Below are 110,769 nucleotides of genomic sequence, written 5' to 3'. Positions count from 1 at the left end.
GGTTTTATTTCGATTGCATTGAGATTGTATTGAGCTTGTATTGAGATTGTATTGCGATTGTATTGAGATTGTATTAAGATTGTATTGAGATTGTATTGCAATTGTATTGCGATTGCATTGAGATTGTATTGAGATTGTATTGAGATTGTATTGAGATTGTATTGAGATTGTATTGAGATTGTATTGAGGTTTTATTTCGATTGCATTGAGATTGTATTGAGCTTGTATTGAGCTTGTATTGCGATTGTATTAAGATTGTATTGAGATTGTATTGAGATTGTATTGAGATTGTATTGCGATTGTATTGAGATTGTATTGAGATTGTATTGAGATTGTATTGAGATTGTATTGAGATTGTATTGAGGTTTTATTGCGATTGCATTGAGATTGTATTGAGCTTGTATTGAGCTTGTATTGAGATTGTATTAGGATTGTATTGGAATCGTATTGCGATTGTTTCTGAAATGCTAACAAGCTTTCATGCCCGTTTGCTTGGTGACACAAAAAGTATAACGCCATTGTTATTGGTAAAATTCGTTATTTTATTCAAAAACTCTGGGAGGAGAAATAAGCCCTGGGAAACTCAGTTTAACCGATAGAATTCATGCCCGTCTTTTATGTATAAGTGAACAACTCACTACAAAGGCATTTTATCCAAGGACTGCATCCAACGTGCGACAATGCTATTGGCTAATAATACCTAACACTTGTGAGTTATTATGCATAAGAGCTATGCTGTTTTTATTACAGACTTTTAAAGGAAGCTTTTTTGCGCTTTAGCAGAAAATGCAGTCAAATGGAGACAACCCTTGACGTTCAAATATTATATACAAGGATTTAAGATTAGTTTCATTCGTAAGAAAGGCGGCAAATATTATATTCTGCAAACGATTCTACTACGAAAACCAAATAGGATATGTTTTTAAGTGTAAGGTCAACGCTTTTTTTCTGATTCTGATTAACAAGAAAAAGGCGGTTTTTCCAAAAACATGAAGCAACACAGCGACAAAATAATCATGTTATGTTGTATTTCCTCTAGCAGTTTTTAACAATTAGGTAGCTGGCTAACGACGAATACATTCCAAGTAAAATCGCTTCTACAACTCGTCACCTGACAAGTACGAGTATAAATTATGAAAGGCAATAGCAGATTTAAAGATTTTGAAGTGCAACATTATGTTTCGTAATAAAAATTATCAAGAGAGAGGACTGCTTGGTACTCAAATGTTGTCACGTTGTTGAAAAAGGAAATTTGATATGCAAGTACCTAAATTTACTAAACATGCCCAACCACCAGGAAGGTTTTAAATGGTCAAATTGTGTTACACTTTTTTTAAAGACAATGTCATCAGATTTTGATTAGGGCTCAAGAATAAACAAATAACAATTTAAGTACTACAAGTTTTCAAATATTGAAATATACACCTTAAAGCTGCCATAACATTGAAACCCAAAGATAAGACAGAGATGAGACAATAGCCAGATGGGGCTATTTACGTCTCATGGCGTGAAAATGTGTGATTGGGTGTAAAAAGTGTTTGTGAAAGTTGCAAATTGAAAGGAAACAGTAGGAATTATTTGCATCGGCATTATTCAGTGTTAAAATAACCAAAATTGTCGTCGTTGTAATTAAGAAAAGAAAATATAGGTTTTCACATTTCACGTCTGACGATAAAGGGCGTAGTTGGCCACCAGTTGATGGCGTAATTTATTTATTTTTATTGCACCCCGCCGAAGGGGCGCACATTTAGTGGACAGCGGGTATATAGTGTTTGTGTTGTGTATGGCAGAATTTTTTTCCACTCTCTACTTCGCGGGGGACTTTTGCTCGATCTTCCACCCAGGCTCTGATATAACACAACCTATGTGTTTGGTACGACCAAGACAAAAAAAACACTCATTGAGTAAGACATTTTTTGTCGCAGTGTCCTTGTTGTGTCTAAAGATTTAAATGCGATAAAAAATGTTAATCGAGATTCTTTTGTTATGCTAATATCGAGCTTTGTAATATGAAGCTACGTTTGCCTCGTTTAATGTGCGTAAATGTCGGTGCAGCCCATGTAAATATATCTTCAAGAATAGATTTGCTTTTGTCTGAACCATGTTAAGTAAGTAGAAGGATTACTTGTGTCTTATATGAAATTAAACTTAGGAGGGTTCCAGGCGTTAATCTAAAGGCCGCAATTTATAAATGCATCGAATTTTATAACTGGGAAGTTTTCTTGTGCCGGTATGTCAATACTTGCCCTTTTGTGAAGAAGGATGTTCCATGCTATGGTTGTTATTTGTTGTTAAAGTACATTATGATGTCAATTAACTCTAAAGATTTGACTGCGATAAAAGGGTCAATTAAGAACAGAACATTTCGTGTATTTACGTCCATGACTAACACTGCTTACATTTTGTTGGTCTTGCCTTCCTGATCTGGCTTGTTGTAGTAATTTTACTGATGTAGCTAGGGAGCTAAATACTATTTTTAAATTCTTTTAAAATTGCTTTTACTAGCTAGCTATATATCAAGCTAGCCAGCTAGTTAGCTACAAATAATAGTGCTTTAATTACCATTAAAAATCCTTTGTCCTGCTTTGCATAATTTTATGAACAAGGGTGCTGATAAGCCGCATACGCCGTAAAAAGTTAGGGCGAGTTCGGGGTTTTGAAAAAATTCAATTATTGTCTGGAAAAAACTCGTACAACCACAAAGATGCCTGAAAAAAGCGCCTTCTTCCAACAGTTGTCCGCATTGTCTGTTACAAGGAATAAGGGTAAGGTAAAAGTGTGTGCAGTTTCAGAGGACAACCGTTAATTTAATTTATAAAACTGACAAACTCACCCTGTTATATACGGGCGTTTGCAGCTTATCGGCACCCTCTTTTATCATGAGGGGCTGGATACCCGACTCCTGTTCTTTTGAGAAAAATGTTGCTACAATAACTTCCAAAGGAACCTTTGTGAGGCTGAAAGTTGTTGAAGCCTGACAAAACTTTATTGTTGCTTGCACTGAACAGTCAAGGTGAACTTGTAATTAGCCAATAACATGATAGTTAGCCGTTGCAGCATAACAATACGCTACAAACAGCATAATTGTCGTTACAGGCTTCTTTGTGTTCTTCACTTTTCCATGTTTTTACTTGTAATCAGAATAGTGTATTGTTAAATAATATGGCATACTGCTACAATAAAATTATTATCTTCTTGGCACAAACGTTTCTTGTTCCGATTTTTAATTTTAATTGAAGCACAACTTTGATGGCTATGGGGAGATTGATGACGAAGAAATGTGTGGTAATTTAAGCCCCCAAAATTTCTATCGTATAATTAGCTGTATGAGCGGCTCATTATACTGTACTATATATAATTATTCTGAATCGGCTAACCATTTTGTTAGAGACTAATTATCAGTTCTCCTTAATTGTCTAATAGCCAGATATTGTGTAGCAAAAAATTACCCTAGTTTTCTTAAAAAAGTTCTTGAACTAACCTAAAGTATCACAAAATAAGACTTGATTTTTAAAGATCTCACGAAAAGGACCATCGATTTATCAATTTTTTTGTTTCAACTTGCAAATTCTCAAAATCAAAAAAGCATAATAAACGATCAAATTTGTTCAATTTAATTAATCGATTTCGACAAAATAAATCCTGTATTGCCAAAGGTTTGAAAATCATGTATCGCCAACTTAATAGGTTACTTGTTTAACAATGATGTCAAAGCCAGCTTGATTAAATTTATATACATACATTTATATATATAATATACTTGTGCATCACATGGCATTGATTTGTATCTTTTTAATAAATTCTCTCTCTTTAAATCAAAGAGTGAGACGATAAATACACAACCAATTCAGTTCGTTATAAAATTGTATTCTTGTTTCTTATTTTTAAATGTACTTTCTTTTTCAGATCAACTGTTATCAAACCATGCACGATCAGCATTTTCGAAAAATTTTCAACAAGAGAGTAAATTTTAAAGGATTTTATTGGTAAACTATTGAGTAATAATTCATTAAAATTAAACTTGTTCAGAAGTTATTATATTCGAATGTCAAGTTTATACATAACAATATCTTGTATCCTAGAATTTCAAGAATTTTTCTGATCAGTTATAAAAATATCCAGTTAAAGTTTTTAGAATATATACTATATATATGTAAAAAAATTATTTCTTAGTTTTTATTTATTACGTTTTATTTTAGGTTAGTGACAATAATAATTGAGAATTAGAATACTTATGATTTGTTTACTTCATTCTTCTCCGTTTTCAAAGTCTATACTTCAAATTTCAGAATCTTCCAGGCTAATGACAGAAATCTTTAAGCCGCAGGGCTTCTTATTTATAATTTTCCCCCCGGGCAATAGGCTTATCCACAAGTCTCTATTCGATTCCGTTCTGCATTTCTGTTATCATAACCGTTATCACGCAGTTACATGAAACATCCGCCATTTTCCATTTTAAATTTCGATCCCGTTCTAAATTCGTATTTTTTAAATCGTTGTTAGCAATTCGGGGCGCATTAGTGGTAACTATAGCTAGTTTTCTTGAATTATTACAAGTTTAAAGTGAATTTGTAAAGCAATTAGAAGTTGCAGACGAAAACCCCTGGGGTATGGCATTTTTCCTCCTGCTCCTTTTTCCAACACCACCACCCATTCCCCCAGCCTTAATAGGGTTAGTTAAATTAGTAAGGGATGAATTCTTTTTACACTGTTTTTAAACCGACGAAATCAGTTTAGCGGTGTTATAAGCCAATCAGGTTTTTCTAAAATCAAAACAAACACTTTTTTTAGAAATAAAAATGCAAGGGAAACTTTTTATTAAAGTCATCGTTACACTCGTCCACTGATGGCAAGCTTGTCTTATTTGCCGTCTTCATTGACTTATGAAGAAGATTAATTTTTGAAAAAGCATTTACTTTTCACATTTGGATTGTTTCGTAAAGCCTCACTTGGGAGATATTTTCTTACCAATCCAAAACTCTATACCTGCGGCAAAACATCAAGCATAGGCTTCAATAAAGCACCAAAGCCATAGAAACGTTAATGGTCGAAACTTAATGTTTCCTTTTAGGCTCACTTTATTTTTTTCCGGCAGTGCAATATTCCAGGCTGAATTTTTTGACATTTTTCAGCGGGCATAGACAATATTGATTTGTTTATAACGTGTATTAAAGACATTGTCAGGAATCTGGTGTACCGAGAGAGTAATATCTTCTCTGTGATGGATAGCATATAAAAAACCTTTACCGCTCGTAAATCTTTAAGCAGTTATTATCATTAAGGGGGATTTTCACGAAGCGATTTGAACGGCGAATTCGACGGCGAATTGTATCTGAACATGCGCAGTTTTGTTTATTGTGATTTTGCATCGAACTATTCGTTTCGCTGGAAAGTAGAAACAGTTCCTACTTTTTCGCGGCTAAAGGTTTCGCTGCTAGTTTTTGACCAATCAGAACGCGGTTAACTAATGTAAACAATGACTTTGGCGCCTAATTTATTTTGTCGTGAAAATTAAAAAGCGAATTCGCCATCGAATTCGCCGTTCAATTCGCTTCGTGAAAATCCCCCTTTATTTATCACGAAAGAAACTTATACAACAACAAATGCACAAATTAATTATTAAATGTTGTTCAGAAATAATTAAAAAATCTTTTTGTGTTTGGCGGCCGTCAGAAATGTTGTTCGGAGTTTTTGCATTCGCGAACTGATAACAATTACAATTAAACTCGTTATCACATCAAAAAAAATTACACAACGCTGAACAGAATCCAATTTTTTGTTAGCTTTCTGAATAGTTTTTTAAAAACCGTTTTTAGAAAGCAAAATGACATTTTTAACAACGATAATAATTATTGTGTTAATTATTTTGTTCATATTTGTTTTGCCCATTCAAGTTGTCCTGGTTTACTTAATCAAAAGAAGAGAAAAATTACGTGGTTCGCGTTACTACATTATTTCACATGTAGCAATGGCAAATATAGTGACTAGCATCTCCATTGCAGGTATTTTTACTCAATATGATGGCAATTCCCACGGAAATCATGGAGTTGAAGTGTTTCGACTGCTTCAAACTATAGGTAATACTATTTCGCTATTGGCAACGCTGTTGTTATCGATTGATCGCTACATCGCTGTTACGCGTTGTTTGAACTGTTCAACTGTCTTATTGCAGCGCCAATTGAAATACCTTTCTTATGTTTTATGGATTATAACAGTGATCATATTAAGCATGTTTTATCTTGAGAAGACTTCATATTCTTTTGGTATGAAATATCGAAAAGGAAAACTTGCTCTCGATATTATTTTACGATTCGTCGTGGCTCTTTGTTCAACTTTTATTTGCAGAGCAACAATTGCCAGAAGAGAAAAGCAGCTATCAGATATATCGTCGGGAAAACTTTTATTCAGTGATCCTTTACTTGACATAAAATCTCTAAAGGAAGTAAAGAAGTCAATACACGATACGATAAAACTCAGTTACTGGATTGTGTCATTTCAGATTCTGATAAAACTCTTTGAAGTGTTAGCGTACTTTTTCGATCCGTTGTTTTCGTATTTAACGCCCTTTTCAATATTCATTTACGCATGCGCGAATCCAGTTGTGATGGGTTGGACACAAGAAGAACTTCGCAGTGAAATTCAGGTGTTGCTAAAGAGCGATAAGAGCCAGAAAAGAAACTCGTTTAAGGGCTCAAAGTCGGCTAACCCTATTTTATCTCTAAATTGTGAACCTAAAAACGAGATTACCTGTGGAGAACCAGTTAACATGTAACCTTTCTTTTCAAACAATACATAGTAATCGTACCTACGAATCATGTATAGTATGATCTGTGAATGAAATGAAGTTGCATCAATTGTTTACTCAAGAAATATTGTAGTGATAGGTATTTAATGCAGACGCTGCGACACAGTTTTTGAACTGGGGGAATTAAATCATGGTCTAATTTAGTCATTTTCTCACGCATTTGCTAGAAAATAACCCTTCCCTTCCCCAGCCCCGGGTGTCGTAGGGCCTGTATCGTCAAAATATACATGTTGAAATGTAGGCTGTGAAATGTTTTTAGCGAATTTGCAATTAATCTTCTGCAACAGTAGTCAAGGAGTCAGAGGGAGTCAACCATGCATATCAAAGGGAAAAACTTATGTGACCATATTAGGGAATGTCTGAAATTTCAAAAATTGATGTTTGCCTTAAAATATTGTTGTAATGTGCATTTTAAAGACTAGATATTTTACAGACCAGGATTTTCTGCTCTGTGTTTGCTGAAGCCAAATCAGCCGTAAATTCGGTAGTTTGGTACAATTCCTTGAGAAGAACTTCAAAAGCTCAGAAAATACAACACTACTCAGAGGGACTTCATGTGCAGGTGGTGGCCATGAAAAATATAAACTCTCGCAGTGTAATACTTTTTCCTAACTTCCATTGCTGCGTTACGTACTTTCTCATCATACGTTGTAAAAGTGTTTCTCCTTCGTAGGTGGTAAATCGCTGTATAATATCTCTGTAATTCCATTCTGTTTCTGGAAAAATTCAATTTCTTCTTGAAATCTATTAATTAACTATGCTATTATGGACTAATTTTCTACTCCCCTAACTGGAGTGTTCTTATTTAATTGTGTGGTCTTGTATAAAATACTTAGCTTAGTTATTTCAATGACAAGACCTTTGTTTATCACAGAATCCTGAAAATAGGAAACAGTGTCTTCGAAGCATTCTTTCTTTATGATATCTTCGATCTTGTTTGTTTGAAGTGCACATGTTTTGTTTCAAAGTTAAATTTCTGTAACAACTTCCACAGTATTAGAATTCTTTTGAAATTACTTGCATTGGTTGAAAATGTAGAAGTTGAATCTCTATGTTTTATTGATTAATATCTGATTTATTGAGTAAAGATATACAAAAATGTTTCATTCTCAGCATTTTTTCAACAAAATACACGCCAGACAAAACCTAAGATTAAGTATTTCTTTTAGAGCCTGGTTGAACTTAATGTTTAAAAATAGTGTTTTCAGCAATTTCAACCCAATCTTTGATATTTTGTCTGTAAAATGCGCACAATTCCTATTTTCTTGATACTTCCAACTATTCAGCATAATCTGTTAGAGAATGGGAACTATCACAAACACATTGTAATTTTTACCAAACACATTTTTTATAAGATTTCAAGATTTTTTATAGTGAATAAAAGAATAAATATACTGGTGCCAAGTTAGCCTAGATTTCGATGGAAGCTAACGAATGACCAGCTTATTTGGCATAAGCCAGTACAGAGCTGAAAATTCTTGTGTATAAAATTTACGGTTCCATAAAGAATTCAGGATGGACTTTTTTCTTATAAACAGCAACCCATTATTTTTGGTAAAAATTTATTCCGGTTTGCTCTACAAGTTGTAGGAGAATATTTTTCGCAAAGAATGTTAAAGAGGACATAATTGTGTGAGCGTTTTAGATAACGAATGCTCAAACCGTTAAGAAGTTTGTGTTGCGATAGCCTAGTTAACTAAATTCTTCGAGGGTATGAAATTCAGTTTGTCTTAAAACAAAGTCAAACCCACCTCATAAGAAATCCCGAATTACAATCGACAAATCAACACAGAGTCAGCGTGGTCACGTCTTACCCTCTTGAATAATTCAAGAATTATATTTGTTTGTTTGAGTGATGTCATTCGCGCTCAAAATAAAGGTTTGCCTGATATTGACCAAATATGCAAAGAACAATAGAATTAACCAGTCAGTCCGCGTAATTTTTCCCCCTAAACTATTCCGAAAACCTGTTGGCAGAAAAGATTATGCTGAGTTGCCTAGTGTTACGCAAAAAAAAAATTATTATGCCATTATCTCATAATGTGCTGATTCTGAAGAAAGTATCAATTTTTACTAAAAAGTCATTACACACTATAATACTTATATGCTGATGTGTTGGTCAATATTAAAATGTCTTTTAATTTACAATGGTTTTGACCGTCACCAAATTGAGAGCGCATTAAATGAGTCAGATTATCTAAAAGCATAAATTGTAAGTACTTGCGGTACCATTTTGTGTGACAGACATATGCTGGTAATATAATATTGCTAGTCTTTAACCCTTGGAAAAAATCAACAGCGTCGCCCGTCTTTTATATTTCGCATTTCGTGTTTCCGTTACAGGACGAGTCTTTCGCGGACAGACAGACAGACAACGAATATTATTAAAGAAACTAGTCGTCAGCCCGTGGAAAAATCCACGGGGTCGCCCGTCATTTAAATTAACCTGTTGCAACAAAGTGGACAAAAATATACCGCATTTGGTATTGGTGCGCATTTTAAAAATTTCGTGTTTCCGTTACGGGACGCGGATTTTGCGGACACACAGACAAAATACGGCTATTATTACAGAGATTTGCATATTTATAATATTTTACTAAGTAAAATTTACATTATAATGAACTATTTTGTCGTCCCTTTTACCGCCAATTCTCAAGCTACCGACTGATTGTATATTTGTTCTAGTTATGGGTTGTTTATAAAGGTTCAATTTACAAAAGATATCTTTCAGTTTCACGCTTCTTAAAACCTTTTGGGAGTTCTGTCATTTAACAATAATATTAAAAAATTTATTTATTGGATTTATTTACGCAGAATAACCTCTTTAGTTCCAATAAACTCAGCAAGTACCAAACCAGGCAACCACCTAAAATAGTAAACCTATTCCCGTGCTTTTATCTCCGGCAAGAAGGTTCGAACCAAGACCTTCCGTCATGGAAGCAAACGTTCTACCACAAGGGTACCAGTCAGTCATTAAATACTTTTTTTTATAAGTAGTCGAAACCTTAAATATGTTTAAGCGATTTACAAGACCCTAAAATGTTTTAAATTTGTCCTACATTTTTGACTAAGAAAACCTTTACTTTTTACCTCGCCTTTTATGGTTTTACTTTTGAAATTGAAGGGACTGTAACAAACGGTGTGATAATTCCATACCAAGATAGATATATAGTTGTCTGGTAAACAAACCTAATCACGCGAGTTCCGTGAAGGCTTTTTAATTTCGTTCTTGTTCTTAGGCGGCTAGGAATCAAAAAATTGTTTTAAACAGGCCAGAAGCGGCGAAAATTTGCGAAGTAAAGTTACTACATTTTATTCAATTTGTACACTGAAAATTAAAGTGTACTCTTAGCTTAACTGAATTATTCCGAAAAAATTTATCCTAAATTTGCTTTTGTTACGTTGCTAGCCAAAACAAAAGTTTCAAACTTAGCTAGCCTTTCAACTTAACTAGCCTAATTTGTGTCATATGATGATTTGTGTGAGAGAATATTGCTGTCGCTGTTTGAATGGAATACGCTACAGAAAACTTATATAATATTTTTTATGGTGATATGTTTCTTGACTATTTCTACTATTACACGAGATAATTGTAAAGCAAATTTACAAAATACAGGAAATATAATCGCATGGCTTGTTGGCAAAATACAACCTTTTTTGATGTCTGGTATCGAATATCAAAAATTACACTGGGAAGGATATTGAGCAAAATATCTTTGCCATTGTGCATTTTTTCAAACAAGCTAGCGTTTTCAACAGAGCATCGACGCACAGCAAAGTAAAAAGGACGGAAGTGAACGATAAAGAGTAGAAAAGAGACACGTTCTGTCAAAATGTTTAAAAAATGTGGGTTTTGAGCTTTGGTTACATTCAAAATCGTGATCAGCATCCTTGAAAGGATTAAAATACATCAAGATACGTTTGTCCTGAGATTTGGGGGTACGAACCTAAACTAACTAACCTAAACGCTTGCGTCCCTTAACCCACAGCATGAAGGTACAGACGTAACTTGATATTACCTTATTCGTACTAATTCTCGCACGTATTTAAAAAAAATCCATTTGAGTATTAATTTTCGCGCAAGTTCAAAATATTTTCCTGGAAATTCGCTTTCTGTTTTCAACTTTGAGAAACGCATAATTATGTAAACAACTATTTCATCACTCCATCTCCATCCCCATCTTTTTCTTTTTCCTTTCCCTTTGCCATCACTAGATTTTGGTATTGGTGTTGATTGCGACTTTGCTTCAGCTAGCTCGCCGTTGGCGTGTGATCCTCATTATTTTCATTCGGCAAAGTTTCCTCCACTTCATTTTCCTACGTGCTGTTATTAATCGGTCCACTCTTTAATTTTTTAACATCCCGTTGTACATCATTTTTCTATAAAAAAAATTGAATAATTGGCAAAGTAAACAGACAACATCATTTTAGCATACAGCAGGCATAACATTAAATGTCGTGCAGTTTTAAAACACTTTCTCGTATAACAACATAAGAACCATAATTAATGGTCAAATAAAATAAAGAAAGGTTCAGTAGTATAAAAATAACAGAAATAATCCGTCACATGGTGTTCAACATAATTTGTTATTTTGATCTTTAACCTTTTTTGATCCGTTATTTTGGGCGTATTGACCCGTGACCATCACAATAAGGAAAAATATATTCCATTGTTTTTTTTAATTTAGCCTCCCGTTTGGCTAATGTGTAAAAATACTGATTTTAATTATAGATACTTGAATGTAAACAAAACTGGTATTTTTAACAGATCATTTCCTATAAAGGCGGTGATTCACGATCCAATTAATCGAATTCGATTTATCGAAATTATATTGAACATTATTAAAAACTGGATATATTATTGATAATTTCCTTTCGATAAAATGTCTTTAGAGAGCGAAGACAGAGTTGAACTCGCTGCAGTTACAGTTATTATTACAACAACTAAAATTTTGAGACGTTAAAAGTGTGTTATTTGTTACTTCTCCGTTTTATCCTTATTTATTTTATTTTTTTTTTATTTTATTAACTGTCTTTCAGGCACTTCCATATTTTACAATGGCTATTCGTCCTATTAAAATAATAATAATATTTAAATAAAGAAATAAGTTATTCTATAAAAAAAAAAGACACTGTAAAACTGTAGACAAGATTAGCAGAATTAAAGTGGCGAAGGATTGAAAGACATCGATATAATAGATTCTGACGGAGAATTAAGACCAGAACATATGAAAATGAAAATTATACACCAAAATATATAATAAAAAAAATATACATATATTAAATATATTTATTAATCGACGGGCTTAAGAAATAAAAACAATCGAGCAAATGAACAAAATTGAGACTAAGTAGAGCAGAAGGAATAAATCAAAGCATAAAGTATTGCTCATGGATTGGTCTCAATCGGTCAGTAGATGTTAAGTTAGTTATCCTTTTTTGACGACATAATGTTTTTAAAGTTCCTCTACTAATGTTTATTTTTTTTAACTCACATTTTTTAACGCACATTTGATGTACAGATTTTAAGCATTTTGATTGGCTAAAAACCTTTCGATTAATCGAAATAGTTGAAACCAGTCCGACTTTTTAAAAATCGAATTCGACAAGTCTGAGCATGCCGAAATCATACGATTTTCAAATAATACACGATCCAATTAATCGAATTAGAATAATTGAATCGTGTATCACCGCCTTAACAGAGTTGAACCGATGCCAGAGTTTTTCAAACTCCGGAAATATTTAGACAGTTTTGTTGCGCCTGAAAAAATACCCATGGATCACGCATCACATTTGTAAACAAACTCTCTATCAATGTACTTTTTATTATCCGGGCAATCATCTGTTCTGTATCACTTACTGGACAGTTGGTCTGTTGTTGTGGTTAATTTCTAAGACTTTCTTATTGCGAATAAACATTACACTTGAACATATATTCTACAACTATTATCAAGAACTGTTGTGCAAAATTTCTTTTACAGATTTTTTGAGTAATGTAATCAGAGACCATGCGTGGGATGAAATTTGTTGGGAGGAACTCTTGCTGATTAAATAAAGGCTGCTGAGATCATAATGAAGAAGAACTAATATAATATCTTGCGGGGAGCTGGGTTCGATCCGCGGTCCTTAGAACTGGATGCCACAAACGAATCCACTACACTACATACGGCAATATGCTAATGATTATTTAGTTAATTTGTTGCTGACTTCAGCATGCCTCATTATTTGATATTTAGGCACCAGACGGGACCAGACGTCAATTATTTCGAAATTCTGATATTGTAAAAAGTGCGACCAGCACATTCTTAACGCTGGTTCACATACCTAAACAAGTTTCATTTATCAAATTGGCGAGTTGATGGTTTTTGCCAATTGCGAAAATGCCCAAAAATCTGCCGTTATGCAAGACATTTTCGTCACCAATTATAACTAATGTTAATTATCTAGCAGCGTGTTGTTCATGTTGTACAGCTTTTAACTCACGCGATATCACTGTTAAGAATAGCTGATTTTCACACCAGCAAGTCTGTACATGAAACAGAACGGACGTACAAAAAAAAAAAAAATTCTGTATCAAACAATCGCTTCTAAAAAAACCGTGATGCTGCATCCGCTTAGGGTTGGGAAAAACATCAAATATTTGTTTTTATTTGATAAGTATTTGATAATGATTTTGGATCTTTTTACTATTCATTCGCTCTGAACATTCGCATAATTTATTTTGTGACCCCAACGCATTTTGTATGCTTACCTATATAAAGCCCGTGGAAAAATCCACTGAGGCAGTATAAAAATGAAAAAAGAAGCCTTCTTGAATTTTGATAAGACAGTGACCCATAAAAATAAATTAAAATCTTGTTTTCACGTTGCTTCTATTGTGTAGAGCTTAAACTGCTGATCAAGAAAATGTATATGGTCGTGTGCTTTTGATGAACAGTTAATGAGATATAAGGCTTTAAAAATTTTGCTGACGTCAGCAATAGCCCGTCAAAACCCCCCAAAAATTTGTATACCTTTTGCCTGTATCGTATAGATCTTAAAACGCTGATCAAGAAATTTTATAAGATCATGCAATTTTGACAAACGGTTGCAGAGATATTAGGGTTTGAAGGTTTTTTGATAGTTATTTGTCCTAAAATTTTAAGTGCACTGTAAGGGCTTCATTAATTTTAATTGGGATATCGACAATAAAGTAGTGATATTGACGTAGTGCCGCAACGTCAGAAAATTTAACATTTGAGACTTAAGTTTTCCGTGGGTGTGAAAACTTTGCTGCCGTCAGCGAAGACCCGCAAATTCACAAAAAACAAATATTTTAGAAATTTGTAAACTTGTTGCCTTTATCGTATAGATGTTAAAACGCTGATTAAGAAAATGTAATTAATTAATTTAATATAGGATATTGGTGTAAAAGTAGTGTTTTTGACGTCGCGCCGTACCGTCATAAAATTTAGCGTTTCGGACATACTTCTTTTCGGCGACTTCAAAGAACATTTCGACGACTTTAAAAGAAAATGAACACATCCACTTTGACCGTCACTTACACTTCGTATTATTATGTAAGAGGATGTAGCTACCAAAAAAATTAAAAGGTATATGATACCTAAACAAGTTTCACTTATCAAATTGCCGAGTTGATGGTTTGTGGAAGTCCCTTTTTTGTGTAAGTCTTAAAGACCATTAATATGAGGCCAAAAGGGGATTCAAACAAGTTTGAGTAAATTTTGTTAACATTGCGTTTTGTAGGGCTGTTTATATATGTGAGTTTTGTTCATTTTGAGAGAAGTTAAAATCACTTTAGTCAAATTGACCATACTGAAATTTTAAACCAAAATGATACTTCTATGTAAACACTTCACCTCAGAATAAAGTGCGGTTTTCGAACAGTGCGCATGCCTAAAATTGAGAGACACAAAATATTTGTAGGAGTAGGATTGGAACGCCTAAATATTAGAACATTCAAGTGCTAATTATATTCATTAATATAATATACATATTACTTGGTTCAGTGAAGTACTCGGTTAATTAAACTTGTTGAGAAGTTATTATTTTCGAATTACCAATTTTAAATAACAGGATTTATATCATGAAATTTCCAGAATTTGCACAATCAATAGATATCAAGTTGAAAGATGCTACTTTTTAAAATACTATCTATATGTCGAATCTTTAATTTTGATTTTTTATTTAGTGGTATTGTATGTAGCTAATTTAAAAAAGATAACTTTGATTTACAGGTTAGCTACGAAAATAAAATAAAATTTGAATTTTGAAATTCCAGGATATTCAATAATTTTTAAACACTGGGCTGCTAACGGCGAAAATCTCCAAGCAGGGCTTTTTGTTTCCGTTTCGGGACCGAGGAGAACAATTCGTAATCGTTTACTTTTGATTTTTTGATATCTTCAATGGTAAAAGCATTCATGACATAATATTGCTTTGTTTCCTTCTCTAAAAGATATAGTTTAAAACTACTTAAATCATTAAAAACAAAAGTCGTAATAATCTTTTCTAATTAGTGTATATAAGTTGACATAATAGTCATTAAACACGAAAGACATATGAGATGGAACACAAAAAAAGGAAATATTAATGACCACTTACACTCCATCGAAGACCTTAAATGCATTAGGTTTTTCAAAACAGGAAGTTTCTGTTTAGACCATATATTTTAAATTTTTGATCATTTATTTTAAAGCGTTTAATTTTTCCCTGTTTTTATATACACTGCATCATAGGGTAACATTAGCACATTTCTAAAGAGCGCTAAAAGAGGGCCAGACCTGATATAGTTTTCTGGTTAAGCGTCCGGACAATTGCTGGAAGACTTTGTAAGAAGGCGCTAAGTATTTATTGAAGATGAAATATATTCACAGGAATTCTGCAGCTGAGAAAATTTCAGATATCCAGCTGCTTTCATGTTTTAGTAAGATTGAACGAACACATTTAATTTGACACAACAATTCGAGTTATCTTTTTTATTTTCTACAATAAATTTATATAACTTTTAAACTTAACGGTAATTTCCTTCTGTAACTCATCCTTTAGGCGCAATGTGTTTGCTGTTCGCCTTTTCATGGTTGAAATTGACGCACTTAACTTTATCATCAACGGAGGAGTGCAGTCTCGTTAACGACGTTATAAATGCATGTTGATTTCTTATTAGTGGAGCGATGTAACGTTAACATGTTTCAAAAAAAATTGTTGCTTTGTTATTAAACTTTTCTTAGTGAAGCAAATTTAAACAAACTATCAGTTGGATATAATGTTTAAGATTTTATATTGCTTGCGGCATTGGGTGCATTTAATTAGATAGTTCCTTTTCAATGTCACTACCAAGAATGCGAAGATTATGGTTGATAGAAGTCTAAGAAGTTCCAATAATATCTAATACATGATAATTCTAACTAAATGCAAGGGTAAAACCAAAACAGCACTTTAAATCAACGCTGTTTTTTTAGCTAATCGAAGCATTAGTATTAATTTCACTATGGCGTATTAACAAATGTGAATATTTATAGGATATGTTACAAGTTGATGACTAAAATCTTTCGTTTAGAAAGTTTGAGCTCAAAGAGAGGTACCGCAAGTTTTTTTGGTCACTTTAAGCTTTTCTTCTATTTATGGTAAACAGTTTCATAAAAACTCACGTAAATTAAAAGTTTTGAACATCTTTAGAACAGGCCAAACCTTAACCATGTCAGTAATATTCCCTATTTCATTCTTTTACTTTATTTCATACCCGCCCCCTTGGTTGTACTATCCCTTTTTTGATAAAGACAGTTTAAACAAAATATATTTTCTGTTGCCGGTGTGTAAAACAAAACAGCGCACTGTAAGGCAGCTGTAGTGCAATGCGGGGACAGCTATGTTTTATACGCTTTTTTATGAGAAAAAATACTTTTTGTTTTAATATGAATATTCTGGGCAATATTTTAGGCAAAAATCATCCTGATATATTCTTAGCACAGTTTTTATATTACAAGATCTGAGAATGGAAGAATGCAGAAGAATGCAAGAATGCAGCCCAAGGTGCTGTTGTTTTGCAGAAAAAGTACTTCAAGTGAAACCTGAAAAAATACATTTTACATCAATGATAGGATACAAGTTTATATGAGCTGACAACGAATAAGAAGCCAAACTTTCATAATAGGATTCAAGAGAAACTTTAAGATGATCATATTCTCAGTATATGGTTATTGGTTCAAACCCGACCGAGTCATACCAGAGACTATAAAAGTGTGAATCCACCCTTTCTGCTTAGGATTGATATCTTAGGTGGTTGCCTAGTTAAGCGATTGTTGTGCTTGCACGCCTTCCATAGCTCAAATGAGAGCTTTAAATGCATTAACTTTAAATGCAAACTTTAGGAGTTGCAATTTCGGGCTAGACTTTTACCCTACGACTGCAATTGCTAACAATATTTATTTAAATTTTTATTGCTAAAAAATAACAATCGCTTTTGTTACTGACAACATTTTAATAACTGTGGTAATAATAACACGTCCCCAAATAAAACATTGAACGATCGCATTACACATTGTCGCAGCTTTTTGCCATGAATTCCAATTACATCCATAATTGGATCCACTTTTCTCAACAAAATTTAATTTAGCTAAGAAACTCATGAGGAAACCAAGAAAAATTAACGCGAGTTTTTTTGCTAGGCTCCTAATAAAAATACGTGTATTTTTACCTTTTAAGACTTTAAATTTGCGTCATACAAAGAAAAAGAACGAAAAAATTAATTATTTATTGTGAATCAGTTTATTTCATCATATGTATTTTCATTACCAAGCAGTAAAAGTTTCATTTTCATTTAAAAGAGAGACGGCTTTTTAAAGAGTTATTATTTGTTTTTGTTTTTACTCTTTCCTTCAGTTCTTTCTTTTGTTTACTTGAACGTTTATAAAAAATTATTATAAGCGAATTTGAGTTGGCACAGTAAACCGATTTTCATGTCGAAGCTAAAATTTAGGTTAACATGTCAAAAATATAAAAAATAAAAATAAATTAAAAAGAATTAAATTAAATTAGAATAAATTAAAATAAAAAGTTATAAAGCTAAAAGTTCACAAGTAAAGTTATAAATATTATTGGTCATTTTCCCACCATACCTGCAAATACTAGGCGGGATGTGATGCTGGTAGATTCCAGCCCTGCACCACACTGTTAAATGTTTTCCTAAGAATCTAAATTTTTTGATGCAAGAATGTTTTATTGAGCTAGCAGAAAGATCTCCAAAAGTTATATATTTTTAACACTTTTGTCTCTTTAAACCTCCTTGGTCTGAGCTAGCAAGCTTTTTAAAATATGTAAGTTTATTTTTAATAATCGTGGCAAAAAAATGTTGCACCTGTATAAACAAGATAAATATTTCTAAGGCGTTTTAAAAAATGCTTAGTGATCAGAATTATTTGTATTTCTGATGCTTTAAAGCGATAAAGCAGAAAAAAAATTATTTAAAAAAATATTTTCCAAAAACAGATTTTTTCATACCCTCTAACGGTTATTTCACGAAGACACTTGGAAGATTGGCATAACACCAATGGCTTTTTTGATTACCATCTGATGAAGGTATTATTTCCAATCTCTTTTCCATCAGTTAATTTGTATTATTTTTATTTATATCAATGCTTTAATAATTTCTTTCGATATAGTTTTCTCTTTGTTAGTATTGTTGGAAATTTGTTTTTACTTCTTGATTTTGATTTTATGTGCATCAGATGAAAATGGAATTAAACAAATTATAGATTTTAAACATAATTACATGAGATTAATAATTTTTTTTATTTAAAAAAGACAGAATGAGTACTGGATAAAATTTTGCGGATTTTGGCCATTTCCGAGAAAATATGGCTCCGCGAACTTCCAAAAACAGCAAGGGATAAGCAAAGAATGTCTAATTTTGATAAATTAATTTTCTTTTCTTTTTTGTGTGGCTTATAATTTTACCACAAAAGTCTGTGTAGTAATTAAACGCCAAGTTTCTCTCGTCTGACGTTTCTTGATAACAAAAGTGAAAATGAAAGTTGAGATAAACTCGAACAAACAAAAAATCGATATTCGCTGATTACAGAAATAATAAAGGACTGTCTGTTTTATTGTTTCTTCTTCAGAGTGTCTATAGTACGCCGTAGACGTAAAATATATACTTTATTTCATACATGATCAAAAATAAGCAAGAGTTTAAGGTATTCTTTTACTCACAATAACGAATAAGTGAATGTATGAGGAAGTGTTGGAAATGGTCAGAGCTTGTTATTGTTACAGTTGTTAGCCAAGACAATGTTGAGTTGATTTTTTACATGCAAGGGAGTAGGACTTAGAAGAATGCAAGGGAAGCTCAATACTGGCTGTTGTTGAAGGCTAAGTATAATCAGAGGCGTAAGCACAGGTTTCAGGAGCGAGATTGAAAATATATATTTTTTATTTTATTTTATTGACTGAAACCTGCTCCCCATTTTAGAACTACAATATGATTGCTTGAAAAAAGACAAAAATATAATAGTTTAAGACAACCCCTTTGACTTTTATAGTATTTTTTTTTTCGTTATGAAGTAGTTTTGAAGTTCTGATGTCGTTGTAACTAAGTAGTAAAGCTTTAGGGAAGATCAGATATTCAATGACGGAAATTGATAAGGGTCAGTACTGTGTCCATTCTTTTCTGATAGCTACTTTCCCAAATTTTTAGGGATAAAAAAGTATTAAGTCATCTCTTTGAGGTGTAATTTTTAGTATGTAACATATCGGTAAAAGATATCTGTAAAACTAAACTAGAATTTTGCCAACTTTTCAGACAACTTTTTTGGCCGATTTTCTCTGTTCTGAGTTTTTTTTGCCACTGGGTTGCTTTCGGCTAACAGTATGAGAAGAACGTAAAATGAAAAAAAAAAACATCTTAATTGTTAAATGTTTTTAGATGCTTTTGAAGTTCACTGTTAATTTCAAATCGTTTTAATAGTTTCCATGTCTAGATTTTTTTAACTACTTCTAAGCTTTTACTATACCAGCATAAAAACACATGTATTAAAATCCTGGCATAGTGACCACATCTTTTGCAAATCTCATTGGCAACCGTCCATGGTTACAAGACTGTCGACACACAAAAGTGGAGGGACCATATTTTAGTGACAAGGTTCTGTTATCGTTTCGTGTGACACACCAGTATTAATTTTTTTAAATTTATCTTCTAGGTAGCCAAAAAAATGAAGCTCTTTCTATTTTTTGAAATGGTATTTATACAGTTACAGCAACAATAAGAAATGTGTTTCTTCATTGACAATATTGATAAGAAAATTGATGGCAATGTTGATAATACATCAAGTAATATGTACTAACTATTAAAGTGGGGAAACCATTGTCCGTTGGTCCCACCCCGCGCCCTTCATCCCAGTGCCGACAGCGCTGGGATGTGTCATTATTCGTCACATTTTTAAATTCTTTTAAATTAACTAAAACGTGTTCAGCTTACAGTTTTACTTTCCTTTCCTGCCAGTTTTAACTTTCAGTAACATTGAACAAATGACGTCACTATTTGCTAATCATTTAATAATGTCACAATAAAAAATATTGCTTTATTTTTCTTGCAAACCAACACTCTACTTTTCTTGTGCAAACATTGTAACAAAATTTCTTGTTTAAGTTGAAAACATTTATTACAGGATGTTGAAAGGGAGAAATTATTTTTCAATATGTCTTCATAAGTCGATAAATTTACAAGTATGTTTTATGCAAGAAATATGCAGTTAGATATTTCTGTTGGTATGGTCTTTCTTTTATCGCATGATTCTTGCACACTTGCTTGTATGGTGCCGGCGCGAAGAAAGTTTTTTCGCAGGACTTTTAACAAAATAAGATGAATACGCTGAAGTTTCTGTGTTGCACAGACTCAACTGTTCTTACTTGACGCGAGTTGACTTTCTACTTTAGAAACCAAAAGCATGTTTTTATTTGCTCGGCTAGCCTGTTGGCCAATCCGTTTTAATCACGTTTTTTGTTGTATTATACTTCCATGACTTTCAGAACAAAGAAAGTCTCAGTAACTATAGGTACTTGGGTTTATAACCTTGCTGTGTACATCAAGCTGACTGTTTCTTACATGCTTTGTTTATGAACTTTTTTTTTCTGTTATAATATTTTAATCTTGAATGTGTATATTCGTATTTATGACTTAACTTGCTTATAAACCGATTTTCAATGTGACTAGATAGCTAGACTCTTTTGCACCCTTCTAGCTGTCTTGTTAGGATGAAATCAAAGGTTAAATAGGCGTGAAGGATTGATAATATTATTCTACATGGATTTATAAGAAACATTGTGTTTTATTTTCTGAGAATTTTCTTTCTCTCCCCCTGGCTATTCACTAAGGCTAAGCAAGTTCTAAAGATGTTCTCAACTCCTAAGGTACTCTGCACATCATTTTTCTTGCAAACTCTTCTAGAAAAAATCACACGAGAATAGCCTAGGTGAAAATTTTATACATTTGTTAAACTTAGATTTGGTAAACGTTATACAGCCATTTATTTCTAAATTTCTTTCCGTGTGAAACCTTGTAGTGAACCCTGTACTTTATGATTCAGATTAGCTATAAAACTGGCCACAAACGAAATTATTAACATGCGAAAATAATTATGACGTCATCTTTAATTGCATAATTTAATGTCATTTTCAAATAGTTGTCATTTTTGCTCGATAAGCATGTAAACATATGCCATAATTAGGTTTCTGTTTTCAGTAAGTCTGTACACTGGGAAAAATTACCTCACCACTTAAAAAATAACATTTCAGAAGTTTATAATAAGAATCAATCGATAATTTGAACCAATAAGAAAGCATGGAGATGCAAGACGCGTTGGCACAGAAAATCGAAGAGTTATTCCACATGTGCGATGCTGGAAACAAAGGCTACGTCACTCGAGATGATTTATATCGTTTGAAAGATGAGCTTGGTTTGAACGATAGCGAAGTCGAGCACGCGTTTGATCAATTAGATACAGATAAGGATAATTTCTTAACACTGGAAGAATTTATGACGGGCTTTGGTTTATTCCTTGGTATAGAAAAACCTCAACAGAATCCTGAGAATTCCAGTGAGATGAAGCCTGACTTTGCCTTTCAAGTTTTTAATTTGATCGATAAGGAAGATAAAGGCCATATTACTAAGGACGATTTGATAGAAGCTGCTGGTACGTTAGAGATTGACGTCTCGCAGATTGACTATATTTACAGAAGACTTCGAGGAACCTCCTCCATTATTCATTATGAAGATTTTGTTAATAACATTGGTTATATTGTTGCTCTGTCTGAACCATTACAACAAGTCAAAGAGCTGGAAGATGAAAGGAATAAAGTTTTGGATGAACGAGGCATAATAGGACGGTAAGGTTATATTTGAACTATAATTTTGTGTTCAATTTTTTCAAGTAACTTGTCTTACATCAAATTATTTTTGTGTAAATTTTTGTTCTAAGTTATCACGTGTATACCACCACGACGTTTTACCTTAATTTTTTGCAAAGTACTGTTGCTCGGATACTAAGCAGTCTCTGTTGCAACCTCGTTCCCAACACCTTTAATTCGTTAATTGATTGTTGTTAATTTCGTGAAGCTAGTTAAGAAAATTTTTTTAATTTTTATTTAAGCAACGAGACTGGTAAAAAAAAGAACAACATAACATAAACGGAATGCTGAAATGTTACTGAGTTTTTCCTGATTAAAGAAACATATGGAAAATATATTTTAACTGTTTATAAAGCTTATACAACAGGGACTTATTTCAATTCATAAAATCAGTAGATATAGCCTTAAAGCTGGCTTTTTTGTCTTAGAAAAAACATAATATTAAATAAATAAGAATAATTAATATGAATTTCCCTTTTTATATCCTTCTGTTTGAATAAGCGCCCTCTTTATGTTGACTGTTTAAAATAACCGCTCTATTTATCAAAACTTAGGAGAAAGGATTTGAGAACATGCTTTTCGGAAAAAGATTCTTACTTTGCCACATGGAATGCGTATGTCCTGAGATTTAAAAAAAAATTTAATATAAGGTTCTTAATCTAAGCTAATAATGTGCAGTATCTGCGCGTGCGCACTAGAATTTTTATCTTGTCGCAGCCCGTTTAATTTGGCAAGTTTGAAAGTTCAGACGAGTCATCAAACGTTTGCAGCATACGAACCACTCTCAGGAGCTCCTCCATTTTAATAATATAAAATAAATATTTTGGTTCTGTGTTCAGTCTCGTTGGGTTCGAATGAACTATATTCTTATATACCTTAAGGGAGTTAAGGAAATAATTTCGTCAATTTCGCAGAAATTAATCAGTTAGTCAGTCAGTGGAAAGCTATCTTTTTTACCAAAATTCGCAAAATTGAATTCTCGCACAATATTAGGACTTGGCGACTTCTTTTAAAATATTGAAGGATATTTTAATTCTTAATTCTGTAGCGGACATTTTTTATATAGATATAAAAAAAATTATACTCATTATTCTCATTGTTCTAAAGTTCCTTCTTTTACTACTAATATCGATTTTACTCTCCTTGCCTCTGATTCGTTGACTTATTTTTATTAAAACCGACATATATTAATATTCTTTCTTGTTTTTGGCACATATATATTTACTTACAATTATAATTGTAAATCGGCATAACATAAAAGAAAGATTTATGAAAATCATAACAAAGGATGCAAACATTACAAAAATTGAACAGTGCCTCACTGGGTTTCGCTCCGCGATTCCAACAAATACGCAACATAAGATAACAATATGCAAATAATCGTCAAAGTAATTGTCTAAATGATTTTCTAAATTGTCCACCAACGATCTCTCTGTTCATATCGAAGAATTCTTATGTCGCTTAAAATCACGGTAAATTTATTGTTGCTTCTGATAAGTTTCAAAAAGTATCATTAAGTCAAGCAGGTATGGTTCTCTTATTTGAAAGTTTTTTGTGGAAACGTTTTAACACTTGACAATTCTTCCAGATATATATAGTAAATATATAGTAAAAGACGCTTCCTCATTCACTGTGAAATCTCTGTTTGTTTGTTTCCTTTACGTAGCTAACGGATTCTTAGCAAGAAGTAAATGAGGATAGTATTCGAGATTTTGATCGGCAGAGCTCTTGCTTTATTTGCACAAAATTGTTCTTGGAGTCCTTACCTAAAACTGTTTTCTAGTTTGATCGAAATTTAAGAGATTCTTCTCGATTAAATGGTAGTTTCAAACAGTTTTGGTCTTCCTTAGTGGCTCCTGCAAACAATTGACACATGTATAAAACTGCAAAGTAGTACGGCTGACTTTATAACACAGAAAGTCTACATTGTAATCGTCAGTCATATGTAGTTAAACAATCCACAAATGCAAAACAAAAAAAAATCTTAGCTTTGCGCATCTATGTATATGAAAATCTCGATCCAACATATTTATGCCATTTCATATTTCGGCGACCAAAACGATCAATTTCGCTTCTTTCATTACGCCAATTATTTTATGAAGAGTGTGAGTTACAATTTCGTGCCCAGGACTTCTTATTTTTTGTATTGCTTTGGGTGAATCTAAGAAGCCTTTGGAAGAAGGCTAAGTGCATTTATTATGGAAGGGCGTTATTTTGAAACTGGCCGGTTAGGCTTTTGACAATGCACGATTTATCTGAACCCAAATGCTTCCGACCCCATGTACTCTTGCGCCCTGCTTTGTTCTACACTTTAGTGTATCTATTTTTTTTGTTTGTTTTTAAGATAAACAAAGAAGCTGTGATTACTTGTTTCGTTAAACAAACACTCTCTAACCACGCACCAACATGAACTATTTATTTGCCATTCCCATCTGTTTACGAATTAATTCTTATCTTTAACACTAAGATTAATTCTTTTATAACTGAAGTACGTAATTTTGCGTAATGTTTTATTCGTGTGATTTTTGGATGATAAGGAAGTCGTATCCAATTTATTTTGTGACGAAAGTTTTCCATCTTACAATAGCTTAAGCTGTAAAAGACACAGCTTGGTGCTCTGTCTGCTTAACAGTGATGTATAGAGTTTTGATGTAAGTTTTTAACAACAACACTCCTTGGTTTATAGCTATTGTGGGTTGAGTTCTTTTAATTATTTATATTAAAGGTTTAAAGGATCGTATATTAATGTGAAACAGAAAATAGATTTTATATCGATTAAATGAATACTATATAGTTGAAGTGGAAAGTTTAGATTTTTTTAAAAGGTCGAACAAAAATTTCTTGAAACGTCTGGAATTTGGTAAGCTTGTGTGTTTAAATGTCGACAGAGATTTTTCTTGAAGAGATTTTATCTATTCCATAGAACTATGGTGAACTTGGATATATATTTATTTTTTCGTGAAATGCAATTTTTGACTTGTTTCTTGCGTTATAAAAAATTAATTTTTATATATTAAAGGAAGCAATATAAACAAATTATTTCTACATCTGTTTCAGGCAAATTACTTAAATATTTCCAAATTCCAGATTGGTTTTTTTATACCAATTGAAAAAAGTTGAATGAATCTCCAAGGGCAGTTTAATAATTGCTTTGTTTAATTAATTCTATAATCGATTTTTATTTGTTCAAAATTATTTAAATGTTTTCTGATTTCTCAGTGATTGCCATCTTATAATTTTTAAAAGAATATTGCATACAACTTTATCAGAAGAGGATTGCATAGCAACATATGTTTTTGAACTGATTGAAGTCTGGAAAAGTTGATGTAGCCTCGTTTAAATGATTTTTAATGGAGACTTATGGGGAAAAATTATTCGATCACATGTTGGTCAGAATGCTTTTTCTCATAATTTGTTCTGTTTTTTATTATATATAGCATATTCTTTTGTATCATTTATTAGTCTCGGTAATGGATTCTTATTTGTAATTTTTTGGTAGCTTCCTGAACATAACTATACCCTGTTGGTTTTAAATTGTATGTTTTTTACATGTATTTTTTATAGGTTAAAAAATGTATAATCTCTGTTTACGATCTTATCTCTTACTGTATTAAACACTTTTTTCCGTACGGTTCAAAACTGATACAAATATATACATAGACATATCAATGATTTTTTTATTTTTTTAAAAAGTTTAATAATGTATATATATAAATCAGAATTAATATTTTATCCAATTGATTTTTCTTCAATATGTAGCGGAATAAAAATAGTATATTTATATATATATATATATACCGAGATTTTTTTTCTTATTAGAGCATTCAAAATGGACATCTCTGGATACGATGACGACGAGGTCGAGAAACTTCTACATGAACAGGCTACCAGACTATTCAAACTATGCGACTGCGGCAATAAGAACTATATCACAAGAGAAGACCTCCTGACGTTATCAAACGAATTAGAATTACACGAAGACTTAATAAACGAAGCATACGATCGTTTGGACATTAATAACAATGGGTTTTTAACACTGCGAGAATTTGTTACTGGATTTGGGCTTTTTCTTGGACTAGAACGTGAAGAACGTATTGATTCAACAATCTTAGATGAAGAATATGTTAATGCACGAAATTTGTTTGACTTGTGTGACACTGATAAGAAAGAATATGTAACAAAACTTGACTTGAGTCGGTTAAATGACAAATTAGGCTTGACAAGTCAACAAATAGAGAATATATTTACGAATTTAGATAAAGATGGAAATGGATTTATAACATTTGATGAATTTTTACAAGGTTTCAGCAGTTCTGTGATAAACAGTAATACAATTTTCCATCAAGACTCCGGTATAAGTAATAACGATGATGAGGAGGAGGAGGAGGACAATGGATTCGATGAGAAATACTTTATTGATAGTCATTCAAAATCGAGCAAAAATATTTTAGAAAAGTCAGAAAGTGTGTCCAGTAACAGGTCCGAACGTATGTTTGTCACGCGACAGATGAGTATACGGTATGAGTCTGGAGTTAATGGTATTGATGATATGTTGGACAAAGTTGAAGATGAAATCAGAGGGTAAGTTAATTTAGCAAAATTTATGTGTGTATTGGTGATATGTTGGATAAAGTTGAAGATGAAATCAGAGGGTAAGTTAGTTTAGCGAAATTGATGTGTGTTTTTGCGATGTTTGAGACAATTGAGAAAAATAGAAAATGAAAGCAGAAAAAAGAGCTGACTCGTGACAATAAAAATTCTGATGAAGCTTATTGGTCCAATTGTGTCAGTTTCCAGTGATGAAATTTTTTGGCCGTGACAAAAATTAGGACCAACAGAATATTAAGGCCGACAAAAATATGAACCATTTTTAAAATGCTAAAGGTTAACAATTCATATCGTTGACATCCGTCCCTAAGTCAATAAATTTTGAATGAGGGACGAGAATTAAACTCTGCGTATAAAAAGTGCAAGCAAAAACATTGTACAGTTTCAACTGACAAGCTATTTTCCTTCGTGACGTTTGGAAACCTCCTACAGTTAGCGCCCTTAACTTGAACACTGGATAACTCGATAACTGGTTTTTATTCTAACATGGATCAATTTCACTACTCGAGCAGAAAGCGATATAAGAAGCAAGGCCTGTGCGTCTGATGAAGCCCTTGTTTCTTAGGTCATCCCTTTACCCACACAACATCCTTTCCCTACATACGATACTTCGAATCCTCCACTGGAGAGTAGGGACACCCAATCAAAAATATTTTCTTGGGTCCCTTAAACTTTCGATAATACTTTCTCATAAAAAACGCCGGTTAACTCGAACTGCGGATAACTCGTACATTCATTAACATGGCTCATTTTTGCTCCCCCTGATTTCTTCGGATAACTCGAATATTTTACTCGAGAAAAGGAAATCAAAGACTAAACAAATCTCAGTTTTTAATTTTTTTTTTTTTTTTTAGTTTTTCATTTAACTCCCAATGTAATATACGTTGACAATGTTGTCTGTCTAAGAAAATTCAATTTACAAGTGACTTGCATGCCTTTTAATCGCCAAAATCGCACCTTTTCCCAGTAAATGTTGCCCCAACCTGCAAAATTCGCTTTAATTCGAACTATAATCTCATTTTCGATTAAACTCAACTTAACGGGGGTTTCGTTCAATTCGAACATTTGTTAAGTCGAACTATTTTTATCGGTACTTCAGAGGTTCGAGTTACCAGGAGTTAACTTTATTAGATTTAAGCGATATGTGATGGTTACGGTTATTCTGGTGCTTTATTTTTTCTTTGACGTACAACTAAGGTTTGCAGAAGATTAAAAATGTGTGAATATGATTTATTGGTCATTTCAGTTTAAAAGGCTGTTTCAATTAAATAAGACCTAATTATAAAATAAGACCTAAATTTTTGTCAGTACACTATTTATAAATCGTTTCTAGAGCTATTCCAAAAGACCAACTGCAAGAATTGTGGGATTCAGTGTCGAGTACTGGTGATCATACGACAACAAAAATTTTTGAAGACTTTGTTAAAAAAGTTTACAATGAAATAAAGACTGCAAGACAGGAAGCCAAACATCTGGAGAATGTACTTGAGAGGTATTTTAAATAAAGTAGTATGACTTTAACTGACTGAAGCAATTAAAGATAAATTTTCGCTATTTCTCTGATACACAAAAATTGACAGAACATAGAGAGAAGTCGTAATAATACGAAAGCACTTCTTTTTTCCCTCAATTTTGTAATGTTACTTTAATGTACAAGATGAAAAGTGAAAACCAATTTTGGCTGTGATTATCAAATAAATAATAAAAATCAACCAAAATTTAAGATAAGAATTTGAATGATAGTTAAAGGTAAATTTCCTGATATGATATGGATTGCTGCAAGTGATGTAAAAACTTTCAAATCAGACAGCTTTAAAGTTTACCAGAGAGAAGTAGTAACCTTTCCCTGGCAATAGACTTTAAAAGAAAAAGTATGGCTGTAATGTTAGCGTGTTGCGTTAATCCAAGGAGGTTTATTAAATGAGCTGTCCGGTTGAAATGAAACAGTGCCCAGATTGTAGCGTTAATTCTTTAATTTATAATTTTTCCATTTAAAACTTATTGCAACTAAAATTAGTAAAAACTCAAAGAATTACAGTTAATTTCTTCCTTTACCCTTCAGCAGTCCCGACCCATGCAAATATGAATAATTTATATTTCAGTAAGACCATCACTCACAATGCAGAAATTAAACAGATTTGTGAGGATATGGAAGCACAAATGATGAACGAAAAAGCGAAGCAAAAGGAAATGGTAAGACTTCTGTGCTCTATCTTATCCAATTAGTATAACCGATATCCTTTTTCTAAAAAAATGAAGTTAAAGGTTAAACACTTTTAAAAGCTTTACCAATTTATTAATTTACATTTTGATTATGTTCTTATGAACTTTACGTTATGATAATTTAGGAATCTCAAAAAGAAATTTATCTGCGGGAAGATTTACGACAAGAGTTGCAGGAAAAAGAAAAACATTTAGAAAAATTTATGCAAAGACAGAGCGCGGTATGTATAATGTGACAGAATGTTGTCAAGCTCAAAGAAAGTCACTTCGTCCTTCTGTGTGCTTATATACATGTTACCTGCATGTGTTTGCATGAAGATACTTTCTGCAGTATGTCATTTTCAGTTTTCTTTTTTTTTAGCTTGAGTCACGCCTAAAAGAAGTTGTCGAAGAGGAACAGAGATTAAAAGCTCAAAATTCAAATCTTTTGAAGGTAGTGATCACATAGTGTAAATAGGGCTTTGCTAAACCCTGAGGCTCTTACGGGTATTGCAAATGCATTTCTATGTAATAAAAATCGCTTTAGTTTGTATTAAAGAACACCATGGGACCTGATATAACATTTTTAAACATTATTTTAGGAAAATGTACTGTTAGAGGACAAGTTAAACAGCTCTATGTCGAATTTAGAATATCTAAAATCCAATTTACATCATCTAGAAGAACAAACGAAACAAGAGAAGAAAGAAACACTGAAGTAAGATACATACAAATGTCAAAAGTGCTGATTAGTTGTTTTCAGCTATCTGTTTTGCATTAAAAAACAACTTTGATATATCAAGGCACTCAAAGTGTATATTGTTTTCCTCTTTTCTATCATCTCCTATCATTGTCTCGAAAGATCACAAAAGTTAAATCAAGTCTTTTCCGTTAGAAATCTCAGTATCATCAATTTTTCCCCTTGGTCCTAACTGTAGTTGATTGGAAAGAAGTTCAAGCTTAACAGCAGAAGTTTATTTATAAAAGGAAACATAAGCAAGGACGATCTAACCAGGAGAACAAGATACTTCACAACTACAGTGTTGCATCTGCAAATGTAATTTTACCTTAGTTCAAAAAATATTATTGACTTTTTACACTTTCTAGAGCTGCGTTTCAAGCTACTCAAGGTATTCAATATGAACATGAGAATTTGATAAAACAACTTGACATGCTGAGGTAAGCTTAAACAATCATCTTTACTTTTGACGTAGTATATATTAGAAATCGAAATTATGATTATATGTTGTGATTATTCCTTATTCGTATAATTTGACCGCGGAGGAGATTTTCCGAAGTTGGCGACTTTGATCTGAAATTGTCAAATGTTAGATTAAAGTCGCTAAACTCACGCCAAATGTTATTGACATAGTCAAATAAAATTCACGCTAAAGTTTGTACCAATTAGGTAATATTGATTACGCATATTTAGATCGGTGAACCAAAAGTTGCGAGATGACAGAGATACTATAGAAGCTTCATTAAAATCTGTATGTAGTTTTAAATTCTATGTACCCATTTTGACAGTATGTGATAGCTATCTACCCAGTTTTGTTTAAGCTTAACAGGTTTATTTAAAGTCCTTTTAATAACAACAAAAGAGATACGTTTAAATTATTCAAACATTTAGACCATAATGTTCTAACCAGACAGCCCAGCAGAATGTATATATACTAAAATCCTTATTTCCTTTTAGAAAGTTGTTCGTCTACCGAGCTTAAAAGATGAAATGGTAAGCAAAAAGGAGATTATCACCCCTGGCTTTTCTACAAATACACAAATTAATTTGGGCTTTCTGTTAAAATTAGTGTGTTATACAGACCTATGCGTATACTAATTTAAAAATTGACAAATTTTTTTTCAGGTTAAAGAAAAACAGAAGTTATCTCGAACAGGATCCAATTTAGATCACTATTTTCCACTGAGGTATGCGTTTCATGTTTATAACCTGTATCTCTATAAAAGCTTCCTTTTTCTGCTCTGTGAAGCTTTAGTTTTCTCTGGAATGCAATTTTGCGAAATGCGCAAGAAGTCGTTGTTAAAGTTTCTAAATTTGCGAATTTTCTCTTCTCTCCAACTTTTTAATACGCAAGTTTTAGGAAATTCGAAATTGGCGACAACTTCAGACGTTAAAATAAGCTTGCTCATTCTACATATTGTATTTTTGTTTTTTTAAGGTGGCACACTAAAATATTTTTCTTTTTTATTTAGGACATCAACTTCTACACCAACCCATAGTCCGTTAAAAAAACAAGGATCCATCTTATCCAATTACTTTGCACCAATGTAAGCTTTCACTTTCACATGCTGAGATAGTGTAGTGGTAGCGCATTCGACTTGTAATCATAAGGTTCAGTTTCGAGTCCTCACTCCGGCGCTTTTTAAATGTAGTATTGTCAGCCCATTTGGTGCCATCTATTGACAGTGTTAAAATTGGACAAAGCCTGTCTCAGAGAACCCCCAATTAAACTATGAAGCATCCAGAAATTTTTTGTTAGTATTTTGTATGTGTTCGTAACTCTTGCTTTCTTCTCAATCGTAGCGGTGATCATGTGCACTCGCCTATACAAGATATGGACTCGCCCAACTTCAACGCACATAGAGAGGGAACTCTGAATGCGATTGGAGAAAATGAAGGTTAGAGCCGTTTTATCTTACATATGCTCGGCGGAATACACATCAGGAGCATAGCAATCCTCTTTCTGTATTAATGTTAGACCTAGTTAAAGCAGACAGAACTTACTCTGTGTGTTAAATAAAGGCGTTATTCAGCTTAAAATGAGAATACGCAGCAGGAGCATATTCAAAAAAATGGCGTCATTTTTTTTTGGTATTTTTCCAAATGAACGCCCTATTAATTTGTTCTAACAACCTTCTACAGCACTTTATTGTTTCTATTTCCCAACATTCATTCGGTATATCTACAAAATTTAGAAGACGTACAATCACACGACCAGGAATATTTTAATCGGACATCAACGAACTACGAGAGTAAGTTTGTTTGTATCAGTTGGAAGTCTTTTGGTACAGATGTGTCGGGTATTGTTATATTCCTTCTTTGTCTTGTATTGCCTTTTAGCTGAAGATATTGAAGTATTTGAGCAAGCTTCTCCTTCCAAAATCCTAGGTGAGTTACCTTTTGCCTTAATTTTTGACTATTTTTATATATATAGTTGTTTTACATTGGTTTCATTAAAAAAATAGATTTCTTGTTTATTCTTTGCGAATTTTCTTTACATAGAAACCACGACGAACTCTGCACACACGACTATCGCTACTGATCGATCGGAGTTGTTGACATCTGAAGTATCTGACGTCTTGACTCCGTCGTCGCCAAGGCGACCACCGATTGGCATGAACAGGGAAGATTCCATCGCGGTAAGTGAAAATAATTCTTGGAGTAGATATTGTTATTCAAACAAAAAGGGAAGTGGAGAATAAAGTGAACAATAAGAAGTTAAAATGAAAATATAAAGTACATTGACGAGAATCGGAGGAATGGAGGCAGGGTAAGGTAAGGAACAAAGGAAAAATGTGAACACAAACCAGTCGCATCAAATTATTCTAAATATAAAAGACTGACTTGTTGATTTTTTTCAACTTTGCTTTTTGAAATTCGTTAAATCCACAAAAAGTTGTAACCAAAAAAAATCTTTTACAACACTACAGTGTTAGTAAAAACGAATTTTTTCTAAAATATACCCAAAAACAGTAAATCAGTAAATCAATTTATTGGGTCAAAGGCTTATTTTCCAGGAAAAATTTTTACCATTACTATGTTCGTTTCTTAGTCTTCAGCACCCTCGTTAGACCTTCTGAATGATACTCCAAGTCGTGTTTATAAGATCGTATTTGTCGGCGACAGTGGAGTCGGCAAGAGCAGTTTCATCCATCGGTTTTGTTTCGATGACTTCAGAATCAATTTTACCGCCACTATAGGCGTCGACTTTCAAGTGAAGACTATCAAACTAAATCGACAGGTTGTCGCTCTTCAATTGTGGGATACTGCGGGACAAGAAAGGTTTGTTTGTTTGTTTGTTTGTTTGTTGGGTTTTTAATTTCTTGGTTTCTTAATTTGTTGATTGTTTGTTCGTTTTTCTTGTCTGTTATTTAAGTTAAACGAATTAGCCCCCTGTTTAACCCAAATTAAAACTGAGAGGAAAATCCTGCTTAAACATTTCTGGTTCCGTAAAATCTCGTTCGTTTAAAATTTGTGTGTTGCACGCTTAAATGTTACAAGATTGGGAAATCTAAACCTGGCTTTTATCTTTTTTCTTGTTAGGTTTCGTAGTATCACGAAGCAATACTTCCGACGGGCTGACGGCGTCGTTGTGATGTTCGATCTTTCGTCGTGGTCATCTTACACGAACGTAAAAGGATGGATGTTAAATATCGAGGTTAGTTCTGAGTCAGTTAAAATCGATTTATTTTCAAAACATAGTTTTAGCTTCAAATCGAAGTATCCGATGTATACGTTTGATTTTGATACCTTTGAATGACTTCTGGAAATTCATGTGACGAAATAATTGAACGGAATATAACTATCTCTGTCAGTTCTTTTTCTTGAAACAATTAAAATGGCTAGAGTATATACACAAAAATCCATGCAATTTAAAAAACCTGAACACATATTTTTATTGTAGGAAGGAGCTGAACCTGATTGCGTTGTCATGCTGTTGGGCAATAAAAAGGATTTAGTAGAGAAGGATGAAAGTCTTCGAAAAGTAAAATCTAACACAGCAGAAAAATTAGCTGCGGTATGTACATTTATGTTACGTCAACAAACAAAGGATACCACATGTTTCTGCACAAGAAACTAGTTTATAACCAATTTGGTATTAAACCAATTAAAATTTGAGAAACATTGAAAACCAGAAAGATATTCTGCAGATAAAAGACTTTTCGTAGATATTGGTTAAGTGGTAACACCGGACCGTCCCAGGGATTTTTAGGTTTTTGAACAGAACGAACCCAGACAAGGTGTTTAGGCTAAAAAGTTTAAACTGATTTAACACGATTGTGATTCGCACAATAATTTGACGCAAACACCCCACTTTTTATTTAAAAAACTTTTGGAATGAAATTTACGACAGGGGATAAAAACTTTTCAACAAAGAATCTTTGCCAGATGCCTTATATAAAAAGTCGTGTAAATTTGCATGACGTTTTAATGAAAATGCTGCCTATTTTAGTCCTGCAGCCTGCCATTTTTATTGAGAAAAAAATCAGATCAGGTTAAGCAAGTCAAATTGTTTACATCAATAACTTTGCTATTCTTTCTCACGGAGGTTGTTACGTCATTTAAAATACTCTCTTCTTTTTATAGGATTATAATGCTTCGTACGCAGAAGTCAGCGCCTGTTCTGGAGTCGGTGTGCTGGAAGCGATGCAAAAAATGGCTAAGTAAGTCAAATAACTTAATGTTGATTTCAAAGTTCTTCGACCAACATCTATCAGAAATAATTATCAGGTCAAGCTTACTCCAATAAGAAACGTACCGCCAGCCTTCGTGGTTGTATTTGAGGTCTTATAACTCATAGGTGTGTTTTTTCTTTCCAGGAAAATGGAACAAAGTGAAGATACCCTGTTGAAACACAGTGTGCTCAATTTGAATTTTGATAGAGAAGAAAAGAAAAAGAAAAAGTGCTGTTAATAATATTTATTTTAATTATTTAACTCTCTTATTTTTTCCATAATCTTTGCTTTATGCCCTTGACAATTTTTAGAGAATTTTACTAAATTTTTAACATGGTATTGCTTTTTTCGTCTTTCCTTTGCATTTTCAATAAATATGACAGAACCTTTCAATATTATTGCGAGGCCAAAGACAGTCGAAACTGATTTTCAACAAGTTCTTACACTAGATGTAATATGGTAATATACCGTCACGAATTCTCGTGATTAAAATTTCATTTAAGATTTAAGATTGTGGGCGAGATGATGAAATAAGGATTTTGAATGAGTTCTACTACTTTTAGTAGTGTATTTTCGAATCTTCGTGACGAAAAACCACTTTTTTTTTTGCACCTCGATCAAAGACAATTTTCTCCTGATACTTGTTGTAGCAGAGCTTGTGTTAGTTTTTATAATATGGCAAAGCGTTGCATTTTAAAGGGTTTCAAAATAGTTTCACGGTTTTATGGTCGCGATGTATTCTTTTAATAGAGTGTAAATATTGTAATTTTGATAAGGGTTTCAAAAACATACCGTGTAAATTTAGGGTGGAATTTTTTGTAAATAATATGCAATGTACAACATCAGTTTATCAATTCTATTTATTCCATTCTCACATGATTAATGAGCTCTTGCAAGTATATACTTGTGTCAGTTTAAAATTCTCTAGTATAAAAGACAACCATAGCAGTGAGCTACGTCAGAGACCCAACCACTGGCTTGCAATGCCGTAACCACAATTGTGATATATGGTGCCTATATAGAAAAATTACTTATATGAATTTCGCTGCGCCACTATAGCGGAAAAAGCCCTTCCAGATGTTGACGATCTCATGGTTCAATTTTAAAAATCACGATGTTTCGATATTTTTGTAATTTAGAAAAGCTACATTGTTTATATTTACATTACACGACTACAATAATATAAAAAAAGGTGCTGGCACTTTTTAGAAAATTTACATCGCATTTGGACTTTACATGCTTCTACCCCCTAAAAACATTCAGTGATTTCCATAATAATAATCTATGGAAAGGATCCAAATATTCTTAAACGTATTTCTCTCTTTATTAGTTCTCTTTCTTTTATTTAGTAGAAAAATGATTGCCAAATTTCTAAGCGACCGAGTAAGATAGTTAGACTTAAGTAAACGAAGTCCACTTATATTAGCTAAACAGAAGTATCTGACATTTATCTAGTCTTTGACTTTCTTTTCTCAAGCAAAAAGTTCGAGTTATCCAAAGAAATTAGAAAAATGGGTGAGTTAAGTTACCGTGTTCTTTTTGTTGGAAATGTATTCGAACTAACTACACGTATATGTTATAAACCTGCCATTGTAATCATCACTAAGCCTTAAATACACTTGCAAATTCTGAAGATAGTTCTAAGTTTACATGTACAACTTCTTCCTTCTTCACACATTGTTACACTGGAAAGTCCGTTTAATAGTGTCGTATGTGTATGACACGAATGCTACCCGATGTTTTTCGATGTCTCGATTCTCGATAACATCATCATTCAGTGACGTTATTTTCTAAGTTCGTCTCAGCCTTTTTAGGAAAGTTATTTCTGATTTATCTTTAATCCCGTAACTAAACAAGAAAAATAAAAGGTTATTTCACTTAGATGCACATGCTATTGTGAAGCTACGGACACACTACGACATTTTTATATTAAATAATGTCAATTGTTAATTTAGTTAAAAAATGTTTCCACTGCAGTAGCCAACATGAACAAGAATTCAATGCATTTGATTATTTTTTTGTTACTGAAGCTCTCAAAACTTTTACACAAATGGCACAAGGAAAATTTTTTCCATGGCTAGTAAGAATTCTGTCTTTTCAGGTGGTTGCCAATTTTTTTCGTAAAACATCGCGAATGTATATAATATCGCAGGTAGCAGTTTAGGTGGTGTTCACATAACAATAACCTTTAAGCAGTTATTATATGTCTGAAGTCTCAGCTAATGAGCCTTTATCAGTTTACGAAGAAAACCCGAAATGAAACTTGGGCAGAGTAATCTGATCAACATATGCAGTTAACCTACGGCCCGTGTAAACTAGGTTGCAAACTGTCGGCCGTCGTAAAAATGTTATTTTACTTGACTACCGACGAAGTAAAACTCTCACTTGCCTAAATTAAAGAAAATGCAAAGTAATAAGGGGCACTGTCGTACTTTCTAATCCCGAAATAAATTGCAGCCTTAATTATTTGTCAATCCTAATGGTCGTCACCTAGTCGATAGTACCAAATAAAAAACGAGGCTGATGTATTAAAATTACCAATAAGGGGAAAAGTAAAAGCATTACTCTATTCTTCAGATTTCTTATTCATAGATCTCCCAATTTATCAATAGAACTAGGAGCTATGTTGTTCATAAATTAGATGAAATACCCAGTGCACACAAGCAAATGGGGACAAAACAGCAAATGAACTCAGTTTGAACTGTGACACATTAATATACACAAGAAAGTTCGGGTGTGTTTAAGGTTATAACACCTCGGCTCAGTTTAATATATAAAACAGTTAATATAGTATTAAATAGTAAATATAATGAAACTCCAGTATTACGTAAGAAAGCAAAGCGCCGGCATTAAATGTTGAATGACGAACAAAATGTAGAGAGAATCTAATAAGGTCTCCTCGACCATAATATTCACAAGTTTTATATGATTGATGTTAATATTCTAATTTAACCGCTTGCACTCTCATTTTCGATAGGATTAAGAAGTTAACATTAGGTTCATGTTGGATATTATTCATTAAGATAAAAATATGTTTAACTTTTATTTGCTGCTTCTTCTTGTAGAAAGGCTGCATAAGCCAAAACTCTTGCCTCATGGAAACTCTATTCACGCAAAGAACTTTTTTAGGCTCTACAAAATCTAATAAAAAACGTTAACTTTTTAAAATTCCCCATAACAAAAATAGTATAGTTATTTAGATCCAGCTAGTCATATATTAAGTGTATATATTTAAGAGTGGATTCTTGTTGCTACACTGCTTTAAAAAGTATCATAGACTAGTTACTAGTTAGTAAATGTGCAAGACTGCTCTTAAAACTTAAAAAAATATTTTATCGCGAGGTTTTGGCTTGGTTTGAAAGCAACTGTTAACTCTGGCATACAAATACAACCGAAAAGACTTAAATATTTTTTATAACATACATCAGCATATTTATGAACAAGGAAAGTAAGGTTAACCAGTGATAAGAGTTCAAACATTTACAAATGACATACTCTTTTAAACTCTTTCTATCATCAGAAAGTTTCTCATTGTTGTGCACTAACCAGTATGTCTTCCAAAAGTGCTGCCTAAAATGAAAAAAAAGTGCTGCCTTAAATGTAAAAAATGATTTGATTGGTACTCTCCAGTGCTTATTCCGAATGCAGGGAAGAAATCGTTCTCTAAACCCAGTAAATACACTGTATATACAAAATAAATTTTTGAAAACAGGCTAAGTACGCTTGTCAACATTTTTCCGTTTGAAATTATGTTTATGATATCCCTTTTATTTTCAAACTTTATTAGTCTGCTCGTCGAACCTGGAGGCGAGCGAAACATGTTTGGTACTATTGGAACCGCTATTTATCACAGACTTCCCGTGCAAGAAAACATGTTCTGATGTAATAAATTTTATGGTTTCTAAAAAACTTATTCGAAAGCAGTTGCTTTTAAGATCTGTGAGACAAACTAGAAAAGAAGAATTGGCTCAGAAACTAATAAATGGTGGGTTTAGGGCGTTAGCTGCTGGTCCGAAGATTTGTGGAAAAAAACTTTCAGGCCTTTACAAGGTCACTGGTGTCTTGTCTGGACTCCTACTGGGCTACCAGCTCTACTATTTTTCATTATTTTAGGCTACTTCGCATGCGCCAACTCATTTCTGCGCCGTTTCTGTTCCGGGATAAGCTATTACATGACAAAGTTGGTTTAAGCAAGCTGGCCTGTGTTGAGAATGCCCAGCTGGCTAGACATGCAAGCAAACCTGTTTTCAACCCGTCTCATATAATCGATACTTTCTTGTAGAACAGAAATCAGCAGGTTTTTCTTTTAATTATTCATCATATATAATTATATACAGATCTATAATTTGGTACCCCCTTAGTTTTTAATGAGAAGAGTCAGAAAATGAAGTCAAAATTAGTATAAAATAAACAGATCTTTAGTTACTGTCAGTTTAACACAAAAGTTAGGAAAATCAGCCACGTTTTTCTAGCCTATCCTTTGACCACATATACCTGGAAAAGCGTAAATCATACAAACTTGAAAATCTTTCCTGATAATCTTTACGTTAGTGTGTTGCATAGCAAAAAAATGACGAAATTGTTTTAGTATAGTAAGAAAAAATAATTCTAGTTACGAGTGGTAATATGATTTACACAATGTAGATATTTGAAAAAAAAATGATATAAAATTAGAATGTTGTATAGCACTCTTTTTCAACAAACATATCATTCAGTTACGTGTCAATATCATGTACTTCAAATTTGCAATGGTTTAGAATAGCATGTTTCTTTTGGAAGATGCTAGTTGAAAGCTTTTTGCATTCACAAACTTAATTTCAGAGTTGTATCAGTCGTGGCAAGTAATATAATGTTTCATTGCCATAAAATTTATTCGAGTTTTTCACAAACAGTTTTTGTAAAGAGATTAAAACCGTTTTATTGGAGAATCTTTCTCATTTGAAAAAGAACTTATACATTGGCGAACTGGTATCAATGACAGAGCAGGGACTGTGTGTTTACATCACAGAGAAGTTTATTTGAAATGATTTTCTGCTAAAAAGAATAGTTGTTGCAATCCTGCAAAGCAACATGCTAATGATAAAATAAAAAGAAAAGTAATGTTTGTAGTTAGTTTTTATAAAAGTACTATTTCAAAATATAAAATAAAAGTCAGTTAATAAAAAAATAATTCAAATTAGGTTGCTTATAAGAGGTTTTACTCGATGAAGCAAAATTACTGCAGAAGAATGGCATCCATGCAATACCAGTTTTTAAACTTTGCCCAGCATGCAGAATTCTTGTTGTGAAAAAGACAAGAGAAGTTGTGGTGAGGAGACTGTGCTGTCACAGGATGAACAAACTGAAGAACAGGTTGACAGGTTACACAAATTGAATCATCTTACTTGTCAGAAAAACCAACGAGATTGTTAAATTCCACTTTGACAGAGATTGATGTATCACCTGTGAAAAACCCCCGTTGTCATGCTTTTTCTTACCATAAGGAAAAAGGTCAAACAGGTAAGAAATTGTTTCGAAGAAAAACACGCTAACATAAAAACTAGAATTGCTAAAACGAGTTTGTGAAAATAAACTGGACAGTGAGGATGAACCATTAATCACTGCAACTACCCAACAAAAAGCAGATGATTTGACATGGTGTACAAGGTGATCCACCAGACCAATAATTTTATGAATTTACTTTTTCCATTAGAGGTTAAAAAGATACATTACTTTTCAGATGGTTGTACAAGACAATACAAAAATTGCAAAAAACATACTGTATCAAATGTTGCATTAGCAAAGCTTGTATCTATCACATGACCCAATCTTAACTACCTTAGTTATGGTCAAATTTTGGCAGGAGGAGGTTCAAGGCATCACAACTATTTTTATTCAAACTCAGTCAATTCAACAGCAACGGGAACATGTAAAGCATCGTTACTAACATACAAAAACAACTCCAGGAACAAGAACCTTTCACTACCAGCTACCAAATCGGTGCAGAGTGTCTAGTGATCCTGAATTTGCATTGATTTTTGTGTCGTAAAGTAAAAGAACCAGTTCATATTAGGAGTTATATTGTATGCAAGTATATCGATGTTAGAACATGCATTGCAAATGTTCAAGATGTTGGGGAAAATCAGACGACAGTGAAATTTTTTCACCCTAAGTTCCCTTCACCTACATACTTTTGGCCACAATGTGATGATAAATGTGTTGTACCTATTGATACACCTGACATAACAGGAAGTTCTGGAAGGCTATATCTAATTACAGACACAAAAATCTGAAACGTTTTGACATTTCTATTTTTAGCTGTTGATATGTAATAAAAACAGGTTCCCTTACCCCTTCTCTCTTACTTTGACTTTAGAGTAACTCCAGTACTTTAAAACAGAGAATGGTACTTTCAGACGAAAAAAATCAATTATTTAGTAAAGAAACATTGAAATTCCTTGTGCCCACTCCCTAGGTGAATATTTCACAAAGCAGGAATAATGCATTTTTTTATTTTTTTTTCTATACAACACACTAAACATATAAGATTATCTGGAGAGAATTTTAAGTTTGTATGATTTACGCTTTGCCAGATATCTGCGGTCAAAGGATTTTCCTAACTTTTGTGTTTTAATTATTAACAAAAACTAAAGATCTGTTCATTCTACACTAATTTCGACTTCATTTTCTGATTCCTCACCTTAAAAACCATGGGAGTACCAAATTTTAGAACCATAGCACTTTTCAATGAGTAAGGACCCTATTTTCCACTTCGCAGTTGCTTAAAGAATTTCATTTTACATTTTAATAGTTATTAATTTGATTTCTTTTGAAGGCAGAAATTAAGTCCCGCAAAATTTATATATTGACCATACCAACTCAGACAAGTTAATCCATTTTCTTCTTGAATTTTTCGACCAAGAGTTCGTTGAATGTTTAGTCGTAACTCAGCAACTGTGGTTTTCTGCTTGACTATGATAGCTAAAAAGAGGACGGTAAAAAATCAAATAAAACAGCATTAAAGTGCGCGAAGTGAAATGTTTCGATCAGTACTTTAAAAACAAAAAACTTTACCAGACAAAAAATTGTCTTTAAAATAAAATTTACATCGTAACAGTCACAGTCCCATAAACTCCGATCGCCACATGAAATGTGGAAATTAAGTTGACATGTGGTGACATTTATTAACATTTTCTTTGTTTCAAAAAAAACCCAAATTTGATGTCAAAGATCCTTGAAAAAAGGATGTGGTATATTAATTTAAAGCAGAAATTAAGGAACATACAAAAGGAAATAAATTTGTTCCGCCTGTTGTCTCCGATTTTCAAAGAGTTTTTTATCGACTTTGACCCGACCAGTTATTATATTTGTTGTTATTATTCAGGTACGCTTGTAAATTACAACTTCACAATAACTGACATTATACAATATGAATACAGTTTGCTTCGGCTGAAGTGAATCTGAATGCCAAAAGGTTTGTGTGAGGTTTTGTTGGATTTTATCTCTGAAAAAGCAATAGTGAATCCAACGTACTGGTATCATTGATTTTAAAATCACACCGGTATCATTGATTTTAAAATCACACCGGTATCATTGATTTTAAAATTACACCGGTATTATTGATTTTAAAATCACACCGGTATCATTGATTTTAAAATTGATTTTAAAATCACACCAGTATCATTGATTTTAAAATCACATCGGTATCACTGATTTTAAAATCACACCGGTATCATGTATTTCAAAATCACACCACTATCATTGATTTTAAAATCACACCGGTATCATTGATTTTAAAATCACATCGGTATCATTGATTTTAAAATCACACCGGTATCATTGAGTTTAAAATTGATTTTAAAATCACACCGGTATCATTGATTTTAAAATCACACTGGTATCATTTATTTCAAAATCACACCGGTATCATTGATTTTAAAATCACACTGGTATCATTGATTTTAAAATCACACTGGTAACATTGATTTTAAAATCACACCAGGTATCATTGATTTTAAAATCACACCGGAATCATTTATTTTAAAATCACACAGTTATCATTGTTTTTTAAAATCTTTTTAAAAGCTTTTCCAGGAATAAAGAAAGCGTGTTAACATAAAAAGTGGAAGAAGAGATGGCTATGAGGCTAAACAAGCAACAAATGCAGTTTAAAATTTAGGTTACAAAAAATGAAATATACGAATGAAAAAATTATTTTAGTCCCGTTAAAGTGATTAAAAAAACTTCCTTAAACCTCGCACAAAAAATGTCTAATTTTTTTTTTCAGAAATCATTCAACAAAGAAAAGGATTCATCTGCAAAGCCAACAAGAAATGAACCAAATAAGATGGCATTGTGTCAGGGTGACCACTAACAAAATGAGAACAAAAGTAAGGAAGAGACAAATTGACATTTTTTAAGGATATTTTGCTGCGAACGAGAATAAAAAAATAAGGATAATTAAAGGAGAAAACCAATTTTAGTTTTCTATCTTTAATGTCACATACTATGTTCTATGATAAGAAAATTATATATATTATACAAATTATACATAAAATTATGCCCTGAAAGATAGAAAGTATAGGATTTTAGGTAAGTGGTGATGAACAATCCATGAATACATTTCCAAGGAGAAATTAAGGAGAAAAAATTTCAATTTTTTAAGTATATTTAAGTACTTTTAAGGAGATTTTATTTCTCTAAGGTTATTTATGGAATTTAAGGAGGAGTGGTCACCCTGTAGTATTGTTTTCATGAACTTTGTTTTTCATTTTTTTATTTATTTAACAATGTTTATACAGTTTCAGAAATATTTACAATTAATGGAAAAAACCTGTTATCAATATGCGTCCTGTAGTAATTAAAATTTATGTATTTGTAAAAAATATTAAAAAATTATCAAGGATAAAAACGAAAGGAAGAAAAATCACAAAATCATAAAAAACGGAGAAAAATAAGTAAATATACAAATAAAAGGGAAAAAAAATATTGAAGTTTTAATTATTATTCCAGAAGTTTATCTTATTTATTTTTAAACTTTGTGATTTTATATTAGTTTTTCTTAACTGTTAGCTATTTTAACCGTTTTATACATGATATCCCCAGCGCCGATTGGCTAAAAAACCTTAACTATGGGCAGTATAACTTTTAACCTCATAGCAACCATGATGGTAGCTATAAATGTAAACAAAAAAAAAAAATTGCCTGAGTATCGTTAAAACATAGCTAGCTGCATACTTACAGACATAAAAATTAAGTTGTATTAAATCTGAAATTTTGAATCACTTTGCCAGTAAAACAGCTACATCAACTCTTCTTAACAACGACATCCATCCAATTCATGTTTCTCAATTAAGTGGTTACAAAAACATCCAAAGTTTAAAATCATACCAAACGCCTTCCAGTAAAAAGCGAGAACACGTCAGACCTAATCGGTTCGAACAACCGTGGTAAAAAACGTACTTTTTAAATTATTAAAAAAGGCTACATCCATTCCATCATCAAAAATTGTTGATAATTATAAATCCATAGATATTACCCTTGGCGTATTGAGCTTGCAAGCTTGGTCAATACTTTTAACCCTGGGTAATACTTCTTGGTATAGATAGACAAAACAGTTTTACTGCATTATGATTGTGAATTAAGATGTCAGAATATCACAGGGTGCAATTGCAAAAACCTATAGATTTTAGGCTGGTTCAAACCGTTTAAACATTTCATCAAACCTCGTCATTTTCTGATGTTCGATGGAATGTTTGATCGGTTGTTTGATATATGTTTCATATGTTCCAACATATACGATTTTCATAAAAATGGGAAAATTTGATGGTTGATCGAGTTTTTCAAACACTTCGACTTTCGAATGTTTTTTTTTCTTTTTTTGAACGTCAAACGTTCGAACTGTTAATTCGTTGATACTTTCATTGAGAGTGAGTGATAAGTGATTTAGAAGAGTGGTTAGCAATATTTTATACTGTATAGTGTAAAAGAGATTCTTCCAGTGAGAATGAGGAACAACAAGCAGTTGTAGCTTTTAAGATACACCAGCAGAAAAAAGAGAAAGAGGTAAAAAGAAATGAAAAAGCCGACTGCTGACAAGAAAAAAGGTAGAAAAGAAAAGAAAACCATCAAAGGTACTCAAGCAGAAGCCGATGAAAGGAGCGACAAAGAAGATGAGCACAAAGAAAAAAGGACAAAAAACATAAGGAAAAGAAGACAAAACTGCTAAAGACTGGAGTGAAGAAGATGTATCTAACCTAATAGATATGCTAGGGGAGAACCTGTGTCTTTAGGACCATTCCAAACGAAATGTGAAGTAAATCGTCTATTCAACCATAGCAATTTATATACCATTGCTTCAATAAAATCATTAACAGTTTGAGGACCCAACTTCGACAGGAGCGTTTAAAGAAATTGAAGACAAAAGGTGGACAAGCAATGGACAAGTTGTATATGTATCTAATTGGATGCATTATGAAGGATTGTAGTTTTTGCTCCCAATTATTGGGGCGTCAAAAAGCCGGGACACGTTAAAACAGGTGTATCAATCCCTAAAAAGAAAAGTATTGCAAAAAAAAATTTATTTATTGATTGATTTAATTATCTACCTTACGGGAATTAATTTTCCAGGAACTATTCCGATGCTTTTTTAACTAACTAATAATAATAATATATACTAATAACTAATATAATATATATTTGTGATACTCCAAAGGAGATCCTCTCCTTATACAGAAATACAGAGAGTAAAGATACTGCTAAAGTGTTGATATATATGCGATGAGTGATGATATGGTTGCACTTTTTCAATGTTATGGAAAGTAATACTTTCATATTTTTTTATAATAACAAAGAACCGCGGGGAATATCAATTTTATTTACGCCGCGCAAGATCAAGAAGTGGTTTCTTCTAGATGGATTATGAATTTCAGTTAGTTGGTGGGTCAAAATTTTATACCAAACAGCATTTAGAAATTCCTATGTTGGACCAAATTTGTTTTTCATTCACTGATAGGAATTCATCAACTCGTATAGGAGATAGTCGACTGGATAAGGTTGAAGAATTAATTAAGACATGATTTGGATGAGTACCATTGTAAATGCTATCAAAAAAGTTCTCAATGAGAATAAATCATCTTGACGAAAATCAAAAGACCAATCTACTGCAGGTAAATACAAGATTATTTGTTTTATATGTATCCTTTGCTGTTCAGGCTAATTAAAGGGGGGAGAGCAAGCATTGTGGTTTTCAATTCCCTGACTATGCTGCATTTCTATTTCTTTCAGCAATCCAACTTATTAGAAAAAAAATCATACAAAGAAGGCGTCAAGTGGAGGTGGCAAACAAAAACTAACGAAATGCAATACTAAAGCATCAACATTAAAACAACATAGCAAAACAGACATGGATGTTCAATTCTTTCACTTTCCACCTATGGAAGTGATAACAAAAGAATTCCAATACCACCTGGTACAAAAATCTGACAAAGCATATGCAAAAACAGTGACGATGTAGAAAGAGAAGAAGATTTTGAACACAATGTTTCTTTTGTATAATAACTAATGTAACCAACCTTTACCATAAGCACAAATTTTCCAGTTAGTGGACCTGAGAATTGACCTTAAAAAGCACCATTATGGAAAGAAAATATGCTTGGAGATATGTTAATATGGATGTTTGCAAAAAAAAGTGTGAGCAACTCTTTACAATCACAGGAAGTACTTAGTTGCAAAGAGCTCTATCTGAATTTAACAAATTCCAGTTAAAAAATATTGTTCAATCCCTTTGAAAAGATTAAAATCACTTAGTAAAAGTCTTAAATAATCTTGGAAAATATGTTTTAACTTATTAAAATGTTTAAACAATGAAAATGTTTATTTTGATTATTCAGTGTTTTAGTTATTGACAAACAATACATTCTAGCATTTCAGTTCAGCCACTCAGTACACAATTTTTGTCTGAAAAAACGAAAAACAACAACACTTAATGTGCAGGTTTGCAAGCGAACTAATATGCACCAGTGACCTCAAAACTACTGTTATCAGAGAATTTTTTGCAAGAGAAACTTTCGCAATTTATTATTTTTAAGTTTTCATATCGCTTGCAGAGAAAAAGGTTTATACGTTTAAAAAAAGGTCCTATTCTGTCAGTGAACCTCTATCTAATCACACACATGGGTTTACAGGTAAGCTAATACCGTGCCAGTGACCCTCACTCTAATCCCACACTCATGGGTTTACAGTTAAGCTAATACCGTGCCAGTGACCCTCACTCTAATCATGGACACACATGGGTTTACAGGCAAATTAATACCGTGCCAGTGACCCTCACTCTAATCACACACATGGGTTTACAGGTAACCTAATACCGTGCCAGTGACCCTCACTCTATTTACACACACATGGGTTTACAGGTAACCTAATACCATGCCAGTGACCCTCACTCTAATCACAAACAAATTGGGTTTACAGGTAAGCTAATACCGTGCCAGTGACCCTCACTCTAATCATGGACACACATGGGTTTACAGGCAAATTAATACCGTGCCAGTGACCCTCACTCTAATCACACACATGGGTTTACAGGTACCCTAATACCGTGCCAGTGACCCTCACTCTAATCACACGCACATGGGTTTACAGGTAACCTATTACCGTGCCAGTGACCCTTACTCAAATTGCACACGCATGGGTTTACAGGAGCAACAGTGTGTCTGACTATAAAAAATAGGTCAACAGCTCAGCAAAATAATTTTTCCTGTATATAGAGTGACTGAAAATTTCATCATCAACGCCATGTTTACATTTGCGAACTGTTAAGCATGATTTAAGTTTCTTGTACGTGACTGACAAAAAAAGTAAATGTAATTACAAAAGTGAAAAAATAGTAGTATTAAGCAGTGTTGTGTATAAGGCAAAAGAAAAGCCTATATCCTGATATGAATTGATAGTTGCAACTTCGAACTATAACACAGTAAGAAAGATACCAGTTACCAGTGTTCGAATCTAAAGTTGCAGAAAAAGAGAGGTAGCTTTTATTCATGTGTAATGCATTTTTACGTTAGTTTCAGTTTTTTTTAGAGCTACTAAAAATATATTCATTCATATTTGCCACAGTTAATTTATTATTTTCACATTGTCAAGAATTTCGGGATAACCCAGTAGTTGGAGGATGTTTAATTGAATTTTTAATGAGATAGGACGCAGATCTGTATTATGTGTCATTTAGAATAACAAAACAAAACATGAAACCAGTAAATAGTTCGATAGCGTTGCAAAAAAAAAAACATAAAAAAACATAAGACGTGAAGGCACTTCTTGAAGTAAGAAGTGTTATGAAATAAAGATACCTACTGGTGTCTATAAAGAAGCTGATTTCATGTTAAGAGTTGTAAAATGATAACAAACATGCTCTGATCTCTCTCTCTCTCTTTACCCTCAAAAAAATTATGTTACAAAGTGCAACAGATAGAAATATCAACTCAACAAAACAATTGAGAACCTCAGGAAGTATATTTACATGTGATAATAAAGTAATCCACTTTAATTTCTCACAAATTAATAAGAAAAAGTGTATCTACTTCCACATACCAACTTATGCTTCCATTAACATATAACAGACATCAAAGATGTATTTTTGTGATGTAATTGAAATGTTCTATTCAGTACTGGTACAGGATGTTATTTTACATTCAACTTGATTCAGCTTCTGCTTGGCAGGCATGTCGTTTTGAAATATGTTATAGGATCCAACATCATCACATGAGGAGATTTCAAGTGGATCCACATTACGTTAACACATATAAAGCTTTAATAATATTCAATAGATCAGTTTTTTAGTCAACAAACAAAGAGTCAGTCATACAGTTGCATAACATAATAAAGGAATTCCAATTTAGAAATCTTCCATCTTGGTGTGAAAAAATACTTCAAACAAACATTGACTCCACCGAACTAGATGACATGATTTCTACTTATGCCAAAGGCAGGCGAGAGCTGCAAGAAAACCTTCAAAACAATTAAGAAGTCCTGGTTGTAAAGTAAAAGTGAATTTTTACTTATTTTCACAAGATTGCATCTTAATCTTTTAAAGCATGATTTAGCTGATTGGTTTGATATATTCCACAGTCTTGTCAGTTCAATTTTAACATCATGGATCAACAGCAGTCCTTACACAAATTATTTATATTCATGACCAAGGAACAATTTCAATACAAGGTAAATGTCTGTGTTGCTTCAAATTCAAGTGATGTGTTTATATCAAAACCTTATGGTGGGTCCATACCTGTAAATATATCTATATATGAAGGGTACACAAAAAAATAACCAGCAGGAGTGGAAAAATGCATTGGGTGATAGATGGTGTTTATGAGAATGTAAATAAGACGTTTGCACAGCAAGGTCACTGTTTTCATCTACCTAACACTTTTGCTAAACAAAAGGACAACTTTTAAAATATTAACTCACAGCAACAACCTTTACGATGCTTTAAGTATTTGGAGTCACAAAGATTTCATAAACATTCATCGCAGAATATCTTACTCGGATGATCTTTTTAAAGCAGTGAAACAAATGGAATTATGTTACAGTAGGAATAGAAATGCTAATTTAAACTTTACATTTTTATATCCATTGAACTGGTCGATAAGGTAGATTGAAATTGGAACTGGTTGTGAATGATTTAGCCGTATAATCATATAGATATTGAAAACGACCTTTTTGGAATACAGTGGAGCACCCATGGAAAATGTGATTGGTTTAAAGATCTGAATAAGTATTTATTGCAATCTGCTGACTAGATTTTATTGTTCTTTTAGGATTTAGTTGTACACACACAATATTGGGGGGAAATCTTTGAAACTTAATTTTCATCTGGAAGGTCACAAATAACTTTTTACTTTAAACTTTAAACATTATTTAACATTAGATTTTTATGACTACGTGTTAATGGATTCTTTTTGAAATTGTTATTTTATGAAGTATTTTTTATTTTAAACTGTTAACGACTGTGTAAACACTTAATTGTCATCCAAATTTTTTTTTTCATGCAAATTTTTATTCCCTGACATAAACAACCCTCAAGAAATTGGTTTTTCGATTCATATTGAGTCCAAAAAAATCCCACTTTTGGAGGCAGGCTGACCTACTTATTCCAGGACTATGGAAACGGACGCAAACCAAATATATTTCCTGGAACTGAGAAGTCTTTTTCAGGTCAAAACAAAAACGACATCACAAAAAATTTAAGGTATACAGTTGAATGGAGAGATAAGAGTGAGTTTGAGACGCTTACAATTGAATTGGTTGCAACAAGTGCTTATCATGGTTCCATGGCGTTTGTGTGAAAGCCATAAAGGCGAAATTTTAGTTATGTTTATTTTACCAAAAAAAATGCAGACTCACGCATTAGTATAGCTAAGTATCCGTCGAGGAGGACACTGTTTTAGGCGAGAGAAAGGTAAATATTAAGCCACTAGTTCACATCCACCATTGGATTACCAAAAATCCGTACAACTCAAGACCTCTTTAAAAAGGTATTTATAAAGATGTTGCCTTGTGAAAAAAAAGGTAAATATTAAGCCACTAGTTCACGTTCACGTTAGCGCTACTTTTTCTCATATATTTTATTTTGTATGCTGTCCTGGTTTGTTAAAGAGAGCAACATTTTACCTCCTCTTAATCAGGAAACCCTACTGGATGACCCCCTCTCCTTTGCACTTTTCCTCTTTACTTATAAACTCTACACTTTTTCATATATTGTCTACATTTAAATCTGCAAACAAATGTGTTATGAGAGACAAGTGGAAGGCATTAATATCTTGCAGCCCTAGGGAACGGAATAAGTTATGGACTGTTGGAGCATAGCAGAGAGTCTGTTCAGTACATTTCGTCGATAGTGAACTAGCTTCAGAAAATCCTGTTCCTTTTCTTCACTGAGTTATCCTTCATCGGGCAAAAAAATGAATTGGCTATCCCTAATAGTAGGCACCAGTTAAAATATGTGACTGTAAGAAAAACTGAAAAGCAACAAAGCTCTACTATAAAGCATCCAAGATAAAAGAAGGTGTTTTTACAAAATTTGATCATTATCTTTAAGTGCCATGAATGCTTTCACTTCGCCTACCTATCTCAATTCAACTTCATCATTAGCAGATATTAATTCTGGAGAGGAATTACACGAGGCAGAAGCAATCAACCTGCAGGAAGTATCTGGGAGAATTTCATTGCTTGAGAGTTAAGTTAGGCATTTGAATATTATCAATAAATGGCCTTCGAAAAGAATTAAAAAGACAAATATTGTTATCAAGGCATTGACCAATTACCAAAAATTATGTAAATGCAAAAAGCCAGTTTATCGACAGTTGTTAAAAAAAGACGGTCGTTGGGCTTTTTATAACGACATTGAATCATTTTAAAAAATCAAGAAACTTCAGTCTAATTTCACTGTATAATCATCGAAGATGGAGAGGATTAAAAAGAAGTACAAGTAACACAACACAAAATTTGAAAAAAGAGTCAAAATTGTTTTGTATAAAAAGAAAATTATGCAGTATATAGATGAATTTTGACTGATCCTAATGAAACTAAGCTTAGGACTCGTTATTAAAGATTCAGCTGACAGATTTGAAATGTCAGTGAGTTCGGTTCTATTGTTTTAACATGGATTAAGGCATCTTCAGCTGTTCTCTCCTCACTTATTTTTGTTGCCAACACAGGAAAGCATTGCCAATACAAGACCACATGATTTCAATGTATACCAGATTTATACAGACTCCAAAAAAACCCAGAGCTGCAAAAGCAGACTTGGAATGATTTCAAACATCAAAATACTTTTCCAGCTAACTGAAGAATGTAAAGGTCGTTTCATAATTGTTTTAGGCATTAAAGTGACAACAAAAATTGCACATAGATGCTGTGCCGTAGGAATATGCAAAAGATGCTAAGCTTTGAATGCCTGTTTCACTTGTGTGAATGTCAACATAAAAGTGTGTGCCAGTAGAAAATTATACAGCACAGCTAAAATTATCATTATTGAAGTCCCTAAATGCCTTTCACTTTACTCTATAGGAAAAAAAGTGTTTTTTCTTTTTTTTTTTTTAACAGAATATATCGAAAAGTGTAGATGTTGTGTTGGATTGCTAAAATGAGCTCTGTGAAGCATCCAGGTATGAGAAAAGTTCAAAAATAATTGAAAATGCGTTGTCAGAGGAAACATTGCAAGCTGCTTTGCATAAGCTGCAGTTAGTCCCTAACGTGTCTGTCAGGACAGTAGCTAAAAAATATAAATTAGGCGAATGTACCCTGCACTTTCGCTTGAACAAGTTTAAAAAAAAGGGAGAGGAGTTGGCGAACTCGGAACGAAAGTGCACTTTTGATGTAGAGACGAAAGAAAACCTCGCTAAATGCATCAGAGTGTTATGTAACAATGGATTCAGTCAGTCGTTTTGGGAAATAGAAGTGAGTGTTGGTTATTCGGTTTGCTAACATTATATAGTCTAATTAAGTCAAAAACACAGTTATCCCAATTATTGCCTGACATAGAGTTTGGTCGAACAATTTGCCAAACGAATTTCTATTGATACGCAGTTGGATGGGAAACCTGGCCAAAATTGGCTAAGAAATTTGTTAAAACGCAATCATTTAACATTATGAAATGCTTAGATGATTTGTACGTCCTGAGTCCGAAACACATCGGACCTCTTATAGTGTGTAACATTTATGATGTGCTTGAAAGGGTAATAGCGACGAAATAATGTTTAAACACTTTTGCAGAGTAGTAACAGATCGGTCACTTTTGCTTCTCTTTGACGGCCATTTGTCGCATGTGTCTGCCAGCCTTATCTTAAAAGCCATGGAGGAAGATGTGACAATCATGAAATTTCCACCGCATGTGACAGATCTTCTACAACCGTTAGATGTAACATGTTTTGGTCCCCTGAAGAGAGAATGGGAACGTGTCTTAAATGAATGGTGTGTTTCTTATAGTGGTAAGCGTCCTCTTCGAAAAGCTGACTTTGTGGAGAAACTTGGACAGTGTTGACAAACCGCACTTACTGAAGATAACATAAAAGCAGGATTTTGATGAACAGGTATAAATAATATATATTTATTTTATGAAAACGTCATTAAGTGAAACTACTTCTCCTCTTGTGAAATGTGGAAAAGTACATTCAATTTGTTTTTAATCTAGGTATATTTCTGATCGACAGAACGAAGTACCCGGAGAAAAGATTTGACCCATGGTTACTTAAAAGATATAGAAGATGGTGCGAAATGGGAAAAGCAGAGGACGTTATGGAAGAACTTGCTCGTGCTCCAAATAAGCCAAAAAAATAAAAGAGCAAACAAATGTAAATACCGTGATAACGCCAACGCAATCATTCAACATCACACAAGCGCCATTTCTTGCTAATGCTTCTTCAGCATCCTTTACTGACGCTCCTTCAGCATCCATTAATGACGCTCCTTCAACTGCAAGCACCAATCAATCGACGCCAATACTTCCTGCATTTGATAATCACTGTTGCGAAGTATCAAAGTTAATTGGACCTAAGCCTTTGCCCTACCCTGGAAAGGTTTGGGTGCCCAAATGGGTACTGGATGATCCTCCGTCAACAATTGAAGAAAAGCTGATATCTTCAACTAAGGGTCCAGTTGAGAAGACACAGCCAGTTCTCCGAAAAGTTGATTGGAAAACAAAAGTGATGTCCACCAATGATAACTTGCGAAAGTTGGTGGGATAAAGATAAAGGATAAAGAGGATAGTGACATAGAATCTGTAACAGATGAGGAGATAGTTGAGGACGAGGAGGAAGATACAGATAAGGAAGAAGATTATGCTGACAAGGAAGAAAACGAAGCAAGACTTGTTAAATTACGGAAGTGGTTATCACCACCAACTCAGGAGGAAGAGATTGTTGGGAAATGGTTTGCTCTCATCTTTTAACCCGAGTCAGCAAATGTAAAGAAAAGAACGCCAGCCGCTTCTCTTTACATTGGAAAAGCCACCACTCGATTCCTTTTAGATGCAGATGGTCCAGCATGTGGTATTGAATTTGACTGTCTGAAGCCACATGTTGGGAGCGGTACAATATTAGAGTCGTATACAGGAACCATGCAGGACATTTCACTTTTTGAGGTCCACAATGTAATAGCTGGTCCTTTGGAGGTGTATCCAGAGCGAGGTTATCCAAACGTCGAAATGTTTTTTAATAGAGTGAAAAATATAGACAGAAAACAATTGATTATGATCGAGGTGTAATATGCGTGTCCAAGTTAAAACACTATCTCCCCTTCAAATGACTGCATTTTTAACTTCTTTATTTCCCAAAACTGAGATTTTTATTATCATAACTGTTTATTTTTTTACCCATAACAAGAAAAAAACAATTTCAAACACAAAACAAGTGATTTAATCAAGAAGAACTAGAATATCGACCGTGTGTAGTTTTCAATTGGAAGCGCGTATTTGTTTAATTATTTGACCAGTTAAATATCCGCTCAACCGGAATAAAGTATGCATGTAAATTTTTTTAACGACAACCGGCATATTTTCTAATGGCGAGGGAAGTTGAAAGATACGCAATGTTTTTCTCCACTTAAAGGAGTAATACAAGACGGAGGCAAATTCTAATAACTGGAATCTTAAAGTAACTAAACTGCTTGCGTTTCAAAATATTATTTATTTTTGGTTAGGGATTTTAAACACGTTTATGCTTTAAATTTCCGTAAATGCGTATTTATTACCAGACTTGACTATATATACTGGAAGGTTTCTAAGAACCTGTTGAAAATGCCTAAAACGTTATGTGTGTGTGTTCACTGCGGTTCAAATGACCCTGACCTTCAATCCATGAAGTCGTTGTTGAGAAGGCACAAAACAGTTTACCTGTCAGCGAAACTTGCCAAGACGAAGGCAAAACTGCGGTATGTGGCAAATCTAAAATGTCTTATATTTAAATTTTCTTATTGAAAAGTGTAGGTGTTATTAGCGTGTATGATTTAATGAAAATTTAATGTTCTTATTGATTTCCTTCCAGGTATGTGGTGCCCAAAAGCCAATGTTCCAGGTAGCTGTTGACCCTAAGCAAACGGTTTAGAAAGAACTTTCATCAAAAGAAAACTAACAATCCAAGAAGATACATCAGCAAAACGACATCATCTGTTATAGAAATCAGAGATGACGACTCCAGTTATCATCATCATCATCATCATTCTCGGCTTAACGTCCGTTTTCCATGGTAGCATAGGTTGGACGGGGTATATTAATGACCCTCTTCCAATCTGATCTAGACGGTGTTAGATGTAAACTTAACTTCCTCTGTATCAAGGCTGTCTTTATAACCTCCTGCCAAGTCTTTCTCGGTCTGCCTCTGGGCTTTGCCCCAGGAACTATTAAGTCTCTACACTTTCTTACCCAATTATCCTCCTCCATTCTTTTCAAGTGCCCCAGCCAGTTCAATCTTCTTATCTGGACAACATCTTTAATTCTACGGAGCCTGCTTCTTAGCTCATCTGAACTCTTTCTGTCTCTCAGACTGGCGTTACACATCCACCTAACCATTCTCATATCATTCCTTTTTAAACGGTCAAGATCTTCCTGCTTCACTACCTTAATTAAATTAATTTTTGCGAATGCAAATAATGTGAATTTCAACATTGAGTATTCCATGACGAATGAAGTTGTGGATTGTAGTAATAATACTACTAATAATAAAGCAACAGTCCTCCCAAACCACGTCAGGACATTGGAAAAAAGCTACACGTTTTGAGGGATGGTTTAATAAACCGTCATTGGAGACAAAGTCGCCTGGTGCTAACGCAAACAAAGTAAAACCTAGCGACGATGTTTGTGTCATTTGTAATGATGAAGATCCTCCTAGCAGAAGCAAGTTAGTGAGTTGGATCGACTGTGACATATGTCATTGCTGGTCGCATCTTGTTTGTGCGAAAAAATGAATTGGAATAATGTAAGGCGAGAAAGTTGGCTTTGTGACGATCAAAAATCATTTGTTATTGAACTGTTGTATTTAACTGTTAAAACGTATATAACGGCGTAATATAGCATTCGTCTCATCGCGTATTTATTCTCCCTCTCAAATAGTTGGGTTGAAATACAAACAAATACATACAAACGCCCGTATATATACTTTTCGAATTAAATTGGCCGTTGTCGTCCGAAAGCGCCCGTGCTTTCCTGAACTCTCGCCCAGGACATTCCTGAAATGCAATTCATTGTAACATACCATGTGGAAGATAGTTGGAAGAAGGTGCTTGAAGATAGGGAGTTAATAAAGTTTATATATAAGTTATTTATCAAGTAAATCATAATATAAACTATCAAAAACAGTTCTTTTAAGAACTTCACTACCTATGTGGTAAGTTTATTTTAATTTTTATAGTTTTTTTGAATCATTAGTGCCTGTTTTTCTTTCTTTTTTGGACATTGTTCGGGTCTCTGCACGGTTTCTCGGGCAAATACTTGATTTTTTTTATAAAACGCCGAACTCGCCCGAAAACGTCTGCACTTTTTACGGCGTATGCGGCACCCTCGTCACTCTATATCAGTCAGGGATAACCGCAAATTAGGCTATGATCAGCCCTCGAAATAGCGGTCGGACATCGGACATTGTCCGACCCAGACGCAAATATGTCCGACGAAAATCAGTTCTGGCCTGTCATTTTGTCCGGCACGTTTCTCTAGCTACATCTCCCCTATTATAACTGCAAAAAATAAAAATTGAAACATGCAAAAATAACGAGATAATTTAAATATAATCTGTCTCTTTTAATCAATCTTCGTTCCGCTTCACTTTCGTTTTGTTTTCATCTGCCATGTGCCATCATGGAAGTTTCTTAATCATGATCACACACACCACAAATAATAAATGTGGTTAGGCGCCGTTAAAAAACAAAGTAAGGCTGCGCATTTGGATAAGCCAATTAAATCGCAAAAAATGCCGTCGCTAAAGAATACTCTAAAACATATAAACAAAATAGTTTTTAAGTTTGTATTTTTATAATTATTTGTAAAGTCATCACAAGCAAATAGGAAAAAATATGCTTCGTTTTCAAATTAAAAAAAAAATGTTTTAAGTTTATCCACGTGGCTTAAATTTTTAACAAAATTTATACAAAACAAAATATTATACCGCACGTGGGTTTCGTTTTTAAAATTGTTTGAATAGAAATAGCACTTGCAGCATTAAGAAAAAATCAATTAAATGGGACCTGCTATGGTTTCGAATTGTTTTGTCAAACGAAGAAAAAAATTTTCCTTTACCTGCAACACTCCATCGTCTTAAAAAATTATTTAATTCATTTTAATATAAAACATCTCTGAGTGAGATCATTCGAACTGGTAAAAGAACGCCGGTTGCTTGCGCTTTTATAAGAAATGAAAAAGTGTTTATTTCACATTTATCGCATGTAAGTTAGTTGCTCCTTCAAGTATGAGTGAAATTAATGATTTGCCTTGTTGTTTTTGCGAAAGAAGCACGAAGTATCGGTGTATATCGTGTCAAAAAACATCTTGTAACATATGTTCTACCGGTGTTAACAGTACAGTCAATAGGTACAGCGAAGAGGAAAAACGTGTTGGTAGATGTCCTGATTGTTCTGTTGTTATTAATAAGCAGCCGAAGAAAATCCAAAGAAGCATATTTTCAGCCTTTGGAAAAAACCCACCAACATTAGCGAAGCAATCAGCAACGAATATAGTAATTCTTCACTCTGTTATATTTAGTACTTTAATTTTCACAATATCTTTTGTGTCTCTTTAATTTTTCTTAATTGTTTATTTTGCAGACTACACCGCAGACCAAAGGCAAAACAAATCCGAAACAACACAAGCAAACAACATCAACAAGAACCGTAACACCTGCTACTGTTGAGAAGTGGAAAGCTGAGCTGGCACAACACAGCGTTGCTGAACGGCTGCTTTATGATATAAAAGATGGCAAGGTTAAGAACATGCGCTGTAAATTTTGTACGACTATCAGTCCCGGATCAAAACATTGCCAAAGTACAGCAACATCTTCGTTGTTGGCACCCAAAACAGAAAAGGCTTTTTCAAAATATAAAAAGAAAAGAACACAAAATTATCTACAATTTAACGTCTGTTCCGCCTGTAAGTGCAATTTTGCAGACTTGCTTCATCCGTGCTCCGTCGGCGTTCACCTCCGCATTAGTTAAGAACCGCATGGCTGGATTTCTTGTGTAAGACCTGGTTACCAACGACGAAGGGGCCAGGCAATAGAGATTCATGTCTACGTAGTTCTTTTAACTAAGTCAGGAGTTGGTGAATTAGCTAGGATGGTCAGGTTGGCTATGAATAGGCTTGCTCGTGGATTAAAAGGACTAGAACTCAGGCACTAATCTAGAGCAAAAGAGCGTCCGGTATTCGGACGCTGCCCTATAGAGAAAAAAAATCAGAAATTTTATTTTTCTTTGAAAACCTCAAAAACGAGGTCTGGCCAGGGGTGGGGCGATACAGAAGCAATAAATCCCAAGATTCAGTGCCCTTTTTCTGATATAAAGTGCCCTTTTTTCACTCACGGTGCCCTAAAGGAAAATATACCACAGCGTCAACAATCTTCACGTAACATATACTTATCTTCGCGAAGAAACTCGTGTGCGCTGCCATGTTTACATTTCGTGTTGTTTCCGTAGGTCATTCACACTAAATATACTTCCACGCTATCTAAAATTGTTTGTTTTATTTTGGTTTTATTACCAACACATGTGCACAACACATATTTTCGATTTTTTAAACAAAAACACGAATTGAACACCATGTGTTTCGAATTCTTTTCAATTGTTTTGAAACAATGAAATAATAATTTATTAATGTCTTATTATGTTACGTAATTACATAATCGACTTAAAGAAGATTTCCAGATTATTTATCCAAAGAAGTTGAATTTCGTGAAGTTCACAGTTCGGGTTCAAAATGCCAACGAAAAAAAGATTAGAAAAGAAAAAAAACATAGAGAAGTTAAAGGCTGCTAAAGGCTCAAAAACTATTGCGCAATGTTTTAGCTATAAACAAGATGAAGCTTCTAATTCACAATCGTCAAGTCTTGTCGAGAATAGGTATCTGTTTGTTTTTCTTGATTTTTACAAATCGTATAATCTAGCGCTCATTATGTTTTCTTTTCATTTCTCTCAGTGAATTGATCACGGAGGACTCTTCCGATGAAGAAGTATTAGAAAAAACATGTAGCGAGGAGGACAGTGTTACGGATAAATCAGACGAAGATGAAGATGAAGTTTTAAACGACCCTGTTCCTGCTCCAACTGAAAACGAACAACGGCCTCACATAGATCACCGTCTTTACGATCAAAGTAAATACGAAAACATATATCCTTGGCTTTACTACAACCAAGCTATACATGGATATATGTGTAAAATTTGCGATGTGTATTACGCTACTACGGCCTGTCCAAGTGGGGGTGATCGAGGGGCATGGTCACACAAAGGAGTCCATTTCAATGAAAATGCTGGAAAAAAACTGAAACGCCATTCGAAGGCAAGTAGGCACATCAGAGCTGTCAATGCTATGACAAATCTCCGTATCACCGATACCTTGGGTAATGCCCCACAAGTTTCAGTAGCAGACCGACGGGAAGCTAATTCCTTGTATGTAGGAAAATTGATTCGCATTGTGCATTTTCTTGCAAGAAACAATCTTCCAGTCAAGGCGTTATATCCTAAGATGATTGACTTCCTTGCAAACGAAATGGAGGAGCCTATCATAAAACAGTATCTCCGTAACTGCGCTAAGAATGCCCAATACACTTCTCATGAGACATGCGACGGATTACTCACTGCATTGGACGAGTATTTATGGAAACAAACTGACGAGAGGATCCAAAAATCTGTTGACTTAGTATTGTTTGCGGACGAGTCCTCTAATGCTGCAAGGAGAGAAATGCTTGGGATTTTCATAAGCTCATACGACGAAGACAAACAAGATCTATTTATGGACTTTATTTCCTTAGTCGAGGTATCGTCAACCCAGTCGGAAATCGTTATGAACGCTGTGGTAACTGTAATGAAAGACAGGGACATTGACATTAAAAAGACGAGATTTTCGTGTCTCGACGGAACTAACTCCATGTCAGGAGAACATAATGGTCTCCAACGGAGGATAAGAAACTATGCACCTCATGCAATTTATGTCAACTGTCGCTGCCATCGTCTCGCTTTGTGTTTTAAGCACTTGATGGACGATTTCCCATGGCTCAAAACAATCGATGCGTTGCTTTTAGGTCTGTGGAAAACTTTCCATTTCAGCAGCAAGAATCGATACATCCTGAGAGAAATTCAAGAGGCGTACGGGTTGAAGGCTCTGAATGTCATAAAAGCTGCTGTTACGCGATGGCTCTCTCATGGCGCTGCTTGCAAACGCTGTAGAGAGAGATATGGGATGATCATTTCGGCCCTTGACGATATTGTTACTCGAAATCCCAAGCCCGAATTGATAGGATATCGATCTGAGCTTTTGAATGTGAACACAGTTCTCCAGATAACGTTTCTCGAAGATGTGTTATCTGTAATCAATGGTCTTTCAATGGTTTTACAATCTGATCATAAAGATTTTGGTGCAGTACGACGTGTTATGGCTACCACAATTTCTATTTTGAGAGATATGGCGTCGAATAAAAATAGCATTTATTTGAAAAGCTTTAATTCACACAAAGAAATTCTCACGCAAGTTGAATCGTTCACGAAACAGAATGTTGCTTCACGCGGAACTCGCAAAAGATTGAAAGTCGACTATTCTATCAATGCTGAAGAATTCCATGAGAAATACGGTAGTCCATTCATCACAGGATTTATAGGTTTGTTTTCATTTTTCCTAAGGGTAGTATTCAAATAGAAATTGTGGCCATCAATAGCATATTTTATAATAATGTCGTAACAACGTTGTTTCATAACTAAAAGGGGCTCTCTGGGAACAAAATTGATTTGACCCATAACGCTTTGACTCTATGACCTGGAAATCTTTTGAATTGAATTTTCGAAATTTTCAGGAGAGATGGAAGCAGCATTCGATATGTCCTGCATGGCACCCGTGGAATCTTTATTAGTTTTTGATCCTGTTGGTATACCAGAATCGACTGACGTAACATTTTCAAATTATGGCAACGATTCCTTAAAAGTGGCGTTTGATTTTTACGGCAACTCTGCTAAAGATACCTATCAAGGCCGAACAGTGTTAAGCAATCCTATCATTGATTGCACAAACGAGTCTCTTCAAATGGAATACGCGGGTTATAAAAATTATGTCACAACTCGTAAGATTGCATTGAGGGCCGAATTATCCTGTGAAGAAAAGAGCGCTAAAGCCAAACTCCTCAACGCTGAAGCTGACAAGCGGAAGACAAAACGGGAGATTAAGGCAATCCAGGATGACTTAAAAAGTATTGTCGACAAGAAACGATCACCTTTAACAGCAATCGATCTCTTGCGTGATAGCGTTGTTTCTTCTGCCTTCCCGAATGTTCGAACTCTGCTTCGTCTATATGCTCTTGTGCCTCAATCAGAGGCTGTGGTGGAACGTGGTTTTTCTCGTATGAAGCTCATCATGAACGACAAACGGACCAATCTCGACCAAAAAAGTTTAGATGCCTTGATGCGCATCTCGCATGCAACAAATCCTCTATCCAATAGGGAAGTCGACAGAGTTTTACAGATTTGGAAAACAAATCGTAACAGACGCATATTTTCATCGGAAATATAGTATCTTTCTCAACGAAAAAAATTGTTAACAAAGTCTCTGTGAAAATAAGCTAAAGTTTCGGAATGATATAGAACAATACTTTTTCGCCGAGAAAGATTTATGCATAATATACTTTGTTGTAATTTGAGTACAATTTAAGAAAGGGACTGTGGTCAGTATTTTGCTAATCACGCAATCATTGTTTCTTCGTTCGTTCATAATGGTACCGGCAACGGCGTAGTCGGCGTGACTGTTTCGTCGACTATCGTTGATGGTTGTGATGTAGTTGGGCTTGTGCTTTGTGTTTCTAAATGAATACTAATGGAAACAAGTACTGATGAGAAGAAACAACTTGGTTGAATGTTATCAAAATAAGCCTGGGAAATGCTATATTAGCCATTCTAGAGCGTTCACAAACCCCAAATTTTTTTTGGCCCCCAACCATGGTGGGGGCCATTTTTTCCACTGCCCTTTTTGTAAGCATAGGTACGCTGCCTCCAATTTCTAGATTAGTGCCTGGAACTATTCAATAATTCCGAGATCTAAACAAATGGAAGTGTCCGACCAAGACTGAAATCTATCGGACGTTTTGTCCGACGAAAGTTTAAAACGGGCTACGGACATGTCCGACCAAACTGGAAATGTGGCGGACATTTTGTCTGACGAGTCTCCAAAAATTATTTCGAGGGCTGTATGATAGTCTAATTAGTCTACGATAGCCTTTTTAGGCGATTTATCTCTCCTAATTAGGCTATTAACATGGTTTTTGCTGCCTATTGCTGTTCTGTTACATAGTCGCAATGATTTTATTAGCTAAAAACATTCTATAGAACCTCCTTTTGGTGGTCCAAATATATTTTTCTTTATTATTTGCGCTGTCAGAAGATATAGCGTTAAGTTTGTTTTGATTAAGAACGCATGCGCTGTTACGGCTTCTTTGTTTTACGGCCACGGTTGCTTCTGGAAAATAGCTTAATTTGTCTATTTTCAAATTTTTGAATTTCACGGCCCTTTTCAATATGGCTGCGCCAAAGGCCGGCTGCAAGTGTAGTGATCATGATGTTTGGATTATTCTTTCTCAAGATGAAAGTAAATCAGTTTGTCATATTGAAAGATCCAAAGTGAAGCAAACAGTTGTTAATTACTTGAAATCACACAATTATTTATCCGAAAGATCAAGCTATCTTTGTAAAGCATGCATTAATATGGCAGAATACCTTATGAAACCAAAACCTGAAGATGTTGAAACTAAAGGACAAAGAGAGCATGGGTTGTCATGTGATAGCTTGGAGACTGACACATTTATAGCATATTTGTTAAAATCCAAAGTTTTAACTGACCATGTACCAGATTCAAAATGGTCACAGTTATTTTTTTATCTTGGGAAAAGAGTTCTTTTGTATAAAATACAAAAAGATGGAGAATATTTAAGTACAAAATACAAAGATGCATCTTATTTGCAAACACAATCCAATGGAATTTATACTTCAGAGAGAAAATATTCTAGTTTCGTTTGTGGAAGGAATTTCAGGTCGGTACATTAAAAATGAACATAATTCTGGTATAATTTTCTATTTGGCTACCCTGATCGAAAACATATACTACTTGGCAAATTTAAATTGGATATTTCCACATTCATTTGTTTCAAATCTGGTAAAGTCGTGTATTTCTGGATCTAAAATAGTAACAACTATTAATGGTAAGATTTATCCAGCTGGCAGTTATTCTTCATATTTAAATTGGCTAAAGGAAATTGGTAGAAATAAGTTGGAATGTCCAAGCGGAGACATAGAAACCTACATTGACAATATTGGAAAATACATAATTCGCAACTACCGTATTTCGAAGACGAAATCAGCTTTGGCTGATATTATCACATCAACGCTGTATATAAGTTTAATGGGCAATATTCAAACCATTGAATCGTTAAAACCATGCTACTGGAGTACCGAAAAAACACTTGGGGAAATCCAAGGAAAAATGGATGAAATCCTTCAAAGTTCACGCAAAGTTTTCAGAAAAGTTCGTTTCAACTACATTAGCCAAATGATTGAACAGTACAAAAATGAAACAAATGAAATCACTAAAAGAATTTCAGACCTTATTTTACTTCAAAAGCGCCAGTGTACAATTACGGTAAGTTTTTTTTTACTTGTTATAATACAGTATTCATCAGTGTATTTTTCTGATTTTCATTTATATTTATTAGGATTGTGGGAAGGCATATAAGAATTGCAAGCGTGTTTGTGATGCGTGTGGGTCAGCAGTTAAGAAAGTCAATGAGGAACAACAGAAATCTTGTCAAACAACTTCAGTTGGTAACAAGTATTTAAATCTTGGTCAAAAAAGTGCTTGTAATAAACCATCAATTCAAGTTGGAGAGCCAATATTATTAAACCCCAACAGTTATGACAACATTAAATCAATTCTTAGTCAACTTAAAGAAAACCTTGCTGTATCTAAAAGTAGATTCTGGACATACGTTGGATGTGATGGATACGTTGGATGTGATGGACCACCTTATGTACTTGCTAGCAGGCTTATTGATGATAACAAAGAAGATTATGATTGGATTACTTTTACTTCCTGGCTTGGGACATTTAAATATGAATCAGGTATACAAATACATTTTTATGCAAAAGGGGACTGAACTAAAACAAACAAATAAAAAAAAAATGTGTAACATAACAATCTTTCAATATAAAATACTTTCTGTTTTAAAAAATATTTACAGTATACTTCATGAATAATAAATATAAAAAAGCAATGTTTAAAAATGTAATCAAACTTATGCTGTTTATCGTAATAATAAATAAAATATATTTACATGTTAGGTGAAAGGTTTCTTTAAGATATTGGACCAAATATGTTTGGAACCACTTGGCCGTGATGTGTTAAATTTTAACTCTCCAAAAGCGTATACCTACTTTAAAGATTGTACAGATAATCACAAGGCATGGGAAGCCTTTGAAGTTTTTTTGCATGGTACAATGTTAGAACTTATTAACAAATATGCAGAAGAAGAAAAGGGCAACATTAGTGCCATGGGTTTTATGGAATGGCAACACAAAGTTAGTTGCCCAACACTCAAGCTTATGTTACAGTTGATTACTACATTTGGTTTGGGCATTTATACACAAAGAGTTGGTGACCGCAATAATGATATCAGCATAAGTGATGCAGGTAGATACGCTTTTGCAGGTAGATACGCTTTTGCAGATTGGTAATTCGGTTTTAATCATCCGTTTTATCGTGAAATTGAGTACCGTGATTTGCTTAATAAAGCTATTTACCCTCCTCAAGTGCGAAAACAAAGAGAAGAAAATCTCACATTTTCAATAAACGAATGTCATGGCCGAAATCAAGGTGGAGATTTTCTAATGGAGCAAAAAATCAAACGTCAAAAAATGATGGCTCCTAAAGGAAATGTTGATAAGGCTACTTGGCAACGTATATCAAGATGTGTTGATACTTTTGACAAAATTTATGACAATGTTTCTAACTTGCTAAGCCTAAAGGATGACCCAAGATCTAGAAACATACTTTTAAGTGAAGAAATTACTGAATGGAGAGCATTTTTACGACATTCCAAGTTTTTAGATAAAACAGAAAGCAGTCAAATATTTAACATCTTTGGTGAACCGATGAGTGATAGCCTTATCATTTTATCAGAAAGATTGCGAGAAAAACGATTGGAATATTGGCGGCAACATCAAAACGGCTTAAAGCTTTCAAAAATTAATTATGAACTTTTACAGACCTATGCAGAAAAGGACGTTGATGAATATAGTGATGATGAACTATTATAAATATATATAACTATCCTAAAAAAATAATATATGCACACATTTAAATAAAACGACTATACAAGCAACAAAATAATCTGATTATCGAACAAAATAAGTTAACAAAATAAAGTTTTTTTAAAAAAATTTTTGTAGAGTGTTAGTGTTTTAATTTTCTTCTGGTCGAAGTAACATGTCTTTTTATGTGTGTCAGACACCAAAAATTCCCAAAGTTTTCTACCTTTTTACAGGTAAAACCTAAGCATAGAGCATGCACCCAATACTTGCACCCTCTTGCACTGCAACCAATCCAAGCTGAGTCTAAATCGTCCTCTGTGTCGTGCTTGGCTCGACATAATTGACAAGTGTTTTCGTCAATATCGGTTGATGCTGTTTCAATTGGTGCAGAGGGTGTCAACGCATTGAGTGCAGCATCTAAATTTTGCAAGGTGTGTTGTGGAGTCGAGGGTTGTAATGACAACATGCTCTGGTCGGACAATGTTGTTACGTGACCCTGGAGAGCAGTCGAGGTCATCGGGCCATTGCAAGTGTCAGTATTTTTATTTAAGTACTGCTCAAGAAGCATACCTTGACATGTTCCAAAAACCTTTTTCTCTTTTGTAGTGCCATGCAGGAATTGAATCATGACATCATCTCCTGTGCACAGTTTTAATAATGAAACACTATTTAAAATTCCATTTCTTCTTTTATAGCGACAGTCGCTTCTGGCAGCTGAATTTTTCATGAATTCCTTTCCTCGGCACCTTTTTTTAGTGGGACTGCTTCCAGGCTCACAAACTTTACTTTTGTTTGTATAGTCAGATGAGGTAATCGTTACGCATTTATATTCATTACGCATTTATATTCATTACGCATTTTTAAGTTTGTTAATTTCGCAACTAAAACAAGGTTTAAAATAAAATTAAAGAATGAAAAAACTAACTGAAATGATTCCTCCGCTATATTAACCAATTAAATTATTCCATACGACGACTCTTCCAGAGAAATCTTGATGTTTCCAACACCACTCCAAAAAAGTCCAATATCAACTTTCCGAATCACTTCACTAACTTTCCTCTACCATTTTTGTTAGCACGGTCCACTGGTAAAAAACTGTGCTAAATTACAGACCCGAACCTCGTCCATTGATTCTTGGAGGCCTTTTTATGTAAAAATCACGCCCGGGGCAAAAAAACGATGCGCAATGATTAAATCAAGAAATCATTGGGCATAATATTATCATTACGCACAAAGCAAAGTTAGAGAGACTACTAGAAATCTTGTTTAACGTCTTTAGCTAAGAACTTTATGCCTTGTTATAATTGCCTGGAAGGGGTAAACATTCCTTTTATGGTATTTTGTGAAGGTCTTTGGCGCCAATTGGTCAATAATTCCTTAACAAGACAAGATTCTAGTAACAAACTCTTTTGCAGATCAATTCGTACTGGGAGAAGGTAGAATTTTTTGTTTTGCTATGTTTGTTTTTAATTTCTAAACACTTGTTTTACCATATTCTTGGATGAGAGACCACAGTGAGTATTTTTGGGAATGTATACTGTGTTTTATCGTGTTTATAGTTTGTCTAGACGGCTTAACAATGAAAACAAAAAAACGTGTATCAAAGAGTGGTCGAAGAAAAAAGCAGGGTAGCAGAAAAGTTGCTAAGAAAGTTGTGGACGCGTGGACAGAAGTGCACCTCCAGGAAGCGCTTCAAGAGTTCGATTCTATGCCGAATGCATCAGTCAGAGGCATAACAAAACGTCATGGTATCAACGATTCTACGCTGCGATTTCGTTTAAAAAAACGCAAGGAAGGAGCCAAATTAGGAAAGTTTGGGCGGAAATGTGTTTTCGATGCAGAAACGGAGGCCCGGCTAGCTAAGTGCATTGGTGTTGTATGTAACCTTGGTTTTAGTCCTACGTTGGATGAAATTTTGGTAAGCTAAAAGCTGTTTTTGTAAGGGTTTAAAACTGAATGTTGGAAATTCTGTCACTATTTATATTTGTATCATCATTTAATTTATTATTTAGGATCTTGTTGCCGAATACATTAAAGTCACAGGGACGATTTCACTCCAGTTTAAAAATGGAAGGCCTGGTTTGGTGTGGATAAAGAGCTTTATGAAAAGAAATGGACTGAGTCACAAGAAGGCTGAGATGATTAGTACTGCCCGTAAAGCAAACACATCCAATCCATTTATAATTTTTGATTTCTACGATCAATTGGAACAGGTAATATATGCGTCATTGACGGTACGCTTTTCTAGAAAACAGCGTTTATAATTTGACCGTGCAAGATGTATAGTAAAATGATATTTTTAGATCTTCGAGAAATACCCTAATCTGGATGCACAACGGATCTGGAACTGTGACGAAAGTTCTTTCCCAACTGATCCATCAAAAGGGAAAGTTGTCTCAGTGAAGGGACAGCGTGCCCTTAAATTACGGTATGGCGCTGGGAGAGAAAACATCACTGTACTCGGTGTTTGTAATGCAGCTGGAGTGGCACTTGACCCTCTTATTATATTCACTGGAAAAAATATGCAAAGTACGTGGTACGGGAACAAGGCTCTACTCAACACGTTTTACGCCAAGTCTGAAAACGGTTGGATGGACACGGAAGTTTTTTCCATGTGGTTCGCCAAATTCACTAAGGACGTAACAGAAAGACCATTGTTACTGGTGTTTGATGGGCACCTTACCCATATCAGCATATCTGTCATTAAAAAAGCATTGGAAGACGATATAATTATAATGAAATTCCCTCCACATGTTACGGATGTCATGCAACCCCTAGATGTTGCATGTTTTGGACCCTTAAAACGTGCTTGGGAGAAGCGCCTCCATTTACGCGTGACAACACATGGTGCTAAAAGCCAATTGACAAAGTCTGAGTTTGCTTGGACCATATCCATATACAGCACCTACAGGCTTCTGCTGGATTCCAAATGGTTGGAAGTTGTCACCAATTAACCAGTCCACCCCAAAATCGACTGAGGTATTTGAAGAGCTGTTCCTCGATAAAGTAAAAGGTTCAGTAGATCAGCCTAAGAAAAGAAGACAAAAGTTAGATCTTCGCGGAAAGGTAAAATATTATTTAAGAATAAGTACATTAATGATTTTGCATTTCACATTAAAAATAACTAATTGATTGTCCATGTTGTAGGTTATTACGCAGAAAGAGCTGCTCGAAGAGCTTGAACGAAAAGCCCGAGAGAGAGAAGAAAGGGAAGCAAAGGCGTTGCTAAGAAAAGAAGAAAGAGAAAGGAAGAAACAACAAATTGCAATTGCGAGCAAAAAGGGAAAGCAGAAAATTACAATAAACAAGGAAGACGACAGCGATACCGATGAGATTACCTCGAGCGAAGAAGAAGATGAAGAAGAGGAAGAAGAGGAAGGAGAAAGAGAGGAAAGCGAAGAGGACGTTGTCCAGGATGAATCAACAGATACACTGTTGTCAATGGAAAAAACGTGGAAGTTTTTAAATTCGCCAACAAAAGAATGCGATGTGGTTGGTAAATGGTACACATGCATTTACGACACCAAGAGAGGTCCTAGTTTGTACATAGGAAAAGCCCTCACGCGTTTTTTGTATGATGAAAACGGTGTTGCTGCAGGATTAGAGATAGAATGTCTGCAAAAAAAGTTGGGGACAGCTGACAACATCCTTCGGGAAATAAAAAAAACAAGCGAGTTTGGAACAGCTGTAGGGGAAGATATCGACACCTTCGCTGTCCAAAATGTTATCTGTGGGCCATTAACTGCAACTTTTTTGGGTGGTGACAAATGGGAGTTCCCACAGTATCCTCAAGTTCGAGAATTGTTCGAAAGGATAAAAAAGAAGAACAGAGACGCAATGCATGTTTCGGAAAGATGCAAATGGGAGAGTGATTTAAATGAAATGTAGTTGTTGTATAACTGCCGGTATTTTCCCTGTTTAAAATAAAAGCCGAAGTTTCAAGGTCATTTTCGCCACACTACACGTTGTATTGTTTCAATTCCCTGTTATATTTTATTAGTTATTTCCATTGCACCTCTTTGAAATTATTGACGGTTGTAGTTCTAATATTCAAAAAGATAAAAAAGGCACAAATAGACTAATCCAGACTACACTGCTACGTAAATAGCGTGCGTAACCATTAGATCTTAGGTGCGTAACAAACTATTTTATTAATTGCGCAGGGTGTTATAATCATTACGCACCTGCGTAAAAAATATAAAAAAATGCGTAATGATTAGAGTTTTTTCGATCTAATCATTACGCATTGTTTTATGTGAAAAAGTGCATGATAGCGCTTCCATATGGTCCTCATATTTGGTGAATATGTTACAAGAAACTAATTTTGCATGAATAAAACAAAAGAACTGCGTAACGATTAGAACAGCGACCGTAGTTCATGATTATTTAAAAAGTGCGTAACGATTACCTCATCTAACTATATTTTTTAATTTAACAAGATTTAAGTTGTCATCAAAAATTTCAGCCATATTTATTAGTTGTTTCTAATGTAAATAGCAAATATAATAAAACAATAGATATATATACACCAAAAAAAAAATTTACAATGTTGTCACATGTGTTTGTCCCTGTAAATCAGATATGACGTCTCGTATTGTATTTTGAGTGTCAGCTTCAAAACAGTACATACATTCTAGCTTAGGGCCACTTCGCAGTGTTGGGTGATTCCCATGCTGCATGCTACCTGTAAAAAAACATGTGCCCCTGCGAATTTGTCCAGAATCAAAACGACTTGCTAATATTCCCGCAACCACTCGAGGAACTCTTCCAACAGTTCATCCAGCTATCCTTCTGACTGTATCCCCTGTGCGCTGCCTTACAACAATGTCTAAGATTTCTGGATTGAGTTCATGTATAGGAGGCACAACAACTTTGATAGCATTTGTATCATATTCGTTAGAAGGCTCTCGTACTAGCATCATTGGCATTTCCATGCCAACAAGAGGCCTAACTTAAAAAAAGTGAAACCCGTTAACTACACAAAACGTTATGAAAAATGCTTCATTTTCTTCGCTGTACCAATCTTGGCGAGTACGAAATTCGCAGTAGCTATCTACATACATCCTACTTTCAGCATTATTTAAGTTGGCCATGTTTTAGCTTCGTTGAACAAATAAGAAAGTTGCGCTGGTACAGAAAACCTTATATTGGCGCGAAATAACCTTCTGATAAGATATCATAGCTTAATTAGTCTAGCATAGCCTAATTAGCAGATAGAAAGTCTTTTGGCCTATAATTTTTAGTTCCGCGAAGCAAATTACATGAAATTTTACTTGACCAAAGACGACTTGACAGGCCACTGGATAGCCAAAAAAACATGGCGCGACTATACGTCGTTTCCGTTATATTTAACAAAGAAGATAGCAAATCGCCTAAATAGGAGATACTCGCCTAAATAGTCTATGAAAAATCTCCTAACTAAGCTACTAGCCTAATTTGGCGTGATAGCCTAATTTGCGGTTATCCCTGACTGTATATGGGCATACCCACTCTACACGCATTAAAGATCCACTTTTAAAAAATAAATTAACAATTCCTAAGTAAACTTTCAGTACAATATGGCTAATAATAATACAAAACTCACGTATGTGTTCAAATCCTTCTTCTGAAGATCTGCGCAGGTTGACGATAAAAGCTCTGCCTTTTTCAAGGTCAAGTTTTGCTTGCAACTCGCTTGCAGTTGTATCTTTTGGAATATCTTGAAGAAGGGGGTCTTTAAGTAGTTCTTCTAAAAGATTTCTGGAAACAGTTAAGGCTTCCTTATGTGAAAGAGATTTGAAGTCTGACTCGAAAGTCTTTTGAACCTCTTGATTTGAATCCATTGCGACCATGCTTGCGATTTACACGGACCTTGTGGACAGTGTGGTGCAGGCGCGTATAATTTCCTGCCAGGTGATTTTGGGGAGTGTTAATAGCGATTTCTGTTCTGCGTTTTAGACGGATGATGTTTTTCTAAGAAAAAAGATGGCTGCGGTTTGTTTTGGTTGTCGCTGGTATTTACCATATTTGTTTATGTACTGCATCACTACTAATCTAAGTATAGCCACTAAAGATTTAGAGATAATTGTAGAGGTAAGCCTCTCAATAGCTTTTTAGATATTTAGAAAAATGCTCTATTGACTGAGCAAGTTTTAGCAATCTATCCCAATTATTGTTTTATGATTTTTTCTACCTTAAACCAGCTTCCCTTTTTTTTCTTTCAGGAAAAACCCGAATTGTGTGATGATTTTGCAAGAATTGGAGACCTAGTTTACGTCGATTATACAGTGAGACCTTATTTGCGAATCATAATGAATGCATTAATTTTTTTTTCTCTTCATGCTGGTATATATCTAAATTTGCCAGACCTGAAAACTCAGTAAGAAAGTCTTTCCAGGCTTCAATTTGTGATATGTCACTTAGCCAAATCCAATGAGTCTACAAAAGACTTGTGGTAAACCTGAACTTGCAAGTTTAAATACTAAGAATATTTAGTACAACAATCTTTACCTTATCCGACATTTTCTTAAAATCTTTTTGACACCAAGGAGATAGATAGATAGATGTGCATATTTTACATGGCTAGCCTCACAAATATCGAGGGATATACCCTGTCTATTATTTCCAGGAGGGGCCATGGCGTAGATGGAGAGTCCTAGAGTATTTAATGCTCATTTTGAGCTAAGCAGACCCAATTAGAGCCCGCGCTCTACTAGACAACTCCCGGCAACATCCAACGGCCCACACAGTGTGCCATCTTCCCAATTTTCCTCACATGGCTTGGGTTAACCCGGGGCTATGGTAACATTCACTCGCCCATGTTGAATCGCCGTCAAGAGGAATCGAACCCCGGTCTCCCGCACAGAGTACGAGAGCTATAACCACTAATCTACGGCGCCACAAAAGAAAAGGCTTAAAGAGTATATTATTTCTCAAGTCCAAAGTACCAAATTCCCAGCTAAAGTATAAGCATATGCAAAAATAAAAAACTGCAAACATGGTGGCTTGAAACTTAAAGGGACAACGAGATTAGAACTACACATTATTTTGTTTATCGCAATTGTTTCTCATCGATTTTAACTAACTGTTTTATTTTTCACATAAATTTCAGTATTCATAATTAGCAAAAATGATAATAAAATCATTTTTTATTAGTCTTAAAGTTGCGCATGGAAAAATAGCCCCTAAATTAATATAATATGGTAATGCCAAACGGACTGATACCGGTAGAAAGTCAATTAAATGTAGTTGTTGAAACTGTCTCTATTTCGTAAGCGCGCTCTATTGGCTAGGATTAGTCCCACAGTAAAAAATGACTTATTGATCGCAATTTGTAAATAAAGAGCTAACACAGCGCGCAGTGTAACTACTGAGTTCCGGCAATCATGTCAAAGTAACAAGAATGTTAGTTCTTGCAGTCAAATTGTCTCATTTATGTATTGTATGGGAGTAATTTTTTATAAAAGAAGTCTTGCAATACTCTATCACTCTCATTATATTTTAATGCGTTGTAGATTTGGGCAAGTGAACAGGAAACCAACGATAAGATAAAGTTCTACTCTTCTTTCCACCAAATTTTTTCCCTTTAAAATTTCCTAACTTAAAGTAGAACTTTGGCAAAGTTAGTGCAATCTTTTTGTGTTTTTTAACTATACGAAACGAATATAATATCTTTTCACATAGGGAATGCTGAGAGATGGTCGTGTGTTTGACTCCTCCATGCACGATGGAAGATCTCCTCTTAAATTTCAATTAGGTGCAGGCACTCTAATCAAAGGTTAGACTTATTTTACCAACTTGTGGCTCTGAAATGTTTCATCTAGAATAATAATAAAAAATTATTTTTAAGGTTGGGAGAGAGGAATTCAAGGAATGTGTGTTGGGTAGGCATTTTTTTTCTTTTTTCTTCTTTTTTGTTTGTTGTTGTGCTAATGAATACGAACACCAAATTCTAGCTTGTGATTACTTCCCAGAACATTGTAGAAAAACGTGGTATATTCTGGGAGGAAATTTTGCCTTCTTTTTTGCTTCCTTGACTCAGAGTCAGTGTTTGATGCTAGTGTTTCCAATATCTTCTACACATATTTCGCTGAGAATTGACGCGTGATAAATAAAGCTAAAAGTTACTTCTGAAAGAACTTTTACATGGAAAGCTTAGTAAGATTTTGTCTTATGGCTTGTAAGTAAGCCCTGTTACCGTCTCAGCTGATTTAAGATTGCTTAGTTGCTTCGATAGTTTGCGTGTTTATTTGTCATTTTATTGTGACATCCCCATTAGAGTGTCGCCCACTTGTAGATGCCATGAGAAGGGGAAGGGGATGCTCAATTGATACTTTAGGATGTTACATATGTATGATCCCTGATGTTGTACATTGTTTAGAGAGAAACGAAAGCTAGTCATCCCGCCTCATTTAGGTTATGGTAGCCAGGGCGTAGATGGTGTCATTCCTCGTGAGTGCATATTTTCTTTCTTTTTTTCTATCGTTTGTTTTCCTCTAATGTTAAAAATTATCTACTTCTTGATTCTTTATTTTAGCTGACTCCACTCTCCTGTTTCAAGTCCATCTCATGAATCTGGAGCGTCCTTCTGTTGTGAATCAGCTGCAGCATTTTTTGCAGTTTGCTATCTGGCCCTTTGGTTTACTTTGTTTAGTCTATTATTTATATCGGAAACTGTCAACCGCCATAGCTAAAGACAACGAACGAAAACCGGAGAAACGATCGGGGAAGAAGAGACGCTAACGTTAGAGTAGAGAATTATAATTACTATAAAACTTTTTTAGAAATTTAATGTCAATATTTAATGAAAATAATAATATATTAAATTTAGATTCATATATTTATTGTAGTTTTAATAAATTAGGATTGCTTTTATTTATTTCATTTTTAGTCAGAAACAAATTTTTAAATTTAATTTGTTTTTACGATTTCGTACACGTGTCCATCCATGAAAGAGTGAACGCAGCTCTTCCAAGTGTGAGGTCTCATTATGAAACATGCCGACAGAGAAATCACCGAAAACAGAATGCGACCTTGTTTATAATGAAGAAAGTGAAGAAAGCACATTCTTTCTGTGTTTTTTGTTCTCATGGGCAACTGAATAGTGTATAAAGCTTGCTTTTAAAAGCCAAAATTATTCACTACAGGACACGAAAATTGGATCAACTTCATAAACTTTGAGGATACACAGAGGTAAAACATGTTTAATTTTCATTTGACTAAAATTTTTTTTTTGTCTTTAAATCTTTTATTGTCGTAACATCACATGGTTTTGTGATAACAAAACATAAATAACTTGTAAACGTCTTACACAAGTAATAGTGGGGAAACTAACAACATTTGAAAGACTTTCTTTCACAGCCCCATACTCTTATTTTACACATACGAGGTAAGAAATGTTTTTTTTAAGTAACTCCATTTTTCGTTTGGGTTGCTGAAAAGCGAAATGTTAACTTAAGTCTTTAAGTAGTCAAGACTTTTATCTGTAAGTGTATAATTTGTTCTTTGATGGCATTACCTATTAATAAGGAATACTTTTATTATTTTTTGAAAGAAATGTTTCGTCGGCCGCACGAGGTTCAAGTCTCCGCCCGTTAAATTTACTTTGTCAGTTCCTTATATACACAACAACAACCCCGGTAAGGGACAACGGCTGCTGGGAACGAGGTTGAAAACACGGGTGTAAGTTAAAGTAAATAAAAACTGAATTGATGAAAAATGTTAGTAAAACTAAATGTTTTTATTATTTAGAACAATGATGAAGCAACTCCTCCTCTTTGTTATCATTTCATCCTTTCTCATCGTACGCATGAATACGTTACCATCGTCACGCACGGGGGAGTACTACCAATGCATGACAGCTGTTGTGTCGAAATATTACCAATGCTGTCAAAATATTACAAAAAATTTCGCTAGATCCTATTGGAAATGTTTGTACATAAAAAGCATCGCCGAGGAAGAGTGTGTCACGCTATTGGATGCATAATTTAGATTATGTTTAAACCATTTTAGAAGATAAAATTTGTGAAAATACATAGTATGGATAATAAAGGGCGGTTTTGTTTATTTTCCGGTAAATATAAGAAAGCAAACCCTGGTTGCATTTCGCGTCTTTTATAGCTGCCATTAGAAATATAGGAATGCTTGTAATTCCTTCAAAGGTTTTTTGGCCGATAACCGCCTTATGCTTTCATATGGTTAGGGTTAACTCTCTGCAAGCTGATTTTTTATTCAACTTCAAAATCAGGAATGTGAAATCAACTTTAATGACAATATGGTTGTTGAACAATTGTAAGCGAAAAAACATGCTAAAACATCTTAAAACACTTTAAAACATCTTAAAACATCTTAAAATTGTACACTTAAAATACTGTAAAAAAACCCATAAAATTCTTTTTCCGATTGGTTTCTGCGAAACATTTTTTTATTATCATACTTTCCATAACTTAATTGTAATTGAGCGCAAGGGTTGTTCCGGTGCTCCCCATATTTACATGTGTTGATAGAAAAGAAAAAAAAACAAATAATATTGACTCAAATGGAGTATAGCAATTCGCTATTGCTAGATTTGTTGCTGAGGGAAGAAGTGAAATGGTCCTCACTCTAAATGATTAGGCTGCTACGGATAACAGATTTGATTATTGCAAAAATCACCTTACCCATGTTGTCGTAACAGATAAGTTTTCGTTTCTCTTGTCAGCTAGTAACTCGCTTAATCGTTAGTAAAAGAATATAGCTTGCCTTCCCATTCCTCCCATTGCGATGAACACAATTGGAGTGAAAGAGCCGTACTCTGTGTCTCAAATCGGTTGGTAAAGATGGCGTTTCTTTTCTCTTTTAATGATCTCGCATGCTTTTCAAATTATGGTATTTCTGTACCTTTCAGCGATCGGGTTGAAAACTCTTATATCAGAAAATTCTTTCTTGCCAGAATTCCAAACCCCCTAGCTGCAATTTCCAACCTTGCTTTGTCTGGTTTGTTCATGACTTCACCTGTCAGTGGGTTTAGAGGTGACTCACACGTCATTCCACACTTTGGACAAAAGTTTCGCCGTCAGATATCATATTATGTTGTGTCTAAGTGCAACAAAACTACCTGTTTTGCACGACAGTAAATGTTCTAGATTAAATTGAGAGTTGGCGAGACGGCTAAACTTTTAACGAATCTTGATAGGTCCCAAAAGGATTGTTTTTCCATTTGGAATCCTTTTTCTTTTATTGGCAGTGTCGTTAACCAAAGAGATGCTACACGTTTACGACTGATGTCAATAAGCTTTTTTTCTTCGGGTAACGAATCTCTGATAACATTCATTTCTTGGAGATGACGCTCGAATTTGTCGTGTTTCAATTTCGACTTTATGGCGGCGACTTTGAGATTTCTTGGTCAGTTACCTCACTGAATATTGGGATGCCCAAACCACCATAGCTGGGTGGAATAAAAAAGAGCTTCCTTTCTACTTTATTGTGGTAAATGTCACTGGTTAAAGAAAAATAGATTTGGTTGATATAACTTCATCCAACCGCTGCAATTTGTTTCCAATGTAAGGTCCACATGCAGGAGTTGAGCTGGCTCTTGTAACCTGAAGTGAAACAATTATACGCTTCTTGTGGAACAAAAGCTGACAGCAACTATAATTCCAGGCTCCAAGCGTCAGTCTTGTCGTTCATGTAGCTCTTGCAATATATAGTTAACACAATAGCCACACCACGATGTTTCTTGCCCTCCGACGTTATGTTAATGCCGGTTCCTTGAAATATTGCTTTTGCTTCTTTCAAGTTACTTGGTTTGACGATAATCCGAGTTTAACCTGCAGCTTTGGTGCTGGTTTACTGCTCTTGGAGTGTCTTTGTTATATGCAGGATCAGTGGGATAATGGCAATTGCGTACACAAGACCGGCAATTATATCTCTTTGCGTTAGACACATCAATCAGCATCACCGCCTCGGTTTCTTCAGAATCAAAAATGCGCCGCAGCAGATGGATCGCTGCTTTTCAGCCGTATCAGGACCTACATAAACTTGCAATGACTCGACTGAGTCATTGCAACTTCCTGTTTCAAAAACTTTGCGACAGTTTTTCCGATTGTTTTACGTAGTGTCTCTCCAATACCGATTGGACGTGGCCCACGGTTTTGTCTTGCTGTATACCAATACATAATGTCCTTGTTAGATTTGATAGCGCATAGCATAAATCTGTACATTAGCAGTTTACATAAACAGTTAGGAATCAACGCCACCCATCACCATCTAAAGCAGAGGGCGGATACAGCTTTAAGTTTTTAACGCAGAATGCCTTATTACTTGGGAGTCCATCTTTTCGAATCTTATCAGATGTATCTGGATTGGTATGTCTGTCAGCAAAATGGCTTTTGAGGAATCTTTTTTGCACGGCTGCTTCTGCCTCAGAAGCTTTATGGTTTCATCGCTGAGTGGGAGTACACCATTTTGCATGTTCCGATTTAAGAGCTTGATGGCATCATTGATGTTTTTATTTGACATTTTTTTCACAAATTGTTTTGATTTCTTTTTTTCGATCTATTCTTAGTAAAAGATTTGAACTGGTTTTGGATGGTACAATCCTTATGTGTAGCAATTCGCGGATGTTTGTCCCATAATTCAAACCTTCGGGAAAGAGCTGTGACGTGATCGTTGGTTTTGGAGGTATGAGATGGTTTCGGCATCAGGAGTGCTGACATCACCATGATTTCTTTGTAAATTGGCGTCAAAACAGGTTATGACGTCAATTTACAATCTGTTCATACGTAAAGTTTATATCGCAATTAAACTTTGATCCTTTCCTCTCGTCCCAGTAAAGCATCTCTTCTCTACTTATCTCGGGATTATTTGATTCAGTAGTTAACGTTGAACAAGGCTGCGCCGTAATTTTTTTGCGATATTCTCTTTGGCCTTCTCTTGTTTCAAAGAATCTGATTTTTGTTGATACATGAATTCAAATAGTTTAAAGTGAGTTACGATGTTGAAGTGTTCCTGCTTCCGATACCATAGATTATATTTGTTCCGAAATCATAAACTTACACCTATAAGCCCCAGAGCTATCTTCCGATAAATATTGTACAAATTGACTACAGAATGTATTCACTGCAGATGACAAGTCATTTAGGCAAACAGATGAGGTTTCGATGGGTGGTCCTCTCTCAGTCGTGTTCACTGGTTGCTTTATGAATGAATGAGTCATGAGCCCCTTCTAGACGATAGACGATACTTAATGAGTCACGAGCCCCTTCTAGACGATAGACGATACTTATACAAGACGGAAAAAAGATGTCCATGACGAATTGTTTCATGCTCTGAATAATTTTCACTCTAATAATAAATTAATTGTTAAAAGTAAACCTAAACACTTTCCTAATGCGAAAATGAATCGACTAGAAAATAATTCTTTGTCGTTTAGTGTCGTTAGTAAAGAAACAAAAAGTTTTATTGGTCATCGAGAATTGCAATCTTAAAGAGTTGTTAAAGGTGATCTGAACAGATCTTTCAGAATTGGAATTAATTTGACATTGAAGTTGAGAACATTAAATCAAAGTATATTAAGGCAGGTTATCCAAATTAACACTTTCAGGTCAGTTAAGAAGACCAATTTATATCTTGATGTTCAAATTACCATTTTGCATGAAAAATGTAAAAGCAGTTATAACTGTGGTAACAAATCTTCAGATTTTTTCCAACTTTTCAGTTGATGTTGTGTATTTTTGCAAAACCACCATCTTGTTACGCACTCAAGCAATGTTATATACAAAGGTGTATGTTCTTGTGATGTGACTTATATTGGGGAGACGAAGCGTAACGCCTCACTCCGTTGGAAATAAGACATCAGTAATAATTAAAGATCAGAACCATCAAAACATTTGGTTTTGAACACTGTCCATGTATTTGATTGGAGAATTGTAAACAGAGCCCCTACAGATAGTAGAAACGAGAGGTTTTAGAAGCGTTTTCTATTGAGTTATCTAATCCATCCCTTAACGACCACAAAGATATTAAAAGTATGGTGGAACGTAAATCACTTTAGCTATAGGTTCATTATTGGTTTTTAGTCTTTCTATCTCTTAAGGGTAGTTTTCGCATGCTTTTTTATGTCGATAATTATGGTATTTTAAATGATGTATATAAATGGAGAATTTTAATTTTTGTATATATTTGAAGATGTTACCATGTAACGAAAAGCTTCGTAAAGAATAAAATATTTTTATTATATACGTGTTTTATATTATTATAATTTCCTCTGTGTATGGGGAAAGTAAAACATGAAGTGTCAATCTTTTGTAATTTATAAGAAGCTACAAAATGCTAAACCAGATAAGGATAAATTGTTTAAATGTTGTACAATCTTTTCTACTGCAAGCAGCTTCGACATTTGAGAGGGGTTGTAGTTTCGTTCCAAGCAATTTCACTTTTTGATACGTGCCTTATACGTGAAATAAGGCCTGATATAGAAGTAAAGCAAAATTAAACCTAAGCTGAAATTTCTCAGAGTTTAGCTTAGGATAAGCATAATTTAAGGTTGAAAAAAAACAATTTTTCACGAAGCATGAGTTTCCTTAAACTTTGTACGAAAAAAAAAGGTAAACGAGACTGAAAAAGCCAGGTTTTTTTACAATGTTGCAAGTATTCTCAACTAAACTTGTCCTCGGGGCTTGTTTTCAAGGTTTGGTCCCAAAGTTTTTAAGATAAATCTCTTGCCAGTTTTTTGACATATTAAAAAGTACAGAAATAACAGAAATGTATAAAAACGTGAAATAGAAATTATCAATTTAGAATACAAGGGATAAATACATAATCCCAATGTTTTTTTTCTTTTATTTTTGCATGAAGGCTAGCTCTTACCAATTGTGCAAGTGTTCAAGACTGTTACACTTCTTGTTTTTTAGTTACTAAGTAACTAGGAAGTGAACGAGCAAGTATGATTTCACATCAAAAATGTTTCGCCACTTTTATATTCGTTGCTAAGCTGCGACTACTTTTTTTGTTTTTAAAACTTTTTTTCTTTGCTCATAAATCTTTTTTGTTCTTCATTGGATGACTTGGTTGTACTGTTGATAAACTGGAAGAAACAACTGATATAAAATTTTCCTCGTAAGTTTTTTTACAATCAGCCATAATTTTGTTATGATAGATGTGTATGTATAATTGGGAAGTAGTTTTTTGAACTGAAAGTCTTTTTCAGTTTTCCTAATAAAACAAAAATACTCTTAGAATTTACTTTTAAAGTTTTTTGAATTAAAAATAATACGGTCCAGTATTAAAAACATAAAATGATAATCCCTGTAGAATCATTAGATGTTTGAGTCTAGTTTGCCAGCCTTGGAAAAAATAAAACAGGGGAGAAAAAGCCTAAGCAAGGTCGATCGAGCGTGAGTGAAATCAAGTGCGTCATTCAAACTATAATAATATGGCTTTATTTTACAGAAAATATTCAAGATGAAATCCCTGATCATTTTCGGCATCGTTTTAATGGCATTGGTGATCACTACGACTGATGCCATCCCCGCCTCCTATAGCAGTCGCATCTACGATCGCTCCTATCAAATCTGCATGGAAAAGGCGAGGAAAGAAATCAAGAGTTGCGAAAACGCCATCAAAACAGATTTCAAAAGAGAGCTAGACTTGTGTAATGCAAAAAGAGAAAAACTTGAACTTGGATGTTAAATTTTGTTTATTTTCGTAACTTTATATAACGGGTGAATTTAATAAAGAAAAGAAAATTATATTGTAGAATTATAGAGGCGGTTTAAATATGTCAAAAAATAAAAATTGAAATGTTTTTTTCTTCTTTTTCAACTGTTAGATGGAAGTAGATAAGTGAGTTTTTACGTCCTTGGGTATTCATCCTAACGGTTATCTATTCCTGCTGACCGACGGTAACTATGTTACATTTCTGCTGGAGAAACGTACAGCATTACTTCGACTTGCTTGCGGCATACAAGCCAGTTAGCGGTCAGTATATAGCACGAATGAGCTGACAACACTACATTTAAAGTGCGTTTAAGTGAGGACTCGAACCTGAAACTTTATAATTACAAGCCGAATGCGCTACCACACCATCTCCGCGAGATATAAGATGCTAAACACGAAACTCTTATATTTACCGATAATCATACCATCATAAGGTTAATAACTTTATTGATTCACTGCTAAGCCCTTAAATGCCTTTCGACCTCTTAAGAAATGACTTCCATCTCCTAAAAACTGGGACTTTATTTACGAACTTGTAGAAAGCCCAACGCAAGAGGGGACGAGAAACAAATTTGAATGTTGCTTGACCAACAGAAAAAACGCTGAAACGTGGTTGCGTAGATCAAGCAATACAGAAAAAAATTCCCAATTTTATCAACTTCGATCCAAAACTACTTTCCACCGACCATATCTAAGTGGAAGAGAAGCCTTAAGAGCGAATGAAATTATGAATCTGTTAACTTTTTGTTTACCAGGCACGGTAAGTATAATAGAACCGCTCTACTCAGCTTTTCTGTGTGTTTTAAAAGGACTGTTTAGAAGTATACTCAAAGTTTGAACTCTTTTTTCCATCGTATGTTATTTTGACAAGCTCCTTACCCTGACGCATTAAGTATATTTAGCAACAAAACCTGGAATCACAAACAAAGTAACAACAAACAAAACAACAAACAAAGTAACAAAGTAACACTGAGACTGGACTAATGCACTTATAATTAAAACTGCATTAGGCAAAAAGATTTCATTAAAGTATGAGTTGCGTTTTTTCCTGCAAGAATGATAGAAGTGATTTCTTTCAGTACAGAAGGGATGAAACCCTGGATGTGTCATGCCAGAGACACTAAAGTGCGAATTTATCCTTTCTACTTTTTACACGAGAATCAGATTGCTATCTTAGACGGTTGTCTAATTAAGTGATAGCTGTGTTTACACACCTTTGCAGTTCAAATGAAAGCTTGAAATGCAATAGGACCCCATTCGCAGGATCCTCGTTGATAGCAGTACCAATAGGAACTGAAGAGGCCATCCTGGGTAAATAATTTTAATAATAATATGGTAATATTTTCGTACTGAGAATCTCCGTTTTTTCTTTTCTTGAATTCTGACCAATGCTGAGAAACCAACGCCATGATAGTTGATAGTTGCCGCAGAACCTCGTCCTCAAGGTCAAGTAAGTGCTAGCGACTTTGACATCAGGCAACAAACCTCGGGGGACGAGGATAATTACCATGTACAGGATGCGAAGCTGCGAAAGAAAAATTTTTTTGTCAAGACTTATCATTCCTGACATTTTCTTTATGCAAAAAAGAAAAAACTACCCGTATTAGAGCATACGACTTTCATTGCTTAAAAATTTAGGACAAGTATAAAAGTAGCTACTCTAAATAAAAACATGAATAGGAGGCTGACGTTATTGTTTATCCTTTATTGTAATAAGTGCGAGGAGTTTAAAAGTGAGAAAAGTTTGTTTTCAACGCGTATGGAATTAAAATAAAGCAAGTACGAAATAATGAGTCAGCCCCCTTTCTTTCCCACATTTCATTATGCCAATGAGTTAGGGTTAAGCACTCACTTTTGGGAGCAGCATTTAGTGGTAGGTGCTAACCACTTCAACGTTCAAGGGTTTTTTTTGCATTGCTAGGAACCTTAATTTTGGAAGATTAATCTAGGGACGACCTTAGAACTAAATTATATTTTTTGCATTACCACCGTTTGAAAATTTTAAATCTATTTGAGATCTTTAACACCTCTTTTAAATCACAACTCGAAGAAATTGTTGAATTTTTGTACTCTTTTCAAGGTCGCATAGTAACTTTGACAATCTTTCTATATATATCAGTACCTTTCCAAAAGATTACAGATTGAATTGAACAGTTTTCTATTTTTGGGAGTGAAGGAAGGTGATATTACAGAGGTAAGCTTTAAATATTCTGTGTTGGTTCACAACAAATTTTATTTTCCATTATTGGTTGCAAATTTATATCTAAATTTGTTTAAAAATCTACGCGTTTCGTAATTTTTTCCCATTCGTACTAAAATCTAAAAGAAACGCGAAAATTAATGCTGTTACATAAATGGAGAAGTTTGCACGAACATTAACCCGCACCAAATCGTTGTTTTTTGTGAAAATACTTAGGAACACACCCTCTCTCTCGTGGCTAGCTTCTTTGTATTGTTTTGGTTTTTGTTTCACTATAGAAAGAATTCTTCATGATAATAAATCTCTCTGGAAGTTCCAAATTTTGAATTCTTTTACACCCTTTACACGGTTTGTTGATATACAACATGAGGATCTTTGTTTAAAAGTTGTATACGAGAATGTAATTACACCTAAAGTTGGTTTTATTGAAACACCAGCCTAACTTAACAAGCAAACACATTAATTTAATCCTTCCAGACAAAAAATTAGCGAGTAAGTGACAGTTGAGTCTGGAGAAGAAGAATTGAACATCTTTGTCCTGTTCGTAAATGTCTTTTATGTATACGTTGTTTCTTGTGCTAATTTGAATGAGCGTCCCCTTTTCTTGAAGGAGGGGGATCTTATTAGAGCAGGGATGCTTATTTACAAACTTTTTCTTTTCTATTTATTTTATCTCTTTACTTTAGCCTAGAATGAAGGGAACAATTTTGTTTTGTTTCATGCTACTCAGCATGCTGGCAGTCATCAGACCAGCTCCATTTGACCACCACAAAAGAGAGGTCAGAATCAACGAACAGGAGTACGAGAACTGTATGTATGTTGTCAAACAGAAATATGACGATTGTAAGCAGACCATCTGCAGAACAGAATACGACGCAGAAGAAACAACGTGTAGGGAACATAGCACGATTTAGGTCCGATGTAGATATTATATTATATATATCCATATATGTTTTTTTTTTTGGTTGAAGAATATTAAATCTATATATGGAAAGATTGTGTTTTTAACCTTTAATTATTATTCTTATTTATTATTTAGTTTATTATTGGTTCATCTGCCTGGTTAAAATAAAAATAATATAAAATATAAAACCTACATACATTTTAAAATCTGTCAAGACTCAAGAAATGCTTGTGAAAAGCAAATATAAGATGAGGTAAGGCGTTTCAAACTCTTACACTTCGAAGCATATTATCATGGGTGGAAAGTTTAGTATATAAGATACACAACGTAACGTGCAGGTGCTTACAAAGATAACGCAGAGTCGATAGTTAATAGACTGGCCATTACAACATCGTTCCCAGGCTATTTTACCTTTAAAACAGAGACCATCTGCAGCTATCAGCTTTTAGTTAAATACGTGGCTCCCAACCTCGTTCGCAAGGCCATTTGCCTCGTTAATTAGGTCGTAATAGCGTCTCAGGGACCAAAAGACTCTGGGGACGAGGTTGCATGACTCTTTTTTTGCACAATATGATGTGCACCAACATGGCGCATATATATTATGATTTTATAAGCAGTGTAATTTACAGAACATTATTTCAAATACTTGAAAAATAAAATAAAGTAGTACCACGTGACGTCAATATTGTTAGTCACGTATTTTAAAATCACAATCGCATTTTGTTTGCAATTTCCATATTATTTTTATTTCAATGAATATCGTACCCTAATTTTTAGGGTGTTTTGTTCTTATTTTTGCCGTCTTCTCTCATTTCCAAAAAGCAAAAAATCCCTGGGAACGAGGGGGGTGAAAATCAAATATAGTTCCTATTCAGCAATATCGTAAAGTTGCAAAAAAATAAAAAAACAAAAAATAAAAAATCGGCTAAAATCGCGTCTTAACATTTTTAAATCTCGTTCCATAAAGAAAATGTTGCTCTTAAGACAGCAACGATATTATTGGAAAATATATTCCCAATTTTATGCAACAAAAATTGACTTTACATAAGAACGAAACAACAAACCTGCTGAAATTTCTGGGCGAATAAAAACTCCACATATTTAAGTGGGAAATCCCCTATGAATATTCCAAATTGTGAAAATATGAGATACAAAAATAACAGAGAATGCAACGAAATAACGTATTTTTGCCGATAATGAATTCATACCACGTATTTTGTTCTTTATACCAGCTGTGCCCCTTGGCTCCCCGGCGGTTACGGCACTGACAGTATTTGCACCTTCGCAGTTAACTTGCGCTAACAAGGATAACTCAACATTTAGCCAGCCATGCTTTTTAAATTCTTCCGTCACATTATGCGCATTAGTATTGTTATGCCTGGGGAGTTCCATTACAACACTTTTGGCTATGTGTTCAAACGATATGCAATAGATTGGCATCATATTCAATCTATGCATCATAATTGAACATATAACCCTTACCAGCCGACCACAAAGAAATTTGAGCAAGTGATAGAAAATAACGTAATTTTGATAAGATAGCTTGACTTTAAATGAAGAATAAAACATAAGACAAGAACGAATAAAATGGTTTCTCAAAACACTTAACATAATATACATATACATATATAGTGTGGCCACTGACTTAAGTGATTCGATTTTTTGCTTAAAATTTTAAGATTGAAGTGACTTTGCTGAATAATTACTAATTTTTTCCCCGATTCTCGTTATATTATTAGATGCAAGAAAACGAACTACTAAAATCACAGACGTGACTTTGGGAAACGAAAACCCTCATAAGTATGTTTGAATATACACCTGTTCTTCTAATTTTCATGCCAGCGAAAGGTTTTGCCCAACAACGGATAACAATGGCAACGAACCAAACGTCATCATCTCGTTTATGCAGTCTCATCGTATAATGATAAAGAATGTTTGAAAGAACAGTCATTCTTAATATAATTTTTAAGAAAGGACGACGACGCTAATCTAAACGTGTAATTATTCGCGGTTCATTAGTTTTAATTACAGCCGATTTTAAGCCAGAGATTCAATGATAGATAGATAGATAGATAGATAGATAGATAGATAGATAGATAGATAGATAGATGTGCATATTTTACATGGCTAGCCTCACAAATATCGAGGGATCTACCCTGTCTATTATTTCCAGGAGGGGCCATGGCGTAGATGGAGAGTCCTAGAGTATTTAATGCTCATTTTGAGCTACGCAGACCCAATTAGAGCCCGCGCTCTACTAGACAACTCCCGGCAACATCCAACGGCCCACACAGTGTGCCATCTTCCCAATTTCCCTCACATGGCTTGGGTTAACCCGGGGCTATGGTAACATTCACTCGCCCATGTTGAATCGCCGTCAAGAGGAATCGAACCCCGGTCTCCTGCACAGAGTACGAGAGCTATAACCACTAATCTACGGCGCCACATGTGTGTTGTATTCAGGGAATTAGCTTAATTTTTTCTCTGACCCTCTGAATGGAATACACTAAAAGCTATGTAAGTTATATGTCTAACGAATCCTTAATTTAATTCAGACTAAAATTCGACCAATAAAAATCCTGAAGCTGATACAAAAAACAGAAAATAAAAACACAGAATTTTGTTTTAACTTTTTGTCATTGCATGTAAATTATATACACTAGTAAAAAAATTAACAAAAAATAATAAACGAACTTGTTGATGCCAAAATCAAAAACAACACATCATGTGAGCGACATGACGTGGGGTTCCATCCATGTTGACGTTCAGATTGTTCTGTTAAACATGCGTGTCTGACGCAGCACAAAGGAGGAGAAGGGTAAATATTACACTCCAGATGAGAGGTTTAAATAGATTCTACTAAAATTGGTAAAAAATAAAATTAATACACATTTATATGGCACAATTTAATATATTAGAATTTAAAATTGATAGTCACAAAAAATATATTACATTAAAAAAAAAAAAAAAAAAAAAAAAACACGCGGGTTAAAAGTGTTTTGAAAACAATCACTATCGTTAAGTTTACAAATAATAAAGTTTGTTAACTGTAAAACATAAATTCCACTTTTTATACAAGTTAAAAATATAAAACAAGTAAAAACTGCAATATAGATTTCTGAAATCCAGCAGCTACTATCGATTTATCTTGCCAAGCGGAACAGACTCCATTGGATGCGAATTTACTGCTAATGTTTTGACCTGGAAAAATCTCTCCTGGGAGCTATTTAGACGTCAAACGCTGAAAAACTCTGGAGTTTTACGTCAAATTGATGTCCTACTTGCTTGTGATTTAACCACACAAAACATAAACAAAAGAAACCATAATGGCTGCGGAAACTACGAATTCGTCTATTTAACAAAAACCTTATAAAAAAGAAATTCTCTACAAAATAAAAAAAGAAATTTTAGCATAAATTATCAGTGATATAATACAACCACTATAAGAACTATTCGAAAAGACAATACCGGAGAATACTGACTGACATCAAAGTGCTGCATGGCCTATCGACATTAAAAAAATTACATCAAAGGTACTCTGGGTCAAAGACAAGGTTTAATGCCCAGACCTCTCGTGTTGTTTGTCGAACCAAAATTGACATAACCTTTATTACCGGTTACCGTCACATTAGCAATACAACCTCTAAATCCTGTGTTATATTTACCCATACTGAGCTCTTTGACTGCACCAGGTAGGCCACCTATAAAGGAAAACAGAGATTACGGGAAAACGATATATATAAACAACAGAGGATATAATAAGACACACGACATAAAAATATACACAACATAACATGAACTATAAAAAACGTCGTGAAAAAGCATTGGTCATTCTTACCTAGATAAAAGTACCCGTCATTGTTGAAGCTACTTTTATCAGTGTTAACCATCACGATTTTGGGTGTGTGACCATTGACAATAAATTGAAAAATATTTTTAACCCTAGGAAGATAGAAAAATGTCCCTAAAATTTGAGTTTGAAGACAGTTGAAGATGCCGTATTAGGAGAAAGAAAGTTGACGGACACCAAATTAATTTTGTTAAAAAATATATTTATTTTTATAGTTGCGTGGTTTCACTAACTTATTCTACAGGAAGCAATTTTTTTATGATTTTACTAAACGAAGTCAATCATGCGGAAAATACATACCTGTTAATTCGTAGCTGATGAAATCGATTATCACTAAACGCTGATTGGCCAATCACGGCTGATGATGTTTGACCACCCATCGATACACTAAAGAATACTTAGTTAAATATAAAAGAAAAAAAAAAGAAAAAAAAAGAACAAATGAAGAAGACAGTAAAAGGGTTTTATTAACGGTAACCGAGTAACGTAAACACAAAAGCGGTACCTCAAATGTACGTTTCCATTTACAATACCAGCAACTAGAAAATCGCTTTTTTCTTTTCTCAGTTTACCGTGCCAGAAGATCACACCATCACGACGGGTTTTAAATAACAAATCATAATGTCCTGTAGATGACGAGCTAAAATACAGAATGTAGAAATGCTTAAACGACTTTTAGTTTGCGTCCATTTGATGTTAACAGCCTCTGGTTACTTGGACGAAACACACGTTTTGTAAAGTTCTAGAGAAGCAATTAAAATATTTTATATACTTTTTATATAAAAACTAAAAAATATTTTTTTTTTACATGTTCAATTTGAAATAGTTATTTTTATGTGCAACGATTAACCCCGCGAAAAGTGCTGTCTTGAAAGGTGTATTTCTCAATATGTTTTTGTGGGTAAAAAAAAAAGTAAAATTTCAGCCTTCCCCTTGGTCTTATTTACTTATTTTTTCTACAACTAACCATGGACAAATAACATCCAAAATCATTTGTTTACAACTTAAAGAAATCTTTTCAGGATATCATATTAAACCTACCTTAAAACAGCAAAGCGTGTGAACCAATAAGAGGTCGACGTGAACGAAGCCGCCGTGAAGGAGGGTGCAACTGCGGGAAATTAAAAAATAACTATAAAAGCACACGCATGTTGCACTTGAAACAAATCCTATATTGAACGGGTTTAACGGAAGGCTTCAATACATTTTCGTAGCACACAAACATGCATCAAATAAAGAATAAAAAACGGATGATTTTAACGTTATTTAAGCGTCTCCAATTCTCAAGCTCTCTCACCTTGCTCGCAGCTACTTCCAACATTTCCCAAAGCACATTTACATTCGTACACAGTTTCGTTTGTAGGAACGCAACTGGCTTTATTTTGACAATGATGCATTGCGCAAGAGGATCCACAATCCTCGATATTTCGACCAATCATATTCGAGGTGGAAGGCGTGTGCAGTGGATAGATTTTGTTGTTTACCTGAAAAGAGAAATTGATTTGATTCATCACTGTTTAACAGCTCCATTTGTTCAGAAACTGTAATCTGGTTCCTTTATTCCAGTTTGCATGTTAGAAGATGACAAAAATTATTTGAGATTTTTGTCTTTTCACATTCAAAGCATAACGGAAGGGAGGGGGAAAAAGGGGGCGGGGGAGAGGGGGCGATTCATGCTATATTGTACGGACTAAAATTCATGAAGCCTTACTTTTAAATATTTCACACAGCCAGTGAAATCACTCTGAGCTTGCACGCTTTTCACAGCAGCCATGTTGAGTGACGATAAATACGGTACACCGCCTAGGTAAAACTGTGAACCGACATCCAACATGCTCATGGAGCCTCTACTGCGGACACCTATGTATCTGTTGTTGTCCAATTTCATAATGGCGTCTTTTCTGACACGGTAAAAATAGAATAAATGCCAACGACCAACAGTGATCTTCTTGTGAGTTCGCATGGAAGCTATGAAATGACCGAGGTTGAATCTGACGTAAATATATCTAAACAATATGCATTCAAAGTCGGTCAGAATAGTGTATCATGTGAAAATTCGAGGCTACTAAAATCAATGTTATAACCATACTCCAATGAAGAAATTTCCAAATTTAAGAAGTATAACAAATCCATATGCATCAAACTTATTAAAGTAATGGTTTGCGTATATGTTGACACATAAATATTATTATTATTATGAAATTATTTACTTCAGTTCCTATTCAGTTCCTATTGGTGCTATCAATAAGGGTCGTTGACTCGGCCAGGGTTTGAAACCAAGACCTTCCGCACTGGAAGCAACGCTCTAGCACTAGGCTACCAGTCTCTCATTCTCCTTACCAATAAATGATTCATCAAATATTTTTAGCTGTGGCTTGTGCTGGATGAGTTATATTATACGAGTGGAGTTTAGATGACGTTAAAGGATAGTGTCAGTGTGACTTTATGGAGTAGTTAAAAAAAAACAATTTTCAAATATTTTAAAGTTTCTCTCATACCACCAATTAAATCAGAATCTGAATTCTATTGCGCTTAGAAAGTAGATTTTGATGCAAAAAAGTAGGTAGAAGGACTCACCCTTTCCACAAACTAACAGCTAAAAAGTCTCCTTTACTTGACTGCAGATTGCGTGACACGTAAAACAACAAACCATTATTAGTGTCTGCTTTGAACTCTAACGAAATCTTTAGCGTGGAACGAACACTGACTGGTGGAAGTGCAAGAAACGACTTCTCTTTGAAATATGGTGTTGAGATGTTAACTTCTGCGCGTACCAAACAATAAAATAATAAGTTAAAAATAAAGAAATACAACAGTGAGAATGTTATTTAGCATCCAAGCAATAAATCAAACTCAAGCCCATAAACCAGTCTGTAATATACAGTCTTGTACCCAACCCCTCTTAAAAACACTACATCTCGCCTCTATAGCATGGTCAACTAGAAATGCATCTAACAGAGTGCAATTTTTTTTGACATTTTTACAAAAAGAAAATATCAAATCGTTGTGGAATATGAGAATTTACCGAATTTTTTATAATTTTATAATTTTCACTGGATACCAGCTGTTCCAATTATGGGTACGCTAACAAAAATTATTTGCAAATTATTTTATTTGCCAGTATTTTTTCGCGAACTACAATCATCAATAAAACCGACAAAAGTTACGCCCTTAATCAGACTGATCACACAGCAATCGGCCAACTAAAGAAACAACGAACCTTCATTACAAAACACGCCTTTCCAACCAAGCTGGCAATCACACTGAATATCAAAGCCATCAGCACGACACGTGGATCCTGGATGACACGGATTGTAATCAATGCATGACAACTCTTTATCATGACATAAATTTCCTTTATAGGGAGGTTGACATCGACAGGTAAAACTTGTGCCTATAACAGATTTCACAAATGGCAGTAGAAAAATATACCTGACGACATAGAAGTTCAAACTTCTTAATAATTCTTTAACGCTCTTATTGATAAAAGAGAGAAAAAGGAAGTAAACTGTTATAAATTAAGGCTCTGACCATAAGAAAAGTGAAATTATTATTTTTTGAAATATCTTGAAAAGAGTTAGAATTCCTTCACATATGTTTGAAGTATAGGGTTTAGAAACATTTGCATCTAATTGCTGTTGCGTAATATTTTAACACGTTTTACATTGGAATTAGCAAACTTATAACATTTTTATTAACCTGAAAATGATAAATACGTTGTATTATTTTTAAAAATATCCACTGCGTTTGTGCGTCTGAACGTTTCTTCATTCAGCTTTTTTTAGACCAATCCATTAGACACAATATAACGTTCAACTATCAAAATCTTCAGCCAACAGAAATTAATCCTCTTATCTCTCTTGAAATTTGAACAGCAAAAAAACAAATAATATTTCTACTTTACTACATAACACAACTGTAACATATAACACAACAAACCTGTAGAAACACATGTACCATTATTAGCACACGGTTTGAGCACACACTGATTCTCTCCATCATTGTTTACATTCAAACCGCCAACCACAGGGACTCCAATCACACTACTAGCTGCTTGATCTTCAGTCAGGGTCAGCAGAGGAGCAAAGCTCGAATTGCCTGTACGAATGGATACGTCATATATGGTACCAGTGAAGCCTGTTCTAAAATATGCATACAGGCTGGGTGGCAGTCTGTTGTAATTAGGGACACCACCTATGTACAATGACGTGTATATATCAAGCCCAGTCAGCAAGCCAGGTGTCACCCCTTTGACTTTCTCAAGCGAGTTTAAGTACAGGTAGCCATGTTGTCTCGTCCGGCCAGCAACAATGAAATGCCATTGGCGTTTTAATTCAATTGGTTCTTTACTTTTAAGAATAGTGTGACCATTTCCAAGATTAAATATCAAGGCAATATGGTTATTAATTATTCCAACTGCAAAGAAATCGTCACCCACCGATCCTAGCAGAAAACAAGAAATTATAATTGTCGTTAGCTTCGGTAAAAAAATGAAATTCGAAAGGAATACATAATAAAGAACAAATCAAGTTATAGATTCGATTCTGTCTATAATTTCGATGTTACCTTATTGTTATGGAGCATTTTCCATGATCAACTATTTTTAAAATAACAAATCCCGGAGTTTATTTAAAACACTAGACTGTCTCCCTTTAAATTTCTTACCCCTCATTTTTTTTACCCCTCATTAACCCTATTATACCCGGGCTTTTTAGGTCTGCTGTAGCACTAGGGGGGCATAAAGTGCCCGCGGCCACATTTTTATAAATTACTCATGAACTACAAATCATTTTGCTATAAAACTTGGCACACTTATAATTCAACACAATAGGAATACAATTGACTTTTAATTTGGGTGTAATGACGTCATTGCCACATGTTGTGACGTCATCAAAGACAAAGGGTAGCTGATTTTTTATCGGTATTAATGAAAAATGTCGTAGTTTAGAGTATGCTAAGTTTTGAAAGTAGACAAGTATGTAAAATATATAACAAAAATATTATAATTATGAAAAAAGTCTAATTGTTAGATATATGTTATGAGAAAATAAACTTTGATCACAATAAAAAATGTTTTTTTCCAATTCAAAACATCGATTTCTTCTTTTTTTTAAAAGTATATTTCCCAAAATAAAGAATTATTCACAATAGGAATAAGATTGACTTTTAATTTGAGTGTTATGACGTCATTACCACATTTAGTGACGTCATCAAAGACAAAGGGTAATCCGGTCCGTAAAATATTAATTTTGGTTCGTAAATTATATATTCTGGTCTGTAAATTACACATCCGGTCCTCATTTTATCTTATACGTGTGATTACTTTCAAATGTTTATGAACTGAATAATTTTGGACTACAGATTTAGCATAGAAGATAACAAAAAAAAATATTCATTTTAAATATTTTTCCCCCCGTTCATAAATGGCTTACCCCCGGAAATGTACAAAAAAAATCAGAAGTCTAATAAAAGTACCCACGGGTTATAAATCCCGAACTACTTATGCCTAGGTGATAAAACTTGGTATACTTCTTCAGGCATACTTGTAGAAAGTTTAAATACAAACAGATTCCAGGCAAAAAATAATTTGATGACGTCAGTGGTATTAAAGGACTAGATAATAATGCAACATCTTGCAACACTCATGCATGCATGTCAGCACATTTTACTACTTTTCCCGCAAAGTATAACTTTTTTTTCTAAATTTTCTTTTATTACAATCCCTAATAAAAGTTAGGAAAAGTCACAAAATTTCAGCACCTAATATCATCCCGAACAAACGTTATGCCCCCATACCTTCTCCGCTGCTAATAGGGTTAAAATCAGTATGGTATTTCTGAAGGAGAACAATAAGATGCGATTTTGGTAGTATCTTATGATCACTATATAAGCAAGAAAAACCCCAATTAATTAACGTGCAGCTTAAACACCAATAAAATCTAACGTTTTTAATTTTTCAACAAGGGATTTGGCAGCGCAGACCATGCCAGCTGTAAATTGTGACCAAATATACAAGGTTTTACAGATTCTCCAGGTGCGAAACCTGTGGTGAGCAGAAAACAAGTCATACCGATTTCATTTTGACCAAGATATACCAAGAGTCCGTCTTGAAGTACATCACCACTAACTTTAAACTGCAGTCTTATTTCAAACCTTTCATATGCAAACTTTCCAGTAAGTAACCACGGGTATTCAGTGTATGAAGAGTAATTCTGAAACACGGAGTACTGTGGAACAGATATGATGGTATCTATGAAAAAACAAATATCTTGACACTGTCATTTTTGTAAGAGATTTGTTTACAACGAATGTGTTAAAAAACCTAAATTGCATTTAAGCACACGTGGTTCGATGTGGTGACAGCACTAATTCAAAAATTTTAAGAAGCAAGATTTAATGACTCTACCACGATCTATAGAATGTTCTTAATACTGTTCTATAGCCTCTACAGAACAGTATTAAGTTGTTAAGTTAGTTTTATCAAGTAAAGTTTTACACTGCTTTTTCAAACCTCTGAATTCTTTCACAAAAACAGAGAAAATAATTTTACTTGAAGTGTACCTTTCTTATTGAATGTTATGATGATAGCCAACGCTGAGTTTTTTTTTTAATAAAGTTTAATTTCAATGACAATCCTGTACATTTGGAAAAGTTTAACAGAATTCCAGAACATTCCAGGGCAAAAGCAAAATCTTGGATTTCTGAACACCCCTACCCTATTTACCTGTGGTAAAGACAAAAAAAAATCTAAAATAGACAAACCTATTAGGCACGTCGAACCAAGCCTTCCATATTGACATAAGCATTGTCTTCCATCCGCTGTCCAAACACACAAGCCACCATTACAAGGGTCCCCAGCACAGTGATCAGTCACCTGACGACAATCATCACCAAAGTAGCCTGGTTGACAACGACATACAAAGCTATTTAAATCGTTAATATCTTGTATACATGTGGCGTTGTTGTGGCATGCTCCACGCTCACAGGCTGATATTTCACATTCACTAACACTGAGCCAATCAATGATTTGAGATGCGTCTAAACGTCAATGCGAAAATCAGTATATTTTATAAAGAATACTATAAATCTATACTATGTGACTATGAAATTATTTTTTTTATTTGTGTTATTTTCTTTAAAGAAAAATAAACAATCAAAGAAGACAGAAAGTATGACCATAATAAGGTTGACAAAAAAGCTTTGCAGTATTTTTTTTTTTTTTTCAGGAATACCTTCGCAAAACATTAAACGTACTGCCAGTATTACGCAAGATTATTACTGCTGACTTTCAGACAGAATAAAACCTTATATGGTTTGATATCATTTAGCAGACAGATTCCAGTTCTATATAACCTTTTCTATTTGTTCTCAAATAGAAAAGGTTTTCAAAAGACGATTTCAGAATATTGCCTATTTCGTCTAACTTTTATGCTAAACAAAAGTAAAATGTGTTGACTATTGTAAGGGCCTTTTAGAATTTGACATTTTGTGTCACTCGTCCAATAGGTCACAAATCTTGTATATAAATAGCTTGTTTGCGCGACTATTATTAAAAGGGGAAAAAAGATAAAACACTGGTTTTTCCAGATTTTTTAAACAAAAAACCTAAAGCATATAACTTCGTAATGTTTGATCTATCCGATAGAAAAAGCTTATGATGAAAAATTAAGTTGTATAGACAAAAATTGCATTACCTAGAAAGAGTTTCTAAGAACTAACTAATAATCACTGTTACCTGTTAAAGAGAATGGTTTTGAATTTACTTGAAAATCTCTGATACATCCAGTAAAATTTTTAACTGACAAAATACCAGTGCGGATTCCACCTACATGCCAATTCGAAGTTATGTCTATGTCGCGAAGACTGGATTGGAGCGTTTTACTGATTTGCTCTTTACCGATGAGTGATAAAGTTCCAACACCAGTCAAGCTATTATAACTAAACAAAAGTTTTTAACGTCAGTATCTCTAAGAACAATATCAACTTTTGGTACAGAGTGTTATGGATATTTACTTTCCAAACCATAGTTTTGGGCTAAAAAAAGAATAGCTGTTTATATACTGAGATTACTTTTGAACAAGGCAACTTTAAAAAATGATAAAGAAGTCTCAGTTTAAAGTGTGGCGTCTTTATTATTCTTACGAAAGTTAATAAAACAACCCGAAAACTGTAAGAATGTAAGAATAGCTTTTTTTAACATTTTACTTTTGCACTCTTTCGTAACCATTACATGATGCTTAATTTTTGCCACCATTGTAAACAATTTCTTAAAATCATTAAACATTCACACTGTTTATCATTCAGTGTCCTATTTCACTTGGAGTGTCATATACATCTTTTTTAAGAATAAAGACATTTCAATTTCTTTGAAAATTCAGGGGATTGCGTTTGGGTATAAAGTCTCATTATACTAAATACATCCGTACCTTGCAGTCAAAAGGACAGAATGCCCTGTATTCACCTTCGTGGTGCTCTTTAGTATAACACTCTCATCACCAGTACTAAGCTGATACTTAAGAAAACCATCTTCGACAGAGATCATTATGAAGTCATTATGTTGTGAATGATTCATATAAAGCAATAAACCATCCTCTGACACTGTTTGGAAAGACATTGATATAGTGTTCAAGCTTTGGTTTAAATTCATCTTTGGTAGCTCAATGAATGAATGACCATTAAATCGAGCAAAGTGTAAAGTAGAACCTGAAAATAAAACATTTAACAAGACACAATAAGCAAGGAAACACTTTCTTTTTATTATATTTTAAAATTTTTTTTACTGCAATCTAAAGACGGACTTTCACAAAGTGAATTAGCCAGCAAATTTGTCGGAAGAAAATCATTGGCAATTATATGAGAAAAAACTCTTTATCGGGAAGATATTAAACTAACTCATTTGTTTTTAATATTTAAAAGTATAAAAAGTCAATATTTCAAGTTGCTGCATCGCTTTTTGAGTCTGAATTTGCCATTCACAATTTGCTCCACGGAAATCTGCATTTAAACAAAATTAAAACATGTAAACGTACAAGTAGCTCTGTTGTTTCGTTTTTGTTTTCTTTGTCTAAATTAGCTAGACAAGGGACTTGTTTTACAAATAATATAAGATTATAATGGAGTTTTTGATTCTAAGGAAGCCCTGTCATTAAAGTAAATTGACACTCTTATAAGATATATTTACTTCGCTGCTGTTAAAATTTTTCACAGCAGCAAAATTCTGCTGTCATGATTTTTGTGTTGTGGTCGAAGCTGACCTTAACGAAGATTTTTGCTGATTCAGAGGGCTGATTTTTAATCACAGTTGTTTTTCAGCGTGCAATTTAGTTATAACTACCTACATAACAAACTTTACTATTTCTTGAATCTTGTGGAAATTCAAATTTACAATTCAAGAACATATTCATGGAATAAATTGATAAAAATGTTTTATTTTATTTTATACTATTCTTATAAGTAAGTAACTGGAAGTTTTAATGTCCTTGGGGCTTCCATCCTAATGGCTGGCTATTCTTCCCCTCCAACTATAACTATGTTACATTACTGGCAGGGATATATATAGCATTGCTCTAACTTGCTTGCCTACCACACGAGCTGGTTAATGGTCAGTAGATGGCACCAAATATGGCGACTAAATTCAAAGTGCATTTAAAGTACATTTTAAATGCACTTTGAATGCACTTTAAAGTACATTTTTTTAAAAATGATATAATGCTGTAACACACTAGCAGATGTGCACATGCTTTCAATAGAGCCACATTAAAATAACAGATGGCAAAAAAAAATGTTACCTAATACACATCTTGGTCCAACAGCTGGAAAAGGACAAATGCAACGAAATGGAAGTCCATTATCTGTTTCATTAACACAAAGAAAACCATTACAAGGTTGGTCACTGCATGTTAGGTTTAAAAATGGTCTTTGCGAGGTTGTTACAACAGTAGGCAAAGTCGTTGGAGTTGTAGTGCTATTGTAAGCAATCGTTGTATGATAACTTCTTGAGGTAGTTACATAAGCAATTGACGAAAGTCTAGTTTCTAATATGCGATTGGTATAAGATGACACTATTTGATGATTAGTTGATAACAACACCGTCGTTGTGCGTGGAAAAGTTGATATAACAAAATTTGATATTGTGCTAACATTTGAAAAATAGCTGGCAGTAGCTCTCGGCGACTGTGATGTAGTTAAACTGGTATTTAGTGTAAAAGATTCTTGTATATTTAATGTTGAGTGAGTATTAACCTTGGTGCTGGTTTGACTTGTACTATTGAAGATCAATGTTGTGCTTCTGATGGATGGTGTTGATGCGAAAGTAGATTTCACTGGCATTGCTGCAGTGGACACAACTGTTGATGAAGGTTGAAGTGAAAAAAGATTTGAAGTATCTTTAGTATTGGAAAACTGTGAAGAAAAATTTGACATAACCAATCTACTGGATAAATTCACAGTACTCCTAATTGGACATGATAAAACAGTTTTAATTGACTTTGTTATGGAATTACTCAAGACTGTGATAGTTTTCTCAACGGAAAAGTTTTTTTGTGCGCTTGATACATATTCTGTTACTTCAACTGTTGATGCACCAGTTGAAATGGAAGTAAAATGAGATTTTTTAAATAAACTTGCAGTTTTACTTGACGTTGCAAGCAATTTTTTTGAAACAACTGACGCTGTATCTAAGCCATATTTAGTAGAACTACTAATTGAATCAGGATAAGTGGTCAACGTACTGTAATAAAATTTGGTTGCACTGGGAGAAATAGTATAATTCTTTACTGTTGTATATGCAAGCTTGCTTGTAGGTTGAGACAAAACATTCGATATTACTAAATGTGATGAAAATGGTGTACTACTGTATTGTTTAGAATAACGAGTTGGTGTGAGTACAGTGTTTGAATTTGAATTAAATGTAACTGTTTTGAAAGTTGGTGAAGAGTATATTGTCGACATCTCTGTAGATGCTTTGGATAATAAAGTTGACAATGTAGTACTGGTGTTCATCTTATATTGGCAATTAGCTCCCATTATACCAGCAGGACAATAACATCTACTAGACTGAAGGCCATCCTCTGCACAGGACCCGTTATTAAAACACGGAGATGAAATGCATTCATTGATATCAAACTCGCAAAATTTTCCAGTAAACCCAGCAGCACAATTGCACTTATAGTCTTTATCTCCAGTACAATTTGCACTATTCTTGCATGTCGTATTTCTACAACCACCAGCTGTTTCACATTGTTTACCTTGTAGGTGCGGTGGACAAATGCAAGCGAAACCATAGTCAGTTTTCTGGCAAAAACTGAAATCAACACATTTTAAGGATGGGTTAGTAGTGTTGCGACAATCTCCATTAAATGTTTCACAGTATCTTCCTGTAAAGCCTGTTTTACATACACATCTGTACTGTTCACTTGAATAATAACGAAGACATCTTCCACCAACACAAGGACAGTTAAAATTCTCACAATGTAGGCCATGAAATCCAAAAAGGCAGGTGCAGTTGTAACTATTACTAGATACTTCACTACACACTCCATTGACACCACAAGGTTGAGTCTTGCATGGTCCCATGAGACTAACTTCACATCTTTTGCCAGTATGATTAGGAGAACAGACACAAGAAAATGTTTTGTTTGTATGATCAGCATGACATGTACCTCCATTTAAGCATGAGCTGGAATTACAATAATTTAAGAAGGTTTCACAATTATCTCCAGTAAAGTTTCTTAAACACTGGCAGTTGTATCCATTCACTAAATCTGTGCATATTCCATTATTAAGGCAAGGAAAAGATTCACATTCATTAATTTCGATAGAACAATCATCAGAAGTAAAGCCTGGACGACATTGACACTTCGCTGCTAATGGATTACGTAAACATGTTGCATTATTCTTGCAAGGATTAGCTATGTCACATTCATGAAATTGACATTCAGAACCAGTGAAAGCAGGCCAACAGGTGCATTCGTAACTTCTTTCCGTATAATTGCTAACACAGCTACCATTGTTAAGACACACAGAAGAATTACAGAAAGTAAGTATTGATTCACAACGTGAGCCAGTTGAATTCGTAGGGCATTCGCAAGTAAAATTATTAACAGCATTCAAACATACACCGCCATTGAAACATGGGTTATCAAGGCAGTTGTCAATACTCTCATTGCAAAATTTTCCTGTAAAACCTGGAAAACAGTTACATGTAAAATCATTATGACTGATATTACAAGTACCATTGTTACATGGGTGTGAAATATTACATATGTGATCCTGACAATGTGATCCTACAAATGGGTGTTGACAAGTGCATGTATAACTTGCATTTGATAAAACATTGGCACAAGTTGAGTTGTGTAGGCAGGGTGAACTAGAACAAAAATCCAAATTAATTTCACAATTCCTCCCTGATGTGGAGGTTGGACACAAACAAGTGTAGTTATTCACTGTGTCAATACAAGTCCCTTCACCACAGCTGACGTTCAAACACTCATTAATGTCGTTTTCGCAATTAGATCCATTAAAACCTGCATTGCAAAAACAATCATATCCATTTTTTGTTTTTATACATGAACCATTTCCACAAATGTTGCTCAAGTCACACAAGTGTGTCTGACAAAATTTTCCTGTGTAACCATGGTTACATACACAAACATAGTTGTTTACTAAATCAGTGCAACGTAAAGTTCCATTCACATTGCACAAATGTGATTGACATTCATTTATGTCATTTTCACAAGTTCGTCCAGTAAAACCTGGCACACATTGGCATTTGTAGTTATCCTGCGATGGGATACAAGTGGCATTATTTTGGCATATATTACAATCACACAAATGCTTCTCACAATGTCTACCAGAAAACGGAAACACACAATTGCAACGATAACCATTATATAAATCAATACACGAACCATTGTTTTTGCATGGAGTTGATAAACATTCATTGATAGAATTTTCGCATTTACTACCAGTAAAATATTGTGGGCAAAGGCAATGGAAACCATCAGAAGTTTGAACACAAGTTGCATTGTTTTTACAAGTGTTCAATACATTACAGACATGAAGGCTGCAATCTTTTGTTGTGAAACCACGCAAACAATTGCAGGCAAAGTCATTAACTCTATCAATACAGGTCCCATTATTTTGACACGGTAAGGACAAACACTCATCAATATTAACTTCACAGTTTAATCCACTGAATCCAGGCTTGCAATTACAGAAATATTGATTGATAAAGTCCTTACATGTTCCATTATTTTGGCATGGGTTTGAGATACATTCATTTTTTTCATGTTGACAAAATTGGCCTTCAAAGCCTGGGGCACAAGTGCAGTTGTAAAAATCGGTGACACTGTGACAAGTGGCACCATTTTGACAAGTATTATTGATACAATTATCTATTCTGTCAAAGCAGTTTTGTCCAGTAAAACCAGGTTTACAAAAACATTGATAACCCAAAGTTGAATTAACATTTTCACAATGCAATGAATTAACACAAGGATTTTGTGAACACAAATCTTTATCTGTATCACAGTTCTTTCCATACCAACCTTGTTGGCACTGACAGATGTAACCATTTACTAAATCAATGCACCGACCGTTAATACAGCTAGCATTTGAAAAGACACAATCATCGATATTTACACTGCAGTTTTTAGATGTAAAGCCTGCTAAGCATTCGCAACTATAATCTAGTCCATTTAAAGAATCAATACATGAAGCATTATTTTGACACGGTGCTAGTATGCACATATCTATATTACTTTCACATAGATTACCAGTCCAACCCAATAAACAATCACATTTAAAAGCATTAAACAGATCATGACAGGTAGCATTGTTTAAACAGGGAGTGGACAAGCAGTCATTAATTTCCGTAGAGCAATTACGACCAGTCCACCCTGGAGTACATTGACAGGTGTAATTGTGAAAGTTATGTCCAGATCTATTGCATGTGCCATTATTTTCACATGGTTTTAGTACTTTGCATTTATTGGCAATATTTTGACAGTTGGTGCCATCATAACCTGGTTGACAAGCGCATGTATACTTGTTGATTTGGTTCAAGCACAGGCCACCATTTTGGCATGGGTCTGAATCACATTCATTTATATCTGTTTCACAATGTGTCCCTAAAAAATGAGCAATTAAATAATAAATATTAAAAAATAGATCATAAATGTTAAAAATCACTTGGTGAGCATCATTTTGATTTCAGTCCACCATACTACTACTACAAAAAAAGCATACCAGTATAACCTGGGATACATTGACACAAATACTTGCCAATCAAGTCTACACATTGAGCAGTTCCTTCTACAGCACAAGTATTATTAACACATTCGTTGATGTTGACATCACAATTTTGACCTGTAAAACCGGCTTGACACACACAGCGAAAACTCCCATACTCATCTACACATGTTGCATTTCTGCTACAAGGGTTGGATTGACAGTTGTCATATAAATCAATGTCACATAGTCTCCCTGTCACATTAACAGGACAGTGACAATGAAAGCCGCCATACGTGTTATTGCACACACCATAATTACAGATCCTTTGAGTAACATTACATTCATCTATGTCTTTGTTACAACGTTCTCCTATAAAGCCTGGTATGCAAGACTGACAAAGATCTCCTGTAAACTGTGGATGACAGGAACAAATAATAGCCAAGCTTGTGCCATTAATAACATCTACACAAGTTCCATTGTTTAAACAAGGATTCGTAGAGCAGCTATTAAATATTTCGCAATATTTTCCATGATAGCCAGGGCAACAGTTACACTGATATGTCCTTGCTGTTTGATTTAATAAACACTTTCCATGTGATGAGCACATGGTGCCATTACTAATAAAACAGATATTATCATATACAATAACTTGAATTCGATAGCCAAATACACAGGAATACAAAACATGACTGCTACTAAACAACAAGTAATAGATCCCTGGTTCCAAAGCTTCTAAAGATATTAGGGAGTTATTCTGTCGAGAATAAGATATTTGTCTTGCTTTAGAAATATTACATGATGTAAAATGATTGTACGAAGCACTGCTCAATATCTTTAACGTAAAATTACTTTGCAGTAAAGTACCTACATTAAAAATTATTTGTTGTCCTTTAAAGATTTGTAAAGGGTATTGTTGCACAGGAACTTTTGATGTGTCATTTACACCAAAACATGTGTTGTTCTGATAACATAAGTGTTGGGCTTCAATACCTAAAGTTTGGTTAACTGAAGTTGCAGGAATAGTATCAATGCACTTTGATTGTGTGAGACAGGTAGAACATCCATCGCCACGCTGTGTAAAACAACATTTTGTAGTAACAAGTAAACAAAGTAGAATCCTTGTCAATATCATCATCATGCATGACTAGAGATTAGGCCAAGAAACACCTAAAATATATATATACGTTTTGAAGGGATTGGTTTATATCAACAACAAAAAAATACCACTAAAAAAAATTGAGAAATGAAATTTTAGCCACTCAAAATGCACTGTTTAAAAAAATCCTGAATATAAAACTCTCCACAAAGATGGCTTAAAAATAGATTTGCTGTACGAATATATACTAGGCACATTCAAGCATCCTGATCACTTTAAAACTACGGAAAATGATTATTAAGAAATCAGAATTAAATTGCTAAAAAAATTAACATCAGGCCAAACCTACCTTCTCTACAGACAAGATTTTATTCTATATAAATATTTTGTTGTTTTATTTCTGGCTAAACATATAAAAGTAGTATTATAAAAAAACATAAAACAAATTCAATAAAACAATGAACTAAACATAAAGCCATTAAAGTCGAAAATAACATGAAATAAAAAAAGAAAAAAAACATTCTATATGGGTGAAACAACGTTTAATAATTTATTCTTTAAGAAAAAAATATTGTGTTGTATTTAACTTATTTCAGTACTTCTTATAAATGGTAAAAAACGTAACATCAACCAATTCATTAAATTAATAAAAGATTAATCAAAAATGAGGATGGAGTCTATCAAATGAGCAATTTGTGATGGTACTAAAAGTTACTAAACTAAACTTATGCAACTAACTGTTGCAATTAATAACTAAATATTTGAATGAGTTTTGCAATTCTTTTCAGCGCCTAAAATAATGGCCAGTGAATGGTCACTAATTGCCAAAATTTGATATTTGACTGTAAGGATACAAAAATGAAATTGGCCAGCAAATAATCATGCTTTCAACAAAAAGACGCTCTTGAAATTTACGCAACAAAAAACCCAAAATAGTTCATCAGGAGCGTGTATGTCAAAGCATAAAGTGCATAACCACAACAAACTCTAAGTGAATAAACAATCAATACTTACATTTAGGCTTCAACTAGATCATTAAAAACAGTTTCACTTATGGGTAAATTATATTGCGAAAAAAATAACAATTATTTATCTAATTTTTTCTGCCAGTGGTTAAACTAAACATCCTGAGGAACAAATTTGATGTTTATTGCAAATAGCTTGAGTACTAGAATGCTTTTTCTGCAAATTTTTAAAAAGCGCTTAGTGGTCAAATAATTTTTCAGCCCACAGAGTAAATAGTTAAAAAGTTAAATACCTAAATTCTTAAACCAAAAACATGGAAAACGGAAAAAACCAATTATGTAGGCCAAACCTAGAAATCTCTTTGTAGTGTTTTCTATTAAATTTTTTTGTAACGTGTATGCTGTTTGCACTTCCTGAAAACGAATGTGTTTATAACTTATTGGCCCTAATCAGCCTTAAATGGCTGGCCAACCATTATTAAAAAGTGAAAAAAGATTCCCGGGTAAAGGTTGCTTGGGGACGTGTAAATTGACCTCCTCCTATATCAATTCTTCATAAATTACTCAACAAAGTATAAACACGATAAGACAAATTTTTATTGGGAGGTAAGCTTTAGTCTTCCGTCCTGTCTTAGACATCAGTTGCAATTCCACATCAAAAAAAGAATATTTAACAATGCTGTTGAAATATGGCTTATTGGAAAGAACTCAATAAGACAAAAAATGAGGGTTTAAAAATTATTAATGTTTGAATATCCCAGGAATTGACCAAAATTTGATAATTGTGTATATAATTTTTAGCTGGAGATTTTAACAACAGTGGCACCCTTTTAGAGGCTGCTTACACATACCCAACATCAAACTCATGTCGGCGTGAAATTTCATGCTGGCATGAAATTTTTTTTGATGCACATAAAGCGTTCCTGCTGGCATGAAATGCCAACCATTCTCAAATATATGCTGAATTATGCACTTGCATACCGCAGAGTGATATTAAAAATAGCTCCCAACAAGGGACAGCTTGTGCTTTTTTCAGGCTTGGATGCAGTTCTCGTGAGTTCTTCAACGTTGTTACAGCTACTCAGTATTTTGATGATGAAATTTTTTAAAGAACAGAAGATGAGGTTCAACAATTTGAGATATCAAGCAGTTATGGAGAGAAATACAGCATTATCGAGGTACAGACGTGCAAGATTGAGGTAAATATTTTTATTGTTTTGCTGTGGATTTACCTTATTTTTTTTTTCGTTTTCCTGCACAACTACTTATTTTTAGATATGTTAGAAGCAATAGAAAATGCTGGATTATATCTGGAAAAACTAATAAATGTTGGGATAACTTGTACATTGTTGGTAACACATGTGACGATACAACAATTATGAAACTTGTTGAATTAATTAGACCTTATGCAAAGGAAAGGTCTTCACAAGTCCGCAAAGACTAGCCATTACGCTATATTACTTGAAGGACCAAGGTTCTCTTTTAATGATTGGAAATACATTTGGCATTGCAAAAAAAGTATTGTTGTAGAAAAAATATGTGGCATATTAGCAAAAGATATTGCTCCTTTTTTGATAAAATTCCCAGTGGAAAAAGCTGATGTGGAAAAGATTTCCTGTAACTTCCTGAAACGATTTGGATTTCCTCAGGTTATTGGTTGTGTTGATGGCACACACATAATAAAACAACCCTTAGAAAACTCCCACAGTTACTTTTCCTACAAGATGTATTACTCAATTAATTGCCAAGCAATATGCAATGCTAATGGACAATTCACGAATGTAAAAATTAAATGGCCAGGCAGTGCACGGTTCAGGAAAAGTACCTTAATGGAGAGTTTCAGTTATTTTACTGGGAAATCGTAGAGGGTGGTAAATCCATGCCACAGTTGCTTTTGGAAGATCCTGCATACCCTCTTTTACCACAGGTGATGAAGGAGTTTGATCATTGAATATCGAATGAACTAGTCAACCAAACAGAATGCGCATTTGGAAGGCTGAAAGCCAGGTGGAGGGTTTTAAATCGAGCTATGAATCTAAAAACATGTTCAAAATGCTATACTAGTTTGTTTTGCATTACACAACTTTTGCGAAATCAAAAAGTCGTTTGTAGACCCAAAGGTCTTAGAGGAATTGGCATTGAAAGAACGCAGCCTTGTGAACACTGTTGATAAACTTAACTCAACTTCAGGAACCAGGTTAGAGATACTTTTAACAGACTATTTCAAAGAGTTTTTGTAAAGTTTTATTTTCTTCAAGATAGATAGGTTACATTATAACTGTTGGTAAACTTTATTTGATATTTGAACTATCAGTATAACTTACATTACTGCTGCTCGAGGTTTGTGAAGAATACGATCTTGGAAATCTTCCTTGAGTAGGTGTAAAACTAGGAGAAGGCAAGGTGTTCTAAAAATTACTTTGCAATGGAGTTTCATAGGATGTACCATATTGAGTGTTTGGATGCACTGGTTGTTGGGTAAAGTATTGAGGGTAGCTGTTTTGTTAAGTTTCACCGATGGCTTGGGCAAGTAATGCCAAATCATCACCAATTGATTTATTCACACTAGCTATTGACTCAGATATTTGACCAAATGCTATATTGGAATCTTTTATTCCTTGGGTCAATTGGTTCACCATATTTTCTTTGAGATGGAGTTCATCTTTAGCCATGTTTAAATACATTTAATCACGGTGGCTTGAAGAAAGTTTTTTTCCATAATTTTACATTTGTTATCTATGAATTTGGCTGTGACTTTTTTTGCTGTATTTTTATCAGCTGTAGCATTGACAGGCAACTTCTCACTACCTAAGGTTTTTTCAGTTTCTTCTCGGTTTTCAGCATCACCATCGTTGTCATCAGTGTCCTCAAGAAATTTGTTTTTGTCAGCAATTGTACTTTTGGAGTTCGAGATGGAATTTGTGGCTGGTGATCCACTCCAGAGATTCATCAACAAATCCCAGTTGTCGCATACTATTTTGCCACTGCCACTCTGGTGACCTTTGTTGACAGCTTTTCTGTAGTCTTTTCAATTTTTTTAATTTTTGACTTTATTCTAGCGTAGCTTTTGTACTGCGAGTTCTTCCTTAGGTAATTCAAAGTCTTTTCAAAATGCCCTGCCATTATCACACGAACCTTGTTGTTCCACCAGATTACTTTCGAAATCTAGTACCCCCTTGTACTCATACTTAGATTTTAGTTCATTCATGCAATCAAGAAGTGCCTCAACCATAGTGTTTGCCATCAGAATCTCGTTGATTTTGTTTTCACTTTCCTTGCTTTTTTTGTGGTGGGATGGGGGGGGGGTGCCTTTCGGATTCATTAGAATTGTCACTTTTGGAGTTTTTCAATCATATCAATAATGACTTATATTTTCTTTTATGATAGTTTTATTTTATATTTCTTTCTTTTTTAGAAGCAAATAACACGCTATAAACTGAAGTTGTTTTTATTTCTATATAAAAAAGTTACCTTGCTGCTGGGAAGGCCACGTTTTTCTCCACATAGACATAATTTTGAGTTTTGCATGATTTAAAATTTAAAATTATCTTCTCAGTGACTTCCGTATGATGACTTCTGTATTATAAGCTGTTTTCATACCAGCATTAAAACACATAGTAATATCATGCTCAAAAAGCCTCAACATGAAATCATGGCAGCATGAAATGTCATATTGCCTTTGACGTGTGAACAGTAATAGGGTTTCCTGAAGACACTGAAATGAACTCATGCCCGCAGGAGTTTTATGCCGGCATGAAAAAATGTGTGGTCTTAATGGTGTTATTTTAGGGGAAAAAGTGTATATTAAAAATGTCATTTGAAATTTTGTATATAGTCAAATATATTATCAAGCTTACTGAAAAATATTTTATTTAACTACTCCTAGCAACGAGTAGCAACAAATTTGGGTGGATTTTGGGAGAAATATGTGGTAAACAAGTCAATTTTCAGTGTAAAAACTGATTTTTTAGTTAAAATTGATCAGTTTGTTTACATTTCACGGAAAAATTAAAGCAGTGGAAATTCTAGTCTCTGGGGACCAAATAAAGGTGTGATATCATCACTGGTTAGCGAAAAATTTTTTTAAAAATAACATATGATTGTTATGTATGGTTGGAAAGAGAATCTTGAGTGAATCAAAAAGGACATGTTTGGGTATACATCTTTTCGTGGCATTACTTTTATGGAGTATCTGCTGGTGAATACTAGTATTACCAAATTTTTCACAGAATTCTGATATTTTGAGACACCTTAATTTTGATATTCTCTTAAAGCTAATATTTACGATGCTTGGAGGATACTGTGCAAGTATTGTTTTGTACTAGCCGTTATATATAACAGCTAGTGCAAAACACACAGTATCCTTGGTGCAACAGTTGAAAAGATAATTATTTGAGGAAAGCAATAAAGAAGCCATTGATGAAACACTTCACTTTAGCTTTGGCACCACAGTTAGAAATAAATAACTATTAGAGGTGTTCCCTCTAATATTTGGCATATTGGTATCGCAGTTGAAAAAAAAAACTATTTAAGAAAAATATAGGAATATATATCTAAATTGTGCATCGCGTGTAATCCACAAAATACCTGATACATTTTGCTGATAGAAATTTTTTCTTTTGCAGAAAGCACATCATAATTTTCCACAACGAATGGCAAAATATCTTGAAGGGAGAAGGCAGAATTAGTTACGATTAATCAGTCATCAGTGAATTGAACTGAAACAGACCTTTCTTCACATCAAGTTCAACCTCACTCTCAGGGACAATCCAACTAGATCATCAGTAACATTGATTTTAAGGTGTCCATATAACTATATGCTTCATCAGAAAACATATCTTCCAGACCAATAGTGAATGACCCAGCATCAGTTGTAACTTGGTAACCACTTATTTCAATGAAGTATATTTTATTCCATCAATATGCAGGACGTTGTTAGCATTGCACAACATTGCATTGCGAACTTGCAATTTCCAAATCAGTTCCGCTTCCACCATTAACTCAACAGATAAACTTTCTTGTGGAAGTTTGTCGATGTCCTTGTAAGCTTTTTCAAAACAAGTTTGACAATATAACAACTGTTTTTTCAACAGTTCATAAAAAAAGCCTGACTTCATCAGTATACTTCCTATTTTTATGGTTTGCATACAAGAATTATCAAAGTTGTCAATTGCAAACTTCAAGTTTTCCTTTAAAGTTTTTATGTCAATCCAACTGTTTTTTTATAAAAGTGAACTTTTTTTTCGCAATCATGTGTCATTTTCTGATTTTTATGTTCTAACTGTTCAACTTTTGACAGTAAATTTTAATTTGTTACCATTAACTGTTTTATTTTTTCAATTTTACCTATTTCACGTTTGTTGAAATGTCAAAACTTTTTTCTTGACTTGTTATTTTACCTTCTAACAAGGCATTTTCATCTTTAAGCCTATAAAGTTGTGTTTCCAAAGACTTTATTTTTAGGTTGAATATAGCCCTCTCTTCACTAGATTGTAACACAAGCATAATGTAAGAATTATTTAATGCATTTATATCATCTTTTAAAATATTCAGTTCATTGTCATGAAAATATGCATCTATAACTGTACTATTAGTATCAGTGGTTGCTTTTTTCTTCTTAACGAATCACTTTTCCCCTGTATATCTTTGGAATAACATTTAACTGTTCCAGGTGGTGGTGCCGTTGATAACTTAAAATACATGGCCATGAAATCAGATATCAATTTCCCTGTTACTCTAGAAGAACTTTTGACCCTACACAATGTAAGAAAGCCTTCATTGGTTAAGTATAAAGTCTTCCTGTATGAATTTGATTTAACCGTTTTCAAGTTATCTTATCCCAAGACTTTTCAACATAACAAAGATAGAGTGACCTCTCTTTTCTGAATATTGTGATGCTATATGTGTACAAGCATTCCAAATTCTTGGCAGGTCAATGAATCCAATTTCACACCAAAACCTTCTTCATCCAACACATCAAATAATCCTTAAACTACAAAAAGACAATTTATTTACTATATTAAATCATTCAAACAATTCTCTGAAATAACCATACCTAGGGTTTTTCTCCACATTTTTTCAAAAATTACAACACTTGATTTTCGTAGTTTTTCCAAAAATATTTTTTAATCATTTTTAGAAATGTCAAGTATAAAAACGCATTGAGGTTTCAAAATATTATTTCCACATTCATTATGTAACTTGCTGTGCATATTTTCTTATTGGAAGTGTTGAATCTGCCAAAACCATCAGCAACAATTTTCTGAGAAGCAGTCCCCCATAGAAACTAAAAATTTGAAAACACTGTCAAGGTGTTTACTCACATATGCAACTGTTCTATCAACATTAAGTCAAAATTTTGAACTGGTATATATATACCTTAAAACACATTCCATCGGGATTAGTTTGAAAAAAACTTAGCCAGGCTGAAATCAAATTGAAAAAACCGGCCAGCCCCGTTGAAAAATTTAGCTGTCATATGAAGTTCTTCAGCTGGCTTATTCACTGATCACGTGACATTTTTTATGTTTTATACGCAGCAAGTTAAAAAAAATGGCAGACATGGAATCAAAAGTGGTTGCACTAATAGCAACATTAATTGTCCCATTGGAAAGGCTTATTATAGGAATTGAAAATTTGCTACTTTTATGCCGAAAACAACAAACAATGTTTTTCCAGTTATCCATTTTAATAACTTCTCAGAAAAAAAAGATAATAAACGAGAGAAAAAGGAGAATAACCCCAAAAAACTTAAAATTTATTGTATATAATTGAGTGAAAGATTCTTCACTTATCTCACTGTTTGAAGACATGTTGGCAAACAGGTAGTAACTGACTAGTAGCTACACAGCATAAAGCTAAAAAAATTAAACAGATAGTAAAACAAAATAGATTGAATATCAAGAAG

The 110,769-nt window shown here is 34.0% G+C and overlaps 6 protein-coding genes and 3 long non-coding RNA genes across 15 annotated transcripts; 7 read left to right on the top strand and 2 right to left on the bottom strand.

The window, feature by feature from the left end:
• The first annotated feature begins 18,226 nt into the window (after positions 1-18,226).
• On the top strand, positions 18,227-35,277 carry LOC130647969 (EF-hand calcium-binding domain-containing protein 4B-like). Of its 3 annotated transcripts, none has more exons than XM_057453982.1 (21): positions 18,227-18,382; positions 26,027-26,788; positions 28,149-28,307; positions 28,918-29,008; positions 29,164-29,259; positions 29,400-29,471; positions 29,620-29,735; positions 30,125-30,196; positions 30,450-30,507; positions 30,714-30,749; positions 30,882-30,943; positions 31,229-31,303; positions 31,560-31,654; positions 31,952-32,008; positions 32,097-32,144; positions 32,259-32,395; positions 32,809-33,038; positions 33,300-33,414; positions 33,661-33,774; positions 34,344-34,420; positions 34,577-35,277. In XM_057453982.1, exons 2-21 carry the CDS (start codon positions 26,037-26,039, stop codon positions 34,668-34,670), a joined length of 2,556 nt encoding a protein of 851 aa, XP_057309965.1. In that variant the 5' UTR covers positions 18,227-18,382; positions 26,027-26,036; the 3' UTR covers positions 34,671-35,277. The 3 variants fall into 3 exon arrangements, with proteins under 3 accessions (XP_057309965.1, XP_057309964.1, XP_057309966.1); XM_057453981.1 differs by lacking the exon at positions 18,227-18,382 and adding an exon at positions 21,282-22,186; XM_057453983.1 differs by lacking the exon at positions 18,227-18,382 and adding an exon at positions 24,818-25,067.
• A 280-nt stretch (positions 35,278-35,557) lies between these two features.
• LOC130647974 (U11/U12 small nuclear ribonucleoprotein 25 kDa protein-like) lies at positions 35,558-70,854 on the bottom strand. Of its 3 annotated transcripts, XM_057453988.1 has the most exons (4): positions 70,525-70,826; positions 41,287-41,392; positions 37,928-38,002; positions 35,558-36,280 (listed from the first exon to the last, which is right to left on the bottom strand). In XM_057453988.1, exons 1-4 carry the CDS (start codon positions 70,769-70,771, stop codon positions 36,223-36,225), a joined length of 486 nt encoding a protein of 161 aa, XP_057309971.1. In that variant the 5' UTR covers positions 70,772-70,826; the 3' UTR covers positions 35,558-36,222. The 3 variants fall into 3 exon arrangements, with proteins under 3 accessions (XP_057309971.1, XP_057309970.1, XP_057309972.1); XM_057453987.1 differs by lacking the exons at positions 35,558-36,280; positions 37,928-38,002; positions 41,287-41,392 and adding an exon at positions 64,998-69,624 and having other exon boundaries at positions 70,525-70,854; XM_057453989.1 differs by lacking the exons at positions 35,558-36,280; positions 37,928-38,002; positions 41,287-41,392 and adding an exon at positions 67,962-69,624 and having other exon boundaries at positions 70,525-70,838.
• Positions 57,536-62,063, top strand: LOC130647971 (E3 SUMO-protein ligase KIAA1586-like). Its single transcript, XM_057453984.1, has 3 exons — positions 57,536-58,504; positions 58,581-60,256; positions 60,449-62,063. The coding sequence occupies exons 1-3, from the start codon at positions 58,362-58,364 to the stop codon at positions 61,156-61,158; spliced, it is 2,529 nt and encodes an 842-aa protein (XP_057309967.1). The 5' UTR covers positions 57,536-58,361; the 3' UTR covers positions 61,159-62,063.
• Positions 62,104-64,122, top strand: LOC130647972 (uncharacterized). Of its 2 annotated transcripts, XM_057453986.1 has the most exons (3): positions 62,104-63,273; positions 63,347-63,752; positions 63,972-64,122. In XM_057453986.1, the coding sequence occupies exons 1-3, from the start codon at positions 62,584-62,586 to the stop codon at positions 63,986-63,988; spliced, it is 1,113 nt and encodes a 370-aa protein (XP_057309969.1). In that variant the 5' UTR covers positions 62,104-62,583; the 3' UTR covers positions 63,989-64,122. The 2 variants fall into 2 exon arrangements, with proteins under 2 accessions (XP_057309969.1, XP_057309968.1); XM_057453985.1 differs by having other exon boundaries at positions 63,347-64,109.
• Positions 70,855-70,857: 3 nt separating the features above from the next.
• On the top strand, positions 70,858-73,833 carry LOC130647975 (uncharacterized). Its single transcript, XM_057453991.1, has 6 exons — positions 70,858-71,012; positions 71,144-71,206; positions 72,603-72,696; positions 72,769-72,802; positions 73,300-73,370; positions 73,456-73,833. The coding sequence occupies exons 1-6, from the start codon at positions 70,905-70,907 to the stop codon at positions 73,659-73,661; spliced, it is 576 nt and encodes a 191-aa protein (XP_057309974.1). The 5' UTR covers positions 70,858-70,904; the 3' UTR covers positions 73,662-73,833.
• Positions 73,834-74,132: 299 nt separating this feature from the next.
• Positions 74,133-75,019, top strand: LOC130647976 (uncharacterized). Its single transcript, XR_008982915.1, has 2 exons — positions 74,133-74,307; positions 74,670-75,019. It is a non-coding gene; the product is annotated as an uncharacterized LOC130647976 (long non-coding RNA).
• A 4,610-nt stretch (positions 75,020-79,629) lies between these two features.
• On the top strand, positions 79,630-80,693 carry LOC130647844 (uncharacterized). Its single transcript, XR_008982889.1, has 2 exons — positions 79,630-80,015; positions 80,349-80,693. It is a non-coding gene; the product is annotated as an uncharacterized LOC130647844 (long non-coding RNA).
• A 656-nt stretch (positions 80,694-81,349) lies between these two features.
• On the top strand, positions 81,350-83,809 carry LOC130647845 (uncharacterized). Its single transcript, XR_008982890.1, has 2 exons — positions 81,350-82,809; positions 83,502-83,809. It is a non-coding gene; the product is annotated as an uncharacterized LOC130647845 (long non-coding RNA).
• A 2,892-nt stretch (positions 83,810-86,701) lies between these two features.
• On the bottom strand, positions 86,702-103,352 carry LOC130646986 (protein eyes shut homolog). Of its 2 annotated transcripts, none has more exons than XM_057452679.1 (17): positions 103,247-103,352; positions 101,817-102,968; positions 97,358-101,698; positions 95,996-96,272; positions 95,305-95,507; positions 94,332-94,607; positions 93,640-93,819; positions 91,509-92,012; positions 90,790-90,963; positions 90,147-90,333; positions 89,281-89,575; positions 88,867-89,053; positions 88,611-88,680; positions 88,075-88,209; positions 87,870-87,956; positions 87,558-87,661; positions 86,702-87,420 (listed from the first exon to the last, which is right to left on the bottom strand). In XM_057452679.1, the coding sequence occupies exons 2-17, from the start codon at positions 102,937-102,939 to the stop codon at positions 87,263-87,265; spliced, it is 8,301 nt and encodes a 2,766-aa protein (XP_057308662.1). In that variant the 5' UTR covers positions 102,940-102,968; positions 103,247-103,352; the 3' UTR covers positions 86,702-87,262. The 2 variants fall into 2 exon arrangements, with proteins under 2 accessions (XP_057308662.1, XP_057308663.1); XM_057452680.1 differs by lacking the exon at positions 103,247-103,352 and having other exon boundaries at positions 101,817-102,418; positions 102,670-102,780.
• Between the last annotated feature and the right edge of the window lie 7,417 nt (positions 103,353-110,769).

Source organism: Hydractinia symbiolongicarpus, chromosome 6, assembly GCF_029227915.1.
Source record: "Hydractinia symbiolongicarpus strain clone_291-10 chromosome 6, HSymV2.1, whole genome shotgun sequence".
Classification (NCBI taxonomy): domain Eukaryota; kingdom Metazoa; phylum Cnidaria; class Hydrozoa; order Anthoathecata; family Hydractiniidae; genus Hydractinia; species Hydractinia symbiolongicarpus.
Note: the sequence above shows the minus strand (reverse complement) of the source record. Positions and strands in the feature narration are given on the sequence as shown.

Bases quoted from the DNA above. Each gene is read 5' to 3' on its own strand.
- LOC130647969 (XM_057453981.1), top strand. From the start codon at position 21,642: ATGGAGATGCAAGACGCGTTGGCACAGAAAATCGAAGAGTTATTCCAC. The intron at 29,736-30,124 runs GTAAGATACATA...TACACTTTCTAG, and splicing joins GAGAAGAAAGAAACACTGAA to AGCTGCGTTTCAAGCTACTC. The intron at 30,750-30,881 runs GTAAGCAAAAAG...ATTTTTTTTCAG, and splicing joins CGAGCTTAAAAGATGAAATG to GTTAAAGAAAAACAGAAGTT.
- LOC130647971 (XM_057453984.1), top strand. From the start codon at position 58,362: ATGCCAACGAAAAAAAGATTAGAAAAGAAAAAAAACATAGAGAAGTTA. The intron at 58,505-58,580 runs GTATCTGTTTGT...CATTTCTCTCAG, and splicing joins TCAAGTCTTGTCGAGAATAG to TGAATTGATCACGGAGGACT. The intron at 60,257-60,448 runs GTTTGTTTTCAT...CGAAATTTTCAG, and splicing joins ATTCATCACAGGATTTATAG to GAGAGATGGAAGCAGCATTC.
- LOC130647972 (XM_057453985.1), top strand. From the start codon at position 62,584: ATGCATCTTATTTGCAAACACAATCCAATGGAATTTATACTTCAGAGA. The intron at 63,274-63,346 runs GTAAGTTTTTTT...TATATTTATTAG, and splicing joins AGCGCCAGTGTACAATTACG to GATTGTGGGAAGGCATATAA.
- LOC130647974 (XM_057453987.1), bottom strand. From the start codon at position 65,781: ATGCGTAATGAATATAAATGCGTAACGATTACCTCATCTGACTATACA.
- LOC130647975 (XM_057453991.1), top strand. From the start codon at position 70,905: ATGGCTGCGGTTTGTTTTGGTTGTCGCTGGTATTTACCATATTTGTTT. The intron at 72,697-72,768 runs GTTAGACTTATT...ATTATTTTTAAG, and splicing joins TGCAGGCACTCTAATCAAAG to GTTGGGAGAGAGGAATTCAA. The intron at 73,371-73,455 runs GTGAGTGCATAT...TCTTTATTTTAG, and splicing joins CGTAGATGGTGTCATTCCTC to CTGACTCCACTCTCCTGTTT.
- LOC130646986 (XM_057452679.1), bottom strand. From the start codon at position 102,939: ATGATGATGATATTGACAAGGATTCTACTTTGTTTACTTGTTACTACA. The intron at 95,508-95,995 runs GTACGGATGTAT...ACTTTTGTTTAG, and splicing joins TCTGTCCTTTTGACTGCAAG to TTATAATAGCTTGACTGGTG. The intron at 90,964-91,508 runs GTTTGTTGTGTT...AATCTGTTATAG, and splicing joins TGGTACATGTGTTTCTACAG to GCACAAGTTTTACCTGTCGA.